Source organism: Mytilus edulis, chromosome 13 (genome assembly GCF_963676685.1).
Source record: "Mytilus edulis chromosome 13, xbMytEdul2.2, whole genome shotgun sequence".
Lineage (NCBI taxonomy): Eukaryota > Metazoa > Mollusca > Bivalvia > Mytilida > Mytilidae > Mytilus > Mytilus edulis.
The window spans coordinates 16,009,623-16,131,320 of NC_092356.1; the positions used below are offsets into that span (position 1 = coordinate 16,009,623).

At 34.5% G+C, this 121,698-nt stretch overlaps 4 protein-coding genes across 4 annotated transcripts; all 4 read left to right on the plus strand.

Annotated features, from left to right (window-relative positions):
- The first annotated feature begins 11,205 nt into the window (after positions 1–11,205).
- On the plus strand, positions 11,206–20,095 carry LOC139500953 (metalloprotease mig-17-like). The gene is made up of 9 exons (XM_071289882.1): positions 11,206–11,279; positions 12,814–12,965; positions 14,681–14,721; positions 15,305–15,410; positions 15,632–15,808; positions 17,457–17,595; positions 18,234–18,365; positions 18,736–18,787; positions 19,288–20,095. Exons 1-9 carry the CDS (start codon positions 11,226–11,228, stop codon positions 19,734–19,736), a joined length of 1,302 nt encoding a protein of 433 aa, XP_071145983.1. The 5' UTR covers positions 11,206–11,225; the 3' UTR covers positions 19,737–20,095.
- A 1,808-nt stretch (positions 20,096–21,903) lies between these two features.
- LOC139500128 (uncharacterized) lies at positions 21,904–85,008 on the plus strand. Its single transcript, XM_071288866.1, has 2 exons — positions 21,904–22,954; positions 84,935–85,008. Exons 1-2 carry the CDS (start codon positions 21,904–21,906, stop codon positions 85,006–85,008), a joined length of 1,125 nt encoding a protein of 374 aa, XP_071144967.1.
- A 3,701-nt stretch (positions 85,009–88,709) lies between these two features.
- On the plus strand, positions 88,710–97,608 carry LOC139501003 (metalloprotease mig-17-like). The gene is made up of 9 exons (XM_071289945.1): positions 88,710–88,783; positions 90,318–90,469; positions 92,191–92,231; positions 92,815–92,920; positions 93,143–93,319; positions 94,968–95,106; positions 95,747–95,878; positions 96,249–96,300; positions 96,801–97,608. The coding sequence occupies exons 1-9, from the start codon at positions 88,730–88,732 to the stop codon at positions 97,247–97,249; spliced, it is 1,302 nt and encodes a 433-aa protein (XP_071146046.1). The 5' UTR covers positions 88,710–88,729; the 3' UTR covers positions 97,250–97,608.
- A 1,808-nt stretch (positions 97,609–99,416) lies between these two features.
- On the plus strand, positions 99,417–108,037 carry LOC139500129 (uncharacterized). The gene is made up of 2 exons (XM_071288867.1): positions 99,417–100,467; positions 107,931–108,037. The coding sequence occupies exons 1-2, from the start codon at positions 99,417–99,419 to the stop codon at positions 108,035–108,037; spliced, it is 1,158 nt and encodes a 385-aa protein (XP_071144968.1).
- Positions 108,038–121,698: the final 13,661 nt, after the last annotated feature.

A 121,698-nucleotide genomic window follows, 5' to 3' on the forward strand; every position in this document is an offset into this window, starting at 1 on the left:
CAACCATTTGCCTATAAAGAAATGAAATCACCAACATCCATATATCTACAGAAAGGCCCGGACATGTTTTTCTTATTTCAAGTTAATTCTATAAATTTTTGCACCATACATTTATTTTATTGAACTCGCAAATCTTACTTTTGCGTTAAAAACTGCATGTCCGGCGTAACATTTCAGATTAAATAAAATGCATTTCTCTATGTTCCGTTGTAATTTTGTCATGTCACTAATCTGCGAAATTTAGTATATCAGCTTCCTACTAGATTTATATTATAACATCATATCCGTTTTTTGGTATTGGCTGAAATTTGAAGCAAGCCTTCAACGAAATATTCAGCAGAGGAACCTGTCTTAATGAGTTTTGAGGAAAGTTTATCAAAATTTCAGTTTTATTATTATCCCTATAAAATAATCAAATCATATTAAAACTATACTAAATAGAAAGTTCAGAAAAAGATAAACATTTTCAAAGTTTCAAATGTAAAAAAAAACTTTTTCTTGAAGCTGAATTTTTAAAAATCGAATGTCTAGCCACAATGTCCAAACGTTATTTTTGTCCATTCCTTAGGTGAAACATGTTGCATAAATACTAAATGTGCATTTATAATACAAAACTAACATATTTATAAGATACAAACTATAAGTTCATACAAATGGCTAAATGAGTCGGGTGTTTTCACAAACATTATGACCTTACATTTTTTTTCGGAAAGCATTCCCTATGTCTAGCCATTATGTCCAATGGTGTCATTTTGACGTTTCTGCACAGTGGCGTCTTTTATACAAATACACACTAGTTACGAACTGTTTAGGCAGTTAAAATGATGCCGGGAAATGTTCATTCAAAAATGGTCTTCTGAATCAAAATAACACTCAGATTAGAAAAACATACACACATAAGGAATAAACCCTTTATAGACACACGGGGAAAGGGGGATGGGCCGAGGGATAATTTCTTATGGACAAACGTTTTCACGCAAATTTAAAACACCTTTATAGATTAGAAACAGATTAGAATCCGAGTTACAATGGTCTTATAAATTTTAAACAACTATATAAATACGTATTTGTAAAATGAAACCATCAGTGCTGAAAAGATAGAGAAATAGTCGGAAAACTCGCACAGACACATAAAGATATTGGACAAAATGAGTTCAACAACAAAAAAATCATTTCAACTAAAATCATTATAAAAAGAAATATTGCTAAATTATTATATGACCGATTTTAATGAAATAAATACCATAAATGTTTATGTCAATTTGTCAAAAAAATGTTCAGGCTAAATTTATCTTCTCATGTGTCCCTCCGGAAGCAAGATTTTTTTAAGGTTGCTATGTTTTCTATCCAAAATAAAATTGGAAAAATTTGCATTTGTTTTCATCTAATCGCAGATCAGAAAATAAAAACGATCCTTACGTAATTAATTGTCTTATACATGATAAATTTTGAAACATTTCTTCAGCTTATGGTATTTATTTGATAAAAGTCGACCGAGTAGGTACTCCGCTCTTGATAACAAAATGTGAAAGTTAGTTTCTGGCGTCAAATTTGTCAATGATACATGTTACGTCTTGCGACGCAATACCGTGCGTAACGTCTGAGCCATTGTTGGACTACGTGTTTAAGTTGTACGAAGGGCAACTCTGCCTTTTCAAGCAGCGACTTTTCGCATGTGTCTTGTGACTTCATTTCATATCCAACCAGTTCCGATTAAATAAATTTTTGAGTTTACGCCAAGACTAGCATCATCTTTAACTTTTGTTTCATTCTACAGACTGTGTACCTCGAATGTTTTAACTAAAAAAAAATATATCTTCACTGGGAACCACAGAGCTGAAACATGCACACTTCAGTTTAGCAGGGACAATACTCTGTATTCCATTTTTGACATTTTTTCACATTGGATCTTTAAAGACACTGTCAGTGGTACACAGTATTGCTTGTCAAAGACATATCTATTAAGATAGTGAATGCTGCATTCGAAGAGGGACTTTTTCGGAAATTTTGCAATCGTCAAAAATCTAAAACACCCTTTTCTATTCAAAAAAGATATTCTACATTATAAGGTGTCGACTTTAAGTTAGCAATGGAACTTAAATAATAACTAATGTTTAACTATGTACAAGACTTTTACAAAAGGTTGCCACATATGTAATATGATGGACACATCAACCTTCAAAAATAGGTCCCTTCTATGTTGCTTGGTCCTTGCAATTCTAAGGTATTACTAAATACCTAGGTTTTCTTTAGAATGGTAGATAACAGTTGAAAGCTAAGTTGCTTTAATTTTCTCCCAGTCTTCTACGTATTACAAGATCACAAAGATTAAGATTCGTGTCCAGTGGCACATATTACAGTCATATCGGGATTCATCATTAAACGATGCTGGAAAATTCCTATTGTCAAATTCAATTTCAAATGCATAGATTCTTGCTCAATAAAAGATAAGATCTGTGTGTGAAACGTCTGATATATACAATGATTGATTTATTCATTATTGGTCTTTAACGCCACTTTTATTATTATTTGCTATTTCATGGCGACCAGCTATATAATGGTGAAGAAAGCTGGTGCACCAGGAGAAAACTACTGACATTCGGCTGGAAAATGTCAAACATAGTTTTTGAGTCGGACCAAGCTTCGAACTCTGAAATAAGCAATGAAGCAATAATTTGTACTAATGAAAGAAGCTTTTTTCTCACTTGATCCAGTTTTCGTTTGATAGATAGTTTTGTTTTTATCTTTAAAATTGAATATAGCAAGAGGTTTTAAAAAGAGTGTAAAAAAAGAACAGTAGCCGAGTGCATAGTTCGTTTTAAATATTTTTGTCGTTGGGATGCTATTTCGTTGAGTGAAAAAAAAACTCGCATATATCTGGCTTCCATTCAAACCAAACACATATCTTTTGGTATTTATGTTGCTAGATTGCTGTTTCCTTGACGTTTACCCCATATTGCATATTGATGCACATGACACACGTATATATAATATATATATTAAAACATGAAATTAAGGTGTTATGTCATGCGTAAATAAGCCAGAGAAAAAAGCAAACGAGAAACTCAAAGAACTCAGTAGAAAAAGACGGGATGATTTGATGTTTAAGATTGACCTGTTTGGTCGCTCGTAATCGGTTGTCTATGAATATAGTTCCTGTAATTTGTTATGAAGGTAAGCTATTAATGACTAGCATCATCTTTAACTTTTGTTTCATTCTACTGACTGTGTACCTCGAATGTTTTAACTAAAAAAAAATATCTTCACTGGGAATCACAGACCTGAAACATGCACACTTCAGTTTAGCAGGGACAATACTCTGTAACCCATTTTTGACATTTTTTCACATTGGATCTTTAAAGACACTGTCAGTGGTTCACAGTATTGCTTGTCAAAGACATATCTATTAAGATAGTGAATGCTGCATTCGAAGAGGGACTGCTCGATTCTTTCTCGGAAATTTTGCAATCGTCAAAAATCTAAAACACCCTTTTCTATTCAAAAAAGATATTCTACATTATAAGGTGTCGACTTTAAGTCAGCAATGGAACTTAAATAATAACTAATGTGTAACTAAGTACAAGACTTTTACAAAAGGTTGCCACATATGTATTATAATGGACACATCAACCTTCAAAAATAGGTCCCTTCTATGTTGCTTGGTCCTTGCAATTCTAAGGTATTACTAAATACCTAGGTTTTCCTTAGAATGGTAGATAACAGTTGAAAGCTAAGTTGCTTTAATTTCTCCCATTCTTCTACGTATTACAAGATCACAAAGATTAAGATTCGTGTCCAGTGGCACATATTACAGTCATATCGGGATTCATCATTACACGATGCTGGAAAATTCCTATTGTCAAATTCAATTTCAAATGCATAGATTCTTGCTCAATAAAAGATAAGATCTGTGTGTGAAACGTCTGATATATACAATGATTGATTTATTCATTATTGGTCTTTAACGCCACTTTTATTATTATTTGCTATTTCATGGCGACCAGCTATATAATGGTGAAGAAAGCTGGTGCACCAGGAGAAAACTACTGACATTCGGCTGGAAAATTTTCCAGTTTTTGTTTGATAGATAGTTTTGTTTTTTATCTTTCAAATTGAATATAGCAAGAGGTTTTAAAAAGAGTGTAAAAAAAAAGAACAGTAGCCGAGTGCATAGTTCGTTATAATACATTTTTGTCGTTGGGATGCTATCTCGTTGAGTGAAAAAAAAAACCTCGCATATATCTGGCTTCCATTCAAACCAAACACATATCTTTTGGTATTTATGTTGCTAGATTGCTGTTTCCTTGACGTTTACCCCATATTGCATATTGATGCACATGACACACGTATATATAATATATATATTAAAACATGAAATTAAGGTGTTATGTCATGCGTAAATAAGCCAGAGAAAAAAGCAAACGAGAAACTCAAAGAACTCAGTAGAAAAAGACGGGATGATTTGATGTTTAAGATTGACCTGTTTGGTCGCTCGTAATCGGTTGTCTATGAATATAGTTCCTGTAATTTTTTATGAAGGTAAGCTATTAATGCTGTGGGTTTTTTTTTACATATAAAAATCTATAATGGCTAAAAGTTTTATTCATGTTATTTCTTTAATAGTGAACTTTGTGATATTTTTATTATGCTGTAGATCATTGAGCCATTGTTGGACTACGTGTTTAAGTTGTACGAAGGGCAACTCTGCCTTTTCAAGCAGCGACTTTTCGCATGTGTCTTGTGACTTCATTTCATATCTAACCAGTTCCGATTAAATAAATTTTTGAGTTTACGCCAAGACTAGCATCATCTTTAACTTTTGTTTCATTCTACAGACTGTGTTCCTCGAATGTTTTAACTAAAAAAAATTATCTTCACTGGGAATCACAGACCTGAAACATGCACACTTCAGTTTAGCAGGGACAATACTCTGTAACCCATTTTTGACATTTTTTCACATTGGATCTTTAAAGACACTGTCAGTGGTTCACAGTATTGCTTGTCAAAGACATATCTATTAAGATAGTGAATGCTGCATTCGAAGAGGGACTGCTCGATTCTTTCTCGGAAATTTTGCAATCGTCAAAAATCTAAAACACCCTTTTCTATTCAAAAAAGATATTCTACATTATAAGGTGTCGACTTTAAGTTAGCAATGGAACTTAAACAATAACTAATGTTTAACTAAGTACAAGACTTTTACAAAAGGTTGCCACATATGTAATATAATGGACACATCAACCTTCAAAAATAGGTCCCTTCTATGTTGCTTGGTCCTTGCAATTCTAAGGTATTACTAAATACCTAGGTTTTCTTTAGAATGGTAGATAACAGTTGAAAGCTAAGTTGCTTTAATTTTCTCCAAGTCTTCTACGTATTACAAGATCACAATGATTAAGATTCGTGTCCAGTGGCACATATTACAGTCATATCGGGATTCATCATTACACGATGCTGGAAAATTCCTATTGTCAAATTCAATTTCAAATGCATAGATTCTTGCTCAATAAAAGATAAGATCTGTGTGTGAAACGTCTGATATATACAATGATTGATTTATTCATTATTGGTCTTTAACGCCACTTTTATTATTATTTGCTATTTCATGGCGACCAGCTATATAATGGTGAAGAAAGCTGGTGCACCAGGAGAAAACTACTGACATTCGGCTGGAAAATGTCAAACATAGTTTTGGAGTCGGACCAAGCTTCGAACTCTGAAATAAGCAATGAAGCAATAATTTGTACTAATGAAAGAAGCTTTTTTCTCACTTGATCCAGTTTTCGTTTGATATATAGTTTTGTTTTTTATCTTTCAAATTGAATGTAGCAAGAGGTTTTAAAAACAGTGTAAAAAAAAGAACAGTAGCCGAGTGCATAGTTCGTTTTAATACATTTTTGTCGTTGGGATGCTATCTCGTTGAGTGAAAAAAAAACTCGCATATATCTGGCTTCCATTCAAACCAAACACATATCTTTTGGTATTTATGTTGCTAGATTGCTGTTTCCTTGACGTTTACCCCATATTGCATATTGATGCACATGACACACGTATATATAATATATATATTAAAACATGAAATTAAGGTGTTATGTCATGCGTAAATAAGCCAGAGAAAAAAGCAAACGAGAAACTCAAAGAACTCAGTAGAAAAAGACGGGATGATTTGATGTTTAAGATTGACCTGTTTGGTCGCTCGTCAGGGGCGGATTTAGACGGGGGCGTGGCGGGTGTGCGCCACCCCCCCCCCCCCTAAAATTTGCAAAGCATGGGTTGTTTTCAACTTATTTAAGTATCAGAAGAGACCTTTACATCTTTTTTAACATTCAAATATATAAAAAAAAAAGTCAGTTTAACAGAATAAACTTGATTATGCTTATCAACTGACCTACGATTTATTAAAGTTCTATAAATTATTTCGAAGGAAGGTGTCTAACGCGGAGCTGCGTTTGATGACAAATTATAATAGTTTTTTTTAGCAGTTAAAGTAAAAACAAATATTACATTGTATTTGCGGTTTTTATAATCAATTTCGTTGATAATCTAAGTTCCAAAACATCCCTTACTCGATCACTTACACAATTTCATTATGGCACGGTCAAGAAAAGAGTCGGCAGCCAGGTGAGATTCTTTCATAATATCCGTAATGAAAGATAGAAATACTGTTTCAAGCGAAATGTTAGTTTATAAATTTGTATCTCTGTGCCTATATTTTTTTTCTCACTTGCAACCTAAAAATTTAGTCGAATTATGTACCGTATTACATGCTTGGCATCCCAAGAAAATAAACATGTCTTCGTAAATGCATCTCATTCTGAGTTTAGTTGTTTGTGGCGAACACAGTTATAAGTCTGCCACCACCTCCGAAAATTAAAAAAAAAGTAAAAAACAGATATTATGAAAGGACAATTAAAAATCGCTGGTAAAAGTAAAAATTTTCGTTAGCAAAACATAATATTATTATTGGTCAGGTGAGCAATTTTGACCTGTCTCGTCTCACTTTGCGTCCACCGGTCGGTCCGCCCGTCTATCTTTTACTCTTCACATTTCCATCGTCTTAACCACGTTTGACAGGGCTGGTGTTATGGAGTGTTAAAGTAATTCTTAAGTAAGGCAGTTAAATTTCACATTATTGAAACCATGTACAATTGGCTTAGACATATTGGCGATGTGCAAAACAATTATTTATTTGTGGTGTTCCTGTATTTCTTTATGTCACAACTACCAGCACCATGTCTTTCAATGTTTTTAGTTAAGATATTACCTGATATTTCTATATAGATAATGTTTACAACAGGTGCTGGTGTCTTGATTGTAGATTGGTTTACACAGAAACACAGATTCAAAATAAAATGTTCGCATGACTACGGCTGCAGCTTTATAACTGTAGCTTTATAAATTCACTCATATATGCAATATAAATCCCTTAGTGCGTAAGTTAGGAGATTGTTGTAGATTTGTGAGAGATCTTGCCATCATAGCTCGGTGGTTCTCCGAAGAATAGGGACATATTGTTTTACCTCTGTCCGTCCATTTGTCGGTCAGTCACTTGATATTTGGTATGGAGGATCCACTAGGAAGCATACAAATCTATTACTAGTACTTCATTATTGCATTCCCCCCTAAAGATATTCGATTGACTATTATGAATGTAACACCAGTTTTCCAAGCAACCATTGACATAACATTCGCTAGATTTTTTTTATATGTAGAGTCAGCTTGTGTACTCCTGATTGAGGTCTGCCTCTATCCTTATTGTCTTCAGTCCCGTTTTCTGGGAAATATATGGGGGTAGTCTCAATGAATAGAAGCTTACATATTTCTTGTTATTGCGGTGATTGTAGATTGTTGTCAGGTGTGGATTAAGGCGGTTTCAGCTTGAAACTTTAATTTCTTGCTAATTTTACCACACAATAGTTCGAGATATCTACATATCACCCCTATAGAAGAATATTTCAATAATTTTGACTCAAAAAAAAATTTTGCCTCGCTCCGCTCGGCGAAAATAAAACTGTGCGCCCCCCTAACCGGAAATCCTGGATCCGCCCCTGATTATGTTGATAGTCCTAAGTATAAAGCTTTATTACAACTGTCACATAAACTTAACATTAACCAAGATAACTAAATAAAGACCAATGAACCATGAGAATGAGGTCAAGGTCAGATGAACCATGCCAGGCAGACATATACAGCTAACAATGCTTCCATACAACAATTAAAGTTGACCTATTACTTACAATTTAAGAAAAATAGACCAAACATAAAAACTCAACACTGATCAATGAACCATGAAAATGAGGTCAAGATCAAATAAAACCTGCACCATTTACATATAGATCATAAAATATTTCTATACACCAAATATAGTTGACCTATGGCTTATAGTATAAGATAGAGAGACCGAAACTTAAAAACTTAACTTTGACCACTGAACCATGAAAATGAGGTCAAGGTCAGATGACATCTGCCCGCTAGACATGTACACCTTACAATCATTCCATACAACAAATATAGTAGACCTATTGCATAAAGTATTAGAAAACAGATCAAAACACAAAAACTAAACTATAACTACTGAACCATGAAAATGAGGTCAAGGTCAGATGACACCTGCCAGTTGGACATGTACACCTTATAGTCCTTCCATACACTGAATATACTAGCCCTATTGCTTATAGTATCTGAGATATGGACTTGACCACCAAAACTTAACCTTGTTTACTGATCCATGGAATGAGGTCGAGGTCAAGATAAAACTGTCTGACGGGCATGAGGACCTTTCAAGGTACGCACATACCAAATATAATTATCTTTTTACTTATAATAAGAGAGAATTCAACATTCCAAAAAATCTGAACTTTTTTTCAAGTGGTCACTGAACATGAAAATGAGGTCAAGGACATTGGACATGTGACTGACGGAAACTTCGTAACATGAGGAATCTATATACAAAGTATGAAGCATCCAGGTCTTCCACCTTCTAAAATATAAAGCTTTTAAGAAGTTAGCTAACGCCGCCGCCGGATCACTATCCCTATGTCGAGCTTTCAGCAACAAATGTTGCAGCCTCGACAAAAACTACAGATAGTGGACTCTTACGTGTATTTGGGTATGCTACTTCATTATAATGGAAAATTCTTACATACCCAAAAAAAGATTATCTAAACAGGGATCAAGAGAGCTTTCGTCACTTCTGAACTCTCTAAAACATGTGTTTATAGCCACAAGTCAAAAATGACTACTGTTTGATAGTATGGTTGGTTCCGTACTAAACTATGCATCTGAAATATGGGGTTTTCACCGTGTAAATGATGTAGAGCAAATACACAACCGTTTCTGTAGATTTGATTTAAAACTAGGTAAAAATGTTCCTTTAAGTTTTTTATGTGGTGAACTAGGTCATTTGCATGTATATCTCAAGAAAACAAATTATTTTGAAATATTCATAATTGGCTTCATATTATTGTAAATAAGCCACCTATTGTTTATGATGTTTATCAACTTTTATTAGAAGAGGCAAACAATGGTAAAAAGAACTGGGCGTCTAGTGTTCGTGATTTATTGTTTAATCATGGTATGAACTATATGTTTGGACTGCACAGAATTATGTAAATATACTTTTAGATGTTATAAAACTCGTATAAAGGACCAGTATTTACAAACTTGGTATGCATCAAGAAATGATTGTGAAAAACTGTGTTTGGAATCAGGGAGGTATAAAAATATTCCTAGATATATGCGTCTATGCGGTACTACCAAAAAGCGCCCGGGAGCGCCCAGGAAAAGAAAAAGCGCGCGGGGAAAAGAAAAAGCGCCCGAAGAAGAAAATTATAATATAATATTATACAATTACTGTCTTTTGATGAGGTAAATATGCGGTTTTATTAACTTTTGAAAAATGATATTCACTGAGGCCGACGGCCGAAGTGAATATCAGTTTTTCAAAAGTCAATAAAACCCCATATTTACCGAAACAAAAGACAGTAATTGTTTTATTCCATATTCCGAGAAAAGAAAATGTATTTAATGACAAACATATACCAAAACAAATTTTACACGAAACATTTTACCATAACGTTGCATGTAAAAGCGCGTGACGTTTAGCGCGGTGAATAACACTTTCTCAGGTGAATATGCTTTTTTATTCAAAATCCAATTCATATAGAGAAACCTACTAAAATAATACCAATATGGAATAAACAGATTTTTGGCATCTTATAAGAACCAAATCAAAAAAAGAAAAGTGTCTGACAAAATGATATCTATCATAAAACATTTTGCACTTGTAAAAAGATTTCTTAGTCTGCACAGTTTTCAGTAAAACTAAAAGGCGTCGCGCAAGTATGTAGTATTATACAATTACTGTCTTTTGATGAGGTAAATGTGTGGTTTTATTGACTTTTGAAAAACTGATATTCACTGAGGCCAACGGCCGAAGTGAATATCAGTTTTTCAAAAGTCAATTAAACCACATATTTACCGAAACAAAAGACAGTAAATGTTTTATTCCATATTCCGAGAGAAATTAATGTAATGGAAAATATTTACCAAAACCAATTGTACATCAAACGTTTTTTACCAAAATTATACACGTAAAAGCACGCGACGTTTTGCACGGTGAATATCCTTTTTCCGCAGGTGAATATGCTTATTTATTCAAAATCCCATTCATATAGAAAAACCTACTAATATTTTATCAATATGGAATAATATTCTATATTGGAATTATTTTAGTAGGTTTCTCTATATGAATTGGATTTTGAATAAAAAAGCATATTCACCTGAGAAAGTGTTATTCACCGCGCTAAACGTCACGCGCTTTTACATGCAACGTTATGGTAAAATGTTTCGTGTAAAATTTGTTTTAGTATATGTTTGTCATTAAATACATTTTATTTTCTCGGAATATGGAATAAAACAATTACTGTCTTTTGTTTCGGTAAATATGGGGTTTTATTGACTTTTGAAAAACTGATATTCACTTCGGCCGTCGGCCTCAGTGAATATCAGTTTTTCAAAAGTCAATAAAACCGCATATTTACCTCATCAAAAGACAGTAATTGTATAATATTTTAATTGATTTTCATTTGTTTAATATGTTCTTGGTCCTATCCATACAATTTTACCATAAGAGTAGTTTATTCACGATGCCCCTGTATTCTTATTATCTTTCATTTTTGTTTCAAATCTTTTATTTTTAAATAAATACAAGATATGAATCATTAATGACACCGGAAGGAGACGTCAAGGTCATATTGGCAGGGTTTGTTATCGCTACGGTAAGTTTTCTTACAGGTTTGCTAAAAACCCAGTAAAATTTTGACATTGTGCAAATAAGCCTCGTGCTTACACTGACCAAATTAGATTTGAAGTATAAAGCTTATTCATTCAATTTAATTTGAAACAAAAAAGCATCAAAGTTAAAGTATTTTTACAAAACCGCCTGTGTAAAATCTACTATGAGTTCAGTTAAGTGAAGCACTTGCTCAAAATTAAATTAAGAACGTGCTATATTCAAATATTTGACTTTTCCACACCATAGTTGTTTTAAAGTTTTTTTTCTTATTTTTCATTGCATTATAGGTAAGCCCGGTTCTAGTAAATTTTCCTCTGGATTAGTAAAATTGTTTATTTTTTTTAAATTATGTATCTTCTAGGTATATCTTTATTTCATTTGATTCATTTTAATTTCGAAAGGTATTGAAACATGTTTCTCTGAATCGGTTATCTGAGACAACGTTGGGCCAAATGACATACAAATATAAAGTAAGAAATGTTTTATTTGGCAAAAGTACAAAATTGTACGGCCACGGCTTGACAAAGAATGGGACTGCCGAGACACATAATTGGCAAGTCCCTAGTATATATAATTAAACCTTATATTCCATTCCTTATTCCGTATTTCCACATTATTGTCCATTCCTTATTTCCACATTATTGTCCATTCCTTATTCCTTATTTCCACATTATTCTTATTCCTTATTCCCACCTTATTGTTATTCCTTATAATGTCATTTCCTTATATATATCAACATAATATCCTTATTAACATTATTGCTTACAAAATATATCGGATGCTGGCCCTGGGAAACAGAAGCTCAGCGGATACATAATTCCATTATAAGAAGCATACTATATTTGTAGATGTTGTATCGCTATTTTCGCCATTAAATGGTCGGAGTCTTTGTCTCAAGCCGTGACGAAGGATTGGGATTACAATCGGAATAAACTACCAGTCATTTCAACCTGAAAAATAGAACAAAAACAGGAGAAAAACGAACAACATGATATATAATATTCAACACGTGCATATTAATTACATTTTAGAAGTATATCTTTAATTTAAGTGGTGGGTGGGCGGGTAACTTTTGAAACAAACATTAGTTAATTCATACGGAACCCAATTTTTTGCGTCTTCTCTCTGCTGTATCGTGGTAAAGAAAGAATGATGACGTCACAGTTATCAAGGTTAAAATAATTAACGTGATTCATAATACATAACAAGTTCCACCACGTGTGCAAAGCGGGACAACTCCCAAAACGTAAGCCCACTTTCCTCCGATAACCGGATTTATTCTTCATAGGAATGAATCTTATTATGTGTCTACAACTTACTGTTATTATTTTAAATAGAAACGTTGAAGTCTCAGATTGAACTTCTTATTTGAAATAGTTTCCCCATTTTTGCATAGACAGCTAGATATTTTCTACCTAGAATTGTTGCTGATTTTTTTTTACCATTATTTCAAAAACCATGGAAACATGCATGGTCCTTTCAAGTGATAACATAAACCTTACTGTATTTTCAAATAGAATATTGAAGCCTCACGATGGACAGAAGACAATGTCATCAGTTCGAATGTAGTTAATGATGGAAATACATTACTGACATTTTCACAATGGATAAATGCCAACAGAAACACTGGTGCCATTCCACCTCACGATCATGCTGCACTGTTTACTGGGTACGTATAGAGTGAACACTGACTGTACAAGATAAAATAGTATCATTTATTAGATTACCTAAGCTGTATTTTGCAAACTCTTTGTAAATTTTGGATTCTCAATGCTCTTCAAATTCTTGGTTATACTTTATTTGGCCTTTTAACTTTATATGGTTCAATGGTTTGAGCTTCATCGGTGTCTTTTGTTGAAGAAATTGAGTCTCACTTACAATATTAAAAGCCTGGTATCTTTGATGGGCTTTTTTATGTACAAGACATGCATCGAGAGTTTTTCTAACATCAAGGTGGCATTCTGTGGTATAGGGAGGTAATTTGTCAGGTTCAATCCATCATTTTCTACATTTGAAAATGTCTGTACCAACTCATGAATATGACAGTTGTCCATTCGTTTGATGTGTTTTATCATTTGATTTTGCCATTTGATTAGGGACTTTCCGTTTTGAATTTTCCTCAGAGTTTTTATACGCCCGTCAAAATTTTGACGGGACGTATTATGGTATACAAATGTCCGGTGTCCGTCCGTCTGTCTGTCCGTCCGTCTGTCTGTCTGTCCGTCCGTCTGTCCGTCCGTCCGTCTGTCTGTCCGGCGTAAACATGTCGCACCGTAACTTGAGAACGACTTATCTAAATTTCATGAAACTTAATATAGTTGTTTTTTATGATGGTCAAATGATCTGTATACTTTTTGGTGAAAATAAGATTTAAACTTTTTGAGTTACGGCACTTTGTAACTAAAACAGGGGTGTGTTTTTTTTCACATGTCGTACCGTATTTCAAAAACGATTCCTGATTATTGCTTAAAACTTTACACACTTCTTAGTTATATTAATCTTAATATCTGTATACTTTTTGGTGATGATTCAAAATTTCATTTTTGAGTTATTGAGTATTTTGTAAAAAAGGGGGAGGGTTTTTTACATGTCGCGCCGTATCTCAAAAATGATTTATGATTATTGCTTAAAACTTTACACACTTCTTTGTTATATTAATCTAAAGATCTGTTTATTTTTTGGTGATGATTCAAAATTTCATTTTTGAGTTATTGAGTATTTTGTAAAAAAGGGGGAGGGGGTTTTTACATGTCGTGCCGTATCTCAAAAACGATTTATGATTATTGCATTTAAACTTTACACACTTCTTTGTTATATTAATCTAAAGATCTGTATACTTTTTGGTGATGACTCAAAATTTTATTTTTGAGTTATTGAGTATTTTGTAAAAAAGGGGAGTGTTTTTTTTACATGTCGCGCCGTATCTCAAAAACAATTTATGATTATTGCTGAAACTGTACACACTTCTTTGTTATAATAATCTAAAGATCTGTATACGTTTTGGTTTGATTCAAAATTTTATTTTAGTGATATTTGTAAAAAAAAAAACAGGGTGGGGGGGGGGTTACATGTCCCGCTGTGTCTCAAAAGCAATAAATGGTAATTGCTTAAAACTTTCTCAGAAACTTTTTATGATTATTGCATAAAACTTCCACACAAGACGTCGGGCGTATCATGCGCTCATGGCGCAGCTGTTTATTACTTTTCACAGTGCATGTTTTTTGGGTGTGTTAGTCTTTGTTTACTCCTTTGTTTTGATTACTATTGTCTCATAAGAGTTTTGTCTCTTGAGCAACTTTTCCAAAACATAATATTGTTTTAGAAATCTTAATTGTCTTCAACAACTTATGTATAAATTCTTTAAGTATTTTAACTTTTTTGTAGGTATGATTTGGCAGAGAAAATAACAGATAAAAGGACAATAGGTATTTGACTATATATTAATTTAACAGTCATTGTCAAAATTAGTAATTAAACTATGCTGAGGTATTAATATATTTAAGCAAAGTTGACATCTATTGAAGATTTGGTATTCTTTCAAGAGTACATCGACGTCATCTCCAACTAAAACAATTTCAGCTATTTATCTCGGCATGTGTCATTTTTCACATGTTTTTTATGTAACAGTAGGTGTTTGCCTTTTTCCGTTTCAGACTAGTTTTGTCTTAGGAGACAACCATTCCATTTGCTAATCTATGGAGGAACGGTGGTCAAGAGGAGTTTAAAAATCTGCCTTGTGCAAAATTTAAAAACGATAAATCTTACCAAGGACAGGATAAAAAATATTAATCTGCAAAACCAACACAGTCTTTTGTAGGAAGTAATTTTGTACAAAATAGAAAATCAATTTTCTACACAAACCAATGCGGAATTCACAATGTGATAATAAATATTTTATAAGACCCTACCCGACACAATATCAAGCTGTAGTTCACTTGAATAATTGTATCTAATTGATTAAGCTTACCGGTCGCACACAAGTATTTACATGTGTTTCTTTCTTTTCAGGGATAGCTTACCTTTCAAGAGTGTGTAACTCGTATGCATCATCTGTCAACGAAGAAACATTCAACGCCATGATTATACACATCGCTGCACACGAACTTGCACACAAGTAAATTTATGTTATTGTCTTCTTTTTTTTCATTAATGTTTACAGTATTTCTCAGCAATATTTATTTGAACCTTGCAATTCAAAATGGTATGTTAAATATTGGCAATTGAAGAATTTTGACAATATGAACACCTATTGAAAGACTTCGAATATCTTCTTCGTTGCTTTTCAAGCCTTTGAAATCCAAAATATGTATAAAGTTGGTTTTTTTTATCTTGTAGCCTAGGAGCATCTCATGACAGCTATCATTCCAACGGATGTTCAGCAGAGTTTGGATATGTAATGTCTCCTTCACTCCCCAATAGTGAATACAGCTCAGCCACCTCAGCATCCAGAAATTTTATATTTTCCTCATGTTCAAGGGCAGCGATTGGAGCATACATAGCGGGTTTAGAAACGTAAGTAACATTTGGATATAAGTTGGATGGGTCGATGCCACTGCTGGTGGAGGGTATCACCAGCCCAGTAGTCAGCACTTCGGTGTTGACATGAATATCAATTATATGGTATTTTTTTTTATAAATTTCCTGTTTACTAAAGAATGGATTTTTCAAAATATTGAGGATATTCTTATTCCAAGCATAGATAACCTTAGTCGTATTTGGCACAACTTTTTGTAAATAGTGGTCCTCGATGCTCTTCAACTTTGTACTTGTTTGGCTTTATAACTAGTTTGTTCTGAGAGTCAGTGATGAGTCTGGTGCAGACGAAACGCGCGTCTGGGGTATTAAACTATAAACCAAGTACTTGGATAACAATTTACATCACTGGGTCGATGCCACTGCTGGTGGACGTTTATTCCCCGAGGGTATCACCAACCCAGTAGTCAGCACATCGGTGCTGACATGAATATCAATTATATGGTAATTCTTATAAATTTCCTATTTACAAAACTATGAATTTTCAAAATTTTAAGAATAATCCTATTGCAGGCATCGATAACCTTAATCGTATTTGGCACAACTTTTTTGGAATCTGGGGTCCTCAATGCTCTTCAACTTTGTACTTGTTTGGCTTTATAACTATTTTGTTCTGAGCGTCACTGTTGAGTCTTGTGTAGACGAAACACGCGTCTGGGGTATTTAATTGCCAGCCTGTTACCTTTGATAACTATTTACAACACTGGGTCGATGCCACTGCTGGTGGACGTTTCGTCCCCGAGGGTATCACCAACTCAGTATTCAGCACTTCGTAGTTGACATGAATATCAATTATATGGTCATTTTTATAAATTTACTGTTTATAAAAGTATGAATTTTTCAAAATTCTAAGGATATTCCTATTGCAGGCATAGATAACCTTAATCGTATTTGGCACAACTTTTTGGAATTTGGGGTCTTAGATGATCTTCAACTTTGTACTTGTTTGGCTTTATAACTATTTTGTTCTGAGCGTCACTGATGAATCGTGTGTAGACGAAACGCACGTCTGGTGTATTAAATTATAAGCTTGGTACCTTTGATAACTATTTATACTAGATATGATACGAATGTCTATATGAAGTCAGGAATATAACATTGTATTCCGTTTGTACCTTCGTAATTCAAGTCTGACGTTTGATTTGACAGGTTTTACCTTAGAGTTCGGTATTTTTGCTAAAATCTTTTATTTTAAGAAGATCTCTAAATATGCAGACACAATGAAGCATGTTCCTTGTGCAACATTTCAGTTAATTAGCTGTTAGTTAGAAAAGTTAAGCAGAGAGGGGAACAAAAGTTGTCCAGAAAGATCTCTAAATATGCAGACACAATGAAGCATGTTCCTTGTGCAACATTTCAGTTAATTAGCTATTAGTTAGAAACGTTAAGCAGATATATATTTTCGAGTAAGGCCCATTGACATATTGACAGAAATCAGCTCGAGACCTGGACAACTTTTGTTCACCTCTCTGCAAACTTAATAAACATCTGAATTCGATTTTTTTTATACAATTGTCGAAGGAATAAAAGGTATACATTTATCAGTTAGTATTAACTGTTCTTTGAACAAGTCTAAGTTGCTACTTAAATGATATCTTGTAACTGTGAAAATGATTGAATATTTTAGAAACTGTTTGGAAAATTCTCCCATGGATGGATTGGTAGATTTGACACTTGCTGCATTCAACCCAGGTGAAACGGTATACGGTGTTGATGATCAGTGTAGACTTACATATTCCCCAAACGGTGGGTCAGCAGTGTGCAGGGTATGTGTTTAAGTCCAGTATGCTTACAGTATGGAAGAGTAATATTTACAAAAACACAATATAACGATATAATTACAGCAATTTATATGTATATATAGCCTTCTCGAACTGAAGATTTCATTGTTTTCGGGTTACTATGCAGTGAAGAGGTAGTTGACTGAATAGTGGGGAGGAAGACATTGCCGTATTTGACATTTTGGGTCCTCAATGCTCTTCAACTTTTTACCTGTTTGGCTTTACAACTATTTTGATCTGAACGTCACTGATAAGTCTTATTTAGACGAAATGTGCGTCTGGCGTATTACATTATAATCCTGGTACCTTTGATAACTATTGAAAGTGAACTGCAAAATGAGAGAAGTCTTTTTATAGTCATAAAGGAAATGAGTGTCCTTTTTTAGTTAAATTTTTTTTTCCATATTTTTTTTTGTATTCCTCCATTTTCCCTCAGCTATCACGCTTGTGCTATCTACCAGGAATTTTACAAAGAGTAATTATGTATAGCATGCAATGATGTTCGCTTATTTTCCATTATAATCGAACATAACGTTATAAACCATAAAAAGGTTCTTAAATGTTAAAAATATGTGTGTTCAGTTTGTTTGTTGTCACAATGAGGTTTCTTCCATTTTTTTCAGGAAAACTATCCTTTAACAACAATGAAATGGGCCAGTGTATGTTACAGATTACAGTGTAGAAATCCTGCAAATCTGAATGGACCTTGTTCAAGTCAATTTGCACATGACGGCACAGCTTGTGGAAACTATAAGGTATGGCTGTAATTCGTGAGCCTAGATTCGTGATCTGTTTTCTGAATTTTTGTTTAATAATCAGTTTGTCTTGTCTTGTTTATGCCTTAATCATATGAATTTTGCTTGAAGCTGTTGGCTTTCATACTTTCATGTTATGTTTGATTCTTTAAAAAAGCTTTTTGATACATATATTTAAATGATAAAACCACAAACTACATTTTGTGCATTTGAAACACTTCTTCGGAATTAACCATCACCAGTTACGCTAAAACATGAAAAAAATGAAAGTCAAGGGTATATAGTACCTGAATTATTCCAGCACCACAGCTCTTGTTCATTTACTCATAGAGTCAAACTTAACTTATCCAATGTATTTGACTGTTTTCAGTGGTGTCAACAAGGCCAATGTGTTAGCTCTGTAGACGCGCCCAATGTCCCAGGTAAGAAGTGAAATCTACATGCATGATCTACTTGCAATTTGGATTTTACTGAAATATTCACGTAGATGGTGCATGTAGTATCTAGATTATTGAATGGAAAAACACCATCAATTGTATGCGTCCGAAGCGGTTTTCTGGGTTAACCTTCATCAGGAACGCTCTACGCATAGAACAACAATGGAAATCGCCATATAAATAAACAGGTTATTTAGTTGTTGATGGTGTAGTTCCTACCATATGTATTTCAAATTTCTCGTTTCTTATTTAGATTAGATCGTTGATTTTCCTGTTTGAATTGTTTTACACTAGTAATTTTAGGACCCTTTATAGCTTGTTGATCGATGTGAAGCACGGCTCGGTGTTAATGGCCGTACACAATGTATAATGCCAATGTGACGTTTTTCACTGTTTATGGTTTAAAAAACAAATAATTTTATGTCAAGGTTTGGTTATTAGTTTCAGCAAGAGTTCTATCTTAAATCTATTCAGTTCTTCTTCAGATATTTGTCCATTTGGAGATGACCCACTGTTCAATTGTGACATAAACCAATGCAGCCAGTATGGTCAACAGATCCGTTCTGGGAAATGCTGCTATACGTGCCTGTTTCCAAAGACGACCACTTCAACTAGTACCAGCACGACCACGACGACGCCACCAACTACAATAACCACGCCCATTACTACAACAATCACGCTCACCACAACAACACCTACGACCACGCCCACCACAACAACACCTACGACCACGCCCACCACTACAACCACGCCCACAACGAAGACAACAACAATGCAATCTACAACAACAAGAGTAATAAAAACAACCCGTCAAACATCAATGAATACACCAGTGACAACTGATAAATCATTTTCCCAAAGTTTCGATGAACTTGCGGATCATGACTTGAAAACGGCAATGGCTTTATTTGTACATTTAGTTGCTATGTTATAGATTCAGATTTGCAAAATATTTTAACAGTCAGTGTCTTTGTTAAAGACGATATTGTTCATAAAGAATGAATCCAATGTTCACACCTTTTTTGAAAACAAATGCTTGATTTGACATTTCAGAAACTATTGCAATCTGAAAACATTTTCAAAAATCAAAGTGTTGTGATTGGTGAAAACTTTCTAAGCAAAGCGAATTCAACCAACGACATTGCAAAATCATCTTTTTTGTTTCAAACATGTGTTAGAAACTCGATTTAAGATGAACTTTAGTTTTTTATTTAATGCGTATTTATTGTTGGCAGTAATGTTGTAAATGTCCTATTGTTTGGTTTTTTTCTCAAATAAATGAGTACTTCCGTGTTCTTTTGTTCTCCATATTTCGAAATTTGATAATAAAATCAGAATAACATGTAGACTGATCCTCTACTTTGCATGCAACATACGGTATCTCAGAGCCAAACTGACAAAGGACAAGGAACAAGTCTAGATAACATGTTGCACAAACGGTAAGAGGTCTATAAATGGACCATCTTCCGAAAGTCTTTCATTTCTTAATGCAAAAAGCTTGTGAAACGGTATTTGGATGAGATGATATAATAAACTATTGTTACCCCAGAAATAGAGTGATTAAGTGTGGTGAACGTATAGGTTTACATTTATATAGACGCAAATTGTGTCACTGGAATTTCCATTTCTTATTTTTTCTGTATCAAATGAATTTTGTGATAATATGAAAAAGACAAAAGAAAAGCCAAGCGAAGTGACGGTTGTGAATGTAACTATAATAAACATCTCAGATCATAATGCTCTGTAAATTAAACATTCATTGTCAAAAGATAATTCAATTTAAAATCATTACCATAACTTCTCTGTCTAAACATCTAAGAATGAAAAGCTGTTTTTATACGAGGTTAAATTTTACCAAATGTGTCTGATTAAACCGAACAATCCAAAACGGAAACTAGCTCCAAAAGATCTTAAATTCAATAGAAAATCTTCTGATTTCTCCCATCCCAATTTATCAATTGAAGGGCTTGATTTCACTCGTATAACCTCCAATAAAACACCTTAGCAAACAACAACGCATACCGTGAAATTTCTGCAAGGGAAGGTTTTCCAAAAACCAACAGGAAGCATTCCCAATACAAAGTATAGAAGAATAATTAATCATTATAAACGGCCATAATTTATCGAACTCCTTAGTCTACATTAAAACAATACTACAAAGTATTTCAACGCTTACATAATTGTACACTCTGTAAATGTCGTAAGTATTCATTTATGCCTACTTAAATAAAGTTTCAAAGATAATTTACATTTAATTTATTAAATCAAGAAAATGTTATTCAGACAATAATTTACCGGATGTATGATGAATGCTCCAAATATACTAACATAGGTTCAATCAAGGATTTATATATTAATAGCTATATGCAATATATGTAATTTGTTTGACATTAACGTAACTTTCTTTCAATTTTAAACAATTTTCAAAGGACAACTGTTCTTATCTTGTACGACAATTTTAGAAAGCCTTTTCTGATTTAAAAGACGGATATAAGTGTTATTCGTATATATATATATATAATTTATTAAAAAGAGCTCTTGGATCCCTAAACCGAGCAAAAATGCTACCCTGGAATCATTTATTGATAACTTTAAGTCGGACATTATTAGAAATACTAAAAATAACAATAAACCTTTTGACAATCTTACCAATGAAGAACGGACTGCACTAAAAAACTTACGATCTAACAACAATATCGTCATTAAACCTGCAGACAAAGGCAGTGCAGTGGTTGTCATGGATAAATCTGCCTATATTCAAGAGGCTGAACGACAACTTGGCGATGCAAGGTTCTACCAAAAACTAGACTCTGATCCTACAACATCTTTTAGCAGAGAAATTACTGATAGTTTGGTAGAAATGCATGACGATGGTTTCATCGATGACAAAACTCTTGAATATTTGAAACCAGAAAATCCAAAAACCGGGCAGATTTTATCTTTTACCTAAAATTCATAAGGCCAATAACCCAGGAAGACCTATAGTTTCAGCGAACGGTCATCCAACGGAAAAAATATCGGAATTTGTTGACTTCCATCTTCGTCAACATGTTGAAGACTTACCATCTCACATCAAAGATACAACCGATTATCTAAGAAAAATGCAGGCCTTAAATCCACTCCCCTCCGACACGACTCTTGTTTCCATGGATGTCACCTCCCTCTACACTAATATTCCACATGCAGATGGCATCGATGCATGTAAAGAAGTTTGGGATTCCAGACCAGTGAAATATCCACCTACCGAATGCCTGGTCAAAATGCTCACGCTGGTACTTAAGAAAAACAACTTCACTTTTGATGGAGATCATTATTTGCAAGTAAATGGAACTGCCATGGGCACCAAAATGGCTCCGTCATATGCCAACATATTTATGGGCAAATTAGAGAAACAACTCCTTGAAACTTCCATCGAAAAACCGCTTTCCTGGTTTAGATTTATAGATGATGTGGATATGAAATGGAATAAAAGCGACGAGGATTTAGATACTTTTATCACTCATGCCAACAACATACATCCTAGTATCAAATTTACTCATGAGAAGTCTAAATCCAAAATCGCCTTCCTCGATACTTCAAGTTCGCTCACAGAGGGCATCATATCTACAGATCTATATTCTAAACCCACTGACACTCATCAATATTTGTCCCCTAAAAGTTGCCATCCTGCTCATCTTACCAAGAGTATTCCATACAGTCAGGCACTTAGAGTCAGGCGAATATGTTCCAACACAGAAACAACTAAAAGACAACTACGTCAACTTGAAACTCGCTTGAAGAAAAGGGGCTACAAACACAGAAATATCAAAAAAAGCTTTCAGAAAGCGGAATCAATTCCCAGGAGTGAACTATTGGAATACAAAGTTAAAAAGAAAAATAAAAGGACTCCATGTGTTCTTACTTACCACCCATCTCTCAAAAACAGCTTTGGTGTCATTCGTGAGCATTGGAAATCAGTTGAAAAGAATTCCAAACTATCCAAGATTTTTCCCGAACCTCCAATGATAGCTTTTAGGCAACCTAGTAGTCTGCGGAACCTGCTGGTGCGGGCTGAAGTGTCTGATAATAGAAGTACTTCTGGAGAATGTCGTTCGTGTGAAGAAAAACGCTGCAAATGCTGCCTACAGATGCAGCATTCATCAACATTTCACAGTAAGGCAACCGAAAACAACTATAAGATATTTTGCAATGTTACCTGCAAAAGTATGAATGTTGTTTACATACTAGAATGTTCGGTTTGTGGCCTCCAATATGTTGGTGAGTCAAAGCAGCCTTTCCACAAACGCCTCAATGGCCATAGGAGTGATATCTCTAAGAAGCCACTTCTCCCAGTTTCTCAGCACTTCAGACAGTCGGGTCACAAACCTGATGACTTTAACCGCATGAAAATTCTAGTGATTGAACAGAATATTCACTGGAGTGATGCCCAGCGACAGGTTAGGGAAAGCTTTTGGATAAAGGAACTTAATGTACATCATCCAAACGGCATCAATAAGAAATACTAGCGTTTTTGTTTTTTCACTCATTTTTATTGTTAATATACACAGTCACGTATATTGATTTATAGTGTTTTGTTTATATTATGATATTCAGGATTTTGGATTAAAAATCAATCGACCAAAACTTACCTGTATTATTACTGATCTATTTTTACACCTTATACATTATGTATCAGTATTGTTAAAACTTGTGACACTTGAAGAAGGCCATTTGTTGAGCCGAAATATTTGTCAGCACGATTTAATAACAACATTTTCGTATTATAACATCTTATATCAGTACCGTTGTGCAAATCTTTAGACTGATATAATTTTTTCCTTATCTGCATAGTATCGCCTATTCTAGACGATCCGGTACATAGTAAATTTGCTGGTTGGTCGTTTTTATAGACTTTTATATATATATATATATATACAACTCGTCTAAACATCAACCCAACAATGTTAGATCTGTAAATTTGCTTTCGCAAATTTTTGGTTCTTCCCTCGCCGGGATTCGAACCCATGCTACTGTGATATCGTGACACCAAATCGCCTGCACTGCAGCCGTCCCGCTAGACCACACGACCACCTGGGCTCTCAAAAAAGAGCTTTCGCTGGCCATGTGTTACCTTTCCACGTCAGTTTTAATCTAGCGGCGTACTACAGTACATGATATATAAGGCATGAAGATGTTATTGTTACAGATCAGCTAAATTATCTATAGTAAAGGATCCTACAAATTAATGTAAGATACAGTCACAGAAAATAATTATATTCATAAGTACGTCTGAGTCAGTGACAACCCTACAACAGATGTATCCATCGGATCGCCATCAATGATGGTGATACATGGCTGTGTACATAACGTATATACAACTCGTCTAAACATCAACCCAACAATGTTAGATCTGTAAATTTGCTTTCTCAAATTTTTGGTTCTTCCCTCGCCGGGATTCGAACCCATGCTACTGTGATATCGTGACACCAAATCGCCTGCACTGCAGCCGTCCCGCTAGACCACACGACCACCTGGGCTCTCAAAAAAGAGCTTTCGCTGGCCATGTGTTACCTTTCCACGTCAGTTTTAATCTAGCGGCGTACTACAGTACATGATATATAAGGCATGAAGATGTTATTGTTACAGATCAGCTAAATTATCTATAGTAAAGGATCCTACAAATTAATGTAAGATACAGTCACAGAAAATAATTATATTCATAAGTACGTCTGAGTCAGTGACAACCCTACAACAGATGTATCCATCGGATCGCCATCAATGATGGTGATACATGGCTGTGTACATAATGTATATACAACTCGTCTAAACATCAACCCAACAATGTTAGATCTGTAAATTTGCTTTCGCAAATTTTTGGTTCTTCCCTCGCCGGGATTCGAACCCATGCTACTGTGATATCGTGACACCAAATCGCCTGCACTGCAGCCGTCCCGCTAGACCACACGACCACCTGGGCTCTCAAAAAAGAGCGTTCGCTGGCCATGTGTTACCTTTCCACGTCAGTTTTAATCTAGCGGCGTACTACAGTACATGATATATAAGGCATGAAGATGTTATTGTTACAGATCAGCTAAATTATCTATAGTAAAGGATCCTACAAATTAATGTAAGATACAGTCACAGAAAATAATTATATTCATAAGTACGTCTGAGTCAGTGACAACCCTACAACAGATGTATCCATCGGATCGCCATCAATGATGGTGATACATGGTTGTGTACATAATGTATATACAACTCGTCTAAACATCAACCCAACAATGTTAGATCTGTAAATTTGCTTTCGCAAATTTTTGGTTCTTCCCTCGCCGGGATTCAAACCCATGCTACTGTGATATCGTGACACCAAATCGCCTGCACTGCAGCCGTCCCGCTAGACCACACGACCACCTGGGCTCTCAAAAAAGAGCTTTCGCTGGCCATGTGTTACCTTTCCACGTCAGTTTTAATCTAGCGGCGTACTACAGTACATGATATATAAGGCATGAAGATGTTATTGTTACAGATCAGCTAAATTATCTATAGTAAAGGATCCTACAAATTAATGTAAGATACAGTCACAGAAAATAATTATATTCATAAGTACGTCTGAGTCAGTGACAACCCTACAACAGATGTATCCATCGGATCGCCATCAATGATGGTGATACATGGCTGTGTACATAATGTATATACAACTCGTCTAAACATCAACCCAACAATGTTAGATCTGTAAATTTGCTTTCGCAAATTTTTGGTTCTTCCCTCGCCGGGATTCGAACCCATGCTACTGTGATATCGTGACACCAAATCGCCTGCACTGCAGCCGTCCCGCTAGACCACACGACCACCTGGGCTCTCAAAAAAGAGCTTTCGCTGGCCATGTGTTACCTTTCCACGTCAGTTTTAATCTAGCGGCGTACTACAGTACATGATATATAAGGCATGAAGATGTTATTGTTACAGATCAGCTAAATTATCTATAGTAAAGGATCCTACAAATTAATGTAAGATACAGTCACAGAAAATAATTATATTCATAAGTACGTCTGAGTCAGTGACAACCCTACAACAGATGTATCCATCGGATCGCCATCAATGATGGTGATACATGGCTGTGTACATAATGTATATACAACTCGTCTAAACATCAACCCAACAATGTTAGATCTGTAAATTTGCTTTCGCAAATTTTTGGTTCTTCTCTCGCAGGGATTCGAACCCATGCTACTGTGATATCGTGACACCAAATCGCCTGCACTGCAGCCGTCCCGCTAGACCACACGACCACCTGGGCTCTCAAAAAAGAGCTTTCGCTGGCCATGTGTTACCTTTCCACGTCAGTTTTAATCTAGCGGCGTACTACAGTACATGATATATAAGGCATGAAGATGTTATTGTTACAGATCAGCTGAATTATCTATAGTAAAGGATCCTACAAATTAATGTAAGATACAGTCACAGAAAATAATTATATTCATAAGTACGTCTGAGTCAGTGACAACCCTACAACAGATGTATCCATCGGATCGCCATCAATGATGGTGATACATGGTTGTGTACATAATGTATATACAACTCGTCTAAACATCAACCCAACAATGTTAGATCTGTAAATTTGCTTTCGCAAATTTTTGGTTCTTCCCTCGCCGGGATTCGAACCCATGCTACTGTGATATCGTGACACCAAATCGCCTGCACTGCAGCCGTCCCGCTAGACCACACGACCACCTGGGCTCTCAAAAAAGAGCTTTCGCTGGCCATGTGTTACCTTTCCACGTCAGTTTTAATCTAGCGGCGTACTACAGTACATGATATATAAGGCATGAAGATGTTATTGTTACAGATCAGCTAAATTATCTATAGTAAAGGATCCTACAAATTAATGTAAGATACAGTCACAGAAAATAATTATATTCATAAGTACGTCTGAGTCAGTGACAACCCTACAACAGATGTATCCATCGGATCGCCATCAATGATGGTGATACATGGCTGTGTACATAATGTATATACAACTCGTCTAAACATCAACCCAACAATGTTAGATCTGTAAATTTGCTTTCGCAAATTTTTGGTTCTTCCCTCGCCGGGATTCGAACCCATGCTACTGTGATATCGTGACACCAAATCGCCTGCACTGCAGCCGTCCCGCTAGACCACACGACCACCTGGGCTCTCAAAAAAGAGCTTTCGCTGGCCATGTGTTACCTTTCCACGTCAGTTTTAATCTAGCGGCGTACTACAGTACATGATATATAAGGCATGAAGATGTTATTGTTACAGATCAGCTAAATTATCTATAGTAAAGGATCCTACAAATTAATGTAAGATACAGTCACAGAAAATAATTATATTCATAAGTACGTCTGAGTCAGTGACAACCCTACAACAGATGTATCCATCGGATCGCCATCAATGATGGTGATACATGGCTGTGTACATAATGTATATACAACTCGTCTAAACATCAACCCAACAATGTTAGATCTGTAAATTTGCTTTCGCAAATTTTTGGTTCTTCCCTCGCCGGGATTCGAACCCATGCTACTGTGATATCGTGACACCAAATCGCCTGCACTGCAGCCGTCCCGCTAGACCACACGACCACCTGGGCTCTCAAAAAAGAGCTTTCGCTGGCCATGTGTTACCTTTCCACGTCAGTTTTAATCTAGCGGCGTACTACAGTACATGATATATAAGGCATGAAGATGTTATTGTTACAGATCAGCTAAATTATCTATAGTAAAGGATCCTACAAATTAATGTAAGATACAGTCACAGAAAATAATTATATTCATAAGTACGTCTGAGTCAGTGACAACCCTACAACAGATGTATCCATCGGATCGCCATCAATGATGGTGATACATGGCTGTGTACATAACGTATATACAACTCGTCTAAACATCAACCCAACAATGTTAGATCTGTAAATTTGCTTTCGCAAATTTTTGGTTCTTCCCTCGCCGGGATTCGAACCCATGCTACTGTGATATCGTGACACCAAATCGCCTGCACTGCAGCCGTCCCGCTAGACCACACGACCACCTGGGCTCTCAAAAAAGAGCTTTCGCTGGCCATGTGTTACCTTTCCACGTCAGTTTTAATCTAGCGGCGTACTACAGTACATGATATATAAGGCATGAAGATGTTATTGTTACAGATCAGCTAAATTATCTATAGTAAAGGATCCTACAAATTAATGTAAGATACAGTCACAGAAAATAATTATATTCATAAGTACGTCTGAGTCAGTGACAACCCTACAACAGATGTATCCATCGGATCGCCATCAATGATGGTGATACATGGCTGTGTACATAATGTATATACAACTCGTCTAAACATCAACCCAACAATGTTAGATCTGTAAATTTGCTTTCGCAAATTTTTGGTTCTTCCCTCGCCGGGATTCGAACCCATGCTACTGTGATATCGTGACACCAAATCGCCTGCACTGCAGCCGTCCCGCTAGACCACACGACCACCTGGGCTCTCAAAAAAGAGCTTTCGCTGGCCATGTGTTACCTTTCCACGTCAGTTTTAATCTAGCGGCGTACTACAGTACATGATATATAAGGCATGAAGATGTTATTGTTACAGATCAGCTAAATTATCTATAGTAAAGGATCCTACAAATTAATGTAAGATACAGTCACAGAAAATAATTATATTCATAAGTACGTCTGAGTCAGTGACAACCCTACAACAGATGTATCCATCGGATCGCCATCAATGATGGTGATACATGGCTGTGTACATAATGTATATACAACTCGTCTAAACATCAACCCAACAATGTTAGATCTGTAAATTTGCTTTCGCAAATTTTTGGTTCTTCCCTCGCCGGGATTCGAACCCATGCTACTGTGATATCGTGACACCAAATCGCCTGCACTGCAGCCGTCCCGCTAGACCACACGACCACCTGGGCTCTCAAAAAAGAGCTTTCGCTGGCCATGTGTTACCTTTCCACGTCAGTTTTAATCTAGCGGCGTACTACAGTACATGATATATAAGGCATGAAGATGTTATTGTTACAGATCAGCTAAATTATCTATAGTAAAGGATCCTACAAATTAATGTAAGATACAGTCACAGAAAATAATTATATTCATAAGTACGTCTGAGTCAGTGACAACCCTACAACAGATGTATCCATCGGATCGCCATCAATGATGGTGATACATGGCTGTGTACATAACGTATATACAACTCGTCTAAACATCAACCCAACAATGTTAGATCTGTAAATTTGCTTTCGCAAATTTTTGGTTCTTCCCTCGCCGGGATTCGAACCCATGCTACTGTGATATCGTGACACCAAATCGCCTGCACTGCAGCCGTCCCGCTAGACCACACGACCACCTGGGCTCTCAAAAAAGAGCTTTCGCTGGCCATGTGTTACCTTTCCACGTCAGTTTTAATCTAGCGGCGTACTACAGTACATGATATATAAGGCATGAAGATGTTATTGTTACAGATCAGCTAAATTATCTATAGTAAAGGATCCTACAAATTAATGTAAGATACAGTCACAGAAAATAATTATATTCATAAGTACGTCTGAGTCAGTGACAACCCTACAACAGATGTATCCATCGGATCGCCATCAATGATGGTGATACATGGCTGTGTACATAATGTATATACAACTCGTCTAAACATCAACCCAACAATGTTAGATCTGTAAATTTGCTTTCGCAAATTTTTGGTTCTTCCCTCGCCGGGATTCGAACCCATGCTACTGTGATATCGTGACACCAAATCGCCTGCACTGCAGCCGTCCCGCTAGACCACACGGCCACCTGGGCTCTCAAAAAAAGAGCTTTCGCTGGCCGTGTGTTACCTTTCTTCGTCAGTTTTAATCTAGCGGCGTACTACAGTACATGATATATAAGGCATGAAGATGTTATTGTTACAGATCAGCTAAATTATCTATAGTAAAGGATCCTACAAATTAATGTAATATACAGTCACAGAAAATAATTATATTTATAAGTACGTCTGAGTCAGTGACAACTCTACAACAGATGTATCCATCGGATCGCCATCAATGATGGTGATACATGGCTGTGTACATAATGTATATACAACTCGTCAGGTAATATCGATGTGTGAATATATATATGTGTGTGTGTGTGTGTGTGTGTTAAGGCAGAGAACCGATTTAGCCGAAATGGTGCTTTGTAATGAGAAACACTGTATATCTTTTTATTAGGGATAAATTTACCTCAGGCATAGATTACCTTGCTGTATTTGGCAAAACTTTTAGGAATTTTGTCCTCAATGCTCTTCAACTTCGTACTTTATTTGGCCTTTTCATTTTTTTTGGATTCGAGCGCCACTGATGAGTCGTTTGTAGACGAAACGCGCGTCGGCGTATATACTAAATTTAGTCCTGGTATCTATGATGAGTTTATTTACAACCACTGGGTCGATGCCACTGCTGGTGGAGATTAATTTCCTCGAAGGTATCACAAGCCCAGTAGTCAGAACTTTTTGTGCTGACATGAATTGTCATTGATATGGTTATATTCATAAATTTACTGTTTACAAATGTTTGAATTTTTTGAAATACTAAGGCTTTTCTACCTGAGGCATAGATTACCATAGCTGTATTTGGCAAAACTTTTAGGAATTTTGGTCTTCAATGCTCTTCAACTTCGTACTTTATTTGGCCTTTTTAACTTTTTTTGATTCGAGCGCCACTAATGAGTCGTTTGTAGACGAAACGCGCGTCGTCGTATATACAAATTTAGTCCTGGTATCTATGATGAGTTTACTTTCGACACTCATCATTAGTAATAATAAATACTCAAATTAAACTAGATGACAATTTATTTTTATGCCCCGCCTAGTGAAATTATGTTTATTGGTCCTTGCGTCCGTTCGTCTGACCGTTCGTCCGTTAGTCTTTCTGTCCTGCTTTAATTCTAAGTTATTGGTCAAGGAGTAGGGTATCCGTGTACTCTGGACAAATTATACTTTATAATGTTTGTATGAATACTATTTTCTTAACTAATCTCTTGTGATTGTTTTGCCACGATTTTGATTATCTGATACACCTTTAGATTCTTACCTTTCTTCTTTTGTGAGGTTTAAGTCTAAATAAGTCTTTCGACTAAAAGCAAAAGCAAGCTATGTTCTCAATAACAATAGAACACACCCGCGAAATCGTTCTGAAATAGAGCGTATGTAAACTGTAAAAAAAATATAACTGGAGAATTTCAGGAGAAGTATAAAAAATCGAAGGTACTTGGGGACTGGGTACATTTTTTTTTGCCCTCCCCCTTTTTTCCAATTACCAATTTTTATTGTAAATTATACCAAATAAAATTTAGTCATAGTATATGTTTGTAGCATACAGACATATATCAGTGACCGCCGTCGTTAGTAAACTATTGGAATTGATAGTAAATAGCAAATACACTAGTAGATGTATGAAAAACGCGAAAATAATTGTCCTGTCCCATGGACTTATGCAAATTATGTTTAATTTTAAAACAGGCCTAAAGGGCAGCGGAAGTCTTTTATATTTCTTCAAAAGTCAGTCTGATGACGGAAACGGAAAACGTATCAAAAGATATAGGTATATCTCTACTCCTGACTATTGAATTTTAATATTCAAAGCGCCAGACTTTTCGAGATTTTTAAAAAGTAAAATTTACTGTTGAGAGTGAAGAAATATCGTTATATACGAGTTAGAGTGGTGGAATCTGTGTTTCGAATGATTTTTATCTTCCTGTTCGAAGATTTGTAGAAAGCTGTGTTCTTTATATGTAACGCTATCAGAAATGCTAACCAATTATCTGCCTATTATACTAGTGATGAGAAAGATCGTTAATTCAAATTCAGGCCGGATTAAACTGAAGGTTTGCTACTGTTTCTTCTCCGCAAATAACATGACGTTTCGGACTGAGAACACAAGCATCGTCCGGAGTTAGAGATCATTTGTCCGATTACGTTGACATATTTCCCTGCACATAGTAGTACATATGTATGAGAAAAAAAATCATGTGATCTTCCACAGATTTGAATTTCGGAATTTATTAAAAGGTTCAATTTAATTTCTGTTTAGTGTATCTATGTCAGCAATCTGCATCAGAAATGGTCGGCCTTTATTATGACAATACAATAGGCAATTCAGAAGAAACCAAGAAAATTTGACGTCATAATTAAAATCTAACCAATCATCTGCCTATTTTACTAGTGATGAGAAAGATCGTTGTTTCAAATTCAGGCCGGATTAAACTGGAGGTTTGCTATTGTTTCTTCTCCGCAAATAAAATGACGTTTCGGAATAAGAGCACAAACATTGTCCGGAGTTAGATCACCTTGATCTATGTGCATATCAAGATACAAGTAACTTGTCTAAGGGAGAGATAAATCCTACTGTGCACCTCTTCTTGTCGACGTGTTTCTTTATTATTATGAGCCTGACTTCATACAGAAACTTTTTCATAAGAAAGAAGTTGACCTTCATGGAATAACCGTTTCACAGATGATATCGGATATGATCCAAACGTTTGACCTTCCAAATTAGACTATTTACCGGGTTTGTTATAACATGAGCAACACTACGGGTGCCACATCTGGAGCAGGATCTGCTTTCCCTTCCGGAACACCTGAGATAACCCCCTGTGTTTGGTGGGGTTGTGTTTCTTAGTCTTTAGTTTTCTATGTTGTGTCATATGTACTTATATTTGTCTGTTTGTCTTTTTCATTTTTTACCATGGCGTTGTCAGTTTATTTTCGATTTATGAGTTTGACTGTCCCTCTGGTATCTTTCGCCCCTCTTTCACACTCCAACATGGATGAGAATAGATTTCATGACAAAAATATCTATTTTGTTGATCTTGTCAAATTGGTTTTCTTTAGATTTTGCTCAAAACACAAAACAGGTAAGAAAATCCTAATTTAAGGTCAATCATTCCAGATGAAGAATGACAGTCTACTTACTATATCGGCAAAGTTTAACTTTAAATAAATCTCGCATTGATGATAATGTTTGTGATTTAAAAGTGTTTATTTGTCTATAATAATTCAAATTTTATATGGCATAACTGAAAAAAAATATGTCTTTCTAAATATCATGATAATAGTAAAAAAAAATGGTAAAACTTGTCAATTATGGTCAACAACTCCTACTAAAATTTGTGTAACAGTTTTAACAAATATGGTCAATTGGTAGAGCTCATTATTCTGAACATTTTTGCTCCTTTCAGATTTATATTTATAAAGGTAAAATAAAAAAACAATAGAAAAAACCTGCATTTTTAAATAGGCCGGATCATAGGACACATTTTAAAATCTAGATACCCAAATAACTATTGTTGCCAAGTTTGGTTAAATTTGTCTCAGTAGTATCAGAGGAAAAGATTTTTACAGAGCGATTACAAAATTAAAAAGAAATTGTTAAAAATTGACTAGAAAGGTAATAACTCCTTAAAGCCTCGGTCACACCTTACCGGATAGCGCGAACGGACGACAAAGGGATAACTTTTTTTCAATCTGTTACTGTTCGTTAGACGTTTGTTCGTATACGTTAAACGTCCGTCCATATCCGTTGCATGTCTGTTCTGCGTTCGTTTTATCCCCTGACGTCCGTAATATTCGTTGGAAATGTTTGAGCATGTTCAAAACTTCGTAAGGCGTCCGTTTTTTACGGTATTCGTCCATTCCGGTTTCGTTTTATATCCATTACTTGTCCGTTATACATCCGTCGAACATCCGTTAAGCCTCGGTTATACCGGATACCTCGAACGGACGCCTAACATATAACTTTTTTTTTCATTCCGTTCATGTCCGTTAGACGTCCGTTATTATCCGTTAGACGTCCATCCATATCCGTTGCATGTCCGTTAAGCGTACGTTTTGTCCGTCGACGTCCGTTCTGTCCGGTGGAAAATTTTGAGCATGTTCAAAACTTTGAACGGACGTCCAACGGATAAAATGTCCGTTGAACGTCCGTTATGCGTCCGTTTTGTACGGTACTCGTCCGTTTCGTTTCCGTTTTGTATATGTTACATGTCCGTTATACTTCCGTTAGAGGTCTGGAAGATAAATTCACCAACGGACTTCTACCGGACGTTGAACGGATAAAACGGATGCTGAACGCATCGGAAACGGATAAGTGCCAATTGAAAAATTTCGCGTCAGAAATGCCAATTATTGGTATGTCAGATTTCTTAAGGTTCATGAATTCCTATTATTCATAATCGATCTTACAGTAAAAGCACGTCTTCACAATCAAGCAGCTCTTATTCAGACCAGACACTGTCCTTTGGCGGCATTTTGAAGAACAAACCAAAACCAGTTACACAGAAACATTTTGAATATTTATGCGATTTACATGTATTATTATTGTCGCCTTTAATTTTCCGTATATCTTGGTTATCCGTTTTATCCGGTACTCTCCCATTAGGTGTCCGTTTTATGCGGTACTCGTCCGTTGGATGTACGTTCGACATCCGTTCTGTCCGTTACGTTTCCGTTTCACGTACGTTGCATATCCGGTGTGTGTCCGTTATGCATTCGTTACACGTCCGCTTTATTCGGTCAATACACCAACGGACTCCCAACGGATAACAATTTTGTCAACGGCGTCCTTTCGAGCTATCAGGTAAAGTGTGACCGAGGCTTTAGACAAATTCACCAACGGACTTCTACCGGACGAATAACGGATAAAACGGACGAATAACGGATGTGAAACGGACATAAACTGATGTGAAACGGACATGAACAGAAGGATAACAGATATATACCGAATGTAAAACGGACAAATGCAAATGAAAATTTCTCGTCCAAAATACCAATTATTGGTATGCTAGATTTCTTGGGTGTCATGAATGTAAATTATTCATGATGAATCTTGTAGCAAGAGCACGTCTTTTCTGTCAAGCAGCTCTTTTGTAGGCCAGACTAAACTTAAATGTTGCATATATAAACCTTCTAGCTGTCGAAAGGAGGAAAAGGACAAAACGACGGAGATTGTGTACAAAATTTTGGCTTAGTCCTGAAAGACGACGTTGTTTTTGGTCTATATGACCAACTCATGACCGTACTTAAGCAGGCGGACAGGCAGTTCTATAGTTCTATAGATATAAGAAGATGTGGTATGAGTGTCAATGAGACAACTCTCCATCCAAGTCACAATTTATAAAAGTAAACCATTATAGGTCAAGGTGAAAAAAGAACTCGCATATATCTGGCTTCCATTCAAACCAAACACATATCTTTTGGTATTTATATTGCTAGATTGCTGTTTCCTAGACGTTTACCGCATATTGCATATTGATGCACAAGACACACGTATATATAATATATATATTAAAACATTATAGTTCCTGTAATTTTTTAAGAAGGTAAGTTATTAATGCTGTGGGTTTTTTTACATATAAAAATCTATAATGGCTAAAAGTTTTATTCATGTTATTTCTTTAATATTTTTATTATGCTGTAGATCATTGAGCCATTGTTGGACTACGTGTTTAAGTTGTACGAAGGGCAACTCTGCCTTTTCAAGCAGCGACTTTTCGCATGTGTCTTGTGACTTCATTTCATATCTAACCAGTTCCGATTAAATACATTTTTGAGTTTACGCCAAGACTAGCATCATCTTTAACTTTTGTTTCATTCTACAGACTGTGTACCTCGAATGTTTTAACTAAAAAAAAATATCTTCACTGGTAACCACAGACCTGAAACATGCACACTTCAGTTTAGCAGGGACAATACTCTGTAACCCATTTTTGACATTTTTTCACATTGGATCTTTAAAGACACTGTCAGTGGTTCACAGTATTGCTTGTCAAAGACATATCTATTCAGATAGTGAATGCTGCATTCGAAGAGGGACTGCTCGATTCTTTCTCGGAAATTTTGCAATCGTCAAAAATCTAAAACACCCTTTTCTATTCAAAAAAGATATTCTACATTATAAGGTGTCGACTTTAAGTTAGCAATGGAACTTAAATAATAACTAATGTTTAACTAAGTACAAGACTTTTACAAAAGGTTGCCACATATGTAATATGATGGACACATCAACCTTCAAAAATAGGTCCCTTCTATGTTGCTTGGTCCTTGCAATTCTAAGGTATTACTAAATACCTAGGTTTTCTTTAGAATGGTAGATAACAGTTGAAAGCTAAGTTGCTTTAATTTTCTCCCAGTCTTCTACGTATTACAAGATCACAAAGATTAAGATTCGTGTCCAGTGGCACATATTACAGTCATATCGGAATTCATCATTTCACGATGCTGGAAAATTCCTATTGTCAAATTCAATTTCAAATGCATAGATTCTTGCTCAATAAAAGATAAGATTTGTGTGTGAAACGTCTGATATATACAATGATTGATTTATTCATTATTGGTCTTTAACGCCACTTTTATTATTATTTGCTATTTCATGGCGTCCAGCTATATAATGGTGAAGAAAGCTGGTGCACCAGGAGAAAACTACTGACATTCGGCTGGAAAATGTCAAACATAGTTTTGGAGTCGGACCAAGCTTCGAACTCTGAAATAAGCAATGAAGCAATAATTTGTACTAATGAAAGAAGCTTTTTTCTCACTTGATCCAGTTTTCGTTTGATAGATAGTTTTGTTTTTTATCTTTCAAATTGAATATAGCAAGAGGTTTTAAAAAGAGTGTAAAAAAAAGACAGTAGCCGAGTGCATAGTTCGTTTTAATACATTTGTGTCGTTGGGATGCTATCTCGTTGAGTGAAAAAAGAACTCGCATATATCTGGCTTCCATTCAAACCAAACACATATCTTTTGGTATTTATATTGCTAGATTGCTGTTTCCTAGACGTTTACCCCATATTGCATATTGATGCACAAGACACACGTATATATAATATATATATTAAAACATGAAATTAAGGTGTTATGTCATGCGTATATAAGCCAGAGAAAAAAGCAAACGAGAAACTCAAAGAACTCAGTAGAAAAAGACGGAATAATTTTATGTTTAAGATTGACCTGTTTGGTCGCTCGTAATCGGTTGTCTATGAATATAGTTCCTGTAATTTTTTATGAAGGTAAGTTATTAATGCTGTGGGTTTTTTTACATATAAAAATCTATAATGGCTAAAAGTTTTATTCATGTTATTTCTTTAATAGTGAACTTTGTGATATTTTTATTATGCTGTAGATCATTGAGCCATTGTTGGACTACGTGTTTAAGTTGTACGAAGGGCAACTCTGCCTTTTCAAGCAGCGACTTTTCGCATGTGTCTTGTGACTTCATTTCATATCTAACCAGTTCCGATTAAATAAATTTTTGAGTTTACGCCAAGACTAGCATCATCTTTAACTTTTGTTTCATTCTACAGACTGTGTACCTCGAATGTTTTAACTAAAAAAAAATATCTTCACTGGTAACCACAGACCTGAAACATGCACACTTCAGTTTAGCAGGGACAATACTCTGTAACCCATTTTTGACATTTTTTCACATTGGATCTTTAAAGACACTGTCAGTGGTTCACAGTATTGCTTGTCAAAGACATATCTATTCAGATAGTGAATGCTGCATTCGAAGAGGGACTGCTCGATTCTTTCTCGGAAATTTTGCAATCGTCAAAAATCTAAAACACCCTTTTCTATTCAAAAAAGATATTCTACATTATAAGGTGTCGACTTTAAGTTAGCAATGGAACTTAAATAATAACTAATGTTTAACTAAGTACAAGACTTTTACAAAAGGTTGCCACATATGTAATATGATGGACACATCAACCTTCAAAAATAGGTCCCTTCTATGTTGCTTGGTCCTTGCAATTCTAAGGTATTACTAAATACCTAGGTTTTCTTTAGAATGGTAGATAACAGTTGAAAGCTAAGTTGCTTTAATTTTCTCCCAGTCTTCTACGTATTACAAGATCACAAAGATTAAGATTCGTGTCCAGTGGCACATATTACAGTCATATCGGGATTCATCATTTCACGATGCTGGAAAATTCCTATTGTCAAATTCAATTTCAAATGCATAGATTCTTGCTCAATAAAAGATAAGATTTGTGTGTGAAACGTCTGATATATACAATGATTGATTTATTCATTATTGGTCTTTAACGCCACTTTTATTATTATTTGCTATTTCATGGCGTCCAGCTATATAATGGTGAAGAAAGCTGGTGCACCAGGAGAAAACTACTGACATTCGGCTGGAAAATGTCAAACATAGTTTTGGAGTCGGACCAAGCTTCGAACTCTGAAATAAGCAATGAAGCAATAATTTGTACTAATGAAAGAAGCTTTTTTCTCACTTGATCCAGTTTTCGTTTGATAGATAGTTTTGTTTTTTATCTTTCAAATTGAATATAGCAAGAGGTTTTAAAAAGAGTGTAAAAAAAAAGACAGTAGCCGAGTGCATAGTTCGTTTTAATACATTTGTGTCGTTGGGATGCTATCTCGTTGAGTGAAAAAAGAACTCGCATATATCTGGCTTTCATTCAAACCAAACACATATCTGTTGGTATTTATATTGCTAGATTGCTGTTTCCTAGACGTTTACCCCATATTGCATATTGATGCACAAGACACACGTATATATAATATATATATTAAAACATGAAATTAAGGTGTTATGTCATGCGTATATAAGCCAGAGAAAAAAGCAAACGAGAAACTCAAAGAACTCAGTAGAAAAAGACGGAATGATTTGATGTTTAAGATTGACCTGTTTGATCGCTCGTAATCGGTTGTCTATGAATATAGTTCCTGTAATTTTTTATGAAGGTAAGTTATTAATGCTGTGGGTTTTTTTACATATAAAAATCTATAATGGCTAAAAGTTTTATTCATGTTATTTCTTTAATAGTGAACTTTGTGATATTTTTATTGTGCTGTAGATCATTGAGCCATTGTTGGACTACGTGTTTAAGTTGTACGAAGGGCAACTCTGCCTTTTCAAGCAGCGACTTTTCGCATGTGTCTTGTGACTTCATTTCATATCTAACCAGTTCCGATTAAATAAAATTTTGAGTTTACGCCAAGACTAGCATCATCTTTAACTTTTGTTTCATTCTACAGACTGTGTACCTCGAATGTTTTAACTAAAAAAAAATATCTTCACTGGGAACCACAGACCTGAAACATGCACACTTCAGTTTAGCAGGGACAATACTCTGTAACCCATTTTTGACATTTTTCACATTGGATCTTTAAAGACACTGTCAGTGGTTCACAGTATTGCTTGCCAAAGACATATCTATTCAGATAGTGAATGCTGCATTCGAAGAGGGACTGCTCGATTCTTTCTCGGAAATTTTGCAATCGTCAAAAATCTAAAACACCCTTTTCTATTCAAAAAAGATATTCTACATTATAAGGTGTCGACTTTAAGTTAGCAATGGAACTTAAATAATAACTAATGTGTAACTAAGTACAAGACTTTTACAAGAGGTTGCCACATATGTAATATGATGGACACATCAACCTTCAAAAATAGGTCCCTTCTATGTTGCTTGGTCCTTGCAATTCTAAGGTATTACTAAATACCTAGGTTTTCTTTAGAATGGTAGATAACAGTTGAAAGCTAAGTTGCTTTAATTTTCTCCCAGTCTTCTACGTATTACAAGATCACAAAGATTAAGATTCGTGTCCAGTGGCACATATTACAGTCATATCGGGATTCATCATTACACGATGCTGGAAAATTCCTATTGTCAAATTCAATTTCAAATGCATAGATTCTTGCTCAATAAAAGATAAGATCTGTGTGTGAAACGTCTGATATATACAATGATTGATTTATTCATTATTGGTCTTTAACGCCACTTTTATTATTATTTGCTATTTCATGGCGACCAGCTATATAATGGTGAAGAAAGCTGGTGCACCAGGAGAAAACTACTGACATTCGGCTGGAAAATGTCAAACATAGTTTTGGAGTCGGACCAAGCTTCGAACTCTGAAATAAGCAATGAAGCAATAATTTGTACTAATGAAAGAAGCTTTTTTCTCACTTGATCCAGTTTTCGTTTGATAGATAGTTTTGTTTTTTATCTTTCAAATTGAATATAGCAAGAGGTTTTAAAAAGAGTGTAAAAAAAAAAGAACAGTAGCCGAGTGCATAGTTCGTTTTAATACATTTTTGTCGTTGGGATGCTATCTCGTTGAGTGAAAAAAAACTCGCATATATCTGGCTTCCATTCAAACCAAACACATATCTTTTGGTATTTATGTTGCTAGATTGCTGTTTCCTTGACGTTTACCCCATATTGCATATTGATGCACAAGACACACGTATATATAATATATATATTAAAACATGAAATTAAGGTGTTATGTCATGCGTAAATAAGCCAGAGAAAAAAGCAAACGAGAAACTCAAAGAACTCAGTAGAAAAAGACGGAATGATTTGATGTTTAAGATTGACCTGTTTGGTCGCTCGTAATCGGTTGTCTATGAATATAGTTCCTGTAATTTTTTATGAAGGTAAGATATTAATGCTGTGGGGTTTTTTTACATATAAAAATCTATAATGGCTAAAAGTTTTATTCATGTTATTTCTTTAATAGTGAACTTTGTGATATTTTTATTATGCTGTAGATCATTGAGCCATTGTTGGACTACGTGTTTAATTTGTACGAAGGGCAACTCTGCCTTTTCAAGCAGCGACTTTTCGCATGTGTCTTGTGACTTCATTTCATATCTAACCAGTTCCGATTAAATAATTTTTTGAGTTTACGCCAAGACTAGCATCATCTTTTACTTTTGTTTCATTCTACAGACTGTGTACCTCGAATGTTTTAACTAAAAAAAAATATCTTCACTGGGAACCACAGACCTGAAACATGCACACTTCAGTTTAGCAGGGACAATACTCTGTAACCCATTTTTGACATTTTTTCACATTGGATCTTTAAAGACACTGTCAGTGGTTCACAGTATTGCTTGTCAAAGACATATCTATTCAGATAGTGAATGCTGCATTCGAAGAGGGACTGCTCGATTCTTTCTCGGAAATTTTGCAATCGTCAAAAATCTAAAACACCCTTTTCTATTCAAAAAAGATCTTCTACATTATAAGGTGTCGACTTTAAGTTAGCAATGGAACTTAAATAATAACTAATGTTTAACTAAGTACAAGACTTTTACAAAAGGTTGCCACATATGTAATATGATGGACACATCAACCTTCAAAAATAGGTCCCTTCTATGTTGCTTGGTCCTTGCAATTCTAAGGTATTACTAAATACCTAGGTTTTCTTTAGAATGGTAGATAACAGTCGAAAGCTAAGTTGCTTTAATTTTCTCCCAGTCTTCTACGTATTACAAGATCACAAAGATTAAGATTCGTGTCCAGTGGCACATATTACAGTCATATCGGGATTCATCATTACACGATGCTGGAAAATTCCTATTGTCAAATTCAATTTCAAATGCATAGATTCTTGCTCAATAAAAGATATGATCTGTGTGTGAAACGTCTGATATATACAATGATTGATTTATTCATTATTGGTCTTTAACGCCACTTTTATTATTATTTGCTATTTCATGGCGACCAGCTATATAATGGTGAAGAAAGCTGGTGCACCAGGAGAAAACTACTGACATTCGGCTGGAAAATGTCAAACATAGTTTTGGAGTCGGACCAAGCTTCGAACTCTGAAATAAGCAATGAAGCAATAATTTGTACTAATGAAAGAAGCTTTTTTCTTACTTGATCCAGTTTTCGTTTGACAGATAGTTTTGTTTATTATCTTTCAAATTGAATATAGCAAGAGGTTTTAAACAGAGTGTAAAAAAAAAGAACAGTAGCCGAGTGCATAGTTCGTTTCAATACATTTTTGTCGTTGGGATGCTATCTCGTTGAGTGAAAAAAGAACTCGCATATATCTGGCTTCCATTCAAACCAAACACATATCTTTTGGTATTTATATTGCTAGATTGCTGTTTCCTAGACGTTTACCCCATATTGCATATTGATGCACAAGACACACGTATATATAATATATATATTAAAACATGAAATTAAGGTGTTATGTCATGCGTAAATAAGCCAGAGAAAAAAGCAAACGAGAAACTCAAAGAACTCAGTAGAAAAAGACGGAATGATTTGATGTTTAAGATTCACCTGTTTGGTCGCTCGTAATCGGTTGTCTATGAATATAGTTCCTGTAATTTTTTATGAAGGTAAGCTATTAATGCTGTGGGTTTTTTTTACATATAAAAATCTATAATGGCTAAAAGTTTTATTCATGTTATTTCTTTAATAGTGAACTTTGTGATATTTTTATTATGCTGTAGATCATTGAGCCATTGTTGGACTACGTGTTTAAGTTGAACGAAGGGCAACTCTGCCTTTTCAAGCAGCGACTTTTCGCATGTGTCTTGTGACTTCATTTCATATCTAACCAGTTCCGATTAAATAAATTTTTGAGTTTACGCCAAGACTAGCATCATCTTTAACTTTTGTTTCATTCTACAGACTGTGTACCTCGAATGTTTTTAACATACTATATAGTAAAATATCTTTTCTATCGATCATCCCGCTGGGAAGTCGTCAAGAACACAGTATTATTTTATTTAGGGGCTTCACTCGATAGACGCAAATTTTTATTTGTCTTAACTTCAAGGTTAATCGAGCAAATTTATTTAATAATTGATTTTTACTTTTTCTTTACTTTACACAGAGGTCATGAAGGTCATTATATCTGATTTTTATTGCTGTGTCCAAAATTGTTATTCTACGTATTTCACCTGTATCGGTGTGGACAATTCCATGTTTATATCACATGACATTTCGGCGGGAAATTCTTCTATTGAGACTGTACGAAGAGATGTAAATTTGGATTAATGCATATATGTATTGTGAAATATATTGTTCTCTGTGTATATATTTTTGATGAATTGATGATCACATTCTCTACAACATAGTTAGATGTCAGGTTTGTACACATTTAGGGAGCTACCATTTGATTTTTATGGGGGGGGGGGGGGGGGGGGGCTAGGATGAAATTTGAAAAAAATAGGCAGGACAGGAGTTTTGAGTTAAAAAAAAAGCAGGATGTGACACTTGCAAAAAAAAAATTCAGGACGACAATTTAGGTAAAAAAAGTCAGGATAAACTAAAAAAAAAAAGGCAGGACCGATTAGAGTGAAAAATAAAAAGGCAGGACAGAGATTACAGCTTAAAAAATGCAGGACAAAATTTTTCATCCTAGCCCCCCCCCCCCCCCCCCCATAAAAATCAAATGGTAGCTCCCTTAGTCTCTACTCTATAGTCTATATTCAAACCTGAAGCCAGTGGGTCAGTGAAGGGATACATGTGCTGCATAAATCACATTTCAGGACATTAATTCAACCAACAAAAAACTATTGAATATTTTATCAGCTGACATATCTATTTTTATTTCATCTAATGTCAGTCATACTATTAAACTGACAAAATCAGCGGAAACCGTGTATTCGTGAATTCTATCACCTGCTATGGACGATTCTCTATAACAATTTTAAAACATTGTATTTTAGGGGTTGTTTACATTTTGAGTCGTATGATAAATGTATGTTGAACGATTCAATATAACATTTTATCATATACTTAGACTAAATACCATATGATTTTTACTGTATGATAATAACATTAAATTAACGTAAACTCCATATTTTACGAATTGGTGCTTAGCGGGCTGATATGAAAAGTTTATCACATGCTTCGATTGTTATCACATGCCTTTCCGTAACGTTATCACATGGCATTCCGGTGATACTCGGTAAATTCCGGAAAATACACCTCAATGCTACGTTTTCAGTAAAAAAACATTACAAAGTAGTGTACAAAACAATTATATGAATACTGGAAAGTAAATTGTGTAAAATAATACAATTGAATTAAAAAAAAATATATTAAATAAATGCATTTTTTAAGTTTTTCTGAAACATGATTTAGAAAGTTATTTTAAAAAAGTTGACTTTTCCAAACAATGTTCATTATGTATATTGTTGAATATTATTTTTTTGTCGATTCGTCCATATTAAAATGTGGTTTTTTTATCTGTTGAGGCATATGATCGAAAGATTTCATATTGAATGTATCTAATTTTGGGTCCGACGTCCGTGAACTTTTTACTTTTTCAACTTCTTTTCGGGAACCACGTAAAAGGATCAATAAATGTATCTGTTACTTTTCTCTACTGTTGAAGCATATGATAAAAAGATCATAACATGTCATTTTTCATATCGCCTGTATTATCAGCCCTCGGTCAATATCAGTCCTCGAGCCATGCGGCTCTTGGGCTGATATTGAACCTAGGGCTGATAATACATGCGATATGAAAAATGACATGTAATAATCTGTTAGTATTTTAGGGGTTGTTTACATTTTGAGTTGTATGATAAACGTATGTGTGTGTGTGTTTCTAAATGAAAACAGCTCAATTTTATGATACTGTATTGATGGTCATTGATTTAAAAATTTATTATACAGAAACGTGACACGCAGTTTATTTACTCTTTGAGTCTGTCTAAATGACCTACATGTACATTACAGCCATGAAAATGGTAATATCCCAATTTACTCATGGCATTCACGTGGGAATTCCGCAGATACCATACTGCCATATCGAATTTACCAATAACAAAACAAATATATACATTTACATGTATAGTCACAGAAGTTTGAAATTCTAGCAATGACGGTGTAAAGATATGACAAACTCAATATCACAGTAGAATCAAGAAATAGGGAGGTACACACGAAGGTACACCCCCACCCCATCCTTATTTTTATCTAGAAAAGGATGGGGTGGGGGGGGGGGGCTTAAGGCCGTTCTACATTGACGAATTTCATTCATATTCACATTGATAAATTACATGCGAGTATACGTCAATGAGGACCCAACATGCCCAATGTCAGACAAAGAAAACAAAACGACATATAGGACATATAGAGGGCAAAAATCAGTCTTCAACAATGGACAAAATAAAGACGTAAAGCTAACTGTTTTGAGAGTATTATAATTTGGACTTTGTTAGATATTTTTCAACAAATTTGTAGTTGGTTTTTTTTTTTTGTGAAAATATTGACCTATAACTGTCTTTACATCTCTCTCAGACAATCGAAGTTTCAGTTGGTATAGCATGTATAAATCTTTTCGGTCCCAATTTGCGGTTTTGTTCATTTGTTTTGGACATTTCCATATAATATAATGCAGCATGTCAGGCCAAATATCTCGGCGTTTGGATCTTTGCATATGGCCATAAACCTGACGTCAATTCGAGAAGCTAAAAATTGGACGTCGATTAGAGGGGCCAAAAAATTGATGTCAAATGACCCTGAACAAAAATGTATAGATGTACCGATTCAATTCAATAGTCTGTTCTCAAATGCCTGAGATACACTTCAATATTTATTATTCATTGAAAATACAATGAATATATGTGGAATCATCTTTTAGAAAAGTTGTTCTTATGGTAATGACCCCCCCCCCCCCCAACACACACACACACCCTTTATTTTAAAGCATCAAAATATTCCTCATTTTTTACGTGGGATACTTTTCATGTCGGGACAATTTTCCTCATATTTGAAGGCTGTATGGTTGCCTGTAATTGCAATGTCATCTGAACCTCTGTTGATACATGTAGTCTCATCAGGCTCATTGGCAATCATAGTAGATATTAGGCCAAAACAATATATGTCTGTCTACGGTTACCTGACCCACCCCATTTTGAGTGCCGACCCTTAGTTATTTTATCCGTCATAAAGCAAAAAATAAACTGAACTCGTGTCAAAAGTAAAGATAGTGTTGCATATTTCAATAAGTCCCCTGACTTAAAACAGACATATATTTTTTGTTGGCCTTACTCTTTGTAATTTTTATAAGTATCCACCCTAAAGAAAAGTTGTCTGGAATGAAAAGAATCCCCTCCAGATCCTCCTTAATTAGTTAAAAAGGCTTTATTTACTTCTTACCTTCTTTCGAACTTTGTTTTTTTTTTGGGGGGGGGGGGAGAGGTTGAACCTGTTGTTAATAAGTTGTAAATCAGGCCATTACTTTTTCTCAATTTAATTGTTGCATATTTTACATGGCTGGACTGCATTCTTTCTCTTTTTTGAAGGCTGTATAGATGCCTATATTTACTTTGTTATTTGAACCTATAAGTATCCACCCTAAAGAAAAGTTGTTTGGAATGAAATGAATCCCCTCCAGATCCTTCTTAATGAGTTAAAAAGGCTTTATTTACTTCTTACCTTCTTTAGAACTTTGTTTTTGGGGGGTGGGGGGGGAGAAGTTGAACCTGTTGTTAATAAGTTGTAAATCAGGCCATTACTTTTTCTCAATTTAATTGTTGCGTATTTTACATAAAATTGAGAATGGAAATGGGGATTGTGTCAAAGAGACAACCCGACCAAATAAAAAACAACAGCAGAGGGTCACCAACAGGTCTTCAATGTAGCGAGAAATTCCCGCACCCGGAGGCGTCCTTCAGCTGGCCCCTAAACAAATATATACTAGTCCAGTGATAAAGACTAATTTCCAAATTGTACACAAGAAACTAAAATTAAAATAATACAAGACTAACAAAGGCCAGAGGCTCCTGACTTGGGACAGGCGCAAAAATGCGGCGGGGTTAAACATGTTTGTGAGATCTCAACCCTCCCCCTATACCTCTAACCAATGTAGAAAAGTAAACGCATAACAATACGCACATTAAAATTCAGTTCAAGAGAAGTCCGAGTCTGATGTCAGAAGATGTAACCAAAGAAAATAAACAAAATGACAATAATACATAAATAACAACAGACTACTAGCAGTTAACTGACATGCCAGCTCCAGACTTCAATTAAACTGACTAAAAGATTATGATTTCATCATATGAACATCAGGCACAATCCTTCCCGTTTGGGGTTTAGTATCATACCATCATAACATATATGAGAAGAACATAACCCGTGTCATGCCAACAACTGTTTTTAGAATAAATGTGTTTAGTTCCGATGCAAAGACCTTATCAGTGACTCAATATTAACGCCAAAATATGCAACATGTCTGGACTGTATTCTTTCTCTTTTTTGAAGGCTGTATAGATGCCTATATTTACTTTGTTATTTGAACCTCTGTGGATAGTCGTTTCATTGGCAATCATACCACATATATACTTTGTTCTATATGAATTGCAGACCTGAAGAAGATGTTTATGCTGCAAACTTCAAACAGCCTACTACAACTTTTTTTACTATGGAACAATTGATCAGAATTGAACTATACATGTATACATTAATAATTGATTTTATCCCAGTCCTCATGTACTTGACCACTATAGCTATTAATCAACAGAACAAATGCAAATACTTATAGTTTTGATGCCATGAAAGTTTGTTTTTTTATAAATCTCTAATCTTTATATCAATATACATGATATATTAACTGTATCCCAATATGAACATGTTGGGCTCTTCTACAGCAGAATATATATACAGTTTAACGTTTTCTCATTGTATAGGCCTGTTTACAGGATGTAGAATGGAATACTGTTGTCAGTCTGTCTGTCCGTCCGTTGTCAATTATGTCAGACATTAACTTTAAAAGGCTTTGATAAAATTGCATAAAACTTTGGTGAATTGTTTATATCTATCGACGTGAGCTCCCTTTCTTTTCTTTTTTTACTAATTTTAGAATTTATGTTTCCAAGTCCTAAAAAAGGGGGGATATTCCAGTTTTCAAACTTTAACTCAAAAATGCTTTCAGCAGTTCTCATGAAACATTGGTGAATTGTTGATATCTAGTAATGTAAGCTGCTGCCTTTAGATAGAATCTTACAAATTTTACATTTCCAAGTTATGGTTGTTTAATTTATTAAAAGGGGGGAATTTTCAAGTTACTGATAATGTTATCAACAATTCTTATTAAACTTTGGTGCATTGTTTATATCTATTGGTTTGATTTTCATAAATTTCTAATATGACATTGAGAAGTAACTTTATTCTTAGTACATGTGACAAGCTTATCAAGCACTCATGGCCCAGCTGGTTATTGAAAGTAGAATGCCTATGGATGACTTTTAATTTCTTGCATCCATTTTATTTGAATTTTAAGGAAAAGTTGTTATTATGTAAACAAATCCCACATTGATGTATAACATGTATAGTAATCAGACATCAACCCAAGCCATCCTGGATGTAATTGAAAGACATCTAGAGGTCAATACACAGTTTTAAACAAAAGACAAAATAATGAAAAATATCGCAAAGTTTTCAGAAGAATTATTATGAAATGTATTAGCAATATTTAGAATATATCGTTTAAAATTTAGGTTCCACCTATCATTTTAAAACTGGTATTTCGTTGCGGCTAGTCTATCAAAGGGATATTTCATCGATATGGAATCTTATTTAAATTTATCATGAAGTCAGATTTGAACATGGACTTGGGAAATGAAGGTGGAGTAAAGCCCGAATGTCAGTTTTAGTCTTATATATGTTTGTCAATTTTACTCTTATATACATGTATGTTTACATATATCATTGATTCAGTGGTGATGGTAAATAGAAACTCGCAAGTCTAAGATAAAATTTCATAGTTTTGAATGTTTCTTCATCAGTTAACTAAAATTAGGTGGAGATATGTTCTTATTTCCAACAGAGGGGCACTCAACCTATATCAATTTGTGCATGAAGTGATTGATAGTTGATAGATACTGAATGCTTTTACCACAAATTTGTGAAAGTTTTAACCGGTATTTATACTTTAAACATGTTAAATACAATAATAAAATTTATGTCTTTCACTTCAGGACTTCTGATCCAACCATGTATACGTAGTATGGCATGTTATTGAGATATGGTTTTGGTCGATGGATGGATATGAAGGACCTGTATATACGTAGTACAAAGTATATCACTGGATTGAGCTCTTTGTCCAAGTGTATTATGAAAGTGCTTTGCTTTGAGCTCAGTTCATTGTTATGCAAATCATTCATTGGGAAATAAAGATTTGACAGACAACTCTCATGTACAAGGAATTATCAAAGTTGTATCCATTTTATGTACAATGTAAGTAATAGGGAGATAATAGCATTTTATTTAGATTTGAATCAAACATTTTTGTCCATTAGCCAAATTTATTTTTAAAAAACAAATTTACCAAACAACGCTACTCTAGCTAATAGCAATATGATGCCTGATTGTTATGTTACACTTTATTTTATACATCTATACTGCCTACATGACACCTTAGTCCTGAGTGTAAATGGTCATCCAGTATGTTAAAAAAATAAAAAAATTATAAGGCCTATTTGGCCTGATTGAATTCTAAAACTATATTTCATTGTACATGTTCAACATTTATCATTCATTTGTTTATTTCTCAATTTTTGTGAATTAACAGCAATTATCAATTACTAAAATACACTTTCATACCACAACAAAACTGCCTTACTGTATTGGTATTACCTATATTTGTATCCATATCACAAAATGAATTGAAAAGAGAATATTTTTGCAATACTTTTTTCATATTGAATACTATAACTTTTTAGATCTTTAGACATATTAAATAGTTATTCATATCCACTTGAAATTTTATGAGATGACTTCTGTAGCAGTTATATTTTTTATGAGTCTTTGAATATAAAAAAGTAGATGTGGTATGATTGCCAATGAGACAACTATCCACAACAGACCAAAATGACACAGACATTAACAACTGCATGCTCACAAAGGTTCTTTTGATGATATCATTTTCATACTGGCCAATCTTTTTTTTTGATTTGACCTGCTTTGGAGGAAATACTTTCATATAATTAATATAAAATAAAACAGAAGTTTACTCTCTAGCTCATCTAGCCCCAAGCATCATGTCAGGCATTGTCATTACTAATGTCTTCTAAACTGAGTATATTAATTCCTAAAACAAGAAAATGTCTACTAATCTGAGAAACAATTTCGACATTAAAACGAAATCTTTTACTTATGATCATGATGATCCTCCTCAAAGTAATATAAATAGAACCATACAAATAGTAAGCAAATACATGTTTTCGGATACCATCTCCCATATAAAAAAAATCACATCATGAAAAAATGAACCCGTTATGGTTCCTCTCCTAGCTTCAAAATGTATCCAAAATCAAAGATGTGGAACATAATCTATCATAATCATTTGGCAATTAATGCAATTAGGGTCTCTTCCATGCCGGTTTTGAACATAAAAAAAACTAAATATTAAATAAACAACTTTACTAATGCTCAGGTTGGTTGTCATATTGTGCAACACAGTTAATAATATGGGAAAAACATAGAACTTCTTATGTCATACAAAACACTGTCAAACATCCAAACATACTATCCACACTGATTTGTGTCCACACTTGTAACTAAAAAAAAAATATATCTTCACTGGGAACCACAGAGCTGAAACATGCACACTTCAGTTTAGCAGGGACAATACTCTGTAACCCATTTTTGACATTTTTTCACATTGGATCTTTAAAGACACTGTCAGTGGTTCACAGTATTGCTTGTCAAAGACATATCTATTAAGATAGTGAATGTTGCATTCGAAGAGGGACTGCTCGATTCTTTCTCGGAAATTTTGCAATCGTCAAAAATCTAAAACACCCTTTTCTATTCAAAAAAGATATTCTACATTATAAGGTGTCGACTTTAAGTTAGCAATGGAACTTAAATAATAACTAATGTTTAACTAAGTACAAGACTTTTACAAAAGGTTGCCACATATGTAATATGATGGACACATCAACCTTCAAAATTAGGTCCCTTCTATGTTGCTTGGTCCTTGCAATTCTAAGGTATTACTAAATACCTAGGTTTTCTTAAGAATGGTAGATAACAGTTGAAAGCTAAGTTGCTTTAATTTTCTCCCAGTCTTCTACGTATTACAAGGTCACAAAGATTAAGATTCGTGTCCAGTGGCACATATTACAGTCATATCGGGATTCATCATTACACGATGCTGGAAAATTCCTATTGTCAAATTCAATTTCAAATGCATAGATTCTTGCTCAATAAAAGATAAGATCTGTGTGTGAAACGTCTGATATATACAATGATTGATTTATTCATTATTGATCTTTAACGCCACTTTTATTATTATTTGCTATTTCATGGCGACCAGCTATATAATGGTGAAGAAAGCTGGTGCACCAGGAGAAAACTACTGACATTCGGCTGGAAAATGTCAAACATAGTTTTGGAGTCGGACCAAGCTTCGAACTCTGAAATAAGCAATGAAGCAATAATTTGTACTAATGAAAGAAGCTTTTTTTCTCACTTGATCCAGTTTTCGTTTGATAGATAGTTTTGTTTTTTATCTTTCAAATTGAATATAGCAAGAGGTTTTAAAAAGAGTGTAAAAAAAAAGAACAGTAGCCGAGTGCATAGTTCGTTTTAATACATTTTTGTCGTTGGGATGCTATCTCGTTGAGTGAAAAAAAAAACTCGCATATATCTGGCTTCCATTCAAACCAAACACATATCTTTTGGTATTTATGTTGCTAGATTGCTGTTTCCTTGACGTTTACCCCATATTGCATATTGATGCACAAGTTACACGTATATATAATATATATATTAAAACATGAAATTAAGGTGTTATGTCATGCGTAAATAAGCCAGAGAAAAAAGCAAACGAGAAACTCAAAGAACTCAGTAGAAAAAGACGGGATGATTTGATGTTTAAGATTGACCTGTTTGGTCGCTCGTAATCGGTTGTCTATGAACATAGTTTCTGTAATTTTTTATGAAGGTAAGCTATTAATGCTGTGGTTTTTTTTACATATAAAAATCTATAATGGCTAAAAGTTTTATTCATGTTATTTCTTTAATAGTGAACTTTGTGATATTTTTATTATGCTGTAGATCATTGAGCCATTGTTGGACTACGTGTTTAAGTTGTACGAAGGGCAACTCTGCCTTTTCAAGCAGCGACTTTTCGCATGTGTCTTGTGACTTCATTTCATATCTAACCAGTTCCGATTAAATAAATTTTTGAGTTAACGCTAAGACTAGCATCATCTTTAACTTTTGTTTCATTCTACAGACTGTGTACCTCGAATGTTTTAACTAAAAAAAAATATATCTTCACTGGGAACCACAGAGCTGAAACATGCACACTTCAGTTTAGCAGGGACAATACTCTGTAACCCATTTTTGACATTTTTTCACATTGGATCTTTAAAGACACTGTCAGTGGTTCACAGTATTGCTTGTCAAAGACATATCTATTAAGATAGTGAATGCTGCATTCGAAGAGGGACTGCTCGATTCTTTCTCGGAAATTTTGCAATCGTCAAAAATCTAAAACACCCTTTTCTATTCAAAAAAGATATTCTACATTATAAGGTGTCGACTTTAAGTTAGCAATGGAACTTAAATAATAACTAATGTTTAACTAAGTACAAGACTTTTACAAGAGGTTGCCACATATGTAGTATGATGGACACATCAACCTTCAAAAATAGGTCCCTTCTATGTTGCTTGGTCCTTGTAATTCTAAGGTATTACTAAATACCTAGGTTTTCTTTAGAATGGTAGATAACAGTTGAAAGCTACGTTGCTTTAATTTTCTCCCAGTCTTCTACGTATTACAAGATCACAAAGATTAAGATTCGTGTCCAGTGGCACATATTACAGTCATATCGGGATTCATCATTACACGATGCTGGAAAATTCCTATTGTCAAATTCAATTTCAAATGCATAGATTCTTGTTCAATAAAAGATAAGATCTGTGTGTGAAACGTCTGATATATACAATGATTGATTTATTCATTATTGGTCTTTAACGCCACTTTTATTATTATTTGCTATTTCATGGCGACCAGCTATATAATGGTGAAGAAAGCTGGTGCACCAGGAGAAAACTACTGACATTCGGCTGGAAAATGTCAAACATAGTTTTGGAGTCGGACCAAGCTTCGAACTCTGAAATAAGCAATGAAGCAATAATTTGTACTAATGAAAGAAGCTTTTTTCTCACTTGATCCAGTTTTCGTTTGATAGATAGTTTTGTTTTTTATCTTTCAAATTGAATATAGCAAGAGGTTTTAAAAAGAGTGTAAAAAAAAAGAACAGTAGCCGAGTGCATAGTTCGTTTTAATACATTTTTGTCGTTGGGATGCTATCTCGTTGAGTGAAAAAAAAACTCGCATATATCTGGCTTCCATTCAAACCAAACACATATCTTTTGGTATTTATGTTGCTAGATTGCTGTTTCCTTGACGTTTACCCCATATTGCATATTGATGCACATGACACACGTATATATAATATATATATTAAAACATGAAATTAAGGTGTTATGTCATGCGTAAATAAGCCAGAGAAAAAAGCAAACGAGAAACTCAAAGAACTCAGTAGAAAAAGACGGGATGATTTGATGTTTAAGATTGACCTGTTTGGTCGCTCGTAATCGGTTGTCTATGAATATAGTTCCTGTAATTTTTTATGAAGGTAAGCTATTAATGCTGTGGTTTTTTTTTACATATAAACATCTATAATGGCTAAAAGTTTTATTCATGTTATTTCTTTAATAGTGAACTTTGTGATATTTTTATTATGCTGTAGATCATTGAGCCATTGTTGGACTACGTGTTTAAGTTGTACGAAGGGCAACTCTGCCTTTTCAAGCAGCGACTTTTCGCATGTGTCTTGTGACTTCAATTCATATCTAACCAGTTCCGATTAAATAAATTTTTGAGTTTACGCCAAGACTAGCATCATCTTTAACTTTTGTTTCATTCTACAGACTGTGTACCTCGAATGTTTTAACTAAAAAAAAATATCTTCACTGGGAATCACAGACCTGAAACATGCACACTTCAGTTTAGCAGGGACAATACTCTGTAACCCATTTTTGACATTTTTTCACATTGGATCTTTAAAGACACTGTCAGTGGTTCACAGTATTGCTTGTCAAAGACATATCTATTAAGATAGTGAATGCTGCATTCGAAGAGGGACTGCTCGATTCTTTCTCGGAAATTTTGCAATCGTCAAAAATCTAAAACACCCTTTTCTATTCAAAAAAGATATTCTACATTATAAGGTGTCGACTTTAAGTCAGCAATGGAACTTGAATAATAACTAATGTGTAACTAAGTACAAGACTTTTACAAAAGGTTGCCACATATGTAATATAATGGACACATCAACCTTCAAAAATAGGTCCCTTCTATGTTGCTTGGTCCTTGCAATTCTAAGGTATTACTAAATACCTAGGTTTTCCTTAGAATGGTAGATAACAGTTGAAAGCTAAGTTGCTTTAATTTCTCCCATTCTTCTACGTATTACAAGATCACAAAGATTAAGATTCGTGTCCAGTGGCACATATTACAGTCATATCGGGATTCATCATTACACGATGCTGGAAAATTCCTATTGTCAAATTAATTTCAAATGCATAGATTCTTGCTCAATAAAAGATAAGATCTGTGTGTGAAACGTTTGATATATACAATGATTGATTTATTCATTATTGGTCTTTAACGCCACTTTTATTATTATTTGCTATTTCATGGCGACCAGCTATATAATGGTGAAGAAAGCTGGTGCACCAGGAGAAAACTACTGACATTCGGCTGGAAAATGTCAAACATAGTTTTGGAGTCGGACCAAGCTTCGAACTCTGAAATAAGCAATGAAGCAATAATTTGTACTAATGAAAGAAGCTTTTTTCTCACTTGATCCAGTTTTCGTTTGATAGATAGTTTTGTTTTTTATCTTTCAAATTGAATATAGCAAGAGGTTTTAAAAAGAGTGTAAAAAAAAAGAACAGTAGCCGAGTGCATAGTTCGTTTTAATACATTTTTGTCGTTGGGATGCTATCTCGTTGAGTGAAAAAAAAAAACTCACATATATCTGGCTTCCATTCAAACCAAACACATATCTTTTGGTATTTATATTGCTAGATTGCTGTTTCCTAGACGTTTACCCCATATTGCATATTGATGCACAAGACACACGTATATATAATATATATATTAAAACATGAAATTAAGGTGTTATGTCATGCGTAAATAAGCCAGAGAAAAAAGCAAACGAGAAACTCAAAGAACTCAGTAGAAAAAGACGGAATGATTTGATGTTTAAGATTGACCTGTTTGGTCGCTCGTAATCGGTTGTCTATGAATATAGTTCCTGTAATTTTTTATGAAGGTAAGCTATTAATGCTGTGGGTTTTTTTTACATATAAAAATCTATAATGGCTAAAAGTTTTATTCATGTTATTTCTTTAATAGTGAACTTTGTGATATTTTTATTATGCTGTAGATCATTGAGCCATTGTTGGACTACGTGTTTAAGTTGAACGAAGGGCAACTCTGCCTTTTCAAGCAGCGACTTTTCGCATGTGTCTTGTGACTTCATTTCATATCTAACCAGTTCCGATTAAATAAATTTTTGAGTTTACGCCAAGACTAGCATCATCTTTAACTTTTGTTTCATTCTACAGACTGTGTACCTCGAATGTTTTTAACATACTATATAGTAAAATATCTTTTCTATCGATCATCCCGCTGGGAAGTCGTCAAGAACACAGTATTATTTTATTTAGGGGCTTCACTCGATAGACGCAAATTTTTATTAGTCTTAACTTCAAGGTTAATCGAGCAAATTTATTTAATAATTGATTTTTACTTTTTCTTTGCTTTACACAGAGGTCATGAAGGTCATTATATCTGATTTTTATTGCTGTGTCCACAATTGTTATTCTACGTATTTCACCTGTATCGGTGTGGACAATTCCATGTTTATATCACATGACATTTCGGCGGGAAATTCTTCTATTGAGACTGTACGAAGAGATGTAAATTTGGATTAATGCATATATGTATTGTGAAATATATTGTTCTCTGTGTATATATTTTTGATGAATTGATGATCACATTTTCTACAACATAGTTAGATGTCAGGTTTGTACACATTTAGGGAGCTACCATTTGATTTTTATGGGGGGGGCTAGGATGAAATTTGAAAAAAATAGGCAGGACAGGAGTTTTGAGTTAAAAAAAAAGGCAGGATGTGACACTTGCAAAAAAAAAATTCAGGACGACAATTTAGGTAAAAAAAGTCAGGATAAACTAAAAAAAAAAAAGGCAGGACCGATTAGAGTGAAAAATAAAAAGGCAGGACAGAGATTACAGCTTAAAAAATGCAGGACAAGATTTTTCATCCTAGCCCCCCCCCCCCCCCCCCCCCATAAAAATCAAATGGTAGCTCCCTTAGTCTCTACTCTATAGTCTATATTCCAACCTGAAGCCAGTGGGTCAGTGAAGGGATACATGTGCTGCATAAATCACATTTCAGGACATTAATTCAACCAACAAAAAACTATTGAATATTTTATCAGCTGACATATCTATTTTTATTTCATCTAATGTCAGTCATACTATTAAACTGACAAAATCAGCGGAAACCGTGTATTCGTGAATTCTATCACCTGCTATGGACGATTCTCTATAACAATTTTAAAACATTGTATTTTAGGGGTTGTTTACATTTTGAGTCGTATGATAAATGTATGTTGAACGATTCAATATAACATTTTATCATATACTTAGACTAAATACCATATGATTTTTACTGTATGATAATAACATTAAATTAACGTAAACTCCATATTTTACGAATTGGTGCTTAGCGGGCTGATATGAAAAGTTTATCACATGCTTCGATTGTTATCACATGCCTTTCCGTAACGTTATCACATGGCATTCCGGTGATACTCGGTAAATTCCGGAAAATACACCTCAATGCTACGTTTTCAGTAAAAAAAAACATTACAAAGTAGTGTACAAAACAATTATATGAATACTGGAAAGTAAATTGTGTAAAATAATACAATTGAATTAAAAAATAATATATTAAATAAATGCATTTTTTAAGTTTTTCTGAAACATGATTTAGAAAGTTATTTTAAAAAAGTTGACTTTTCCAAACAATGTTCATTATGTATATTGTTGAATATTATTTTTTTGTCGATTCGTCCATATTAAAATGTGTTTTTTTTTCTCTGTTGAGGCATATGATCGAAAGATTTCATATTGAATGTATCTAATTTTGGGTCCGACGTCCGTGAACTTTTTACTTTTTCAACTTCTTTTCGGGAACCACGTAAAAGGATCAATAAATGTATCTGTTACTTTTCTCTACTGTTGAAGCATATGATAAAAAGATCATAACATGTCATTTTTCATATCGCCTGTATTATCAGCCCTCGGTCAATATCAGTCCTCGAGCCATGCGGCTCTTGGGCTGATATTGAACCTAGGGCTGATAATACATGCGATATGAAAAATGACATGTAATAATCTGTTAGTATTTTAGGGGTTGTTTACATTTTGAGTTGTATGATAAACGTATGTGTGTGTGTGTTTCTAAATGAAAACAGCTCAATTTTATGATACTGTATTGATGGTCATTGATTTAAAAATTTATTATACAGAAACGTGACACGCAGTTTATTTACTCTTTGAGTCTGTCTAAATGACCTACATGTACATTACAGCCATGAAAATGGTAATATCCCAATTTACTCATGGCATTCACGTGGGAATTCCGCAGATACCATACTGCCATATCGAATTTACCAATAACAAAACAAATATATACATTTACATGTATAGTCACAGAAGTTTGAAATTCTAGCAATGACGGTGTAAAGATATGACAAACTCAATATCACAGTAGAATCAAGAAATAGGGAGGTACACACGAAGGTACACCCCCACCCCATCCTTATTTTTATCTAGAAAAGGATGGGGTGGGGGGTGGGGGGGCTTAAGGCCGTTCTACATTGACGAATTTCATTCATATTCACATTGATAAATTACATGCGAGTATACGTCAATGAGGACCCAACATGCCCAATGTCAGACAAAGAAAACAAAACGACATATAGGACATATAGAGGGCAAAAATCAGTCTTCAACAATGGACAAAATAAAGACGTAAAGCTAACTGTTTTGAGAGTATTATAATTTGGACTTTGTTAGATATTTTTCAACAAATTTGTAGTTGTTTTTTTTTTTTTGTTGTGAAAATATTGACCTATAACTGTCTTTACATCTCTCTCAGACAATCGAAGTTTCAGTTGGTATAGCATGTATAAATCTTTTCGGTCCCAATTTGCGGTTTTGTTCATTTGTTTTGGACATTTCCATATAATATAATGCAGCATGTCAGGCCAAATATCTCGGCGTTTGGATCTTTGCATATGGCCATAAACCTGACGTCAATTCGAGAAGCTAAAAATTGGACGTCGATTAGAGGGGCCAAAAAATTGATGTCAAATGACCCTGAACAAAAATGTATAGATGTACCGATTCAATTCAATAGTCTGTTCTCAAATGCCTGAGATACACTTCAATATTTATTATTCATTGAAAATACAATGAATATATGTGGAATCATCTTTTAGAAAAGTTGTTCTTATGGTAATGACCCCCCCCCCCCCCAACACACACACACACCCTTTATTTTAAAGCATCAAAATATTCCTCATTTTTTAGGGGGGATACTTTTCATGTCGGGACAATTTTCCTCATATTTGAAGGCTGTATGGTTGCCTGTAATTGCAATGTCATCTGAACCTCTGTTGATACATGTAGTCTCATCAGGCTCATTGGCAATCATAGTAGATATTAGGCCAAAACAATATATGTCTGTCTACGGTTACCTGACCCACCCCATTTTGAGTGCCGACCCTTAGTTATTTTATCCGTCATAAAGCAAAAAATAAACTGAACTCGTGTCAAAAGTAAAGATAGTGTTGCATATTTCAATAAGTCCCCTGACTTAAAACAGACATATATTTTTTGTTGGCCTTACTCTTTGTAATTTTTATAAGTATCCACCCTAAAGAAAAGTTGTCTGGAATGAAAAGAATCCCCTCCAGATCCTCCTTAATTAGTTAAAAAGGCTTTATTTACTTCTTACCTTCTTTAGAACTTTGTTTTTTTTTTTTTGGGGGGGGGGGGAGAGGTTGAACCTGTTGTTAATAAGTTGTAAATCAGGCCATTACTTTTTCTCAATTTAATTGTTGCATATTTTACATGGCTGGACTGCATTCTTTCTCTTTTTTGAAGGCTGTATAGATGCCTATATTTACTTTGTTATTTGAACCTATAAGTATCCACCCTAAAGAAAAGTTGTTTGGAATGAAATGAATCCCCTCCAGATCCTTCTTAATGAGTTAAAAAGGCTTTATTTACTTCTTACCTTCTTTAGAACTTTGTTTTTGGGGGGTGGGGGGGGGGGAGAGGTTGAACCTGTTGTTAATAAGTTGTAAATCAGGCCATTACTTTTTCTCAATTTAATTGTTGCGTATTTTACATAAAATTGAGAATGGAAATGGGGATTGTGTCAAAGACACAACCCGACCAAATAAAAAACAACAGCAGAGGGTCACCAACAGGTCTTCAATGTAGCGAGAAATTCCCGCACCCGGAGGCGTCCTTCAGCTGGCCCCTAAACAAATATATACTAGTTCAGTGATAATGAACGCCATACTAATTTCCAAATTGTACACAAGAAACTAAAATTAAAATAATACAAGACTAACAAAGGCCAGAGGCTCCTGACTTGGGACAGGCGCAAAAATGCGGCGGGGTTAAACATGTTTGTGAGATCTCAACCCTCCCCCTATACCTCTAACCAATGTAGAAAAGTAAACGCATAACAATACGCACATTAAAATTCAGTTCAAGAGAAGTCCGAGTCTGATGTCAGAAGATGTAACCAAAGAAAATAAACAAAATGACAATAATACATAAATAACAACAGACTACTAGCAGTTAACTGACATGCCAGCTCCAGACTTCAATTAAACTGACTAAAAGATTATGATTTCATCATATGAACATCAGGCACAATCCTTCCCGTTTGGGGTTTAGTATCATACCATCATAACATATATGAGAAGAACATAACCCGTGTCATGCCAACAACTGTTTTTAGAATAAATGTGTTTAGTTCCGATGCAAAGACCTTATCAGTGACTCAATATTAACGCCAAAATATGCAACATGTCTGGACTGTATTCTTTCTCTTTTTTGAAGGCTGTATAGATGCCTATATTTACTTTGTTATTTGAACCTCTGTGGATAGTCGTTTCATTGGCAATCATACCACATATATACTTTGTTCTATATGAATTGCAGACCTGAAGAAGATGTTTATGCTGCAAACTTCAAACAGCCTACTACAACTTTTTTTACTATGGAACAATTGATCAGAATTGAACTATACATGTATACATTAATAATTGATGTTATCCCAGTCCTCATGTACTTGACCACTATAGCTATTAATCAACAGAACAAATGCAAATACTTATAGTTTTGATGCCATGAAAGTTTGTTTTTTTATAAATCTCTAATCTTTATATCAATATACATGATATATTAACTGTATCCCAATATGAACATGTTGGGCTCTTCTACAGCAGAATATATATACAGTTTAACGTTTTCTCATTGTATAGGCCTGTTTACAGGATGTAGAATGGAATACTGTTGTCAGTCTGTCTGTCCGTCCGTTGTCAATTATGTCAGACATTAACTTTAAAAGGCTTTGATAAAATTGCATAAAACTTTGGTGAATTGTTTATATCTATCGACGTGAGCTCCCTTTCTTTTCTTTTTTTACTAATTTTAGAATTTATGTTTCCAAGTCCTAAAAAAGGGGGGATATTCCAGTTTTCAAACTTTAACTCAAAAATGCTTTCAGCAGTTTTCATGAAACATTGGTGAATTGTTGATATCTAGTAATGTAAGCTGCTGCCTTTAGATAGAATCTTACAAATTTTACATTTCCAAGTTATGGTTGTTTAATATATTAAAAGGGGGGAATTTTCAAGTTACTGATAATGTTATCAACAATTCTTATTAAACTTTGGTGCATTGTTTATATCTATTGGTTTGATTTTCATAAATTTCTAATATGACATTGAGAAGTAACTTTATTCTTAGTACATGTGACAAGCTTATCAAGCACTCATGGCCCAGCTGGTTATTGAAAGTAGAATGCCTATGGATGACTTTTAATTTCTTGCATCCATTTTATTTGAATTTTAAGGAATAGTTGTTATTATGTAAACAAATCCCACATTGATGTATAACATGTATAGTAATCAGACATCAACCCAAGCCAACCTGGATGTAATTGAAAGACATCTAGAGGTCAATACACAGTTTTAAACAAAAGACAAAATAATGAAAAATATCGCAAAGTTTTCAGAAGAATTATTATGAAATGTATTAGCAATATTTAGAATATATCGTTTAAAATTTAGGTTCCACCTATCATTTTAAAACTGGTATTTCGTTGCGGCTAGTCTATCAAAGGGATATTTCATCGATATGGAATCTTATTTAAATTTATCATGAAGTCAGATTTGAACATGGACTTGGGAAATGAAGGTGGAGTAAAGCCCGAATGTCAGTTTTAGTCTTATATATGTTTGTCAATTTTACTCTTATATACATGTATGTTTACATATATCATTGATTCAGTGGTGATGGTAAATAGAAACTCGCAAGTCTAAGATAAAATTTCATAGTTTTGAATGTTTCTTCATCAGTTAACTAAAATTAGGTGGAGATATGTTCTTATTTCCAACAGAGGGGCACTCAACCTATATCAATTTGTGCATGAAGTGATTGATAGTTGATAGATACTGAATGCTTTTACCACAAATTTGTGAAAGTTTTAACCGGTATTTATACTTTAAACATGTTAAATACAATAATAAAATTTATGTCTTTCACTTCAGGACTTCTGATCCAACCATGTATACGTAGTATGGCATGTTATTGAGATATGGTTTTGGTCGATGGATGGATATGAAGGACCTGTATATACGTAGTACAAAGTATATCACTGGATTGAGCTCTTTGTCCAAGTGTATTATGAAAGTGCTTTGCTTTGAGCTCAGTTCATTGTTATGCAAATCATTCATTGGGAAATAAAGATTTGACAGACAACTCTCATGTACAAGGAATTATCAAAGTTGTATCCATTTTATGTACAATGTAAGTAATAGGGAGATAATAGCATTTTATTTAGATTTGAATCAAACATTTTTGTCCATTAGCCAAATTTATTTTTAAAAAACAAATTTACCAAACAACGCTACTCTAGCTAATAGCAATATGATGCCTGATTGTTATGTTACACTTTATTTTATACATCTATACTGCCTACATGACACCTTAGTCCTGAGTGTAAATGGTCATCCAGTATGTTAAAAAAATAAAAAATTTATAAGGCCTATTTGGCCTGATTGAATTCTAAAACTATATTTCATTGTACATGTTCAACATTTATCATTCATTTGTTTATTTCTCAATTTTTGTGAATTAACAGCAATTATCAATTACTAAAATACACTTTCATACCACAACAAAACTGCCTTACTGTATTGGTATTACCTATATTTGTATCCATATCACAAAATGAATTGAAAAGAGAATATTTTTGCAATACTTTTTTCATATTGAATACTATAACTTTTTAGATCTTTAGACATATTAAATAGTTATTCATATCCACTTGAAATTTTATGAGATGACTTCTGTAGCAGTTATATTTTTTATGAGTCTTTGAATATAAAAAAGTAGATGTGGTATGATTGCCAATGAGACAACTATCCACAACAGACCAAAATGACACAGACATTAACAACTGCATGCTCACAAAGGTTCTTTTGATGATATCATTTTCATACTGGCCAATCTTTTTTTTTTATTTGACCTGCTTTGGAGGAAATACTTTCATATAATTAATATAAAATAAAACAGAAGTTTACTCTCTAGCTCATCTAGCCCCAAGCATCATGTCAGGCATTGTCATTACTAATGTCTTCTAAACTGAGTATATTAATTCCTAAAACAAGAAAATGTCTACTAATCTGAGAAACAATTTCGACATTAAAACGAAATCTTTTACTTATGATCATGATGATCCTCCTCAAAGTAATATAAATAGAACCATACAAATAGTAAGCAAATACATGTTTTCGGATACCATCTCCCATATAAAATAAATCACATCATGAAAAAATGAACCCGTTATGGTTCCTCTCCTAGCTTCAAAATGTATCCAAAATCAAAGATGTGGAACATAATCTATCATAATCATTTGGCAATTAATGCAATTAGGGTCTCTTCCATGCCGGTTTTGAACATAAAAAAACTAAATATTAAATAAACAACTTTACTAATGCTCAGGTTGGTAGTCATATTGTGCAACACAGTTAATAATATGGGAAAAACATAGAACTTCTTATGTCATACAAAACACTGTCAAACATCCAAACATACTATCCACACTGATTTGTGTCCACACTTGTAACTAAAAAAAAAATATATCTTCACTGGGAACCACAGAGCTGAAACATGCACACTTCAGTTTAGCAGGGACAATACTCTGTAACCCATTTTTGACATTTTTTCACATTGGATCTTTAAAGACACTGTCAGTGGTTCACAGTATTGCTTGTCAAAGACATATCTATTCAGATAGTGAATGTTGCATTCGAAGAGGGACTGCTCGATTCTTTCTCGGAAATTTTGCAATCGTCAAAAATCTAAAACACCCTTTTCAATTCAAAAAAGATATTCTACATTATAAGGTGTCGACTTTAAGTTAGCAATGGAACTTAAATAATAACTAATGTTTAACTAAGTACAAGACTTTTACAAAAGGTTGCCACATATGTAATATGATGGACACATCAACCTTCAAAAATAGGTCCCTTCTATGTTGCTTGGTCCTTGCAATTCTAAGGTATTACTAAATACCTAGGTTTTCTTTAGAATGGTAGATAACAGTTGAAAGCTAAGTTGCTTTAATTTTCTCCCAGTCTTCTACGTATTACAAGGTCACAAAGATTAAGATTCGTGTCCAGTGGCACATATTACAGTCATATCGGGATTCATCATTACACGATGCTGGAAAATTCCTATTGTCAAATTCAATTTCAAATGCATAGATTCTTGCTCAATAAAAGATAAGATCTGTGTGTGAAACGTCTGATATATACAATGATTGATTTATTCATTATTGATCTTTAACGCCACTTTTATTATTATTTGCTATTTCATGGCGACCAGCTATATAATGGTGAAGAAAGCTGGTGCACCAGGAGAAAACTACTGACATTCGGCTGGAAAATGTCAAACATAGTTTTGGAGTCGGACCAAGCTTCGAACTCTGAAATAAGCAATGAAGCAATAATTTGTACTAATGAAAGAAGCTTTTTTTCTCACTTGATCAAGTTTTCGTTTGATAGATAGTTTTGTTTTTTATCTTTCAAATTGAATATAGCAAGAGGTTTTAAAAAGAGTGTAAAAAAAAGAACAGTAGCCGAGTGCATAGTTCGTTTTAATACATTTTTGTCGTTGGGATGCTATCTCGTTGAGTGAAAAAAAAACTCGCATATATCTGGCTTCCATTCAAACCAAACACATATCTTTTGGTATTTATGTTGCTAGATTGCTGTTTCCTTGACGTTTACCCCATATTGCATATTGATGCACAAGACACACGTATATATAATATATATATTAAAACATGAAATTAAGGTGTTATGTCATGCGTAAATAAGCCAGAGAAAAAAGCAAACGAGAAACTCAAAGAACTCAGTAGAAAAAGACGGGATGATTTGATGTTTAAGATTGACCTGTTTGGTCGCTCGTAATCGGTTGTCTATGAATATAGTTTCTGTAATTTTTTATGAAGGTAAGCTATTAATGCTGTGGTTTTTTTTACATATAAAAATCTATAATGGCTAAAAGTTTTATTCATGTTATTTCTTTAATAGTGAATTTTGTGATATTTTTATTATGCTGTAGATCATTGAGCCATTGTTGGACTACGTGTTTAAGTTGTACGAAGGGCAACTCTGCCTTTTCAAGCAGCGACTTTTCGCATGTGTCTTGTGACTTCATTTCATATCTAACCAGTTCCGATTAAATAAATTTTTGAGTTAACGCTAAGACTAGCATCATCTTTAACTTTTGTTTCATTCTACAGACTGTGTACCTCGAATGTTTTAACTAAAAAAAAATATATCTTCACTGGGAACCACAGAGCTGAAACATGCACACTTCAGTTTAGCAGGGACAATACTCTGTAACCCATTTTTGACATTTTTTCACATTGGATCTTTAAAGACACTGTCAGTGGTTCACAGTATTGCTTGTCAAAGACATATCTATTAAGATAGTGAATGCTGCATTCGAAGAGGGACTGCTCGATTCTTTCTCGGAAATTTTGCAATCGTCAAAAATCTAAAACACCCTTTTCTATTCAAAAAAGATATTCTACATTATAAGGTGTCGACTTTAAGTTAGCAATGGAACTTAAATAATAACTAATGTTTAACTAAGTACAAGACTTTTACAAGAGGTTGCCACATATGTAATATGATGGACACATCAACCTTCAAAAATAGGTCCCTTCTATGTTGCTTGGTCCTTGCAATTCTAAGGTATTACTAAATACCTAGGTTTTCTTTAGAATGGTAGATAACAGTTGAAAGCTACGTTGCTTTAATTTTCTCCCATTCTTTTACGTATTACAAGATCACAAAGATTAAGATTCGTGTCCAGTGGCACATATAACAGTCATATCGGGATTCATCATTACACGATGCTGGAAAATTCCTATTGTCAAATTCAATTTCAAATGCATAGATTCTTGTTCAATAAAAGATAAGATCTGTGTGTGAAACGTCTGATATATACAATGATTGATTTATTCATTATTGGTCTTTAACGCCACTTTTATTATTATTTGCTATTTCATGGCGACCAGCTATATAATGGTGAAGAAAGCTGGTGCACCAGGAGAAAACTACTGACATTCGGCTGGAAAATGTCAAACATAGTTTTGGAGTCGGACCAAGCTTCGAACTCTGAAATAAGCAATGAAGCAACAATTTGTACTAATGAAAGAAGCTTTTTTCTCACTTGATCCAGTTTTCGTTTGATAGATAGTTTTGTTTTTTATCTTTCAAATTGAATATAGCAAGAGGTTTTAAAAAGAGTGTAAAAAAAAAAGAACAGTAGCCGAGTGCATAGTTCGTTTTAATACATTTTTGTCGTTGGGATGCTATCTCGTTGAGTGAAAAAAAAACTCGCATATATCTGGCTTCCATTCAAACCAAACACATATCTTTTGGTATTTATGTTGCTAGATTGCTGTTTCCTTGACGTTTACCCCATATTGCATATTGATGCACATGACACACGTATATATAATATATATATTAAAACATGAAATTAAGGTGGTATGTCATGCGTAGATAAGCCAGAGAAAAAAGCAAACGAGAAACTCAAAGAACTCAGTAGAAAAAGACGGAATGATTTGATGTTTAAGATTCACCTGTTTGGTCGCTCGTAATCGGTTGTCTATGAATATAGTTCCTGTAATTTTTTATGAAGGTAAGCTATTAATGCTGTGGGGTTTTTTTACATATAAAAATCTATAATGGCTAAAAGTTTTATTCATGTTATTTCTTTAATAGTGAACTTTGTGATATTTTTATTATGCTGTAGATCATTGAGCCATTGTTGGACTACGTGTTTAAGTTGTACGAAGGGCAACTCTGCCTTTTCAAGCAGCGACTTTTCGCATGTGTCTTGTGACTTCATTTCATATCTAACCAGTTCCGATTAAATAAATTTTTGAGTTTACGCCAAGACTAGCATCATCTTTTACTTTTGTTTCATTCTACAGACTGTGTACCTCGAATGTTTTAACTAAAAAAAATATATCTTCACTGGGAACCACAGAGCTGAAAGATGCACACTTCAGTTTAGCAGGGACAATACTCTGTAACCCATTTTTGACATTTTTTCACATTGGATCTTTAAAGACACTGTCAGTGGTTCACAGTATTGCTTGTCAAAGACATATCTATTAAGATAGTGAATGCTGCATTCGAAGAGGGACTGCTCGATTCTTTCTCGGAAATTTTGCAATCGTCAAAAATCTAAAACACCCTTTTCTATTCAAAAAAGATATTCTACATTATAAGGTGTCGACTTTAAAAGAGGGACGAAAGATACCAAATGGACAGTCAAACTCATAAATCTAAAACAAACTGACAACGCCATGGCTAAAAATAAAAAAGACAAACAGAAAAACAATAGTACACACGACACAACATAGAAAACTAAAGAATAAACAACACGAACCCCACCAAAAACTAGGGGTGATCTCAGGTGCTCCGGAAGGGTAAGCAGATCCTGCTCCACATGTGGCACCCGTTTAAGTTAGCAATGGAACTTAAATAATAACTAATGTTTAACTAAGTACAAGACTTTTACAAAAGGTTGCCACTTATGTAATATGATGGACACATCAACCTTCAAAAATAGGTCCCTTCTATGTTGCTTGGTCCTTGCAATTCTAAGGTATTACTAAATACCTAGGTTTTCTTTAGAATGGTAGATAACAGTTGAAAGCTAAGTTGCTTTAATTTTCTCCCAGTCTTCTACGTATTACAAGGTCACAAAGATTAAGATTCGTGTCCAGTGGCACATATTACAGTCATATCGGGATTCATCATTACACGATGCTGGAAAATTCCTATTGTCAAATTCAATTTCAAATGCATAGATTCTTGCTCAATAAAAGATAAGATCTGTGTGAAACGTCTGATATATACAATGATTGATTTATTCATTATTGGTCTTTAACGCCACTTTTATTATAATTGCTATTTCATGGCGACCAGCTATATAATGGTGAATAAAGCTGGTGCACCAGGAGAAAACTACTGACATTCGGCTGGAAAATGTCAAACATAGTTTTGGAGTCGGACCAAGCTTCGAACTCTGAAATAAGCAATGAAGCAATAATTTGTACTAATGAAAGAAGCTTTTTTCTCACTTGATCCAGTTTTCATTTGATAGATAGTTTTGTTTTTTATCTTTCAAATTGAATATAGCAAGAGGTTTTAAAAAGAGTGTAAAAAAAAAGAACAGTAGCCGAGTGCATAGTTCGTTTTAATACATTTTTGTCGTTGGGATGCTATCTCGTTGAGGGAAAAAAAACTCGCATATATCTGGCTTCCATTCAAACCAAACACATATCTTTTGGTATTTATGTTGCTAGATTGCTGTTTCCTTGACGTTTACCCCGTATTGCATATTGATGCACAAGACACACGTATATATAATATATATACTAAAACATGAAATTAAGGTGTTATGTCATGCGTAAATAAGCCAGAGAAAAAAGCAAACGAGAAACTCAAAGAACTCAGTAGAAAAAGACGGGATGATTTGATGTTTAAGATTGACCTGTTTGGTCGCTCGTAATCGGTTGTCTATGAATATAGTTCCTGTAATTTTTTATGAAGGTAAGCTATTAATGCTGTGGGTTTTTTTTACATATAAAAATCTATAATGGCTAAAAGTTTTATTCATGTTATTTCTTTAATAGTGAACTTTGTGATATTTTTATTATGCTGTAGATCATTGAGCCATTGTTGGACTACGTGTTTAAGTTGTACGAAGGGCAACTCTGCCTTTTCAAGCAGCGACTTTTCGCATGTGTCTTGTGACTTCATTTCATATCTAACCAGTTCCGATTAAATAAATTTTTGAGTTTACGCCAAGACTAGCATCATCTTTAACTTTTGTTTCATTCTACAGACTGTGTACCTCGAATGTTTTAACTAAAAAAAAATATATCTTCACTGGGAACCACAGAGCTGAAACATGCACACTTCAGTTTAGCAGGGACAATACTCTGTAACCCATTTTTGACATTTTTTCACATTGGATCTTTAAAGACACTGTCAGTGGTTCACAGTATTGCTTGTCAAAGACATATCTATTAAGATAGTGAATGCTGCATTCGAAGAGGGACTGCTCGATTCTTTCTCGGAAATTTTGCAATCGTCAAAAATCTAAAACACCCTTTTCTATTCAAAAAAGATATTCTACATTATAAGGTGTCGACTTTAAGTTAGCAATGGAACTTAAATAATAACTAATGTTTAACTACGTACAAGACTTTTACAAAAGGTTGCCACATATGTAATATGATGGACACATCAACCTTGATAAATAGGTCCCTTCTATGTTGCTTGGTCCTTGCAATTCTAAGGTATTACTAAATACCTAGGTTTTCTTTAGAATGGTAGATAACAGTTGAAAGCTAAGTTGCTTTAATTTTCTCCCAGTCTTCTACGTATTACAAGATCACAAAGATTAAGATTCGTGTCCAGTGGCACATATTACAGTCATATCGGGATTCATCATTACACGATGCTGGAAAATTCCTATTGTCAAATTCAATTTCAAATGCATAGATTTTTGCTCAATAAAAGATAAGATCTGTGTGTGAAACGTTTGATATATACAATGATTGATTTATTCATTATTGGTCTTTAACGCCACTTTTATTATTATTTGCTATTTCATGGCGACCAGCTATATAATGGTGAAGAAAGCTGGTGCACCAGGAGAAAACTACTGACATTCGGCTGGAAAATATCAAACATAGTTTTGGAGTCGGACCAAGCTTCGAACTCTGAAATAAGCAATGAAGCAATAATTTGTACTAATGAAAGAAGCTTTTTTCTCACTTGATCCAGTTTTCGTTTGATAGAATGTTTTGTTTTTTATCTTTCAAATTGAATATAGCAAGAGGTTTTAAAAAGAGTGTAAAAAAAATAACAGTAGCCGAGTGCATAGTTCGTTTTAATACATTTTTGTCGTTGGGATGCTATCTCGTTGAGTGAAAAAAAAACTCGCATATATCTGGCTTCCATTCAAACCAAACACATATCTTTTGGTATTTATGTTGCTAGATTGCTGTTTCCTTGACGTTTACCCCATATTGCATATTGATGCACATGACACACGTATATATAATATATATATTAAAACATGAAATTAAGGTGTTATGTCATGCGTAAATAAGCCAGAGAAAAAAGCAAACGAGAAACTCAAAGAACTCAGTAGAAAAAGACGGGATGATTTGATGTTTAAGATTGACCTGTTTGGTCGCTCGTAATCGGTTGTCTATGAATATAGTTCCTGTATTTTTTTATGAAGGTAAGCTATTAATGCTGTGGGGTTTTTTTTACATATAAAAATCTATAATGGCTAAAAGTTTTATTCATGTTATTTCTTTAATAGTGAACTTTGTGATATTTTTATTATGCTGTAGATTATTGAGCCATTGTTGGACTACGTGTTTAAGTTGTACGAAGGGCAACTCTGCCTTTTCAAGCAGCGACTTTTCGCATGTGTCTTGTGACTTCATTTCATATCTAACCAGTTCCGATTAAATAAATTTTTGAGTTTACGCCAAGACTAGCATCATCTTTAACTTTTGTTTCATTCTACAGACTGTGTACCTCGAATGTTTTAACTAAAAAAAATATATATCTTCACTGGGAACCACAGAGCTGAAACATGCACATCTCAGTTTAGCAGGGACAATACTCTGTAACCCATTTTTGACATTTTTTCACATTGGATCTTTAAAGACACTGTCAGTGGTTCACAGTATTGCTTGTCAAAGACATATCTATTAAGATAGTGAATGCTGCATTCGAAGAGGGACTGCTCGATTCTTTCTCGGAAATTTTGCAATCGTCAAAAATCTAAAACACCCTTTTCTATTCAAAAAAGATATTCTACATTATAAGGTGTCGACTTTAAGTTAGCAATGGAACTTACATAATAACTAATGTTTAACTAAGTACAAGACTTTTACAAAAGGTTTCAACAGATGTAATATGATGGACACATCAACCTTCAAAAATAGGTCCCTTCTATGTTGCTTAGTCCTTGCAATTCTAAGGTATTACTAAATACCTAGGTTTTCTTTAGAATGGTAGATAACAGTTGAAAGCTAAGTTGCTTTAATTTTCTCCCAGTCTTCTACGTATTACAAGATCACAAAGATTAAGATTCGTGTCCAGTGGCACATATTACAGTCATATCGGGATTCATCATTACACGATGCTGGAAAATTCCTATTGTCAAATTCAATTTCAAATGCATAGATTCTTGCTCAATAAAAGATAAGATCTGTGTGTGAAACGTCTGATATATACAATGATTGATTTATTCATTATTGGTCTTTAACGCCACTTTTATTAGTATTTGCTTTTTCATGGCGACCAGCTATATAATGGCGAAGAAAGCTGGTGCACCAGGAGAAAACTACTGACATTCGGCTGGAAAATGTCAAACATAGTTTTGGAGTCGGACCAAGCTTCGAACTCTGAAATAAGCAATGAAGCAATGATTTGTACTAATGAAAGAAGCTTTTTTCTCACTTGATCCAGTTTTCGTTTGATAGATAGTTTTGTTTTTTATCTTTCAAATTGAATATAGCAAGAGGTTTTAAAAAGAGTGTAAAAAAAAAGAACAGTAGCCGAGTGCATAGTTCGTTTTAATACATTTTTGTCGTTGGGATGCTATCTCGTTGAGTGAAAAAAAAACTCGCATATATCTGGCTTCCATTCAAACCAAACACATATCTTTTGGTATTTATGTTGCTAGATTTCTGTTTCCTTGACGTTTACCCCATATTGCATATTGATGCACATGACACACGTATATATAATATATATATTAAAACATGAAATTAAGGTGTTATGTCATGCGTAAATAAGCCAGAGAAAAAAGCAAACGAGAAACTCAAAGAACTCAGTAGAAAAAGACGGGATGATTTGATGTTTAAGATTGACCTGTTTGGTCGCTCGTAATCGGTTGTCTATGAATATAGTTCCTGTAATTTTTTATGAAGGTAAGCTATTAATGCTGTGGGTTTTTTTTACATATAAAAATCTATAATGGCTAAAAGTTTTATTCGTGTTATTTCTTTAATAGTGAACTTTGTGATATTTTTATTATGCTGTAGATCATTGAGCCATTGTTGGACTACGTGTTTAAGTTGTACGAAGGGCAACTCTGCTTTTTCAAGCAGCGACTTTTCGCATGTGTCTTGTGACTTCATTTCATATCCAACCAGTTCCGATTAAATAAATTTTTGAGTTTACGCCAAGACTAGCATCATCTTTTACTTTTGTTTCATTCTACAGACTGTGTACCTCGAATGTTTTAAATAAAAAAAATATATCTTCACTGGGAACCACAGAACTGAAACATGCACACTTCAGTTTAGCAGGGACAATACTCTGTAACCCATTTTTGACATTTTTTCACATTGGATCTTTAAAGACACTGTCAGTGGTTCACAGTATTGCTTGTCAAAGACATATCTATTAAGATAGTGAATGCTGCATTCGAAGAGGGACTGCTCGATTCTTTCTCGGAAATTTTGCAATCGTCAAAAATCTAAAACACCCTTTTCTATTCAAAAAAGATATTCTACATTATAAGGTGTCGACTTTAAGTTAGCAATGGAACTTAAATAATAACTAATGTTTAACTACGTAAAAGACTTATACAAAAGGTTGCCACATATGTAATATGATGGACACATCAACCTTCAAAAATAGGTCCCTTCTATGTTGCTTGGTCCTTGCAATTCTAAGGTATTACTAAATACCTAGGTTTTCTTTAGAATGGTAGATAACAGTTGAAAGCTAAGTTGCTTTAATTTTCTCCCAGTCTTCTACGTATTACAAGATCACAAAGATTAAGATTCGTGTCCAGTGGCACATATTACAGTCATATCGGGATTCATCATTACACGATGCTGGAAAATTCCTATTGTCAAATTCAATTTCAAATGCATAGATTCTTGCTCAATAAAAGATAAGATCTGTGTGAAACGTCTGATATATACAATGATTGATTTATTCATTATTGGTCTTTAACGCCACTTTTATTATTATTTGCTATTTCATGGCGACCAGCTATATAATGGTGAAGAAAGCTGGTGCACCAGGAGAAAACTACTGACATTCGGCTGGAAAATGTCAAACATAGTTTTGGAGTCGGACCAAGCTTCGAACTCTGAAATAAGCAATGAAGCAATAATTTGTACTAATGATAGAAGCTTTTTTCTCACTTGATCCAGTTTTCGTTTGATAGATAGTTTTGTTTTTTATCTTTCAAATTGAATATAGCAAGAGGTTTTAAAAAGAGTGTAAAAAAAAAGAACAGTAGCCGAGTGCATAGTTCGTTTTAATACATTTTTGTCGTTGGGATGCTATCTCGTTGAGTGAAAAAAAAACTCGCATATATCTGGCTTCCATTCAAACCAAACACATATCTTTTGGTATTTATGTTGCTAGATTGCTGTTTCCTTGACGTTTACCCCATATTGCATATTGATGCACATGACACACGTATATATAATATATATATTAAAACATGAAATTAAGGTGTTATGTCATGCGTAAATAAGCCAGAGAAAAAAGCAAACGAGAAACTCAAAGAACTCAGTAGAAAAAGACGGGATGATTTGATGTTTAAGATTGACCTGTTTGGTCGCTCGTAATCGGTTGTCTATGAATATAGTTCCTGTAATTTTTTATGAAGGTAATCTAATAATGCTGTGGGGTTTTTTTTACATATAAAAATCTATAATGCCTAAAAGTTTTATTCATGTTATTTCTTTAATAGTGAACTTTGTGATATTTTTATTATGCTGTAGATCATTGAGACGTTACGCACGGTAATGCGTTCGGATTAAAATTACGTTATTATATGATTTTAAAACAGCAACCATTTGCCTATAAAGAAATGAAATCACCAACATCCATATATCTACAGAAAGGCCCGGACATGTTTTTCTTATTTCAAGTTAATTCTATAAATTTTTGCACCATACATTTATTTTATTGAACTCGCAAATCTTACTTTTGCGTTAAAAACTGCATGTCCGGCGTAACATTTCAGATTAAATAAAATGCATTTCTCTATGTTCCGTTGTAATTTTGTCATGTCACTAATCTGCGAAATTTAGTATATCAGCTTCCTACTAGATTTATATTATAACATCATATCCGTTTTTTGGTATTGGCTGAAATTTGAAGCAAGCCTTCAACGAAATATTCAGCAGAGGAACCTGTCTTAATGAGTTTTGAGGAAAGTTTATCAAAATTTCAGTTTTATTATTATCCCTATAAAATAATCAAATCATATTAAAACTATACTAAATAGAAAGTTCAGAAAAAGATAAACATTTTCAAAGTTTCAAATGTAAAAAAAAACTTTTTCTTGAAGCTGAATTTTTAAAAATCGAATGTCTAGCCACAATGTCCAAACGTTATTTTTGTCCATTCCTTAGGTGAAACATGTTGCATAAATACTAAATGTGCATTTATAATACAAAACTAACATATTTATAAGATACAAACTATAAGTTCATACAAATGGCTAAATGAGTCGGGTGTTTTCACAAACATTATGACCTTACATTTTTTTTCGGAAAGCATTCCCTATGTCTAGCCATTATGTCCAATGGTGTCATTTTGACGTTTCTGCACAGTGGCGTCTTTTATACAAATACACACTAGTTACGAACTGTTTAGGCAGTTAAAATGATGCCGGGAAATGTTCATTCAAAAATGGTCTTCTGAATCAAAATAACACTCAGATTAGAAAAACATACACACATAAGGAATAAACCCTTTATAGACACACGGGGAAAGGGGGATGGGCCGAGGGATAATTTCTTATGGACAAACGTTTTCACGCAAATTTAAAACACCTTTATAGATTAGAAACAGATTAGAATCCGAGTTACAATGGTCTTATAAATTTTAAACAACTATATAAATACGTATTTGTAAAATGAAACCATCAGTGCTGAAAAGATAGAGAAATAGTCGGAAAACTCGCACAGACACATAAAGATATTGGACAAAATGAGTTCAACAACAAAAAAATCATTTCAACTAAAATCATTATAAAAAGAAATATTGCTAAATTATTATATGACCGATTTTAATGAAATAAATACCATAAATGTTTATGTCAATTTGTCAAAAAAATGTTCAGGCTAAATTTATCTTCTCATGTGTCCCTCCGGAAGCAAGATTTTTTTAAGGTTGCTATGTTTTCTATCCAAAATAAAATTGGAAAAATTTGCATTTGTTTTCATCTAATCGCAGATCAGAAAATAAAAACGATCCTTACGTAATTAATTGTCTTATACATGATAAATTTTGAAACATTTCTTCAGCTTATGGTATTTATTTGATAAAAGTCGACCGAGTAGGTACTCCGCTCTTGATAACAAAATGTGAAAGTTAGTTTCTGGCGTCAAATTTGTCAATGATACATGTTACGTCTTGCGACGCAATACCGTGCGTAACGTCTGAGCCATTGTTGGACTACGTGTTTAAGTTGTACGAAGGGCAACTCTGCCTTTTCAAGCAGCGACTTTTCGCATGTGTCTTGTGACTTCATTTCATATCTAACCAGTTCCGATTAAATAAATTTTTGAGTTTACGCCAAGACTAGCATCATCTTTAACTTTTGTTTCATTCTACAGACTGTGTACCTCGAATGTTTTAACTAAAAAAAAATATATCTTCACTGGGAACCACAGAGCTGAAACATGCACACTTCAGTTTAGCAGGGACAATACTCTGTATTCCATTTTTGACATTTTTTCACATTGGATCTTTAAAGACACTGTCAGTGGTACACAGTATTGCTTGTCAAAGACATATCTATTAAGATAGTGAATGCTGCATTCGAAGAGGGACTTTTTCGGAAATTTTGCAATCGTCAAAAATCTAAAACACCCTTTTCTATTCAAAAAAGATATTCTACATTATAAGGTGTCGACTTTAAGTTAGCAATGGAACTTAAATAATAACTAATGTTTAACTATGTACAAGACTTTTACAAAAGGTTGCCACATATGTAATATGATGGACACATCAACCTTCAAAAATAGGTCCCTTCTATGTTGCTTGGTCCTTGCAATTCTAAGGTATTACTAAATACCTAGGTTTTCTTTAGAATGGTAGATAACAGTTGAAAGCTAAGTTGCTTTAATTTTCTCCCAGTCTTCTACGTATTACAAGATCACAAAGATTAAGATTCGTGTCCAGTGGCACATATTACAGTCATATCGGGATTCATCATTAAACGATGCTGGAAAATTCCTATTGTCAAATTCAATTTCAAATGCATAGATTCTTGCTCAATAAAAGATAAGATCTGTGTGTGAAACGTCTGATATATACAATGATTGATTTATTCATTATTGGTCTTTAACGCCACTTTTATTATTATTTGCTATTTCATGGCGACCAGCTATATAATGGTGAAGAAAGCTGGTGCACCAGGAGAAAACTACTGACATTCGGCTGGAAAATGTCAAACATAGTTTTTGAGTCGGACCAAGCTTCGAACTCTGAAATAAGCAATGAAGCAATAATTTGTACTAATGAAAGAAGCTTTTTTCTCACTTGATCCAGTTCTCGTTTGATAGATAGTTTTGTTTTTATCTTTCAAATTGAATATAGCAAGAGGTTTTAAAAAGAGTGTAAAAAAAGAACAGTAGCCGAGTGCATAGTTCGTTTTAATACATTTTTGTCGTTGGGATGCTATTTCGTTGAGTGAAAAAAAAACTCGCATATATCTGGCTTCCATTCAAACCAAACACATATCTTTTGGTATTTATGTTGCTAGATTGCTGTTTCCTTGACGTTTACCCCATATTGCATATTGATGCACATGACACACGTATATATAATATATATATTAAAACATGAAATTAAGGTGTTATGTCATGCGTAAATAAGCCAGAGAAAAAAGCAAACGAGAAACTCAAAGAACTCAGTAGAAAAAGACGGGATGATTTGATGTTTAAGATTGACCTGTTTGGTCGCTCGTAATCGGTTGTCTATGAATATAGTTCCTGTAATTTGTTATGAAGGTAAGCTATTAATGACTAGCATCATCTTTAACTTTTGTTTCATTCTACTGACTGTGTACCTCGAATGTTTTAACTAAAAAAAAATATATCTTCACTGGGAACCACAGAGCTGAAACATGCACACTTCAGTTTAGCAGGGACAATACTCTGTAACCCATTTTTACATTTTTTCACATTGGATCTTTAAAGACACTGTCAGTGGTTCACAGTATTGCTTGTCAAAGACATATCTATTAAGATAGTGAATGCTGCATTCGAAGAGGGACTGCTCGATTCTTTCTCGGAAATTTTGCAATCGTCAAAAATCTAAAACACCCTTTTCTATTCAAAAAAGATATTCTACATTATAAGGTGTCGACTTTAAGTCAGCAATGGAACTTAAATAATAACTAATGTGTAACTAAGTACAAGACTTTTACAAAAGGTTGCCACATATGTATTATAATGGACACATCAACCTTCAAAAATAGGTCCCTTCTATGTTGCTTGGTCCTTGCAATTCTAAGGTATTACTAAATACCTAGGTTTTCCTTAGTATGGTAGATAACAGTTGAAAGCTAAGTTGCTTTAATTTCTCCCATTCTTCTACGTATTACAAGATCACAAAGATTAAGATTCGTGTCCAGTGGCACATATTACAGTCATATCGGGATTCATCATTACACGATGCTGGAAAATTCCTATTGTCAAATTCAATTTCAAATGCATAGATTCTTGCTCAATAAAAGATAAGATCTGTGTGTGAAACGTCTGATATATACAATGATTGATTTATTCATTATTGGTCTTTAACGCCACTTTTATTATTATTTGCTATTTCATGGCGACCAGCTATATAATGGTGAAGAAAGCTGGTGCACCAGGAGAAAACTACTGACATTCGGCTGGAAAATGTCAAACATAGTTTTGGAGTCGGACCAAGCTTCGAACTCTGAAATAAGCAATGAAGCAATAATTTGTACTAATGAAAGAAGCTTTTTTCTCACTTGATCCAGTTTTCGTTTGATAGATAGTTTTGTTTTTTATCTTTCAAATTGAATATAGCAAGAGGTTTTAAAAAGAGTGTAAAAAAAAAGAACAGTAGCCGAGTGCATAGTTCGTTTTAATACATTTTTGTCGTTGGGATGCTTTCTCGTTGAGTGAAAAAAAAAACTCGCATATATCTGGCTTCCATTCAAACCAAACACATATCTTTTGGTATTTATGTTGCTAGATTGCTGTTTCCTTGACGTTTACCCCATATTGCATATTGATGCACAAGACACACGTATATATAATATATATATTAAAACATGAAATTAAGGTGTTATGTCATGCGTAAATAAGCCAGAGAAAAAAGCAAACGAGAAACTCAAAGAACTCAGTAGAAAAAGACGGGATGATTTGATGTTTAAGATTGACCTGTTTGGTCGCTCGTAATCGGTTGTCTATGAATATAGTTCCTGTAATTTTTTATGAAGGTAAGCTATTAATGCTGTGGGTTTTTTTTACATATAAACATCTATAATGGCTAAAAGTTTTATTCATGTTATTTCTTTAATAGTGAACTTTGTGATATTTTTATTATGCTGTAGATCATTGAGCCATTGTTGGACTACGTGTTTAAGTTGTACGAAGGGCAACTCTGCCTTTTCAAGCAGCGACTTTTCGCATGTGTCTTGTGACTTCAATTCATATCTAACCAGGTCCGATTAAATAAATTTTTGAGTTTACGCCAAGACTAGCATCATCTTTAACTTTTGTTTCATTCTACAGACTGTGTACCTCGAATGTTTTAACTAAAAAAAAATATCTTCACTGGGAATCACAGACCTGAAACATGCACACTTCAGTTTAGCAGGGACAATACTCTGTAACCCATTTTTGACATTTTTTCACATTGGATCTTTAAAGACACTGTCAGTGGTTCACAGTATTGCTTGTCAAAGACATATCTATTAAGATAGTGAATGCTGCATTCGAAGAGGGACTGCTCGATTCTTTCTCGGAAATTTTGCAATCGTCAAAAATCTAAAACACCCTTTTCTATTCAAAAAAGATATTCTACATTATAAGGTGTCGACTTTAAGTCAGCAATGGAACTTAAATAATAACTAATGTGTAACTAAGTACAAGACTTTTACAAAAGGTTGCCACATATGTATTATAATGGACACATCAACCTTCAAAAATAGGTCCCTTCTATGTTGCTTGGTCCTTGCAATTCTAAGGTATTACTAAATACCTAGGTTTTCCTTAGAATGGTAGATAACAGTTGAAAGCTAAGTTGCTTTAATTTCTCCCATTCTTCTACGTATTACAAGATCACAAAGATTAAGATTCGTGTCCAGTGGCACATATTACAGTCATATCGGGATTCATCATTACACGATGCTGGAAAATTCCTATTGTCAAATTCAATTTCAAATGCATAGATTCTTGCTCAATAAAAGATAAGATCTGTGTGTGAAACGTCTGATATATACAATGATTGATTTATTCATTATTGGTCTTTAACGCCACTTTTATTATTATTTGCTATTTCATGGCGACCAGCTATATAATGGTGAAGAAAGCTGGTGCACCAGGAGAAAACTACTGACATTCGGCTGGAAAATGTCAAACATAGTTTTGGAGTCGGACCAAGCTTCGAACTCTGAAATAAGCAATGAAGCAATAATTTGTACTAATGAAAGAAGCTTTTTTCTCACTTGATCCAGTTTTCGTTTGATAGATAGTTTTGTTTTTTATCTTTCAAATTGAATATAGCAAGAGGTTTTAAAAAGAGTGTAAAAAAAAAGAACAGTAGCCGAGTGCATAGTTCGTTTTAATACATTTTTGTCGTTGGGATGCTATCTCGTTGAGTGAAAAAAAAAAACTCGCATATATCTGGCTTCCATTCAAACCAAACACATATCTTTTGGTATTTATGTTGCTAGATTGCTGTTTCCTTGACGTTTACCCCATATTGCATATTGATGCACAAGACACACGTATATATAATATATATATTAAAACATGAAATTAAGGTGTTATGTCATGCGTAAATAAGCCAGAGAAAAAAGCAAACGAGAAACTCAAAGAACTCAGTAGAAAAAGACGGGATGATTTGATGTTTAAGATTGACCTGTTTGGTCGCTCGTAATCGGTTGTCTATGAATATAGTTCCTGAAATTTTTTATGAAGGTAAGCTATTAATGCGGTGGGTTTTTTTTTACATATAAAAATCTATAATGGTTAAAAGTTTTATTTATGTTATTTCTTTAATAGTGAACTTTGTGATATTTTTATTATGCTGTAGATCATTGAGCCATTGTTGGACTACGTGTTTAAGTTGTACGAAGGGCAACTCTGCCTTTTCAAGCAGCGACTTTTCGCATGTGTCTTGTGACTTCATTTCATATCTAACCAGTTCCGATTAAATAAATTTTTGAGTTTACGCCAAGACTAGCATCATCTTTAACTTTTGTTTCATTCTACAGACTGTGTTCCTCGAATGTTTTAACTAAAAAAAATATCTTCACTGGGAATCACAGACCTGAAACATGCACACTTCAGTTTAGCAGGGACAATACTCTGTAACCCATTTTTGACATTTTTTCACATTGGATCTTTAAAGACACTGTCAGTGGTTCACAGTATTGCTTGTCAAAGACATATCTATTAAGATAGTGAATGCTGCATTCGAAGAGGGACTGCTCGATTCTTTCTCAGAAATTTTGCAATCGTCAAAAATCTAAAACACCCTTTTCTATTCAAAAAAGATATTCTACATTATAAGGTGTCGACTTTAAGTTAGCAATGGAACTTAAATAATAACTAATGTTTAACTAAGTACAAGACTTTTACAAAAGGTTGCCACATATGTAATATGATGGACACATCAACCTTCAAAAATATTCATGTTATTTCTTTAATAGTGAACTTTGTGATATTTTTATTATGCTGTAGATCATTGAGCCATTGTTGGACTACGTGTTTAAGTTGTACGAAGGGCAACTCTGCCTTTTCAAGCAGCGACTTTTTGCATGTGTCTTGTGACTTCATTTCATATCTAACCAGTTCCGATTAAATAAATTTTTGAGTTTACGCCAAGACTAGCATCATCTTTAACTTTTGTTTCATTCTACAGACTGTGTACCTCGAATGTTTTAACTAAAAAAAATATATCTTCACTGGGAACCACAGAGCTGAAACATGCACACTTCAGTTTAGCAGGGACAATACTCTGTAATCCATTTTTGACATTTTTTCACATTGGATCTTTAAAGACACTGTCAGTGGTTCACAGTATTGCTTGTCAAAGACATATCTATTAAGATAGTGAATGCTGCATTCGAAGAGGGACTGCTCGATTCTTTCTCGGAAATTTTGCAATCGTCAAAAATCTAAAACACCCTTTTCTATTCAAAAAAGATATTCTACATTATAAGGTGTCGACTTTAAGTTAGCAATGGAACTTAAATAATAACTAATGTTTAACTAAGTACAAGACTTTTACAAAAGGTTGCCACATATGTAATATGATGGACACATCAACCTTCAAAAATAGGTCCCTTCTATGTTGCTTGGTCCTTGCAATTCTAAGGTATTACTAAATACCTAGGTTTTCTTTAGAATGGTAGATAACAGTTGAAAGCTAAGTTGCTTTAATTTTCTCCCAGTCTTCTACGTATTACAAGATCACAAAGATTAAGAGTCGTGTCCAGTGGCACATATTACAGTCATATCGGGATTCATCATTACACGATGCTGGAAAATTCCTATTGTCAAATTCAATTTCAAATGCATAGATTCTTGCTCAATAAAAGATAAGATCTGTGTGTGAAACGTCTGATATATACAATGATTGATTTATTCATTATTGGTCTTTAACGCCACTTTTATTATTATTTGCTATTTCATGGCGACCAGCTATATAATGGTGAAGAAAGCTGGTGCACCAGGAGAAAACTACTGACATTCGGCTGGAAAATTTTCCAGTTTTTGTTTGATAGATAGTTTTGTTTTTTATCTTTCAAATTGAATATAGCAAGAGGTTTTAAAAAGAGTGTAAAAAAAAAGAACAGTAGCCGAGTGCATAGTTCGTTATAATACATTTTTGTCGTTGGGATGCTATCTCGTTGAGTGAAAAAAAAAACCTCGCATATATCTGGCTTCCATTCAAACCAAACACATATCTTTTGGTATTTATGTTGCTAGATTGCTGTTTCCTTGACGTTTACCCCATATTGCATATTGATGCACATGACACACGTATATATAATATATATATTAAAACATGAAATTAAGGTGTTATGTCATGCGTAAATAAGCCAGAGAAAAAAGCAAACGAGAAACTCAAAGAACTCAGTAGAAAAAGACGGGATGATTTGATGTTTAAGATTGACCTGTTTGGTCGCTCGTAATCGGTTGTCTATGAATATAGTTCCTGTAATTTTTTATGAAGGTAAGCTATTAATGCTGTGGGGTTTTTTTTACATATAAAAATCTATAATGGCTAAAAGTTTTATTCATGTTATTTCTTTAATAGTGAACTTTGTGATATTTTTATTATGATGTAGATCATTGAGCCATTGTTGGACTACGTGTTTAAGTTGTACGAAGGGCAACTCTGCCTTTTCAAGCAGCGACTTTTCGCATGTGTCTTGTGACTTCATTTCATATCTAACCAGTTCCGATTAAATAAATTTTTGAGTTTACGCCAAGACTAGCATCATCTTTAACTTTTGTTTCATTCTACAGACTGTGTTCCTCGAATGTTTTAACTAAAAAAAATTATCTTCACTGGGAATCACAGACCTGAAACATGCACACTTCAGTTTAGCAGGGACAATACTCTGTAACCCATTTTTGACATTTTTTCACATTGGATCTTTAAAGACACTGTCAGTGGTTCACAGTATTGCTTGTCAAAGACATATCTATTAAGATAGTGAATGCTGCATTCGAAGAGGGACTGCTCGATTCTTTCTCGGAAATTTTGCAATCGTCAAAAATCTAAAACACCCTTTTCTATTCAAAAAAGATATTCTACATTATAAGGTGTCGACTTTAAGTTAGCAATGGAACTTAAACAATAACTAATGTTTAACTAAGTACAAGACTTTTACAAAAGGTTGCCACATATGTAATATAATGGACACATCAACCTTCAAAAATAGGTCCCTTCTATGTTGCTTGGTCCTTGCAATTCTAAGGTATTACTAAATACCTAGGTTTTCTTTAGAATGGTAGATAACAGTTGAAAGCTAAGTTGCTTTAATTTTCTCCAAGTCTTCTACGTATTACAAGATCACAATGATTAAGATTCGTGTCCAGTGGCACATATTACAGTCATATCGGGATTCATCATTACACGATGCTGGAAAATTCCTATTGTCAAATTCAATTTCAAATGCATAGATTCTTGCTCAATAAAAGATAAGATCTGTGTGTGAAACGTCTGATATATACAATGATTGATTTATTCATTATTGGTCTTTAACGCCACTTTTATTATTATTTGCTATTTCATGGCGACCAGCTATATAATGGTGAAGAAAGCTGGTGCACCAGGAGAAAACTACTGACATTCGGCTGGAAAATGTCAAACATAGTTTTGGAGTCGGACCAAGCTTCGAACTCTGAAATAAGCAATGAAGCAATAATTTGTACTAATGAAAGAAGCTTTTTTCTCACTTGATCCAGTTTTCGTTTGATATATAGTTTTGTTTTTTATCTTTCAAATTGAATGTAGCAAGAGGTTTTAAAAAGAGTGTAAAAAAAAGAACAGTAGCCGAGTGCATAGTTCGTTTTAATACATTTTTGTCGTTGGGATGCTATCTCGTTGAGTGAAAAAAAAACTCGCATATATCTGGCTTCCATTCAAACCAAACACATATCTTTTGGTATTTATGTTGCTAGATTGCTGTTTCCTTGACGTTTACCCCATATTGCATATTGATGCACATGACACACGTATATATAATATATATATTAAAACATGAAATTAAGGTGTTATGTCATGCGTAAATAAGCCAGAGAAAAAAGCAAACGAGAAACTCAAAGAACTCAGTAGAAAAAGACGGGATGATTTGATGTTTAAGATTGACCTGTTTGGTCGCTCGTCAGGGGCGGATTTAGACGGGGGCGTGGCGGGTGTGCGCCACCCCCCCCCCTAAAATTTGCAAAGCATGGGTTGTTTTCAACTTATTTAAGTATCAGAAGAGACCTTTACATCTTTTTTAACATTCAAATATATAAAAAAAAAGTCAGTTTAACAGAATAAACTTGATTATGCTTATCAACTGACCTACGATTTATTAAAGTTCTATAAATTATTTCGAAGGAAGGTGTCTAACGCGGAGCTGCGTTTGATGACAAATTATAATAGTTTTTTTTAGCAGTTAAAGTAAAAACAAATATTACATTGTATTTGCGGTTTTTATAATCAATTTCGTTGATAATCTAAGTTCCAAAACATCCCTTACTCGATCACTTACACAATTTCATTATGGCACGGTCAAGAAAAAAGTCGGCAGCCAGGTGAGATTCTTTCATAATATCCGTAATGAAAGATAGAAATACTGTTTCAAGCGAAATGTTAGTTTATAAATTTGTATCTCTGTGCCTATATTTTTTTTCTCACTTGCAACCTAAAAATTTAGTCGAATTATGTACCGTATTACATGCTTGGCATCCCAAGAAAATAAACATGTCTTCGTAAATGCATCTCATTCTGAGTTTAGTTGTTTGTGGCGAACACAGTTATAAGTCTGCCACCACCTCCGAAAATTAAAAAAAAAGTAAAAAACAGATATTATGAAAGGACAATTAAAAATCGCTGGTAAAAGTAAAAATTTTCGTTAGCAAAACATAATATTATTATTGGTCAGGTGAGCAATTTTGACCTGTCTCGTCTCACTTTGCGTCCACCGGTCGGTCCGCCCGTCTATCTTTTACTCTTCACATTTCCATCGTCTTAACCACGTTTGACAGGGCTGGTGTTATGGAGTGTTAAAGTAATTCTTAAGTAAGGCAGTTAAATTTCACATTATTGAAACCATGTACAATTGGCTTAGACATATTGGCGATGTGCAAAACAATTATTTATTTGTGGTGTTCCTGTATTTCTTTATGTCACAACTACCAGCACCATGTCTTTCAATGTTTTTAGTTAAGATATTACCTGATATTTCTATATAGATAATTTTTACAACAGGTGCTGGTGTCTTGATTGTAGATTGGTTTACACAGAAACACAGATTCAAAATAAAATGTTCGCATGACTACGGCTGCAGCTTTATAACTGTAGCTTTATAAATTCACTCATATATGCAATATAAATCCCTTAGTGCGTAAGTTAGGAGATTGTTGTAGATTTGTGAGAGATCTTGCCATCATAGCTCGGTGGTTCTCCGAAGAATAGGGACATATTGTTTTACCTCTGTCCGTCCATTTGTCGGTCAGTCACTTGATATTTGGTATGGAGGATCCACTAGGAAGCATACAAATCTATTACTAGTACTTCATTATTGCATTCCCCCCTAAAGATATTCGATTGACTATTATGAATGTAACACCAGTTTTCCAAGCAACCATTGACATAACATTCGCTAGATTTTTTTTATATGTAGAGTCAGCTTGTGTACTCCTGATTGAGGTCTGCCTCTATCCTTATTGTCTTCAGTCCCGTTTTCTGGGAAATATATGGGGGTAGTCTCAATGAATAGAAGCTTACATATTTCTTGTTATTGCGGTGATTGTAGATTGTTGTCAGGTGTGGATTAAGGCGGTTTCAGCTTGAAACTTTAATTTCTTGCTAATTTTACCACACAATAGTTCGAGATATCTACATATCACCCCTATAGAAGAATATTTCAATAATTTTGACTCAAAAAAAAATTTTGCCTCGCTCCGCTCGGCGAAAATAAAACTGTGCGCCCCCCTAACCGGAAATCCTGGATCCGCCCCTGATTATGTTGATAGTCCTAAGTATAAAGCTTTATTACAACTGTCACATAAACTTAACATTAACCAAGATAACTAAATAAAGACCAATGAACCATGAGAATGAGGTCAAGGTCAGATGAACCATGCCAGGCAGACATATACAGCTAACAATGCTTCCATACAACAATTAAAGTTGACCTATTACTTACAATTTAAGAAAAATAGACCAAACATAAAAACTCAACACTGATCAATGAACCATGAAAATGAGGTCAAGATCAAATAAAACCTGCACCATTTACATATAGATCATAAAATATTTCTATACACCAAATATAGTTGACCTATGGCTTATAGTATAAGATAGAGAGACCGAAACTTAAAAACTTAACTTTGACCACTGAACCATGAAAATGAGGTCAAGGTCAGATGACATCTGCCCGCTAGACATGTACACCTTACAATCATTCCATACAACAAATATAGTAGACCTATTGCATAAAGTATTAGAAAACAGATCAAAACACAAAAACTAAACTATAACTACTGAACCATGAAAATGAGGTCAAGGTCAGATGACACCTGCCAGTTGGACATGTACACCTTATAGTCCTTCCATACACTGAATATACTAGCCCTATTGCTTATAGTATCTGAGATATGGACTTGACCACCAAAACTTAACCTTGTTTACTGATCCATGGAATGAGGTCGAGGTCAAGATAAAACTGTCTGACGGGCATGAGGACCTTTCAAGGTACGCACATACCAAATATAATTATCTTTTTACTTATAATAAGAGAGAATTCAACATTCCAAAAAATCTGAACTTTTTTTCAAGTGGTCACTGAACATGAAAATGAGGTCAAGGACATTGGACATGTGACTGACGGAAACTTCGTAACATGAGGAATCTATATACAAAGTATGAAGCATCCAGGTCTTCCACCTTCTAAAATATAAAGCTTTTAAGAAGTTAGCTAACGCCGCCGCCGGATCACTATCCCTATGTCGAGCTTTCAGCAACAAATGTTGCAGCCTCGACAAAAACTACAGATAGTGGACTCTTACGTGTATTTGGGTATGCTACTTCATTATAATGGAAAATTCTTACATACCCAAAAAAAGATTATCTAAACAGGGATCAAGAGAGCTTTCGTCACTTCTGAACTCTCTAAAACATGTGTTTATAGCCACAAGTCAAAAATGACTACTGTTTGATAGTATGGTTGGTTCCGTACTAAACTATGCATCTGAAATATGGGGTTTTCACCGTGTAAATGATGTAGAGCAAATACACAACCGTTTCTGTAGATTTGATTTAAAACTAGGTAAAAATGTTCCTTTAAGTTTTTTATGTGGTGAACTAGGTCATTTGCATGTATATCTCAAGAAAACAAATTATTTTGAAATATTCATAATTGGCTTCATATTATTGTAAATAAGCCACCTATTGTTTATGATGTTTATCAACTTTTATTAGAAGAGGCAAACAATGGTAAAAAGAACTGGGCGTCTAGTGTTCGTGATTTATTGTTTAATCATGGTATGAACTATATGTTTGGACTGCACAGAATTATGTAAATATACTTTTAGATGTTATAAAACTCGTATAAAGGACCAGTATTTACAAACTTGGTATGCATCAAGAAATGATTGTGAAAAACTGTGTTTGGAATCAGGGAGGTATAAAAATATTCCTAGATATATGCGTCTATGCGGTACTACCAAAAAGCGCCCGGGAGCGCCCAGGAAAAGAAAAATGGCGCGGGGAAAAGAAAAAGCGCCCGAAGAAGAAAATTATAATATAATATTATACAATTACTGTCTTTTGATGAGGTAAATATGCGGTTTTATTAACTTTTGAAAAATGATATTCACTGAGGCCGACGGCCGAAGTGAATATCAGTTTTTCAAAAGTCAATAAAACCCCATATTTACCGAAACAAAAGACAGTAATTGTTTTATTCCATATTCCGAGAAAAGAAAATGTATTTAATGACAAACATATACCAAAACAAATTTTACACGAAACATTTTACCATAACGTTGCATGTAAAAGCGCGTGACGTTTAGCGCGGTGAATAACACTTTCTCAGGTGAATATGCTTTTTTATTCAAAATCCAATTCATATAGAGAAACCTACTAAAATAATACCAATATGGAATAAACAGATTTTTGGCATCTTATAAGAACCAAATCAAAAAAAGAAAAGTGTCTGACAAAATGATATCTATCATAAAACATTTTGCACTTGTAAAAAGATTTCTTAGTCTGCACAGTTTTCAGTAAAACTAAAAGGCGTCGCGCAAGTATGTAGTATTATACAATTACTGTCTTTTGATGAGGTAAATGTGTGGTTTTATTGACTTTTGAAAAACTGATATTCACTGAGGCCAACGGCCGAAGTGAATATCAGTTTTTCAAAAGTCAATTAAACCACATATTTACCGAAACAAAAGACAGTAAATGTTTTATTCCATATTCCGAGAGAAATTAATGTAATGGAAAATATTTACCAAAACCAATTGTACATCAAACGTTTTTTACCAAAATTATACACGTAAAAGCACGCGACGTTTTGCACGGTGAATATCCTTTTTCCGCAGGTGAATATGCTTATTTATTCAAAATCCCATTCATATAGAAAAACCTACTAATATTTTATCAATATGGAATAATATTCTATATTGGAATTATTTTAGTAGGTTTCTCTATATGAATTGGATTTTGAATAAAAAAGCATATTCACCTGAGAAAGTGTTATTCACCGCGCTAAACGTCACGCGCTTTTACATGCAACGTTATGGTAAAATGTTTCGTGTAAAATTTGTTTTAGTATATGTTTGTCATTAAATACATTTTATTTTCTCGGAATATGGAATAAAACAATTACTGTCTTTTGTTTCGGTAAATATGGGGTTTTATTGACTTTTGAAAAACTGATATTCACTTCGGCCGTCGGCCTCAGTGAATATCAGTTTTTCAAAAGTCAATAAAACCGCATATTTACCTCATCAAAAGACAGTAATTGTATAATATTTTAATTGATTTTCATTTGTTTAATATGTTCTTGGTCCTATCCATACAATTTTACCATAAGAGTAGTTTATTCACGATGCCCCTGTATTCTTATTATCTTTCATTTTTGTTTCAAATCTTTTATTTTTAAATAAATACAAGATATGAATCATTAATGACACCGGAAGGAGACGTCAAGGTCATATTGGCAGGGTTTGTTATCGCTACGGTAAGTTTTCTTACAGGTTTGCTAAAAACCCAGTAAAATTTTGACATTGTGCAAATAAGCCTCGTGCTTACACTGACCAAATTAGATTTGAAGTATAAAGCTTATTCATTCAATTTAATTTGAAACAAAAAAGCATCAAAGTTAAAGTATTTTTACAAAACCGCCTGTGTAAAATCTACTATGAGTTCAGTTAAGTGAAGCACTTGCTCAAAATTAAATTAAGAACGTGCTATATTCAAATATTTGACTTTTCCACACCATAGTTGTTTTAAAGTTTTTTTTCTTATTTTTCATTGCATTATAGGTAAGCCCGGTTCTAGTAAATTTTCCTCTGGATTAGTAAAATTGTTTATTTTTTTTAAATTATGTATCTTCTAGGTATATCTTTATTTCATTTGATTCATTTTAATTTCGAAAGGTATTGAAACATGTTTCTCTGAATCGGTTATCTGAGACAACGTTGGGCCAAATGACATACAAATATAAAGTAAGAAATGTTTTATTTGGCAAAAGTACAAAATTGTACGGCCACGGCTTGACAAAGAATGGGACTGCCGAGACACATAATTGGCAAGTCCCTAGTATATATAATTAAACCTTATATTCCATTCCTTATTCCGTATTTCCACATTATTGTCCATTCCTTATTTCCACATTATTGTCCATTCCTTATTCCTTATTTCCACATTATTCTTATTCCTTATTCCCACCTTATTGTTATTCCTTATAATGTCATTTCCTTATATATATCAACATAATATCCTTATTAACATTATTGCTTACAAAATGTATCGGATGCTGGCCCTGGGAAACAGAAGCTCAGCGGATACATAATTCCATTATAAGAAGCATACTATATTTGTAGATGTTGTATCGCTATTTTCGCCATTAAATGGTCGGAGTCTTTGTCTCAAGCCGTGACGAAGGATTGGGATTACAATCGGAATAAACTACCAGTCATTTCAACCTGAAAAATAGAACAAAAACAGGAGAAAAACGAACAACATGATATATAATATTCAACACGTGCATATTAATTACATTTTAGAAGTATATCTTTAATTTAAGTGGTGGGTGGGCGGGTAACTTTTGAAACAAACATTAGTTAATTCATACGGAACCCAATTTTTTGCGTCTTCTCTCTGCTGTATCGTGGTAAAGAAAGAATGATGACGTCACAGTTATCAAGGTTAAAATAATTAACGTGATTCATAATACATAACAAGTTCCACCACGTGTGCAAAGCGGGACAACTCCCAAAACGTAAGCCCACTTTCCTCCGATAACCGGATTTATTCTTCATAGGAATGAATCTTATTATGTGTCTACAACTTACTGTTATTATTTTAAATAGAAACGTTGAAGTCTCAGATTGAACTTCTTATTTGAAATAGTTTCCCCATTTTTGCATAGACAGCTAGATATTTTCTACCTAGAATTGTTGCTGATTTTTTTTTACCATTATTTCAAAAACCATGGAAACATGCATGGTCCTTTCAAGTGATAACATAAACCTTACTGTATTTTCAAATAGAATATTGAAGCCTCACGATGGACAGAAGACAATGTCATCAGTTCGAATGTAGTTAATGATGGAAATACATTACTGACATTTTCACAATGGATAAATGCCAACAGAAACACTGGTGCCATTCCACCTCACGATCATGCTGCACTGTTTACTGGGTACGTATAGAGTGAACACTGACTGTACAAGATAAAATAGTATCATTTATTAGATTACCTAAGCTGTATTTTGCAAACTCTTTGTAAATTTTGGATTCTCAATGCTCTTCAAATTCTTGGTTATACTTTATTTGGCCTTTTAACTTTATATGGTTCAATGGTTTGAGCTTCATCGGTGTCTTTTGTTGAAGAAATTGAGTCTCACTTACAATATTAAAAGCCTGGTATCTTTGATGGGCTTTTTTATGTACAAGACATGCATCGAGAGTTTTTCTAACATCAAGGTGGCATTCTGTGGTATAGGGAGGTAATTTGTCAGGTTCAATCCATCATTTTCTACATTTGAAAATGTCTGTACCAACTCATGAATATGACAGTTGTCCATTCGTTTGATGTGTTTTATCATTTGATTTTGCCATTTGATTAGGGACTTTCCGTTTTGAATTTACCTCAGAGTTTTTATACGCCCGTCAAAATTTTGACGGGACGTATTATGGTATACAAATGTCCGGTGTCCGTCCGTCTGTCTGTCCGTCCGTCTGTCTGTCTGTCCGTCCGTCTGTCCGTCCGTCCGTCTGTCTGTCCGGCGTAAACATGTCGCACCGTAACTTGAGAACGACTTATCTAAATTTCATGAAACTTAATATAGTTGTTTTTTATGATGATCAAATGATCTGTATACTTTTTGGTGAAAATAAGATTTAAACTTTTTGAGTTACGGCACTTTGTAACTAAAACAGGGGTGTGTTTTTTTTCACATGTCGTACCGTATTTCAAAAACGATTCCTGATTATTGCTTAAAACTTTACACACTTCTTAGTTATATTAATCTTAATATCTGTATACTTTTTGGTGATGATTCAAAATTTCATTTTTGAGTTATTGAGTATTTTGTAAAAAAGGGGGAGGGTTTTTTACATGTCGCGCCGTATCTCAAAAATGATTTATGATTATTGCTTAAAACTTTACACACTTCTTTGTTATATTAATCTAAAGATCTGTTTATTTTTTGGTGATGATTCAAAATTTCATTTTTGAGTTATTGAGTATTTTGTAAAAAAGGGGGAGGGGGTTTTTACATGTCGTGCCGTATCTCAAAAACGATTTATGATTATTGCATTTAAACTTTACACACTTCTTTGTTATATTAATCTAAAGATCTGTATACTTTTTGGTGATGACTCAAAATTTTATTTTTGAGTTATTGAGTATTTTGTAAAAAAGGGGAGTGTTTTTTTTACATGTCGCGCCGTATCTCAAAAACAATTTATGATTATTGCTGAAACTGTGCACACTTCTTTGTTATAATAATCTAAAGATCTGTATACGTTTTGGTTTGATTCAAAATTTTATTTTAGTGATATTTGTAAAAAAAAAACAGGGTGGGGGGGGGGGGGGGGGTTACATGTCCCGCTGTGTCTCAAAAGCAATAAATGGTAATTGCTTAAAACTTTCTCAGAAACTTTTTATGATTATTGCATAAAACTTCCACACAAGACGTCGGGCGTATCATGCGCTCATGGCGCAGCTGTTTATTACTTTTCACAGTGCATGTTTTTTGGGTGTGTTAGTCTTTGTTTACTCCTTTGTTTTGATTACTATTGTCTCATAAGAGTTTTGTCTCTTGAGCAACTTTTCCAAAACATAATATTGTTTTAGAAATCTTAATTGTCTTCAACAACTTATGTATAAATTCTTTAAGTATTTTAACTTTTTTGTAGGTATGATTTGGCAGAGAAAATAACAGATAAAAGGACAATAGGTATTTGACTATATATTAATTTAACAGTCATTGTCAAAATTAGTAATTAAACTATGCTGAGGTATTAATATATTTAAGCAAAGTTGACATCTATTGAAGATTTGGTATTCTTTCAAGAGTACATCGACGTCATCTCCAACTAAAACAATTTCAGCTATTTATCTCGGCATGTGTCATTTTTCACATGTTTTTTATGTAACAGTAGGTGTTTGCCTTTTTCCGTTTCAGACTAGTTTTGTCTTAGGAGACAACCATTCCATTTGCTAATCTATGGAGGAACGGTGGTCAAGAGGAGTTTAAAAATCTGCCTTGTGCAAAATTTAAAAACGATAAATCTTACCAAGGACAGGATAAAAAATATTAATCTGCAAAACCAACACAGTCTTTTGTAGGAAGTAATTTTGTACAAAATAGAAAATCAATTTTCTACACAAACCAATGCGGAATTCACAATGTGATAATAAATATTTTATAAGACCCTACCCGACACAATATCAAGCTGTAGTTCACTTGAATAATTGTATCTAATTGATTAAGCTTACCGGTCGCACACAAGTATTTACATGTGTTTCTTTCTTTTCAGGGATAGCTTACCTTTCAAGAGTGTGTAACTCGTATGCATCATCTGTCAACGAAGAAACATTCAACGCCATGATTATACACATCGCTGCACACGAACTTGCACACAAGTAAATTTATGTTATTGTCTTCTTTTTTTTCATTAATGTTTACAGTATTTCTCAGCAATATTTATTTGAACCTTGCAATTCAAAATGGTATGTTAAATATTGGCAATTGAAGAATTTTGACAATATGAACACCTATTGAAAGACTTCGAATATCTTCTTCGTTGCTTTTCAAGCCTTTGAAATCCAAAATATGTATAAAGTTGGTTTTTTTTTATCTTGTAGCCTAGGAGCATCTCATGACAGCTATCATTCCAACGGATGTTCAGCAGAGTTTGGATATGTAATGTCTCCTTCACTCCCCAATAGTGAATACAGCTCAGCCACCTCAGCATCCAGAAATTTTATATTTTCCTCATGTTCAAGGGCAGCGATTGGAGCATACATAGCGGGTTTAGAAACGTAAGTAACATTTGGATATAAGTTGGATGGGTCGATGCCACTGCTGGTGGAGGGTATCACCAGCCCAGTAGTCAGCACTTCGGTGTTGACATGAATATCAATTATATGGTATTTTTTTTTATAAATTTCCTGTTTACTAAAGAATGGATTTTTCAAAATATTGAGGATATTCTTATTCCAAGCATAGATAACCTTAGTCGTATTTGGCACAACTTTTTGTAAATAGTGGTCCTCGATGCTCTTCAACTTTGTACTTGTTTGGCTTTATAACTAGTTTGTTCTGAGAGTCAGTGATGAGTCTGGTGCAGACGAAACGCGCGTCTGGGGTATTAAACTATAAACCAAGTACTTGGATAACAATTTACATCACTGGGTCGATGCCACTGCTGGTGGACGTTTATTCCCCGAGGGTATCACCAACCCAGTAGTCAGCACATCGGTGCTGACATGAATATCAATTATATGGTAATTCTTATAAATTTCCTATTTACAAAACTATGAATTTTCAAAATTTTAAGAATAATCCTATTGCAGGCATCGATAACCTTAATCGTATTTGGCACAACTTTTTTGGAATCTGGGGTCCTCAATGCTCTTCAACTTTGTACTTGTTTGGCTTTATAACTATTTTGTTCTGAGCGTCACTGTTGAGTCTTGTGTAGACGAAACACGCGTCTGGGGTATTTAATTGCCAGCCTGTTACCTTTGATAACTATTTACAACACTGGTTCGATGCCACTGCTGGTGGACGTTTCGTCCCCGAGGGTATCACCAACTCAGTATTCAGCACTTCGTAGTTGACATGAATATCAATTATATGGTCATTTTTATAAATTTACTGTTTATAAAAGTATGAATTTTTCAAAATTCTAAGGATATTCCTATTGCAGGCATAGATAACCTTAATCGTATTTGGCACAACTTTTTGGAATTTGGGGTCTTAGATGATCTTCAACTTTGTACTTGTTTGGCTTTATAACTATTTTGTTCTGAGCGTCACTGATGAATCGTGTGTAGACGAAACGCACGTCTGGTGTATTAAATTATAAGCTTGGTACCTTTGATAACTATTTATACTAGATATGATACGAATGTCTATATGAAGTCAGGAATATAACATTGTATTCCGTTTGTACCTTCGTAATTCAAGTCTGACGTTTGATTTGACAGGTTTTACCTTAGAGTTCGGTATTTTTGCTAAAATCTTTTATTTTAAGAAGATCTCTAAATATGCAGACACAATGAAGCATGTTCCTTGTGCAACATTTCAGTTAATTAGCTGTTAGTTAGAAAAGTTAAGCAGAGAGGGGAACAAAAGTTGTCCAGAAAGATCTCTAAATATGCAGACACAATGAAGCATGTTCCTTGTGCAACATTTCAGTTAATTAGCTATTAGTTAGAAACGTTAAGCAGATATATATTTTCGAGTAAGGCCCATTGACATATTGACAGAAATCAGCTCGAGACCTGGACAACTTTTGTTCACCTCTCTGCAAACTTAATAAACATCTGAATTCGATTTTTTTTATACAATTGTCGAAGGAATAAAAGGTATACATTTATCAGTTAGTATTAACTGTTCTTTGAACAAGTCTAAGTTGCTACTTAAATGATATCTTGTAACTGTGAAAATGATTGAATATTTTAGAAACTGTTTGGAAAATTCTCCCATGGATGGATTGGTAGATTTGACACTTGCTGCATTCAACCCAGGTGAAACGGTATACGGTGTTGATGATCAGTGTAGACTTACATATTCCCCAAACGGTGGGTCAGCAGTGTGCAGGGTATGTGTTTAAGTCCAGTATGCTTACAGTATGGAAGAGTAATATTTACAAAAACACAATATAACGATATAATTTACAGCAATTTATATGTATATATAGCCTTCTCGAACTGAAGATTTCATTGTTTTCGGGTTACTATGCAGTGAAGAGGTAGTTGACTGAATAGTGGGGAGGAGGACATTGCCGTATTTGACATTTTGGGTCCTCAATGCTCTTCAACTTTTTACCTGTTTGGCTTTACAACTATTTTGATCTGAACGTCACTGATAAGTCTTATTTAGACGAAATGTGCGTCTGGCGTATTACATTATAATCCTGGTACCTTTGATAACTATTGAAAGTGAACTGCAAAATGAGAGAAGTCTTTTTATAGTCATAAAGGAAATGAGTGTCCTTTTTTAGTTAAATTTTTTTTTCCATATTTTTTTTTGTATTCCTCCATTTTCCCTCAGCTATCACGCTTGTGCTATCTACCAGGAATTTTACAAAGAGTAATTATGTATAGCATGCAATGATGTTCGCTTATTTTCCATTATAATCGAACATAACGTTATAAACCATAAAAAGGTTCTTAAATGTTAAAAATATGTGTGTTCAGTTTGTTTGTTGTCACAATGAGGTTTCTTCCATTTTTTTTCAGGAAAACTATCCTTTAACAACAATGAAATGGGCCAGTGTATGTTACAGATTACAGTGTAGAAATCCTGCAAATCTGAATGGACCTTGTTCAAGTCAATTTGCACATGACGGCACAGCTTGTGGAAACTATAAGGTATGGCTGTAATTCGTGAGCCTAGATTCGTGATCTGTTTTCTGAATTTTTGTTTAATAATCAGTTTGTCTTGTCTTGTTTATGCCTTAATCATATGAATTTTGCTTGAAGCTGTTGGCTTTCATACTTTCATGTTATGTTTGATTCTTTAAAAAAGCTTTTTGATACATATATTTAAATGATAAAACCACAAACTACATTTTGTGCATTTGAAACACTTCTTCGGAATTAACCATCACCAGTTACGCTAAAACATGAAAAAAATGAAAGTCAAGGGTATATAGTACCTGAATTATTCCAGCACCACAGCTCTTGTTCATTTACTCATAGAGTCAAACTTAACTTATCCAATGTATTTGACTGTTTTCAGTGGTGTCAACAAGGCCAATGTGTTAGCTCTGTAGACGCGCCCAATGTCCCAGGTAAGAAGTGAAATCTACATGCATGATCTACTTGCAATTTGGATTTTACTGAAATATTCACGTAGATGGTGCATGTAGTATCTAGATTATTGAATGGAAAAACACCATCAATTGTATGCGTCCGAAGCGGTTTTCTGGGTTAACCTTCATCAGGAACGCTCTACGCATAGAACAACAATGGAAATCGCCATATAAATAAACAGGTTATTTAGTTGTTGATGGTGTAGTTCCTACCATATGTATTTCAAATTTCTCGTTTCTTATTTAGATTAGATCGTTGATTTTCCTGTTTGAATTGTTTTACACTAGTAATTTTAGGACCCTTTATAGCTTGTTGATCGATGTGAAGCACGGCTCGGTGTTAATGGCCGTACACAATGTATAATGCCAATGTGACGTTTTTCACTGTTTATGGTTTAAAAAACAAATAATTTTATGTCAAGGTTTGGTTATTAGTTTCAGCAAGAGTTCTATCTTAAATCTATTCAGTTCTTCTTCAGATATTTGTCCATTTGGAGATGACCCACTGTTCAATTGTGACATAAACCAATGCAGCCAGTATGGTCAACAGATCCGTTCTGGGAAATGCTGCTATACGTGCCTGGTTCCAAAGACGACCACTTCAACTAGTACCAGCACGACCACGACGACGCCACCAACTACAATAACCACGCCCATTACTACAACAATCACGCTCACCACAACAACACCTACGACCACGCCCACCACAACAACACCTACGACCACGCCCACCACTACAACCACGCCCACAACGAAGACAACAACAATGCAATCTACAACAACAAGAGTAATAAAAACAACCCGTCAAACATCAATGAATACACCAGTGACAACTGATAAATCATTTTCCCAAAGTTTCGATGAACTTGCGGATCATGACTTGAAAACGGCAATGGCTTTATTTGTACATTTAGTTGCTATGTTATAGATTCAGATTTGCAAAATATTTTAACAGTCAGTGTCTTTGTTAAAGACGATATTGTTCATAAAGAATGAATCCAATGTTCACACCTTTTTTGAAAACAAATGCTTGATTTGACATTTCAGAAACTATTGCAATCTGAAAACATTTTCAAAAATCAAAGTGTTGTGATTGGTGAAAACTTTCTAAGCAAAGCGAATTCAACCAACGACATTGCAAAATCATCTTTTTTGTTTCAAACATGTGTTAGAAACTCGATTTAAGATGAACTTTAGTTTTTTATTTAATGCGTATTTATTGTTGGCAGTAATGTTGTAAATGTCCTATTGTTTGGTTTTTTTCTCAAATAAATGAGTACTTCCGTGTTCTTTTGTTCTCCATATTTCGAAATTTGATAATAAAATCAGAATAACATGTAGACTGATCCTCTACTTTGCATGCAACATACGGTATCTCAGAGCCAAACTGACAAAGGACAAGGAACAAGTCTAGATAACATGTTGCACAAACGGTAAGAGGTCTATAAATGGACCATCTTCCGAAAGTCTTTCATTTCTTAATGCAAAAAGCTTGTGAAACGGTATTTGGATGAGATGATATAATAAACTATTGTTACCCCAGAAATAGAGTGATTAAGTGTGGTGAACGTATAGGTTTACATTTATATAGACGCAAATTGTGTCACTGGAATTTCCATTTCTTATTTTTTCTGTATCAAATGAATTTTGTGATAATATGAAAAAGACAAAAGAAAAGCCAAGCGAAGTGACGGTTGTGAATGTAACTATAATAAACATCTCAGATCATAATGCTCTGTAAATTAAACATTCATTGTCAAAAGATAATTCAATTTAAAATCATTACCATAACTTCTCTGTCTAAACATCTAAGAATGAAAAGCTGTTTTTATACGAGGTTAAATTTTACCAAATGTGTCTGATTAAACCGAACAATCCAAAACGGAAACTAGCTCCAAAAGATCTTAAATTCAATAGAAAATCTTCTGATTTCTCCCATCCCAATTTATCAATTGAAGGGCTTGATTTCACTCGTATAACCTCCAATAAAACACCTTAGCAAACAACAACGCATACCGTGAAATTTCTGCAAGGGAAGGTTTTCCAAAAACCAACAGGAAGCATTCCCAATACAAAGTATAGAAGAATAATTAATCATTATAAACGGCCATAATTTATCGAACTCCTTAGTCTACATTAAAACAATACTACAAAGTATTTCAACGCTTACATAATTGTACACTCTGTAAATGTCGTAAGTATTCATTTATGCCTACTTAAATAAAGTTTCAAAGATAATTTACATTTAATTTATTAAATCAAGAAAATGTTATTCAGACAATAATTTACCGGATGTATGATGAATGCTCCAAATATACTAACATAGGTTCAATCAAGGATTTATATATTAATAGCTATATGCAATATATGTAATTTGTTTGACATTAACGTAACTTTCTTTCAATTTTAAACAATTTTCAAAGGACAACTGTTCTTATCTTGTACGACAATTTTAGAAAGCCTTTTCTGATTTAAAAGACGGATATAAGTGTTATTCGTATATATATATATATAATTTATTAAAAAGAGCTCTTGGATCCCTAAACCGAGCAAAAATGCTACCCTGGAATCATTTATTGATAACTTTAAGTCGGACATTATTAGAAATACTAAAAATAACAATAAACCTTTTGACAATCTTACCAATGAAGAACGGACTGCACTAAAAAACTTACGATCTAACAACAATATCGTCATTAAACCTGCAGACAAAGGCAGTGCAGTGGTTGTCATGGATAAATCTGCCTATATTCAAGAGGCTGAACGACAACTTGGCGATGCAAGGTTCTACCAAAAACTAGACTCTGATCCTACAACATCTTTTAGCAGAGAAATTACTGATAGTTTGGTAGAAATGCATGACGATGGTTTCATCGATGACAAAACTCTTGAATATTTGAAACCAGAAAATCCAAAAACCGGGCAGATTTTATCTTTTACCTAAAATTCATAAGGCCAATAACCCAGGAAGACCTATAGTTTCAGCGAACGGTCATCCAACGGAAAAAATATCGGAATTTGTTGACTTCCATCTTCGTCAACATGTTGAAGACTTACCATCTCACATCAAAGATACAACCGATTATCTAAGAAAAATGCAGGCCTTAAATCCACTCCCCTCCGACACGACTCTTGTTTCCATGGATGTCACCTCCCTCTACACTAATATTCCACATGCAGATGGCATCGATGCATGTAAAGAAGTTTGGGATTCCAGACCAGTGAAATATCCACCTACCGAATGCCTGGTCAAAATGCTCACGCTGGTACTTAAGAAAAACAACTTCACTTTTGATGGAGATCATTATTTGCAAGTAAATGGAACTGCCATGGGCACCAAAATGGCTCCGTCATATGCCAACATATTTATGGGCAAATTAGAGAAACAACTCCTTGAAACTTCCATCGAAAAACCGCTTTCCTGGTTTAGATTTATAGATGATGTGGATATGAAATGGAATAAAAGCGACGAGGATTTAGATACTTTTATCACTCATGCCAACAACATACATCCTAGTATCAAATTTACTCATGAGAAGTCTAAATCCAAAATCGCCTTCCTCGATACTTCAAGTTCGCTCACAGAGGGCATCATATCTACAGATCTATATTCTAAACCCACTGACACTCATCAATATTTGTCCCCTAAAAGTTGCCATCCTGCTCATCTTACCAAGAGTATTCCATACAGTCAGGCACTTAGAGTCAGGCGAATATGTTCCAACACAGAAACAACTAAAAGACAACTACGTCAACTTGAAACTCGCTTGAAGAAAAGGGGCTACAAACACAGAAATATCAAAAAAAGCTTTCAGAAAGCGGAATCAATTCCCAGGAGTGAACTATTGGAATACAAAGTTAAAAAGAAAAATAAAAGGACTCCATGTGTTCTTACTTACCACCCATCTCTCAAAAACAGCTTTGGTGTCATTCGTGAGCATTGGAAATCAGTTGAAAAGAATTCCAAACTATCCAAGATTTTTCCCGAACCTCCAATGATAGCTTTTAGGCAACCTAGTAGTCTGCGGAACCTGCTGGTGCGGGCTGAAGTGTCTGATAATAGAAGTACTTCTGGAGAATGTCGTTCGTGTGAAGAAAAACGCTGCAAATGCTGCCTACAGATGCAGCATTCATCAACATTTCACAGTAAGGCAACCGAAAACAACTATAAGATATTTTGCAATGTTACCTGCAAAAGTATGAATGTTGTTTACATACTAGAATGTTCGGTTTGTGGCCTCCAATATGTTGGTGAGTCAAAGCAGCCTTTCCACAAACGCCTCAATGGCCATAGGAGTGATATCTCTAAGAAGCCACTTCTCCCAGTTTCTCAGCACTTCAGACAGTCGGGTCACAAACCTGATGACTTTAACCGCATGAAAATTCTAGTGATTGAACAGAATATTCACTGGAGTGATGCCCAGCGACAGGTTAGGGAAAGCTTTTGGATAAAGGAACTTAATGTACATCATCCAAACGGCATCAATAAGAAATACTAGCGTTTTTGTTTTTTCACTCATTTTTATTGTTAATATACACAGTCACGTATATTGATTTATAGTGTTTTGTTTATATTATGATATTCAGGATTTTGGATTAAAAATCAATCGACCAAAACTTACCTGTATTATTACTGATCTATTTTTACACCTTATACATTATGTATCAGTATTGTTAAAACTTGTGACACTTGAAGAAGGCCATTTGTTGAGCCGAAATATTTGTCAGCACGATTTAATAACAACATTTTCGTATTATAACATCTTATATCAGTACCGTTGTGCAAATCTTTAGACTGATATAATTTTTTCCTTATCTGCATAGTATCGCCTATTCTAGACGATCCGGTACATAGTAAATTTGCTGGTTGGTCGTTTTTATAGACTTTTATATATATATATATATATATATACAACTCGTCTAAACATCAACCCAACAATGTTAGATCTGTAAATTTGCTTTCGCAAATTTTTGGTTCTTCCCTCGCCGGGATTCGAACCCATGCTACTGTGATATCGTGACACCAAATCGCCTGCACTGCAGCCGTCCCGCTAGACCACACGACCACCTGGGCTCTCAAAAAAGAGCTTTCGCTGGCCATGTGTTACCTTTCCACGTCAGTTTTAATCTAGCGGCGTACTACAGTACATGATATATAAGGCATGAAGATGTTATTGTTACAGATCAGCTAAATTATCTATAGTAAAGGATCCTACAAATTAATGTAAGATACAGTCACAGAAAATAATTATATTCATAAGTACGTCTGAGTCAGTGACAACCCTACAACAGATGTATCCATCGGATCGCCATCAATGATGGTGATACATGGCTGTGTACATAACGTATATACAACTCGTCTAAACATCAACCCAACAATGTTAGATCTGTAAATTTGCTTTCTCAAATTTTTGGTTCTTCCCTCGCCGGGATTCGAACCCATGCTACTGTGATATCGTGACACCAAATCGCCTGCACTGCAGCCGTCCCGCTAGACCACACGACCACCTGGGCTCTCAAAAAAGAGCTTTCGCTGGCCATGTGTTACCTTTCCACGTCAGTTTTAATCTAGCGGCGTACTACAGTACATGATATATAAGGCATGAAGATGTTATTGTTACAGATCAGCTAAATTATCTATAGTAAAGGATCCTACAAATTAATGTAAGATACAGTCACAGAAAATAATTATATTCATAAGTACGTCTGAGTCAGTGACAACCCTACAACAGATGTATCCATCGGATCGCCATCAATGATGGTGATACATGGCTGTGTACATAATGTATATACAACTCGTCTAAACATCAACCCAACAATGTTAGATCTGTAAATTTGCTTTCGCAAATTTTTGGTTCTTCCCTCGCCGGGATTCGAACCCATGCTACTGTGATATCGTGACACCAAATCGCCTGCACTGCAGCCGTCCCGCTAGACCACACGACCACCTGGGCTCTCAAAAAAGAGCTTTCGCTGGCCATGTGTTACCTTTCCACGTCAGTTTTAATCTAGCGGCGTACTACAGTACATGATATATAAGGCATGAAGATGTTATTGTTACAGATCAGCTAAATTATCTATAGTAAAGGATCCTACAAATTAATGTAAGATACAGTCACAGAAAATAATTATATTCATAAGTACGTCTGAGTCAGTGACAACCCTACAACAGATGTATCCATCGGATCGCCATCAATGATGGTGATACATGGTTGTGTACATAATGTATATACAACTCGTCTAAACATCAACCCAACAATGTTAGATCTGTAAATTTGCTTTCGCAAATTTTTGGTTCTTCCCTCGCCGGGATTCGAACCCATGCTACTGTGATATCGTGACACCAAATCGCCTGCACTGCAGCCGTCCCGCTAGACCACACGACCACCTGGGCTCTCAAAAAAGAGCTTTCGCTGGCCATGTGTTACCTTTCCACGTCAGTTTTAATCTAGCGGCGTACTACAGTGCATGATATATAAGGCATGAAGATGTTATTGTTACAGATCAGCTAAATTATCTATAGTAAAGGATCCTACAAATTAATGTAAGATACAGTCACAGAAAATAATTATATTCATAAGTACGTCTGAGTCAGTGACAACCCTACAACAGATGTATCCATCGGATCGCCATCAATGATGGTGATACATGGCTGTGTACATAATGTATATACAACTCGTCTAAACATCAACCCAACAATGTTAGATCTGTAAATTTGCTTTCGCAAATTTTTGGTTCTTCCCTCGCCGGGATTCGAACCCATGCTACTGTGATATCGTGACACCAAATCGCCTGCACTGCAGCCGTCCCGCTAGACCACACGACCACCTAGGCTCTCAAAAAAGAGCTTTCGCTGGCCATGTGTTACCTTTCCACGTCAGTTTTAATCTAGCGGCGTACTACAGTACATGATATATAAGGCATGAAGATGTTATTGTTACAGATCAGCTAAATTATCTATAGTAAAGGATCCTACAAATTAATGTAAGATACAGTCACAGAAAATAATTATATTCATAAGTACGTCTGAGTCAGTGACAACCCTACAACAGATGTATCCATCGGATCGCCATCAATGATGGTGATACATGGCTGTGTACATAATGTATATACAACTCGTCTAAACATCAACCCAACAATGTTAGATCTGTAAATTTGCTTTCGCAAATTTTTGGTTCTTCCCTCGCCGGGATTCGAACCCATGCTACTGTGATATCGTGACACCAAATCGCCTGCACTGCAGCCGTCCCGCTAGACCACACGACCACCTGGGCTCTCAAAAAAGAGCTTTCGCTGGCCATGTGTTACCTTTCCACGTCAGTTTTAATCTAGCGGCGTACTACAGTACATGATATATAAGGCATGAAGATGTTATTGTTACAGATCAGCTAAATTATCTATAGTAAAGGATCCTACAAATTAATGTAAGATACAGTCACAGAAAATAATTATATTCATAAGTACGTCTGAGTCAGTGACAACCCTACAACAGATGTATCCATCGGATCGCCATCAATGATGGTGATACATGGCTGTGTACATAACGTATATACAACTCGTCTAAACATCAACCCAACAATGTTAGATCTGTAAATTTGCTTTCGCAAATTTTTGGTTCTTCCCTCGCCGGGATTCGAACCCATGCTACTGTGATATCGTGACACCAAATCGCCTGCACTGCAGCCGTCCCGCTAGACCACACGACCACCTGGGCTCTCAAAAAAGAGCTTTCGCTGGCCATGTGTTACCTTTCCACGTCAGTTTTAATCTAGCGGCGTACTACAGTACATGATATATAAGGCATGAAGATGTTATTGTTACAGATCAGCTAAATTATCTATAGTAAAGGATCCTACAAATTAATGTAAGATACAGTCACAGAAAATAATTATATTCATAAGTACGTCTGAGTCAGTGACAACCCTACAACAGATGTATCCATCGGATCGCCATCAATGATGGTGATACATGGCTGTGTACATAATGTATATACAACTCGTCTAAACATCAACCCAACAATGTTAGATCTGTAAATTTGCTTTCGCAAATTTTTGGTTCTTCCCTCGCCGGGATTCGAACCCATGCTACTGTGATATCGTGACACCAAATCGCCTGCACTGCAGCCGTCCCGCTAGACCACACGACCACCTGGGCTCTCAAAAAAGAGCTTTCGCTGGCCATGTGTTACCTTTCCACGTCAGTTTTAATCTAGCGGCGTACTACAGTACATGATATATAAGGCATGAAGATGTTATTGTTACAGATCAGCTAAATTATCTATAGTAAAGGATCCTACAAATTAATGTAAGATACAGTCACAGAAAATAATTATATTCATAAGTACGTCTGAGTCAGTGACAACCCTACAACAGATGTATCCATCGGATCGCCATCAATGATGGTGATACATGGCTGTGTACATAATGTATATACAACTCGTCTAAACATCAACCCAACAATGTTAGATCTGTAAATTTGCTTTCGCAAATTTTTGGTTCTTCCCTCGCCGGGATTCGAACCCATGCTACTGTGATATCGTGACACCAAATCGCCTGCACTGCAGCCGTCCCGCTAGACCACACGACCACCTGGGCTCTCAAAAAAGAGCTTTCGCTGGCCATGTGTTACCTTTCCACGTCAGTTTTAATCTAGCGGCGTACTACAGTACATGATATATAAGGCATGAAGATGTTATTGTTACAGATCAGCTAAATTATCTATAGTAAAGGATCCTACAAATTAATGTAAGATACAGTCACAGAAAATAATTATATTCATAAGTACGTCTGAGTCAGTGACAACCCTACAACAGATGTATCCATCGGATCGCCATCAATGATGGTGATACATGGCTGTGTACATAACGTATATACAACTCGTCTAAACATCAACCCAACAATGTTAGATCTGTAAATTTGCTTTCGCAAATTTTTGGTTCTTCCCTCGCCGGGATTCGAACCCATGCTACTGAGATATCGTGACACCAAATCGCCTGCACTGCAGCCGTCCCGCTAGACCACACGACCACCTGGGCTCTCAAAAAAGAGCTTTCGCTGGCCATGTGTTACCTTTCCACGTCAGTTTTAATCTAGCGGCGTACTACAGTACATAATATATAAGGCATGAAGATGTTATTGTTACAGATCAGCTAAATTATCTATAGTAAAGGATCCTACAAATTAATGTAAGATACAGTCACAGAAAATAATTATATTCATAAGTACGTCTGAGTCAGTGACAACCCTACAACAGATGTATCCATCGGATCGCCATCAATGATGGTGATACATGGCTGTGTAATTAATGTATATACAACTCGTCTAAACATCAACCCAACAATGTTAGATCTGTAAATTTGCTTTCGCAAATTTTTGGTTCTTCCCTCGCCGGGATTCGAACCCATGCTACTGTGATATCGTGACACCAAATCGCCTGCACTGCAGCCGTCCCGCTAGACCACACGACCACCTGGGCTCTCAAAAAAGAGCTTTCGCTGGCCATGTGTTACCTTTCCACGTCAGTTTTAATCTAGCGGCGTACTACAGTACATGATATATAAGGCATGAAGATGTTATTGTTACAGATCAGCTAAATTATCTATAGTAAAGGATCCTACAAATTAATGTAAGATACAGTCACAGAAAATAATTATATTCATAAGTACGTCTGAGTCAGTGACAACCCTACAACAGATGTATCCATCGGATCGCCATCAATGATGGTGATACATGGCTGTGTACATAATGTATATACAACTCGTCTAAACATCAACCCAACAATGTTAGATCTGTAAATTTGCTTTCGCAAATTTTTGGTTCTTCCCTCGCCGGGATTCGAACCCATGCTACTGTGATATCGTGACACCAAATCGCCTGCACTGCAGCCGTCCCGCTAGACCACACGGCCACCTGGGCTCTCAAAAAAAGAGCTTTCGCTGGCCGTGTGTTACCTTTCTTCGTCAGTTTTAATCTAGCGGCGTACTACAGTACATGATATATAAGGCATGAAGATGTTATTGTTACAGATCAGCTAAATTATCTATAGTAAAGGATCCTACAAATTAATGTAATATACAGTCACAGAAAATAATTATATTTATAAGTACGTCTGAGTCAGTGACAACTCTACAACAGATGTATCCATCGGATCGCCATCAATGATGGTGATACATGGCTGTGTACATAATGTATATACAACTCGTCAGGTAATATCGATGTGTGAATATATATATGTGTGTGTGTGTGTGTGTGTTAAGGCAGAGAACCGATTTAGCCGAAATGGTGCTTTGTAATGAGAAACACTGTATATCTTTTTATTAGGGATAAATTTACCTCAGGCATAGATTACCTTGCTGTATTTGGCAAAACTTTTAGGAATTTTGTCCTCAATGCTCTTCAACTTCGTACTTTATTTGGCCTTTTCATTTTTTTTTGGATTCGAGCGCCACTGATGAGTCGTTTGTAGACGAAACGCGCGTCGGCGTATATACTAAATTTAGTCCTGGTATCTATGATGAGTTTATTTACAACCACTGGGTCGATGCCACTGCTGGTGGAGATTAATTTCCCCGAAGGTATCACAAGCCCAGTAGTCAGAACTTTTTGTGCTGACATGAATTGTCATTGATATGGTTATATTCATAAATTTACTGTTTACAAATGTTTGAATTTTTTGAAATACTAAGGCTTTTCTACCTGAGGCATAGATTACCATAGCTGTATTTGGCAAAACTTTTAGGAATTTTGGTCTTCAATGCTCTTCAACTTCGTACTTTATTTGGCCTTTTTAACTTTTTTTGATTCGAGCGCCACTAATGAGTCGTTTGTAGACGAAACGCGCGTCGTCGTATATACAAATTTAGTCCTGGTATCTATGATGAGTTTACTTTCGACACTCATCATTAGTAATAATAAATACTCAAATTAAACTAGATGACAATTTATTTTTATGCCCCGCCTAGTGAAATTATGTTTATTGGTCCTTGCGTCCGTTCGTCTGACCGTTCGTCCGTTAGTCTTTCTGTCCTGCTTTAATTCTAAGTTATTGGTCAAGGAGTAGGGTATCCGTGTACTCTGGACAAATTATACTTTATAATGTTTGTATGAATACTATTTTCTTAACTAATCTCTTGTGATTGTTTTGCCACGATTTTGATTATCTGATACACCTTTAGATTCTTACCTTTCTTCTTTTGTGAGGTTTAAGTCTAAATAAGTCTTTCGACTAAAAGCAAAAGCAAGCTATGTTCTCAATAACAATAGAACACACCCGCGAAATCGTTGTGAAATAGAGCGTATGTAAACTGTAAAAAAAATATAACTGGAGAATTTCAGGAGAAGTATAAAAAATCGAAGGTACTTGGGGACTGGGTACATTTTTTTTTGCCCTCCCCCTTTTTTCCAATTACCAATTTTTATTGTAAATTATATCAAATGAAATTTAGTCATAGTATATGTTTGTAGCATACAGACATATATCAGTGACCGCCGTCGTTAGTAAACTATTGGAATTGATAGTAAATAGCAAATACACTAGTAGATGTATGAAAAACGCGAAAATAATTGTCCTGTCCCATGGACTTATGCAAATTATGTTTAATTTTAAAACAGGCCTAAAGGGCAGCGGAAGTCTTTTATATTTCTTCAAAAGTCAGTCTGATGACGGAAACGGAAAACGTATCAAAAGATATAGGTATATCTCTACTCCTGACTATTGAATTTTAATATTCAAAGCGCCAGACTTTTCGAGATTTTTAAAAAGTAAAATTTACTGTTGAGAGTGAAGAAATATCGTTATATACGAGTTAGAGTGGTGGAATCTGTGTTTCGAATGATTTTTATCTTCCTGTTCGAAGATTTGTAGAAAGCTGTGTTCTTTATATGTAACGCTATCAGAAATGCTAACCAATTATCTGCCTATTATACTAGTGATGAGAAAGATCGTTAATTCAAATTCAGGCCGGATTAAACTGAAGGTTTGCTACTGTTTCTTCTCCGCAAATAACATGACGTTTCGGACTAAGAACACAAGCATCGTCCGGAGTTAGAGATCATTTGTCCGATTACGTTGACATATTTCCCTGCACATAGTAGTACATATGTATGAGAAAAAAAATCATGTGATCTTCCACAGATTTGAATTTCGGAATTTATTAAAAGGTTCAATTTAATTTCTGTTTAGTGTATCTATGTCAGCAATCTGCATCAGAAATGGTCGGCCTTTATTATGACAATACAATAGGGAATTCAGAAGAAACCAAGAAAATTTGACGTCATAATTAAAATCTAACCAATCATCTGCCTATTTTACTAGTGATGAGAAAGATCGTTGTTTCAAATTCAGGCCGGATTAAACTGGAGGTTTGCTATTGTTTCTTCTCCGCAAATAAAATGACGTTTCGGAATAAGAGCACAAACATTGTCCGGAGTTAGATCACCTTGATCTATGTGCATATCAAGATACAAGTAACTTGTCTAAGGGAGAGATAAATCCTACTGTGCACCTCTTCTTGTCGACGTGTTTCTTTATTATTATGAGCCTGACTTCATACAGAAACTTCTTCATAAGAAAGAAGTTGACCTTCATGGAATAACCGTTTCACAGATGATATCGGATATGATCCAAACGTTTGACCTTCCAAATTAGACTATTTACCGGGTTTGTTATAACATGAGCAACACTACGGGTGCCACATCTGGAGCAGGATCTGCTTTCCCTTCCGGAACACCTGAGATAACCCCCTGTGTTTGGTGGGGTTGTGTTTCTTAGTCTTTAGTTTTCTATGTTGTGTCATATGTACTTATATTTGTCTGTTTGTCTTTTTCATTTTTTACCATGGCGTTGTCAGTTTATTTTCGATTTATGAGTTTGACTGTCCCTCTGGTATCTTTCGCCCCTCTTTCACACTCCAACATGGATGAGAATAGATTTCATGACAAAAATATCTATTTTGTTGATCTTGTCAAATTGGTTTTCTTTAGATTTTGCTCAAAACACAAAACAGGTAAGAAAATCCTAATTTAAGGTCAATCATTCCAGATGAAGAATGACAGTCTACTTACTATATCGGCAAAGTTTAACTTTAAATAAATCTCGCATTGATGATAATGTTTGTGATTTAAAAGTGTTTATTTGTCTATAATAATTCAAATTTTATATGGCATAACTGAAAAAAAATATGTCTTTCTAAATATCATGATAATAGTAAAAAAAAAATGGTAAAACTTGTCAATTATGGTCAACAACTCCTACTAAAATTTGTGTAACAGTTTTAACAAATATGGTCAATTGGTAGAGCTCATTATTCTGAACATTTTTGCTCCTTTCAGATTTATATTTATAAAGGTAAAATTAAAAAACAATAGAAAAAACCTGCATTTTTAAATAGGCCGGATCATAGGACACATTTTAAAATCTAGATACCCAAATAACTATTGTTGCCAAGTTTGGTTAAATTTGTCTCAGTAGTATCAGAGGAAAAGATTTTTACAGAGCGATTACAAAATTAAAAAGAAATTGTTAAAAATTGACTAGAAAGGTAATAACTCCTTAAAGCCTCGGTCACACCTTACCGGATAGCGCGAACGGACGACAAAGGGATAACTTTTTTTCAATCTGTTACTGTTCGTTAGACGTTTGTTCGTATACGTTAAACGTCCGTCCATATCCGTTGCATGTCTGTTCTGCGTTCGTTTTATCCCCTGACGTCCGTAATATTCGTTGGAAATGTTTGAGCATGTTCAAAACTTCGTAAGGCGTCCGTTTTTTACGGTATTCGTCCATTCCGGTTTCGTTTTATATCCATTACTTGTCCGTTATACATCCGTCGAACATCCGTTAAGCCTCGGTTATACCGGATACCTCGAACGGACGCCTAACATATAACTTTTTTTTTCATTCCGTTCATGTCCGTTAGACGTCCGTTATTATCCGTTAGACGTCCATCCATATCCGTTGCATGTCCGTTAAGCGTACGTTTTGTCCGTCGACGTCCGTTCTGTCCGGTGGAAAATTTTGAGCATGTTCAAAACTTTGAACGGACGTCCAACGGATAAAATGTCCGTTGAACGTCCGTTATGCGTCCGTTTTGTACGGTACTCGTCCGTTTCGTTTCCGTTTTGTATATGTTACATGTCCGTTATACTTCCGTTAGAGGTCTGGAAGATAAATTCACCAACGGACTTCTACCGGACGTTTAACGGATAAAACGGATGCTGAACGCATCGGAAACGGATAAGTGCCAATTGAAAAATTTCGCGTCAGAAATGCCAATTATTGGTATGTCAGATTTCTTAAGGTTCATGAATTCCTATTATTCATAATCGATCTTACAGTAAAAGCACGTCTTCACAATCAAGCAGCTCTTATTCAGACCAGACACTGTCCTTTGGCGGCATTTTGAAGAACAAACCAAAACCAGTTACACAGAAACATTTTGAATATTTATGCGATTTACATGTATTATTATTGTCGCCTTTAATTTTCCGTATATCTTGGTTATCCGTTTTATCCGGTACTCTCCCATTAGGTGTCCGTTTTATGCGGTACTCGTCCGTTGGATGTACGTTCGACATCCGTTCTGTCCGTTACGTTTCCGTTTCACGTACGTTGCATATCCGGTGTGTGTCCGTTATGCATTCGTTACACGTCCGCTTTATTCGGTCAATACACCAACGGACTCCCAACGGATAACAATTTTGTCAACGGCGTCCTTTCGAGCTATCAGGTAAAGTGTGACCGAGGCTTTAGACAAATTCACCAACGGACTTCTACCGGACGAATAACGGATAAAACGGACGAATAACGGATGTGAAACGGACATAAACTGATGTGAAACGGACATGAACAGAAGGATAACAGATATATACCGAATGTAAAACGGACAAATGCAAATGAAAATTTCTCGTCCAAAATACCAATTATTGGTATGCTAGATTTCTTGGGTGTCATGAATGTAAATTATTCATGATGAATCTTGTAGCAAGAGCACGTCTTTTCTGTCAAGCAGCTCTTTTGTAGGCCAGACTAAACTTAAATGTTGCATATATAAACCTTCTAGCTGTCGAAAGGAGGAAAAGGACAAAACGACGGAGATTGTGTACAAAATTTTGGCTTAGTCCTGAAAGACGACGTTGTTTTTGGTCTATATGACCAACTCATGACCGTACTTAAGCAGGCGGACAGGCAGTTCTATAGTTCTATAGATATAAGAAGATGTGGTATGAGTGTCAATGAGACAACTCTCCATCCAAGTCACAATTTATAAAAGTAAACCATTATAGGTCAAGGTGAAAAAAGAACTCGCATATATCTGGCTTCCATTCAAACCAAACACATATCTTTTGGTATTTATATTGCTAGATTGCTGTTTCCTAGACGTTTACCGCATATTGCATATTGATGCACAAGACACACGTATATATAATATATATATTAAAACATTATAGTTCCTGTAATTTTTTAAGAAGGTAAGTTATTAATGCTGTGGGTTTTTTTACATATAAAAATCTATAATGGCTAAAAGTTTTATTCATGTTATTTCTTTAATATTTTTATTATGCTGTAGATCATTGAGCCATTGTTGGACTACGTGTTTAAGTTGTACGAAGGGCAACTCTGCCTTTTCAAGCAGCGACTTTTCGCATGTGTCTTGTGACTTCATTTCATATCTAACCAGTTCCGATTAAATACATTTTTGAGTTTACGCCAAGACTAGCATCATCTTTAACTTTTGTTTCATTCTACAGACTGTGTACCTCGAATGTTTTAACTAAAAAAAAATATCTTCACTGGTAACCACAGACCTGAAACATGCACACTTCAGTTTAGCAGGGACAATACTCTGTAACCCATTTTTGACATTTTTTCACATTGGATCTTTAAAGACACTGTCAGTGGTTCACAGTATTGCTTGTCAAAGACATATCTATTCAGATAGTGAATGCTGCATTCGAAGAGGGACTGCTCGATTCTTTCTCGGAAATTTTGCAATCGTCAAAAATCTAAAACACCCTTTTCTATTCAAAAAAGATATTCTACATTATAAGGTGTCGACTTTAAGTTAGCAATGGAACTTAAATAATAACTAATGTTTAACTAAGTACAAGACTTTTACAAAAGGTTGCCATATATGTAATATGATGGACACATCAACCTTCAAAAATAGGTCCCTTCTATGTTGCTTGGTCCTTGCAATTCTAAGGTATTACTAAATACCTAGGTTTTCTTTAGAATGGTAGATAACAGTTGAAAGCTAAGTTGCTTTAATTTTCTCCCAGTCTTCTACGTATTACAAGATCACAAAGATTAAGATTCGTGTCCAGTGGCACATATTACAGTCATATCGGGATTCATCATTTCACGATGCTGGAAAATTCCTATTGTCAAATTCAATTTCAAATGCATAGATTCTTGCTCAATAAAAGATAAGATTTGTGTGTGAAACGTCTGATATATACAATGATTGATTTATTCATTATTGGTCTTTAACGCCACTTTTATTATTATTTGCTATTTCATGGCGTCCAGCTATATAATGGTGAAGAAAGCTGGTGCACTAGGAGAAAACTACTGACATTCGGCTGGAAAATGTCAAACATAGTTTTGGAGTCGGACCAAGCTTCGAACTCTGAAATAAGCAATGAAGCAATAATTTGTACTAATGAAAGAAGCTTTTTTCTCACTTGATCCAGTTTTCGTTTGATAGATAGTTTTGTTTTTTATCTTTCAAATTGAATATAGCAAGAGGTTTTAAAAAGAGTGTAAAAAAAAGACAGTAGCCGAGTGCATAGTCCGTTTTAATACATTTGTGTCGTTGGGATGCTATCTCGTTGAGTGAAAAAAGAACTCGCATATATCTGGCTTCCATTCAAACCAAACACATATCTTTTGGTATTTATATTGCTAGATTGCTGTTTCCTAGACGTTTACCCCATATTGCATATTGATGCACAAGACACACGTATATATAATATATATATTAAAACATGAAATTAAGGTGTTATGTCATGCGTATATAAGCCAGAGAAAAAAGCAAACGAGAAACTCAAAGAACTCAGTAGAAAAAGACGGAATAATTTTATGTTTAAGATTGACCTGTTTGGTCGCTCGTAATCGGTTGTCTATGAATATAGTTCCTGTAATTTTTTATGAAGGTAAGTTATTAATGCTGTGGGTTTTTTTACATATAAAAATCTATAATGGCTAAAAGTTTTATTCATGTTATTTCTTTAATAGTGAACTTTGTGATATTTTTATTATGCTGTAGATCATTGAGCCATTGTTGGACTACGTGTTTAAGTTGTACGAAGGGCAACTCTGCCTTTTCAAGCAGCGACTTTTCGCATGTGTCTTGTGACTTCATTTCATATCTAACCAGTTCCGATTAAATAAATTTTTGAGTTTACGCCAAGACTAGCATCATCTTTAACTTTTGTTTCATTCTACAGACTGTGTACCTCGAATGTTTTAACTAAAAAAAAATATCTTCACTGGTAACCACAGACCTGAAACATGCACACTTCAGTTTAGCAGGGACAATACTCTGTAACCCATTTTTGACATTTTTTCACATTGGATCTTTAAAGACACTGTCAGTGGTTCACAGTATTGCTTGTCAAAGACATATCTATTAAGATAGTGAATGCTGCATTCGAAGAGGGACTGCTCGATTCTTTCTCGGAAATTTTGCAATCGTCAAAAATCTAAAACACCCTTTTCTATTCAAAAAAGATATTCTACATTATAAGGTGTCGACTTTAAGTTAGCAATGGAACTTAAATAATAACTAATGTTTAACTAAGTACAAGACTTTTACAAGAGGTTGCCACATATGTAGTATGATGGACACATCAACCTTCAAAAATAGGTCCCTTCTATGTTGCTTGGTCCTTGCAATTCTAAGGTATTACTAAATACCTAGGTTTTCTTTAGAATGGTAGATAACAGTTGAAAGCTACGTTGCTTTAATTTTCTCCCAGTCTTCTACGTATTACAAGATCACAAAGATTAAGATTCGTGTCCAGTGGCACATATTACAGTCATATCGGGATTCATCATTACACGATGCTGGAAAATTCCTATTGTCAAATTCAATTTCAAATGCATAGATTCTTGTTCAATAAAAGATAAGATCTGTGTGTGAAACGTCTGATATATACAATGATTGATTTATTCATTATTGGTCTTTAACGCCACTTTTATTATTATTTGCTATTTCATGGCGACCAGCTATATAATGGTGAAGAAAGCTGGTGCACCAGGAGAAAACTACTGACATTCGGGTGGAAAATGTCAAACATAGTTTTGGAGTCGGACCAAGCTTCGAACTCTGAAATAAGCAATGAAGCAATAATTTGTACTAATGAAAGAAGCTTTTTTCTCACTTGATCCAGTTTTCGTTTGATAGATAGTTTTGTTTTTTATCTTTCAAATTGAATATAGCAAGAGGTTTTAAAAAGAGTGTAAAAAAAAAGAACAGTATCCGAGTGCATAGTTCGTTTTAATACATTTTTGTCGTTGGGATGCTATCTCGTTGAGTGAAAAAAAAAACTCGCATATATCTGGCTTCCATTCAAACCAAACACATATCTTTTGGTATTTATGTTGCTAGATTGCTGTTTCCTTGACGTTTACCCCATATTGCATATTGATGCACATGACACACGTATATATAATATATATATTAAAACATGAAATTAAGGTGTTATGTCATGCGTAAATAAGCCAGAGAAAAAAGCAAACGAGAAACTCAAAGAACTCAGTAGAAAAAGACGGGATGATTTGATGTTTAAGATTGACCTGTTTGGTCGCTCGTAATCGGTTGTCTATGAATATAGTTCCTGTAATTTTTTATGAAGGTAAGCTATTAATGCTGTGGGTTTTTTTTTACATATAAACATCTATAATGGCTAAAAGTTTTATTCATGTTATTTCTTTAATAGTGAACTTTGTGATATTTTTATTATGCTGTAGATCATTGAGCCATTGTTGGACTACGTGTTTAAGTTGTACGAAGGGCAACTCTGCCTTTTCAAGCAGCGACTTTTCGCATGTGTCTTGTGACTTCAATTCATATCTAACCAGTTCCGATTAAATAAATTTTTGAGTTTACGCCAAGACTAGCATCATCTTTAACTTTTGTTTCATTCTACAGACTGTGTACCTCGAATGTTTTAACTAAAAAAAAATATCTTCACTGGGAATCACAGACCTGAAACATGCACACTTCAGTTTAGCAGGGACAATACTCTGTAACCCATTTTTGACATTTTTTCACATTGGATCTTTAAAGACACTGTCAGTGGTTCACAGTATTGCTTGTCAAAGACATATCTATTAAGATAGTGAATGCTGCATTCGAAGAGGGACTGCTCGATTCTTTCTCGGAAATTTTGCAATCGTCAAAAATCTAAAACACCCTTTTCTATTCAAAAAAGATATTCTACATTATAAGGTGTCGACTTTAAGTCAGCAATGGAACTTAAATAATAACTAATGTGTAACTAAGTACAAGACTTTTACAAAAGGTTGCCACATATGTAATATAATGGACACATCAACCTTCAAAAATAGGTCCCTTCTATGTTGCTTGGTCCTTGCAATTCTAAGGTATTACTAAATACCTAGGTTTTCCTTAGAATGGTAGATAACAGTTGAAAGCTAAGTTGCTTTAATTTCTCCCATTCTTCTACGTATTACAAGATCACAAAGATTAAGATTCGTGTCCAGTGGCACATATTACAGTCATATCGGGATTCATCATTACACGATGCTGGAAAATTCCTATTGTCAAATTAATTTCAAATGCATAGATTCTTGCTCAATAAAAGATAAGATCTGTGTGTGAAACGTTTGATATATACAATGATTGATTTATTCATTATTGGTCTTTAACGCCACTTTTATTATTATTTGCTATTTCATGGCGACCAGCTATATAATGGTGAAGAAAGCTGGTGCACCAGGAGAAAACTACTGACATTCGGGTGGAAAATGTCAAACATAGTTTTGGAGTCGGACCAAGCTTCGAACTCTGAAATAAGCAATGAAGCAATAATTTGTACTAATGAAAGAAGCTTTTTTCTCACTTGATCCAGTTTTCGTTTGATAGATAGTTTTGTTTTTTATCTTTCAAATTGAATATAGCAAGAGGTTTTAAAAAGAGTGTAAAAAAAAAGAACAGTAGCCGAGTGCATAGTTCGTTTTAATACATTTTTGTCGTTGGGATGCTATCTCGTTGAGTGAAAAAAAAAAACTCACATATATCTGGCTTCCATTCAAACCAAACACATATCTTTTGGTATTTATGTTGCTAGATTGCTGTTTCCTTGACGTTTACCCCATATTGCATATTGATGCACAAGACACACGTATATATAATATATATATTAAAACATGAAATTAAGGTGTTATGTCATGCGTAAATAAGCCAGAGAAAAAAGCAAACGAGAAACTCAAAGAACTCAGTAGAAAAAGACGGGATGATTTGATGTTTAAGATTGACCTGTTTGGTCGCTCGTAATCGGTTGTCTATGAATATAGTTCCTGTAATTTTTTATGAAGGTAAGCTATTAATGCTGTGGGTTTTTTTTACATATAAAAATCTATAATGGCTAAAAGTTTTATTCATGCTATTTCTTTAATAGTGAACTTTGTGATATTTTTATTATGCTGTAGATCATTGAGCCATTGTTGGACTACGTGTTTAAGTTGTACGAAGGGCAACTCTGCCTTTTCAAGCAGCGACTTTTCGCATGTGTCTTGTGACTTCATTTCATATCTAACCAGTTCCGATTAAATACATTTTTGAGTTTACGCCAAGACTAGCATCATCTTTAACTTTTGTTTCATTCTACAGACTGTGTTCCTCGAATGTTTTAACTAAAAAAAAATATCTTCACTGGGAATCACAGACCTGAAACATGCACACTTCAGTTTAGCAGGGACAATACTCTGTAACCCATTTTTGACATTTTTTCACATTGGATCTTTAAAGACACTGTCAGTGGTTCACAGTATTGCTTGTCAAAGACATATCTATTAAGATAGTGAATGCTGCATTCGAAGAGGGACTGCTCGATTCTTTCTCGGAAATTTTGCAATCGTCAAAAATCTAAAACACCCTTTTCTATTCAAAAAAGATATTCTACATTATAAGGTGTCGACTTTAAGTCAGCAATGGAACTTAAATAATAACTAATGTGTAACTAAGTACAAGACTTTTACAAAAGGTTGCCACATATGTAATATAATGGACACATCAACCTTCAAAAATAGGTCCCTTCTATGTTGCTTGGTCCTTGCAATTCTAAGGTATTACTAAATACCTAGGTTTTCCTTAGAATGGTAGATAACAGTTGAAAGCTAAGTTGCTTTAATTTCTCCCATTCTTCTACGTATTACAAGATCACAAAGATTAAGATTCGTGTCCAGTGGCACATATTACAGTCATATCGGGATTCATCATTACACGATGCTGGAAAATTCCTATTGTCAAATTAATTTCAAATGCATAGATTCTTGCTCAATAAAAGATAAGATCTGTGTGTGAAACGTTTGATATATACAATGATTGATTTATTCATTATTGGTCTTTAACGCCACTTTTATTATTATTTGCTATTTCATGGCGACCAGCTATATAATGGTGAAGAAAGCTGGTGCACCAGGAGAAAACTACTGACATTCGGGTGGAAAATGTCAAACATAGTTTTGGAGTCGGACCAAGCTTCGAACTCTGAAATAAGCAATGAAGCAATAATTTGTACTAATGAAAGAAGCTTTTTTCTCACTTGATCCAGTTTTCGTTTGATAGATAGTTTTGTTTTTTATCTTTCAAATTGAATATAGCAAGAGGTTTTAAAAAGAGTGTAAAAAAAAAGAACAGTAGCCGAGTGCATAGTTCGTTTTAATACATTTTTGTCGTTGGGATGCTATCTCGTTGAGTGAAAAAAAAAAACTCACATATATCTGGCTTCCATTCAAACCAAACACATATCTTTTGGTATTTATGTTGCTAGATTGCTGTTTCCTTGACGTTTACCCCATATTGCATATTGATGCACAAGACACACGTATATATAATATATATATTAAAACATGAAATTAAGGTGTTATGTCATGCGTAAATAAGCCAGAGAAAAAAGCAAACGAGAAACTCAAAGAACTCAGTAGAAAAAGACGGGATGATTTGATGTTTAAGATTGACCTGTTTGGTCGCTCGTAATCGGTTGTCTATGAATATAGTTCCTGTAATTTTTTATGAAGGTAAGCTATTAATGCTGTGGGTTTTTTTTACATATAAAAATCTATAATGGCTAAAAGTTTTATTCATGTTATTTCTTTAATAGTGAACTTTGTGATATTTTTATTATGCTGTAGATCATTGAGCCATTGTTGGACTACGTGTTTAAGTTGTACGAAGGGCAACTCTGCCTTTTCAAGCAGCGACTTTTCGCATGTGTCTTGTGACTTCATTTCATATCTAACCAGTTCCGATTAAATACATTTTTGAGTTTACGCCAAGACTAGCATCATCTTTAACTTTTGTTTCATTCTACAGACTGTGTTCCTCGAATGTTTTAACTAAAAAAAAATATCTTCACTGGGAATCACAGACCTGAAACATGCACACTTCAGTTTAGCAGGGACAATACTCTGTAACCCATTTTTGACATTTTTTCACATTGGATCTTTAAAGACACTGTCAGTGGTTCACAGTATTGCTTGTCAAAGACATATCTATTAAGATAGTGAATGCTGCATTCGAAGAGGGACTGCTCGATTCTTTCTCGGAAATTTTGCAATCGTCAAAAATCTAAAACACCCTTTTCTATTCAAAAAAGATATTCTACATTATAAGGTGTCGACTTTAAGTTAGCAATGGAACTTAAATAATAACTAATGTTTAACTAAGTACAAGACTTTTACAAAAGGTTGCCACATATGTAATATAATGGACACATCAACCTTCAAAAATAGGTCCCTTCTATGTTGCTTGGTCCTTGCAATTCTAAGGTATTACTAAATACCTAGGTTTTCTTTAGAATGGTAGATAACAGTTGAAAGCTAAGTTGCTTTAATTTTCTCCAAGTCTTCTACGTATTACAAGGTCACAAAGATTAAGATTCGTGTCCAGTGGCACATATTACAGTCATATCGGGATTCATCATTACACGATGCTGGAAAATTCCTATTGTCAAATTCAATTTCAAATGCATAGATTCTTGCTCAATAAAAGATAAGATCTGTGTGTGAAACGTCTGATATATACAATGATTGATTTATTCATTATTGGTCTTTAACGCCACTTTTATTATTATTTGCTATTTCATGGCGACCAGCTATATAATGGTGAAGAAAGCTGGTGCACCAGGAGAAAACTACTGACATTCGGCTGGAAAATGTCAAACATAGTTTTGGAGTCGGACCAAGCTTCGAACTCTGAAATAAGCAATGAAGCAATAATTTGTACTAATGAAAGAAGCTTTTTTCTCACTTGATCCAGTTTTCGTTTGATAGATAGTTTTGTTTTTTATCTTTCAAATTGAATGTAGCAAGAGGTTTTAAAAAGAGTGTAAAAAAAAAGAACAGTAGCCGAGTGCATAGTTCGTTTTAATACATTTTTGTCGTTGGGATGCTATCTCATTGAGTGAAAAAAAAAACTCGCATATATCTGGCTTCCATTCAAACCAAACACATATCTTTTGGTATTTATGTTGCTAGATTGCTGTTTCCTTGACGTTATGTCATGCGTAAATAAGCCAGAGAAAAAAGCAAACGAGAAACTCAAAGAACTCAGTAGAAAAAGACGGGATGATTTGATGTTTAAGATTGACCTGTTTGGTCGCTCGTCAGGGGCGGATTTAGACGGGGGCGTGGCGGGCGTGCGCCACCCCCCCCCCCCTAAAATTTGCAAAGCATGGGTTGTTTTCAACTTATTTAAGTATCAGAAGAGACCTTTACATCTTTTTTAACATTCAAATATATAAAAAAAAAAAAGTCAGTTTAACAGAATAAACTTGATTATGCTTATCAACTGACCTACGATTTATTAAAGTTCTATAAATTATTTCGAAGGAAGGTGTCTAACGCGGAGCTGCGTTTGATGACAAATTATAATAGTTTTTTTTAGCAGTTAAAGTAAAAACAAATATTACATTGTATTTGCGGTTTTTATAATCAATTTCGTTGATAATCTAAGTTCCAAAACATCCCTACTCGATCACTTACACAATTTCATTATGGCACGGTCAAGAAAACAGTCGGCAGCCAGGTGAGATTCTTTCATAATATCCGTAATGAAAGATAGAAATACTGTTTCAAGCGAAATGTTAGTTTATAAATTTGTATCTCTGTGCCTATATTTTTTTTCTCACTTGCAACCTAAAAATTTAGTCGAATTATGTACCGTATTACATGCTTGGCATCCCAAGAAAATAAACATGTCTTCGTAAATGCATCTCATTCTGAGTTTAGTTGTTTGTGGCGAACACAGTTATAAGTCTGCCACCACCTCCGAAAATTAAAAAAAAAGTAAAAAACAGATATTATGAAAGGACAATTGAAAATCGCTGGTAAAAGTAAAAATTTTCGTTAGCAAAACATAATATTATTATTGGTCAGGTGAGCAATTTTGACCTGTCTCGTCTCACTTTGCGTCCACCGGTCGGTCCGCCCGTCTATCTTTTACTCTTCACATTTCCATCGTCTTAACCACGTTTGACAGGGCTGGTGTTATGGAGTGTTAAAGTAATTCTTAAGTAAGGCAGTTAAATTTCACATTATTGAAACCATGTACAATTGGCTTAGACATATTGGCGATGTGCAAAACAATTATTTATTTGTGGTGTTCCTGTATTTCTTTATGTCACAACTACCAGCACCATGTCTTTCAATGTTTTTAGTTAAGATATTACCTGATATTTCTATATAGATAATTTTTACAACAGGTGCTGGTGTCTTGATTGTAGATTGGTTTACACAGAAACACAGATTCAAAATAAAATGTTCGCATGACTACGGCTGCAGCTTTATAACTGTAGCTTTATAAATTCACTCATATATGCAATATAAATCCCTTAGTGCGTAAGTTAGGAGATTGTTGTAGATTTGTGAGAGATCTTGCCATCATAGCTCGGTGGTTCTCCGAAGAATAGGGACATATTGTTTTACCTCTGTCCGTCCATTTGTCGGTCAGTCACTTGATATTTGGTATGGAGGATCCACTAGGAAGCATACAAATCTATTACTAGTACTTCATTATTGCATTCCCCCCTAAAGATATTCGATTGACTATTATGAATGTAACACCAGTTTTCCAAGCAACCATTGACATAACATTCGCTAGATTTTTTTTATATGTAGAGTCAGCTTGTG

Coding starts and splice junctions, on each gene's coding strand:
- LOC139500953 (XM_071289882.1), top strand. CDS start 11,226: ATGACACCGGAAGGAGACGTCAAGGTCATATTGGCAGGGTTTGTTATC. Junction 14,722..15,304: donor AACAGATAAAAGGACAATAG/GTATTTGACTAT, acceptor CTTTCTTTTCAG/GGATAGCTTACCTTTCAAGA. Junction 18,366..18,735: donor CAGCTTGTGGAAACTATAAG/GTATGGCTGTAA, acceptor GACTGTTTTCAG/TGGTGTCAACAAGGCCAATG.
- LOC139500128 (XM_071288866.1), top strand. CDS start 21,904: ATGCAGGCCTTAAATCCACTCCCCTCCGACACGACTCTTGTTTCCATG. Junction 22,955..84,934: donor GCATTCATCAACATTTCACA/GTAAGGCAACCG, acceptor TAAATCCCTTAG/TGCGTAAGTTAGGAGATTGT.
- LOC139501003 (XM_071289945.1), top strand. CDS start 88,730: ATGACACCGGAAGGAGACGTCAAGGTCATATTGGCAGGGTTTGTTATC. Junction 90,470..92,190: donor CATGCTGCACTGTTTACTGG/GTACGTATAGAG, acceptor ACTTTTTTGTAG/GTATGATTTGGCAGAGAAAA. Junction 93,320..94,967: donor TACATAGCGGGTTTAGAAAC/GTAAGTAACATT, acceptor TGAATATTTTAG/AAACTGTTTGGAAAATTCTC.
- LOC139500129 (XM_071288867.1), top strand. CDS start 99,417: ATGCAGGCCTTAAATCCACTCCCCTCCGACACGACTCTTGTTTCCATG. Junction 100,468..107,930: donor GCATTCATCAACATTTCACA/GTAAGGCAACCG, acceptor ATTTTAAAACAG/GCCTAAAGGGCAGCGGAAGT.